This window comes from Hyla sarda, chromosome 3 (assembly GCF_029499605.1).
Source record: "Hyla sarda isolate aHylSar1 chromosome 3, aHylSar1.hap1, whole genome shotgun sequence".
Classification (NCBI taxonomy): Eukaryota; Metazoa; Chordata; class Amphibia; order Anura; family Hylidae; genus Hyla; species Hyla sarda.
In genome coordinates, this window is record NC_079191.1 from 274,407,752 (window position 1) to 274,535,493 (window position 127,742).

Sequence of the window (127,742 nt, forward strand, 5' to 3'; positions counted from 1 at the left end):
GCATTTGGTCTCCAGTAATACTGCTAAGTTAAGTTTATGCACCTGGTCTGTGAATATATTGTATTCACTACACCGCACGGTGGCAGCCATTTTGGTTGGACATTTTGGGGGAAATTTATCAAAACCTGTTCAGAGGGGGGAAAAAATGCCCAGTTGCCCATAGCAACCAATCAGATTGCTTCTTCTTTCATTTTGCAGAGGCCTTGTTAAAACTGAAAGAAGCGATCTGATTGGTTGCTATGGACAACTGGGCAACTTTTCCTCTGCACAGGTTTTGATAAATCTCCCCCTTTGTTTCTTAGATGCATGGTCTGCAGATTTTAACTGGTCATATAACCTTTGGAGCCAAATCGTATTCAACCCCAAACCCAAAGCCACGAACCACAACAAGTTTGAACAAAGAAGATCTACATATTGAATAAACTTTAATCTTCCAAATAAATGAAATATTATTAATGAATAATTATTGCTGAATTCTCATCAATTCTTGTAGGTGAGTTTTAACAACGTTGGAGTAATTGGCTCCATATACAGCGGGTGAAATAAGTATTAAACACGTCACTTGTCTAGATCTATTAGAAAGGTGCCATTGACGTGACATTTTTTCCAGATGTTGGTAAAAATGTAAACCAAACCCAAGTAATCCACACATACAAAGAAAATGCAAAAGCGATGATACTGTCCCTCATAGATGTCTGACAGGTAAGTTAAGGTCTTTGGGTTTGGAAATTTTACTTTGTAACTGGATTGAAAACTGGCTTAAAGACTGTACCCAGAGAGTGGTGGTCAATTATTCGTACTCTGATTGTTCCTCGGTTATTAGTGGTGTACCCCAAGGGTTCAGTACTGGGCCCACTCTTGTTTAATTTATTTATTAATGATATAAAGGATGGGATTAACAGCTCTGTTTCCTACTTTGCAGATGACACCAAGCTTTGTAGCATGGTACAGTTTATAGAGGATGTGCATAAGTTATAAGATGATATGGATGGACCAAGTCAGTGGTTCTTAACCTTTTTCGTGACTGTACCCCCAAAGGGTGAAAGTACCACCCGCGCAGGGGTACCCGTGGCCAAAATAAATCATAAAATTACTTATTTTCATGATGGCGTGTGCTTACCTTTATACTAATGCGATACTTAATCCCCTTGTGCCATTATTCCCCCCTCCCTCTGATCCCCTTTTGCCATTATTCCCCCTACATATTAATCCCCTTGTGCCATTATAATCTGAAATGGCAAGAGGGGATCAGAGTGTGGGGGGAATAATGGCACTAAAATGGAGGGGTAATAATTGCACAAATGGATTATGATGGAGGGGGGAATAATGGCACAAGGGGATTAAGTATCGCATTAGTATAAAGGTAAGCACAAGCCATTATGAAAATAAGTAATTTTATGATTTATTATGTCCACGGGTACCCCACGGGTATAACCAAAATAAGGAGGAAAAAAATGCAAATTGGACATAATGTCACACCAAACTCCAAAAATGTTCTCGACAAAGTTATTGGCACCCTTTCAAAATTGTGGAGAAATAAGATTGTTTCAAGCATGTGATGCTCCTTTAAACTCACCTGGGGCATGTAACAGGTGTGGGCAATAGAAAAATCACCTGAAAGCAGGTAAAAAGGAGAGAAGATCACTTGGTTTTTGCATTGTGTGTCTGTGTGTGTGCCACACTAAGCATGGACAACAGAAAGTGGAGAAGAGAACTGTCTGAGGACTTGAGAACCAAAATTGTGGAAAATATCGACAATCTCAAGGTTACAAGTACAACTCCAGAGATCTAGATTTGCCTTTGTCCACAGTGCGCAACATTATCAAGAAGTTTGCAACCCATGGCACTGTAGCTAATCTCCCTGGGCGTGGACGGAAGAGAAAAATTGATGAAAGGTGTCAACGCAGGATTGTCCGGATGTTGGATAAGCAGCCCCGAACAAGTTTTAAAGATATTCAAGCTGTCCTGCAGGCTGAACTAGTGTCAGCGTGAACTATCCGTCGATATTTTAATGAAATGAAACGCTATGGCAGGAGACCCAGGAGGACCCCACTGCTGACACAGAGATATAAAAAAGCAAGACTACATTTTGCCAAAATAAGCTTGAGTAAGCCAAAATCCTTCTGGAAAAACGTCTTGTGGACAGATGAGCCAAAGATAGAGCTTTTTGCTAAAGCACATCATTCTACTGTTTACGGAAAACGGAATGAGGCCTACAAAGAAAAGAACACAGTACCTACAGCGAAATATGGGGGAGGTGCAGAGGCGTACCTAGAGCATTTGGCACCCAGGGCGGACCCTTTGTTTGGCACCCCCCCACCCGCAGCACCCCCTTAATTAGGCTCTGCAGCTCGTCAATCTTCTGCCACGCCCCTATTCCACCTAAATCCCACACACAATAAACTAAAATTTATATATATAAGAAACACTTTAACATAGGTAAATTTCCATGACCAATAATACTGGTATACAAGGAGTAAATATATACCACCACACAATAACTGGATAATACCGCCATACTGTACTGAATAAAACCACAATACACAGACCAGTATACTATAAAGGATCTGTATAAGTGATTATATACAGTACCATATGGCGGTAGATATCAGCTGTACACAGGATCTGTATACCATATAAGTGATTACAGTTACATTTTGGGACTCACAATGACGTATTTTCTGATCAGCGGCGTCCTCTTTCCTTTTCTTCTCTGTCCGGATAAGACCGCCATGTGAATCTCTTAACATCTGCAGGAAAAACATGTCAGACTCTGCATTTTTCCAGTGCTCTCCCCTCCTCTACAATCTTTCCATCTATAGACCCACAAACTGTAATAATGCCCTCCTTGGTGTCCTGCACAGTAAAAGTGCAGGTAGGTAGGTAGCCAGGTAAATAGGTAACTAGGTAGGTAGATCAGGAAGCCAGATATGTAGGTAGGTGACATGTTAGGTAGGTAGAGGGCTAGCTAGGTAGTTAGGCAGCCATGTATGAAGGCCAGGTATGTACATAGTTAGGTGGCTGGGTATGTAGGTAAGTAGTTAGGCATCCAGGTATAAAGTTAGGTAGCCCCCCTTCCCTGTAGGTATAGGCAGCATAGTTAAACCCCCTTCCCAATAGGTATAGGAACAGAGTTAACCCCCCTTTCTCCTTAGGTATAGGCAGCAGAGTACCCCCCTCCCTTTCCCCATAGGTATAGGCAGAGTTAAAAAAAAAAAAAAAAACCTCCCCCCGTTTCCCATAGGTATACGCAGAGTTACACCCCTTTTTTCCCATAAGTATAGGCAGATTCCCCCCCCCCTTCCCAATTGGTATAGGCAGGGTTACCCCCCTCTTCCCCATTGGTATAGCAGTTACCCCCCTCTTCCCCATTGGTATAGGCAGTTACCTCCTCCCCTTTCGTCCCCTTTCCCCATAGGTATAGGCAGAGTTACCTCCTCCCCCCCCTCTTTCCCATAGGTATAAGCAGGTACACCCCCCCCTCTTTCCCATAGGTATATGCAGTTACACCCCCCTCTTTCCCATAGGTATATGCAGTTACACCCCCCCTCTTTCCCATATGTATATGCAGCTACACCCCCCCCTCTTCCCCATAGGTATATGTAGAGTAACCCCCCCCTTTCCCATAGGTATATGCAGCTACACCCCCCTCTTTCCCATATGTATATGCAGCTACACCCCCCTCTTCCCCATAGGTATATGTAGAGTAACCCCACCTTCCCTTCCCCATAGGTATATGTAGAGTAACCCCCCCCCTTTCCCATAGGTATATGCAGTTACACCCCCCTCTTTCCCATATGTATATGCAGCTACACCCCCCTCTTCCCCATAGGTATATGTAGAGAAACCCCCCTCCCCTATAGGTATATGTAGAGTAACCCCCCCCTCCCCTTCCCCATAGGTATATGTAGAGTAACACCCCCTCCCCTTCCCCATAGGTATATGTAGAGTAACCCCCCCTCCCCTATAGGTATATGTAGAGTAACCCCCCTCCCCTTCCCCATAGGTATATGTAGAGTAACCCCCCCCCCTCCCCTTCCCCATAGGTATATGTAGAGTAACCCCCCCTCCCCTTCCCCATAGGTATATGTAGAGTAACACCCCCTCCCCTTCCCCATAGGTATATGTAGATTAACCCCTCTCCCCTATAGGTATATGTAGAGTAACCCCCCCTCCCCTTCCCCATAGGTATATGTAGATTAACTCCCCCTCCCCTATAGGTATATGTAGAGTAAACCCCCCCTCCCCTTCCCCATAGGTATATGTAGAGTAACCCCCCCTCCCCTTCTCCATAGGTATATGTAGAGTAACCCCCCCCTCCCCTTCCCCATAGGTATATGTAGAGTAACCCCCCCCCTCCCCTTCCCCATAGGTATATGTAGAGTAACCCCCCCCTCCCCTTCCCCATAGGTATATGTAGAGTAACCCCCCCCCTCCCCTTCCCCATAGGTATATGTAGAGTAACCTCCCCTTCCCCATAGGTATATGTAGAGTAACCCCCCCCTCCCCTTCCCCATAGGTATATGTAGAGTAACCCCCCCTCCCCTTCCCCATAGGTATATGTAGTGTAACCCCCCCTCCCCTTCCCCATAGGTATATGTAGAGTAACCACCCCTCCCCTTCCCCATAGGTATATGTAGAGTAACCCCCCTCCCCTTCCCCATAGGTATATGTAGAGTAACCCCCTCCCCTACCCCATAGGTATCTGTAGAGAGTAACCCCCCCCCTCCCCTATAGGTATATGAAGAGTAACCCCCCCCTCCCCGATAGGTAGATGTAGAGTAACCTCCCCTCCCCCATAGGTATATGTAGAGTAACCCCCCTCTTCCCCATAGGTATATGTAGAGTATCCCCTCCCCTTCCCCATAGGTATAGGAAGAGTTGAGATAAAAAAAAATGATGCTCACCTGATATCCCACGCAGCGATCTCCTCAGCTGCAGGGCCCGCGTCTTCTCCCCTTCACAGTACAGGCGCCGATGAGTGACGTCACCAGCGCCTGTACTGCGTGCTGCGTGGGGGCGGAGGTCACGTCGCCTCTGTGTAGCTGCAGATGCGGCTCACACAGAGGGGATGCCTTCTCCTGTATGTGCGTGTATCCCGCATACAGGAGAAGGCACCGCTGTCTGCTGGGGATCTGGGACGAGTGTCCCCGATCCTCAGAAGTGGTGGCGGCGGGTCAGTCCGCCACCTGGCACCCCCCTTGTGAGCGGCACCCGGGGCGGAACGCCCCCCCCCCTTAGTATGCCACTGGGGAGGTGCAATGATGTTTTGGGGTTGTTGTGCTACCTCTTGCATTGGGTGCCTTGAATGTGTGCAAGGCATCATTAAATCTGAGGATTACAGACCAGTGTCAGAAAGCTGGGTTTGCATCCGAGATCTTGGGTCTTCCAGCAGGACAATGACCCCAAACATACGTCAAAAAGCACCCAGAAATGGATGGCAACAAAGCGCTGGAGAGTTCTAAAGTGGCCAGCAATTAGTCCAGATCTCCACACCTGTGGAGAGATCTTAAAATTGCTGTTGGGAAAAGGCGCTTTCCAATAAGAGACACCTGGAGCAGTTTACAAAGGAAGAGTAGTCCAACATTCCGGCTGAGAGGTGCAAGAAGCTTATTGAGGGCTATAGAAAGCGACTGATTTCAGTTATTTTTTCCAGAGGGTGTGCAACCAAATATTATGTTAAGGGTGCCAATAATTTTGTCCAGCCCATTTTTGGAGTTTGGTGTCCAATTTTCGATTTTTCCTGCCTTTTTTGCTTTAGTTCCAATACACACAAAGTGAATAAACTGTATAGCAAAACATGTGTTACTGCAATCCTTTTCTGTGAGAAATACTTCATCTTTCTTGAAAAATTTCAGTGGTGCATACATTTATGGCCATGACTGTGTATGTATATATGTGTGTGTGTATATATATATATATATATATATATATATATATATATATATGGCCGCAAAATTGCAAGCTAAGTACCTCACTATTTCATAACTTCATAATTTTATATTTCCATTTATTGCACCATAGCTGTATAGCTTTTCATGTTTTATCTATATACTCATGTTTTATCTATATCTTTGTGCTAGCAGTGTGCTGCTGTATTCTTCTGTTGCTGTATATTTAGCCCAGCAGCCTTCGCCTGTAAGCCAGGTCTATATAATAGTTTGGAATCAATAGTGCTGGCTAACTTATCCTTTGTCTATATATATATATATACATACACGTACAATAACATCCCTACCTCCCTCCCATACACTTAGCTTTTACTTTTTTTAACGTTACCTGGCCTGTTTGGAGGGGCTGCACGGAAGGATGATGTCGTCCCGTGCTGTGTGGCACCTCCGCACAACGTCAGGGGGCGTCACAACCATGTAGCTCCCATAAAGTAGCCGCGGCCGGAGCTCCGGCCACGGTACTTCACAGAGAGCTGCCCCGACCCTTCCCCGCTCTGCGCTGACAAATACTGGCCAATGACTAAGTGTCTGGGCCTCCACTTGGCAAATGAGGTTCAATGTGGATAAATGTCAAGTTATGCATCTGGGTTTGTTGAGGCGCGCACCACTATGGTATATGTTACAACTGCGCACACCGTGGTAAAATAATAAAGGTTAGGTTTATTGTTATGCAAATTACACGTTTTGAGAGCCACCTGCTACGGTGGCTCTCGAAACATGTCGTCTGTGTAACAATAAACCTAACCTTCATTATTTTACCACGGTGCCTGCTGTTGTAACATATACCATAGTGGTGCGGTCCTCAGCAAACCAGATTTTTCTCCCCCTACGAAGCTCTTCTTTGCCAACTCTATGATCAAGACTGATTCGGGTCCAGGCTGCCACGTTCATCTTTAATACATATGCATACAGGTGTTGAGCTCTAAGCCCAATACAACCAGGTACGTGGGCATTTGGGTGTGAAAACTACACAAGGCACAAGGCAGCACCACCGCTGTCTGTTTTTTCTCTTCACATAATCTGCAATAGACTACAGATTAGCATGCGGTGTCAGGCAGCCGCTTCTAAGGCCAGCAGGATATCGTGATGTATCAAATGAGGCATGGACTTGAGGGACAGTGACATATTACTACCTCTTTGTAAAACATTGGTACTGCCTCATCAGGAATATGCTGTTCAGTTTTGGGCACCAGTTTATAAAAGAGATGTTGTGGAGCTGGAAAGGGTGCAGAGATGTGCTACTAAACTAATATGGGGCATGGATCATCTGAGGAAAGATTAAAAGAGTTACATTTGTTTAGTCTTGAGAAAAGACGCTTACGGGGGGGATATAATCAACATAGATAAATGGCTCATACAAAAAATATGGGGAAAAACTGTTCCAGGTTAAACCCCCCAAAAGGACAAGGGATGACACGACTTCTTTACCATAAGAACTGTGAATTTATGGAACAGTCTACCTTAGGAAATGGTCACAGCAAGAACAGTTGAAAGCTTCAAAACAGGGTTAGATACATTCCTAGAACAAATACTATTTATAAAATCACATCCATTCCCCTTCATCCCACTATACCCCTTCCCTTCAATTACTTGGTTGAACTTGATGAACGTATGTCTTTTTCAACCATACTAACTATGTTTTTATGGTGATATGCAGTATCATTTCTCCTCCAAACATGGTCTGTATTATGGGCATCCAGTTTCATTTTGCCCATATGTGATCACAATATATTCTTCCAGTATTTCACTGGCTTTTCCAAATGTTGTGCAGCAAACTGTAGACAAGCTTAAACATGATTTTTGTTCAGCTATGGAGTCTTTTTTTTTTGAGACAACAGTACCTTCTAATTTTAGGTCTTTTTGGAACTCTCCAAAAGTGATAATTTGCTCTTGGACAACTCTTTTGATTATACTTTTCACTACTCTGTCCAAAATCTTGCAAAAAGGAAGTCAAGGCAAATTTATGGTGAAATGATTGTCTTTTCACTTCTGTATTATGCCCCCAACATTGTTCACTGGAACATTCAAAAGCTTAGAAATGTGCCTGTAATCAATGCTTTTGTTATGTTTTGCAACAATTAGGATGCAAAAGGTCTTGAGACAGCTCTTTGCTTTTACCCATTATGAGATGTTTCTTGTGTGACACCCTGACCATGAGACTTTTTGTAGGCCATCAGTTGGGACTGAACCTGCTGGTTATTAATTTGTACTGAAAAGAGGCTGAATTGCTTTTTAATTACTGTCCTCTTTTGACCCCTATAACTTTTTAATTTTTTTGTATTCGGGGATGTATGAGGGCTCCTTTTTTGCGCCATGGTCTTAAATTTTTATTGGTACAATTTTAGTTTTCATGGGACTTTTTGATCGCTTTTTAGGCCTGCACGATTATGTTGATTTGGCCGTTGCTTAAAAAGTCCACGTGACTGCGCTCCCTCCTGTAAATAAACGGCGCAGGTGTATGAAGCGAGCTCAAGAGCTGAGCTGATGCGCTAAAACCCATGGGGTTTCAATCAGCTGAGAGGACGCTTCGTCTAAAATGCTGAAATCAAGTGCTGATAGCTCAGTTGAGCTGATCGGGACATCCGCAGTAAAACCTGTGGGGTTTCAATCAGCTGAGAGGACGGGCAGAGGTTCCCTACCTGCCTCCGGCTTGTCCGATCAGTGCTCCAATAATGCTGGCAGCCTCAGCAGCCAGTAGTAATGGAGCGCCGATAACACTGATCAATGTTGTGCTATAGGCCCCTATGGCACAACATTGTTCAGTGTCTGCAATCACAATATTGCATCTAATAGTCCGACTCCCCAGATCAGTGTTTTCCAAACAGTTTGCCTCCAGCTGTTGCAAAACTACAACTCCCAGCATTCCTGGACAGCCTTTGGCTGTCCGGGCATGCTGGTAATTGTAGTTATGCGACAACTTGAGACATGCTGTTTGGAAAACACTGGCCTATGGGGGCTAATAACATTTTGAGAAAAAATTGTAAAATAATACAAAATAAAATAAGTTTGAATTGCCCCCCTTTTTCCTCCTTTTAAAATAAAATAATGTAAACCAATATAAACATAAACATACATGGTATTGCTGTGTGTGTATATGTCAGAGCTATTAAAATATAACATTAACGAAACCGCATGGTCAATGGCTTAAAGGGGTACTCCGGCGATGGTGTTTTTTTTTTTTTTTGGCATAGTTTAGTTTCTTTAGGGTCATTCCTATGCCTCTGGCTGCGTTTTTCTAGCTACTTTGCATTTATTGAAAATTTACCTTTTGTTTATGCAGGAAGTCTTGTAGTTCATTGCCTTTTCCATGTGCTGGCGACCACTTTTTTTTCCCCTGTCGGCGGCCATGTTGCGTTCGTGACGTAAGGGTCTCCTTCCTCTATTTTTTTGCCTGGCCGAACCCCGCTCATGAATATTCATGGCTCTGTTCGGTGGCTCCTGCCCAGGAACGCCCTTGCTGCAGTTTCTTGGTTGATTGGATGTACTTTGTCCAATCCTTGTTTAGAGAGTGTGGTCATGTGAACCCTGTTGTTCACGTGATCGCTGTTTTCACAGTGTAATGTTTGGTTGGCCGGCAGCCAATCAGTGTGACTTGGCACAGTTAGCCCCTACCCCCACCCCCTGACGCGGCCGAGGGATGTGCAGGGACGGGAGAAGCATCAGCCCTTAAAAAAAAAATAATAATAAAATAAAAAATAAAAAGCCGACGCAAGATCTCATGGGAACTGTAGTTCCCACACACCAAAAGACAGGAAGACAGAGAGGTAAACAAAAGGCTAACTATAGAAAAACAAAAAAACTGCACCAGCAAGGACAGCAGAGACCATAGCAAATATTACAGGTAAGCAGACTGCTCTGTGACATGTGGAACAGTGAAAATTACAAATATACTGCCGGAGTACCCCTATAAATGTACAAAACAAAAACAAAACAAAAACAAATAACAGGATTGCAAATTTTTGGTCACTTCATATACCAGAAAAAAATTATCAAAAAATAACCAAAAAAGTCCCATCAATACAAAAATAAAAAATACCGATTAAAAACTACAGATCACGGTGGAAAAAATTAGCCTCATACAGCCCCGTATATGGAAAATAGGAGATATAGGGGTCAGAAGGAACTAAGCTAATTTCTCCCCATTTCATATCCAATCCAGTCCAGTCAATGAACATGAAATTGGGGGAGTTGGCTTTATGAAATAGAAGGATTGGGCATTAAATAGCGGGGATTTCACCATTTGTTTATTATATTGAAATCGCAATATTTACCTCCATAATCGCAATTGCACATTTTTCCCATATCGTGCAGCCCTACTTTTTAATAATTTTTTTAGGGGATACAAAATGACCAATAATAAGCAATTTTGGACTTTGGTATTTTTTTATGTATACGCCATTGACCGTGTGGTTTAATTAACCTCTTAAGGATGCAGGGCATACCTGTACGCCCTGCGCCTGGTCCCGGTATATAACGCAGGGTCACACGGCGGCTAATGAAAGCCGGGACCCTGGGCTAATAGCAAGCGGCACCAATCGTTGTGCCGTGCACTATTAACCCTTTAGACGCGGCATTCAAAGTTGATCGCCGCGTCTAAAGTAACACACACAAAAATACACTCCCAGCAGCTCAGTCGGGCTGATCTGAACAATCGCAGTGAAATTGCGATGTCCCGATCAGCAGGAACACGAGTGGAGGGTGCCTTACCTGCCTCCTTCACATCCGATCGGCGATTGATAGCGCCAAGCCTGAAATCCAAGCCTGAGCAATCGACTGCCGATAACACTGATCATCTCCATGTTAATGCATGGGGGTGATCTGTGTATAAGATCAGTATGTGCAGTGCTATAGCCACTGGGGGTGGGGAGGGGGGCTATAACACTGCAAAATAAAAGTGGGAAAAAAAGTTAATAAAGATGATTTAACCCCTTCCCTAATAAAAAAAAACCAAAACTGTGAAAATAAAAATAAACGTGGTATCGCCGCGTGCAGAAATGTCCAAACTATTAAAATATATTGTTAAATATTGTTTGCGCAAAAAAATTACAAATTCCAAAATAGTGTTTTTTTGGTCACTTTTTATATAATGAAAAAAGTTAATAAAAAGAGATCAAGAAGTCCGATCAATACAAAAAAAGGGTACCGATAAAAACTTCAGATCACGGTGCAAAAAATGAGCCCTCAAACCAGCCCATACGTGGAAAAATAAAAAAAGTTATAGGGGTCAGAATGACAATTTTAAACGTATACATTTTCCTGCATGTAGTTATGATTTCTTTCAGAAGTACGACAAAATCAAACCTATAAAAGTAGGGTAACATTTTAATCGTATGGACCTACAGAATAAAGATAAGGTGTCAGAAACGGTAGAAACAGAAGCCCCCAAAAGTTACAAAATGGAATTTTTTCTTCAATTTTGTTGCACAATTAATTCTGTTTATGTTTTACCGTGGATATTTTGGTAAAATAACTAATGTCACTGCCAAGTAGAATTGCTGGCGCAAAAAATAAGCCATAATATGGAATTTTAGGTGCAAAATTGAAAGCGGTATGATTTTTAGAATGTGATGAGGAAAAAATGAAAATGCAAAATCGGAAAAACTCTGCGTTGTTAAGGGGTTAATGTTATATTTTCATAGTTTGGACATTTACACATGCGGCATTACCACATATGTTTTTTTTTATGTTTACATATTTTTCATATGGAATTTGGGAAAAGAAGAGGGATTTAAACTATTAATATGGAAGGAGTTAATGCGTGTGTGTTTTTTTTTTTTTTTACTTTTATTAAACTTTATTTTTACACATTATTATTCCCCTTAGGGGACTTTTAGGAGGAATCATTAGATTCCTCATACAGATCAGTGGAGTTCTATAGAACTGTCACAAGCCTCCGGTGACGCAGCCTGCTGCAGGGGGTCCCAGCGGCGGGACCTCTGTGATCAGACATCTTATCCCCTATCCTCTTGGATAGGGGATAAGGTGTCTAGGGTTGGAGTAACCCTTTAAGTCTTGCAGTACTTATAAACTCTGGAGATAGTCATGTAGCCTTACCAGTTAGACACTGCACTCCTAGCTGTCATCTCTGACTGTGTCAAGAACTTTCAATAGCATCAGCAAAATCTCATAACAAACCTGGACAGTTCTTAACACAGACAGAAGTGGCAGCAGAGAGCACTGTGTCTGACTACATAACAACCACAAGGGTGTCCAACAGCTGATACGCACAGGAAGGCTTGAGGTTTTTTAAATAGATGTAATTTAAAAATATGTAAAACCTTCAATGTTTCCCCCCCCCTCTGGAGTACCCCTTTTAACCTATTAATTCATATTTGTCAAGTAGTGCGAAAAAATTAATACATAATGTGTGTGTGCGCCTAAATACACCATTATGGAAATGTTATTTTCGAATAAGGCTTGGGCTACTTTTAATAGAATAATTTGCCCTCTGAAGTCAAAGCTGTTTTCATCTGGATTTTAAACAAGATTACAATAAGTCTTTGGTCTTTCAGTTGTTGTGAGCATAGGGAGATTATGGTCTATTTTGGTCCTTTGTCCATTGTGCCATGAATCTTTATCCTGTTTAGAAGAGAAGGTCAACTGTACATTATTAGACTTGTCATGTTGTATATATTGGATACATTGCTCTCTCTAAACTAAGCAATTTGGGAAAGATCCTTTTTAGTAAAACTGCTAAATTGCTGTTTTTCAAATTGCATTAAAAGGGCTGTAACAGCCTCGCCCCTTTCTTGCTAAATTTCTGCATCCTATATATTGCTGGGCTATTATTAGTCCAGCAAATTCCAAAGCAACGTGGAAGATGTGCTAAATATTGACAATTGACAAAAATAGAGTAGCACGTAGATTAACTGTGTTTTAGACACTTTTTACGCCTCACTCGTGTCTAGAAAAGAGTGTGTGGCTTAGAGGAGGTGAACAATGCACAGGATATATTAACTGGCGCAAAGTATTGATGTAAGGCAAGCCATCCAAGAGGTAGGGTAAGTGTGAGGAGTGTGACACTTATCTCGCACCACTGTGATAAATGTGGCTTTGCTAAATAAAAGAATAATAAAAAAAAGGCGTTAATGGCATATTATTACAAATGTTTATGTACGACACAATATAAAAAAAAAAACTCTGTTTAGTATAATCATAGATTCACAAACATTTTTTATTTGTTCTCCAATGCAGTTATCAAAACACTTTCAGCTTGCAGTCACAGCAGTGTAAAAGTCAAAAACAAACACTATTTAACAGAACTTGTCAAAAATCAGTTATTAGTAGTAGTTGTAATGAATTACCAAAGAATACATAAGTATTTTCTATGCTGTTGGGCGAGCTTATAGATGTGTGGCCATCATATCTAAGTATAACCATAAGGTAAAGAAGTACTCTTGCAATAACTTTATGGACATATAATGCTAACTCCCCATCAATATTCCAGCAGTGCAATTGGTTTTATCCCAGCTCAGCTGCAACCATACATAGGGACCCCTTTCAAAATTGCATCTGGGTCATGTAATTCAACTTAGACCCGCAATCCAGTGCATGATTTCCTGTATAGACAGGATGTAAGTCTTTTCTGTGTGTAGGACTTCCTACAGACAGAACTACAATCCCTCTTGGCGGTTCCCAGATTCCTTCATCTATAGAATGCTGCTAAAATATATATTTTCTGTCATATTTAAAACGCCAATGGGAAATTTATCTTGACCTATGTAGGGGAAGAGTGGTGTAGTTGCCTATAGCGACCAAGCAGATTGCTTATTTTATTTTTCAGAAGACTTTAAAAATGAAAGAAGCAATCTGATTGGTTGCTATGGGCAACTGCACCTTTCTTCCTCTACACAGGCCCCCCCCCCCCCCCAAGAGAGTAATGCTATAATAAAGAAATTCCTACAATGATTATCTGCAGAGTTATAAAACTCCTGTTTCACAGTTTTTTACTGCAATCTGCTGTGTGCAGATTTTCTAGTATACACTATGAGATGCAGCAGGAGACAAGCAGAAGCTGCATCTGATATGAGTACACTGAAACTCTGCAGCATGATCTCTAATAATAGCAGATGCTTCCCTATATATGCAGAAAATTGCTTATTACTGAAGTACTTCTTTAAGTCATAAAGATTTTTGCCATATAAATAAACCCCTTCTTAGATACTTGAATTTCAATATATTACAGGGAGATAAACTGCTTTGAGAAGGTTCTCATGTCACTGAAGTAAACATGCACCCTTATCCAAACAAGCTGTGTATGTGTATGGTAAGCTTAACTTCCCTTATCCAATGAGTCCCTAACCCTTTGCCACATTGCTCCATATTTTATAACCTGACACTACAAGCAAATGCATGGTATGGTGATATGTTGGGTTTTCCTGCATCATGAGTGTTTCATGAGTGTGCATCATGACCACAGGTATTGTACTGAGAGCTAGGAAGAAGTGTGTAGGATAGGGGGGGGGGGGGGGGGGTTGGATAGAAGTGTAAAATACACAGGAGCATGTAGGTATTTACTCTTATTAGATTACAGAAAGTATGATGGAAAAGATGCATTAAAGCCTAGAAAGATGGCTTCACTATAAAAACTAGATTATTTGAGATACAGTTAATGCAGTTTATTCAAAACTACACATTAAACAGACATAATACAATTTTTACTAATCTTTGTTTAAAGGGTACCTTTCATCAAAAAAACTTTTAAAATATTATAGATGAATGTATGCAGAATAACTTTCCAATAGCATGTTATTAAAAAATATGCTTCTTTCAATTAAATTTTCCACTTTGAAAAAATGACCACTAGGGGTCTCCCTACCAGTCCTTTTTTTTTTTTTTATAGATTTCGGACTCATGCAGGAGTCCTAAATCTCAGACTGCAGCCGGAACACAGACAAACGCCCCATTGCTCACTGCCAGGGAGCATTGTTGAGCTTTTAAATGGGCACTGTCAGATACAAAAACTTCTGATATGTTGTAAAGCATGCAAAACCAATAGGTTTGGGAATTGCTTTCATTAGAAATTTTGCAGTATTTCATACTGAAAAAGCCAGTCAAACAACTGCCCCCTGCCTGCTTGGACACATACCAGTCATGCTATGTCCATGCATCATGGACACACTTCCTTGATTGACAGCTGTGAGTGCAGGGCTCACACCTGGAGGAAAAATCCTCCCACTGTCAGCTTGTGTCCCGCTACTGTCAGTGAGGACAAGCTGGGAGTTGTAGTTTTGCTAATGCTAGGGGAGATGTGAGCAGACAGCATACTGAGGGAGGGGGCAGAGACCTTCTCAGTGAGGCCACGCCCCCTCCCTTTAAGAGGAATTCAGACTAGTGAGCTAAATTAAAAGTGTAATAAAAAAAATAATTGAAGGTGCTAGACACATAAAAATTAGATGCATATGGTCAGAATTAGGTACTGAGTGATATATTTATAAAAAAAAATTTGTTGGATCTGACGGGTATGCTTTAAGTTATACCTTTTTAACCCCTTAAGGACTCAGGGTTTTTCAGTTTTTGCACTTTCGTTTTTTCCTCCTTACCTTTTAAAAATCATAACCCTTTCAATTTTCCACCTACAAATCCATATTATGGCTTATTTTTTGCATTGCCAATTCTACTTTGCAGTGACATTAGTCATTTTACCCAAAAATGCACAGCGAAACGGAAAAAAAAATAATTGTTCTGACAAAATTGAAGAAAGAACGCCATTTTTTAACTTTTGAGGGCTTCCGTTTCTACGCAGTGCATATTTCGGTAAAAATGATACCCTATTTATATAGGTTTGATTTTGTCGTACTTCTGGAAAAAATCATAACTACATGCAGGAAAATTTATACGTTTAAAAATGTCATCTTCTGACCCCTATAACTTTTTTATTTTCCCATGTACAGGGCGGTGTGAGGACTAATTTTTTTGCGCCGTGATCTGAAGTTTTTATCGGTATGATTTTTGTTTTGATCGGACTTTTTGATCACTTTTTATTCATTTTTTAATGGTTTAAAAAGTGACCAAAAATGCGCTTTTTTGGACTTTGGAATTTTTTTGCGCGTACGCCGTGCGGTTTAATTAATTATATATTTTTATAGTTCGGACATTTACGCACGCGGCTATACCGCATATGTTTATTTATTTTTTTTTTTTACACTGTTTGATTTTTTTATGAGAAAAGGGGGGGGTGATTCAAACTTTTGTTAGGGAAGGGGTTAAATTACCTTTATTAACACTTTTTTTTAAAACTTTTTTTTGCAGTGTTATAGGTCCCATAGGGACCTATAACACTGCACACACTGATCTTTTACACAGATCACATTAAAAATGCGTCCTGCGTCGTTAAGGGGTTAAAGAAGTTGTCCACTATTAGAAAAACTTCTTTCTTGCAAAAAACAGCACCACTACTGTCCACAGGTTGTGCCTGGAATTTCAGCTCAGCTTCATCAAAGTAAATAAGACTGAGCTGCAAAACTACATACGACCTGTTGGCAAGAGTGGTGCTGTTTTTTTTTTAAAATTCTGAACAACCCGCAGCACCACTTTCAGGACCTTGAAGTAGAAGGCTTTTTTTTGCCTTTTTTTTCTTCTTCATTTTTTGTGCAAAGCTATTTTATTCAAATTGATAGAAAAATCTGGAGACAATTTATGGCCAGTTTTTATTGAACCAAAAAAGGCAGAAAATAAAGAACATGCTATTTAATTTATTGGCTGTAGCAATTGCAGATGTTATTTTACCTAATTTGTGTACTGATGGCAGATTTTTTCCAGTGATAACAATGGAACCGATTATTAAAAGAAAAGCTTCCTATTTTTTATGAATTTTACAGGTGTTATTGTAAAAAAAAGAAAAAAAAACTATGGTTAACCTGTTCTTGTCATTAAATTATGCAATTAGTGTTCAGTACTTTAGGCCAATCAGTACAGGGCTGAGGGTCAGTAAGCATGGAGCATATGCAACGTGTACATTCAGCCTTAAACAAGCACTGTCATTTTAACAAATATTGCATAGATCAGTAGCGCAAGCAAATATAAGAAACTTTAAATACATCTTATAAGACAAAAATGCTTCTTTCTCCTGTTTTAAACTTCACTAACCCCCCCCCCTCCTGCTGCTCAAATCTTCTCTGAAAATCATCTCAGTTTGTCAGACTTGTCCTGTGTATGCAAGACAAACCAATACAATTCTATGGAGGGGGGAAGAGGGAGCACCGCCCACCAGCTCTGGTAGAATTGCAGATTATAGATGAAGCCTACAGAGCAGAAATCTGAAAAAATATCATATACAAGTTATATAATGGCCAGAGCCACAGACACATGGAATCCGTTCCAAATGAACCATCGTTTGTTGAAACCGTGCAATGAAAAGAATAGGAAGCTATACTCACCTGTCCCCGCCGCTCCGGACCCCGCCGCTCACCACTCGTCACCGCTGCCCTGGATGTCACCCTGCATCACTGTCGATGCACCCCGGGATGTCCCCGACGCTCCAGACGTCTCTGCTTCCCCGGGTTCCTCGTTCTACGTCGCCGCCATCACGTCACTACACACGTCGCTCCTATTGGATGACGGGATGGCATGCGCGGCCACGTGATGACGAGGAAGGAGAGCATCGGCAATGCAGGGGATCCTGAAGAGGACGCTCTGGAGCCCTGAGGACAGGTAAAAGACCATCACCGAAGCACACGGGGCACCGTAAACGGCTATCTGGCGGCAGCTCAAGCAGTCTGCGCTGCTGGATAGCCGTTTATGCGATGGCCCCGACATACAAAAGCATCGTATGTTGATGCTGCCTTCAACATGCGATGGCCTCTGAGAGGCCATCGCATGTTGAAATTATTGAATGTCGGGGCCATCGTAGGTCAGGGAGTCACTGTATACCCTAGCAGCCATCCAACATTGTCTGTGCAAATGACAGATTCCCTTTAAACAGTGTATATGCATTCAGGTAACCTTAACCTGTTATGGCTTGCTTACTTATACATTGTATCAGTGTATTATTCTGTGGCTCTTAAGTGTAGTAAGACTCCCAAATACATAGGTAAATCAAGTTTACACATTTACTTCTCAACTTCTTTGTGTAAATATTTGTAATGTCCGTTTATTTGTTTTTGTAATTTTCTGTTTAGGTGTGTATTCACAAACTTGTTTTCAGATCAGTTTGCTATTTTACCTGGATAGGAGATAGTTAATGCTCTGAACGAATGAAAACTCTATTGTCTATTTAAGCCAGAGTTCTCCTGCATTCTGGTGCTGGTTATTGAGTTCAATACTACTAAACTATGTCTGTTTGTGCTACATTCTGACATTCTGGCTATGTCTGCTTATGATTTACCTTGTATTTATCTTGTAATTTTGTCTGGGTTTTTAGCCATGGTTATATAGCATGCTCCTTGTATTTTAGTCTGTGTTACATTAGTCAGTTTTAGGATTATGTTTTTTTGTTCTGCTCTGTCTGTGTTCACACTATGTCAGAGTCTAGCTTGTACCCTTTGCTCTGTATGTTATATTCTTGTTCGGTATTCTGGAGTCTATTCAGACTCATCTGGTTCTAGTCTGTATGTTATATTCTTGTTCGGTATTTTGTAGTCTGTTAAGACTCATCCGGTTCTAGTCTAGTGTTTCATGTATTATATTTCCGTTTCCTACCGGGTCAACATTTTGTCCACATGGTGGAGTGTGTCCATTGGCCAGTAGCCTATTTGGCTTTACTATTTGCTAATCCTATAGTGGAGTGGGGAGTCCAGTTTGTATTTTCTGTGCCCCAGTGTGAACAGTGTCCTATATTTATATCCTGTTTGGTTGATCTGATCTTTGTCCTTTGTACTTGTACCTGTTTGTGAACAGTGTCCTATGTTACCTGTTCAGTTTAGTGTTTTGGCTCTCAGTTCTTCTGTTTATCCCCTTCATTTCCTGGATTCAGCTGTATACTCATATCATGCCTAGTCTTGTTCATTTTATCATGTCTGCCATTTATCTGATATCCAGTTTTTGAACTGTTTGTTAGTTCACTATATTCTGTCCTGTTAGTATTTGTATTCTGTCTGGTATATCTGGTTGTTTAGTAGTTTTCTGTTTCTGTTCTGGTCTGTGACCGACTATGTATATTATGTGTTTTTACGCCACTGCACTTTAGCGCAGGAAGGGACTGGCGCCCAGTTGTCGATCCATCCATTAGGATGGATGGGCAAGTAGGCAGGGAGAGATGTTTTAAGGTCAGTTTAGGGCTCACTGTCCCCCCCCCCCCCCCAGTCGGTCATGACAATATTATGTTGTGTTAAAGGCAAATTTACACTTTATATATTGAGATTGGTTGTTCTTTGCCTATGCCTTCTATTTATAATAGAGATAAAAATTTATATTTGCCACTCTTATTTGTTGGCTGTGTCTGGTATTGTAGCTCAGCCTAATAAAAGTAAATGCAAAAAAGGTGCAATACCAGACACAGCCCATGTTCTGAAAAATGTACCTTTCTATAATCTCAGAAAATACCTTTAAAGTTATTAATCCTCACGAAATATGCCATATATTAGATGTATTAATGAAAGTGTCATCCACGTAAAATGTAAATTATCTAACACAAATCATTGACAATCTCTGCGTAGCATTTACAGTTGAGTTTAGTCTACATCCTCCATATCATTATTGCCGGACACATGCTGTATTTTTGTTTTCGAAGGGGTTTGCTCTGTAGAATCTGAGCAGGCTGCGTCTTGTAGTGACTGTGCAGGAATTTCCCCTGTAGTGGCTGATTTGCTGGCTTCTAATTGTAGACATTGTTGCCTGCTTTCTTCTGCTGTCTGCACGAGAGTATGGGTCACCATAAAAGCTGTTTCCAGATCTCTGATGATTTTTTCATCTATTACAGAAGACTCTGTGACAGACTTTTCATCTGTGGCAGCTGTAGCAGAATCCAGGACCTCAGGTTCCATTTCTTCCTCCTCCTGCTCCTCCACATCTCGTGTCTGAGCATCTTTAATTCTTTTGTATAGTTCAATTCTTTCCTCCTGCAATGCTCTGCAAAGCTTCTCCAACCTCTCAATTTTTGCAACAAAGCACTCATATTCTTTCGCTCTCATGGTTTTCTGCAGAAAAAATAGGACAACAAAGAGATATAGTTATATATTATAAAATAACACATCCGGTGGTTAAGAAAACTAGTGTGTTTCATATACAAACTAAATGGACATGGATATTGTCATGATAGTGATGCTTATATTTAAGGAAAATTGGAAATATGAATATAATAAAACTTTATAATACATTTTTTTATTATGTATCATGTTGTGGAAGTCTGTTATCTATAGACATTTTTTAAAAGCTTTAGATGTTTAACAGCAGCTCCACCATGGTTTTTAAAATCACCAGTTCACTTTACTATTTCTGGCTCTACTCTGTATATTAGAAAGAGGCATAACTTGAATCCCCCTCGCCCTAATTTAAAATCTGGATCACAGCCACCCCATTGCCAGATACATTTATAAATGGATCCTGAATCCTTATAGATCCTACTGACTTATAGCTTTGATTCCAGGAATAATATTGTGGACCGTTCTACGCTAGGTTTCAAAAGTACTCAAGTCCCTGATGGATCCTAAAAATGCTCATAGGAACAGAGCATATGCAAATAGGTCCAAATTCTGTTCTAATCAAATTCTTAATGTATATTTGTAGCAGTCAGATTGCCATTGTTATGATACAGAGCTACAAATCCCCATCGTAGATATGGATTCAAATAATAGATTTCTGGCTTCTTGCAGCCAACATTAGGGAGAGCTTAAGAGGTTACCGCAACCTTTTTTTTTTTTTTTTTTTTTTTACAAAGAGCTCCATAATTATAGAGCATCCATGTAGGCATTCAACATAATTTTAAAATGGAGAACCAACATTTAACATATTAGTGCTACTAGAAGCTCTGCTCCCTTTATAGTTGTGAACTATTTATTGAATTAGAAGCCGATAACCTCTCATCCAAATTTTCAGTTTTCAAACTGTAATGTTTAATAAACTTTTAACCCAGTTTTGCTCAACATCTCAGCATACTGGAGCACAAGAGATTCATTCTGGGAGAGAGTCTGGCTTTGCTAATATTACCCGATCAGGTTTGAAGGCTCTTTAAAGGGAATGTGTCATGAGAAAATTACATATTGTTTAACCCCTTAATGACCAAGCCTATTTTCAGCTTAAGGACCAGGCCAATTTTATTTTGCATTTTCGTTTTTTCCTCCTCGCCTTCTAAAATCCATAACTCTTTTATATTTCCATGTACAGACCCATATAAGGGCTTGTTTTTTGCGTGACCAATTATACTTTGTAATGAAACCTCTCATTTTACCATAAAATGTACAGCAAACATTTTTAGGGAGGAAATTTAAATGAAAACCAAAATTTTTCACCTTTTGGAGGGGTTCGTTTTACCACTGTACAATTTATGGTAAAAATGATAGGTGTTCTTTATTCTGTGGGTCAATACAATTAAAATGATACCCATGGCTAGATACTTTTATATTTTTGTACCGCTTAAAAAAAAATCTAAAACTTTTTGTACAAAATCAGTAAATCAGTAAATCTAAATTCGCTCTATTTTGACCACCTATAACTTTTTCATTTTTCCGTATATTGGGCGGTATGAGGGCTAATTTTTTGCGCCGTCATCTGTACTTTCTTTTAGATACCACATTTGCAGATATAAAACTTTTAGATAATTTTTTATAAATTTTTTTGAATAAAATGTGACAAAAAAGCTGAATTTTTGGACATTTTTTACGTTTACGCCATTCACCATACGGGATCATTAACATTATATTTTGATAGTTTGAACATTTACGCACGTGGCGACACAAAAAAAAAAATGTTTACGCTTTTTGGGGATAAAATGGGAAAAATTGACAATTTCCATTTTTATTGGGGGAGGGGATTTTTCACTTTTTTTTACTTTTTATTTTTTAAATTTTCAATTTTTTTTTTACACTTTTTATGTCCCCATAGGGGACTACCTATAGCAATCCTTTGATTGCTAATACTGTGAAGTGCTATGCATAGGACACAGCACTGCTTGGTATTATCAGTGATCTTCTGCTCTGGTCTGCTCGATCTCAGACCAGAGCAGAAGACCCCAGGAGATGGCCGGAGCCAGGTGAGAGGACCTCCGGCCGCCATAACAGATGATCGGATCGCCGCGGCAGCTTTAAAGGGTCATTTGTGGACTTGTAGGGATGGCATCAAAGAGTAGGCTCCCTTCCTTCCAGAGGAGGGCTATTTTGTGAAATATTTCCAAGTGGTGCTTGCATTGTCTACTCCATTTGCCTTTTGGAACTCTCCTCTAGGAGAAAATTTAGCCCTTTAGTGTTTAAGAAAAGGAAGTAAATGTTGTATTTTCAGGTTTACCTATCATTCGCCCTATTTAGAAAGTGATATGGAACAGTGGGTGAGGTTTTCAAATTTAATGCCACAAACAAATTCAACACACATGTTTTAGAAAATGTAAAATGATGCCACGTGTGAATCCATCTTTGAAGAGGTGGGTGAGGTTTCCATACTTACCGTATATACTCGAGTATAAGCCGAGTTTTTCAGCACGATTTTTCGTGCTGAAAATGCCCCCCCTCGGCTTATACTCAAGTGAACTATCCGCCTGTCAATCCCTTCTCAGTGGTCTTCCACCTGCGGACCTCCAGATGTTGCAAAACTACAACTCCCAGATGATGGTTCTCCGGGCATGCTGGGAGTTGTAGTTTTGAAACATCTGGAGGTCCGCAGGTTGAAGACCACTGCCGGACCTTCGTCATCATCCAGACCCCCCCTTTAGTTTTCTACTCCCTTCCCCTCGGTGGGAAGGAAGGGTGAGCTGGTCCGGGCCATCTTTGCTGCAGGGACCGTCTGGTGGGGAGGGTTAGTCGTTCCGGGCTGTCCATGGCCAGCTCACCCTTCCTTCCCACCGAGGGTAGGTGAGTAGAAAACTAAAGGGGGGTCTGGATGATGACGAAGGCCCGGCAGTGGTCTTTAACCTGTGGACCTGTGGACCTCCAGACAGCCGATGGCTGTCTGGGCATGCTGGGAGTTGTAGTTTTGCAACATCTGGAGGTCTGCAGGTTGAAGACCACTAATTGAAGGGATTGACAGGCGGTGATGATGAAGGGGGGGATGATGACGGGGTGATGATGACGGTGGTCTGGATGATGACAGGGTGATGATGACGGGGGTGTTAATGACGGGGGTCTGGATGATGACAGGGGGGGGGGGATGATGTATTTCCCACCCTAGGCTTATAGTCGAGTCAATAACTTTTCCTGTTTTTTTGGGGTGAAATTAGGGGCCGCGACTTTATATTTGGGTTGGCTTATACTCGAGTATATACGGTAGGCTTTTTCAATTGCAGATACATTCACACATGTTAAGTGCAGAAGCAGTAATACTCTTTTTAAAATCTTGGACTATATTGACCCACATATGAGTACGTAAGGGTCACATACAGTGAAACGTCTCCATAGGACCACCTCTTGGAGAAGACATATTCTGCATAGCTTACCCTCATACAAGATCACTTTTAAATGCAATAATGGGTAGTGTTCTCAAAGAGGTTTTAATGTATTTCTATATGAAGTCAGAATTTGGTTTTATAAGGTTGAACACATATACAACAGGTCAGAACTGGCATAAAGCTGATGCCTGCTTAACAGTATATAGATATATTATTTATTATCACCATCATGTTAAAGACATCTCAATGAAGGACACCTTACATACTCATTCTAGAACATGATTAATATATTAGCTCCTTAATGTTCATCATTCAGAATTTGACAAGTATATTTCAATAATCAATTATCTTCTGGTTTACTTTATTTTTTTAGATCAATAATCATTATGAAATGTACGGCACATGTCAGAGTCAAATAAAGTTTGCTCTATAAGTAGCTAAATTCAATGAAACTGTCAGGATATAAAGAAAAAGCTAGCAATCCTGCACTGCTGGCTATGAGGATCCTCACCTCTTCAATCATGTCCAGCAGAGCTTTATTACAATTTTCAAATCTGGTTTTCCAGGTGTTTGTGTCTTTTTCTAGTTTCTTGATCTTCTTTGTCATCTAGAAATTTATTACACAAATTCCAGTTAGCACAGATTCATAAAAACAAATGACTGGATGCTGCAGGAATAAAATGAACAAGGTGTTGGAAAAGAAAATGTCACCGCTCTGAAGTGATCACTGTATTTTGACAAAGGTAATTACATTTTATGTCTGCTGTTCAAAGAGAGAATTTATCATGACATTAATATTTTACAAGGCTGTCTGCTCTTTGAGAGCAGAGATTATTTATCTTGCATTAGGAACAATACTTTTGTTTGGTAACGTATAAATTCCAAAAGAATTCTCCAGCATACAACATGTCCCAATTTATTTGTGTGCTTATATATGGAATGGTGCTATTTTCTCTCTATCATCTAGTAAGTATTGCTTTAAGAACAATGTAGCAAGTTACTTTGATCATATGTAACATTTAAAATAAGCCATACAAATTGGATAATTGTTAGCCAAACCTTCCAATTTTGGCTAAACCATTCGACAGTCTAATCTAATGTGTATAGTGGCCTTCCAATTCTCCCATGAGAGAAGATGTCAGTAGAGTGATGAATCAGACAGTCTTAACCCCTTAAGGACCCAGCCAATTTTCACCTTAAAGGAGTAGTCCAGTGGTGACCCAGTGGTGAACAACTTATCTCCTATCCTTAGTTTGAGATCGCGGGGGGTCCGACCGCTGGGGCCCCCTGCGATCTCCTGTACGGAGCCCCGACAGCCCGCGGGAAGGGGGCGTGTCGACCTCTGCACGAAGCGGCGGCCGACACGCCCCCTCAATACAACTCTTTGGCAGAGCCAAAGCGCTGCCTTCGGCAATCTCCGGCTCTGCCATAGAGATGTATTGAGGGGGCGTGTCGGCCGCCGCTTCGTGTGGGGATCGACACCCGCTATCTTGCTGGAGAGCCGGGGCCCCGTACAGAGAGATCGCAGGGGGCCCCAGCGGTCGGACCCTCCGCGATCTCAAGTTTTTCACCACTGGACTACCCCTTTAAAGGAGTAGTCAGGTGCTCACTCTTCTTATTGTATCCGTTCCGGGCTGCAGAAAAAAAGAAAATAAGCTTTCTCTTGCCTGCCTAGGCTCCCCCAGTGCTCCGGTACAGGCGATCGGTCCCGGGGCTGCATTCTTCTTACTTCCTGTTAGCCCGGCACATCACACGGAGCTTCAGCCTATCACTGGCCGAGGCGGGACATCGCTGCGGCTCCGTGTGACATGCTGGGCTAACAGGAAGTAAGAAGAATACAGCCCGGGGACCGAACACCTGTACTAAAGCACCGGGGAAGCCTAGGCCGGTAAGAGAAAATTTGTTTTCTTTTATTTTTAAGCCCGAAACGGATAAAATAAGAAAAGTGAGCACCGGACATCTCCTTTAAAGACCCGGCCATTTTTTGCACATCTGACCACTGTCCCTTTAAGCATTAATAACTCTGGGATGCTTTTTCTTTTCATTCTGATTCCGAGATAGTTTTTTTGTGACATATTCTACTTTATGTTGATGGTAAAATTTTGTCGATACTTGCATCATTTCTTGGTGAAAAATTCCAAAATTTGATGAAAAATTTTAAAATTTAGCATTTTTTCAACTTTGAAACTCTCTGCTTATAAGGAAAATGGACATCCCAAATAAATGATATATTGATTCACAAATACAATATGTCTACTTTATATTTTCATCATAAAGCTGACATGTTTTTACTTTTGGAAGACATCAGAGGGCTTCAAAGTTCAGCAGCAATTTTCCAATTTTTCACATTTTCAAAATCAGAATTTTTCTAGGACCAGTTCAGTTTTGAAGTGGATTTGAGGGGCCTTCATATTAGAAATACCCCATAAATGATCCCATTATAAAAACTGCACCCCTCAAAGTATTCAAAATGACATTCAGTAAGTGTGTTAACCCTTTGGGTGTTTCACAGGAATAGCAGCAAAGTGAAGGTGAAAATTCAAAATCTTCATTTTTGACACTCGCATGTTCTTGTAGACCCAGTTTTTGAATTTTTACAAGGGGTAAAAGGAGAAAAATCACTGTAAAATTTGTAACCCAATTTCTATCGAGTTAGGCAATATCTTATTTGTATGTCAAGGGCTCTGTGGGTGCACTAGAGGGCTCAGAAGAGAAGGAGCGACAATGGGATTTTGATAAGTGAGTTTTTCTGAAATGTTTTTTTTTTTTGGGGGGGGGGGGGGGGGGCATGTAACATTTAGGAAGCCCCTATGGTGCCAGAGCAGCAGATAAAATAAAACCACATGGCATATTATTTTGTAAACTACACCTCTCAGGGAACTTAACAAGGGGTCCCGTGAGCCTTAACATCCCACAGATGTTTGATGACTTTTTGTTAAAGTTGGATGTGAAAATAAAAATTTTTTCACTAAAATGCTGATTTTTACCCAAATTTTACATTTACAAGGGTTAATAGGAAAAAATGTCCCCCAAAATCTGTAACCCCATCTCTTCTGAGTATGGAAATACCCCATGTGTGGACATCAAGTGCTCTGCGGGCGCACTACAATGCTCAGAAGAGAAGTGCCATTGGGCTTTTGGAAAGCAAATTTTACTGAAATGGTTTTTGGGGGGCATGTCACATTTAGGAAACCTCTATGGTGCCAGAACAGCAAAAAAAAAACAACCACATGGCATACTATTTTGGAAACTACACCCCTCAAGGAACGTAACAAGGGGGGTACAGTGAGCCTTAACACCCCACAGGTGTTTGACGACTTTTCGTTAAAGTTGGATGTGTAAATAAAAAAAAAATTCTCTAAAATGCTGGGTTTTCCCCAAATTTAACCCCTTAAGGACGCATGATGGCTTTTTGCACCACCAATTCTACTTTGCAGTGACTTTAGTCATTTTACCAAAAAATCCACGGCAAAATGGAAAAAAGATTCATTTTGCGACAAAATTGAAGAAAAAATTTCATTTTGTAACTTTTGGGGCCTTCCGTTTTTACGCAGTGCATTTTTCGGTAAAAATGGCACCTTATTTTTATTCTGAAGGTCCTTTTGGTTAACTCCTTAAGGACGTAGGGCGTACCTGTACGCCCTTCGCCCGGTCCCGGTGTTTAAAACGGCGTCACGCCGTGACCGATCGATCATTGTGCCGCGCGCTGTTAACCCTTCAGAACCGCCGATCAAAGTTGACCGCCGCGTCTGAAAACAAAAGTAAACGCTTTCCGGCAGCTCAGTCAACCTGATCGGGACATCTCGATAAAATCGCGATCTTACGATCAGCTGGGATGCAGGCGGAGGTCTCCTTACCTGTCTCCGCGGCGTCCGATCGTCGATTGATTGCTCCAAGCCTGAGCTACAGGCTTGAGCAATCAAGCCCCTATCTGACTGATCCGTGCAAAGCTATGGCTTTGCAGGGATCAGCATAGGAGATCAGTGTGTGCAAAAAAAAAAGTGAAAAAAAAAAAGTGAACAAAGATCATTTAACCCCTTCCCTAATAAGAGTTTGAATCACCCCCCTTTTCCCATAAAAAAAAACTGTGAAAATAAAAATAAACATATGTGGTATCGCCGCGTGTGAAAATGTCCGAACTATAAAAATATATTGTTAATTAAATTGCACGGTCAATGGCGTACGCGCAAAAAAATTCCACAGTCCAAAATAGTGTATTTTTGGTCACTTTATATCATGAAAAAATTAATAAAAAGCGATCAAAAAGTCCGATCAATACAAAAATGGTACCAATAAAAACTTCAGAACACAGCGCAAAAAATGAGCCCTCATACTGGTCCGTACACATAAAACTATTTGATACTGTCCCTCATAGACGTCTGACAGGTAAGTTAAGGTCTTTGGGTTTGGAAATTTTAGTTTGTAACTGGATTGAACACTGGCTCTTGAATCGTACCCAGAGAGTGGTGGTCAATGATTCGTACTCTGATTGGTCCCCGGTTATTAGTGGTGTACCCCAAGGTTCAGTACTGGGACCGCTGTTGTTTAATTTATTTATTAATGATATAGAGGATGGTATTAACAGCTCTGTTTCTATCTTTGCAGATGACACCAAGCTTTGTAGCACAGTACAGTCTATAGAGGATGTGCATAAGTTACAAGATGACTTGGATAGACTAAGTGTCTGGGCATCCACTTGGCAAATGAGGTTCAATGTGGATAAATGTAAAATTATGCATCTGGGTACTAATAACCTGCATGCGTCGTATGTCTTAGGGGGGATTAAACTGGCAGAGTCACTGGTAGAGAAGGATCTGGGTGTACTTGTAGATCACAGACTACAGAATAGCATGCAATGTCAGGCTGCTGCTTCCAAAGCCGGCAGGATATTGTCATGTATCAAAAGAGGCATGGACTCAAGGGACAGGGACATAATACTCCCCCTTTATAAATCATTGGTACGGCCTTACCTGGAATATGCTGTTCAGTTTTGGGCACCTGTCCATAAAAGGGACACTGCAGAGTTGGAAAGGGTGCAGAGACGCGCGACTAAACTAATATGGGGAATGGAACATCTTAGCTATGAGGAGCGATTAAAGGAGTTACAATTGTTTAGTCTTGAGAAGAGACGTTTAAGGGGGGATATGATAAACGTATATAAGTATATTAATGGCCCATACAAAAAATATGGAGAAAAACTGTTCCAGGTTAAACCCCCCCAAAGGACGAGGGGGCACTCCCTCCGTCTGGAGAAGAAAAAGTTTAGTCTCAAGGGGCGACACGCCTTCTTTACCATGAGAACTGTGAACTTATGGAACAGTCTACCTCAGGAACTGGTCACAGCAGGAACAATTAACAGCTTTAAAACAGGATTAGATACATTCCTGGAACAAAATAAGATTAATACTTATGAAGAAATATAAAATCTCATCCCTTCCCCAATATCGCGCCACACCCCTACCCCTTAATTCCCTGGTTGAACTTGATGGACATATGTCTTTTTTCGACCGTACTAACTATGTAACTATGTAACTAAAAAAGTTATAGGGGTTAGAAGATGAGAATTTTCAACATATAAATTTTCCTGCATGTAGTTATGATTTTTTTTCCGAAGTACAACAATATCCAACCTATATAAGTAGAATATCATTTTAACCGTATAGACCTACAGAATAAAGATAAGGTATTATTTTTACCGAAAAATTTACTGTGTAGAAACGGAAGCCCCCCAAAAGTTACAAAATGAAATTTTTTCTTCAATTTTGTTGCACAATGAATTTTTTTTTCCATTTTTTCGTGGATTTCTGGGTAAAATGACTAATGTCACTGCAAAGTAGAATCGGTGGTGCAAAAAATAAGCCATAATATGGGATTTTATGTGCAAAATTTAAAGCGTTATGATTTTTAGAAGGTGATGAGGAAAAAATCAAAATGCAAAAACGGAAAAACCCTGCGTCCTTTAACCCCTTAAAGACCAAGGACGTACCGGTACATGTTTGGTCCTGCTCTCCTGATATAACGCGGGGTTACACAGGTCATATCACGGCGGGCCCGGCGTCATAGTGAAGCCGGGACCTGCCTCTAATAGCGCGCGGCACCGCGCGCTATTAACCCTTTAGCTGCGCGGTGCCGCTCGTTCAATGACGTGCGCGCAAAAAAATGGCGTGCGCGCAAGAAAATTCCAAGGCCTATCAATGCAAAAATGGTACCGTTAAAAACTTCAGATCACGGCGCAAAAAATGAGCCCTCATACCGTCCCATACACATAAAAATAAAAAAGTTATAGGGGTCAGAAGATGACAATTTTAAACGTATTAATTTTCCTGCATGTAGTTATGATTTTTTCCAGAAGTCCGACAAAATCAAACCTATATAAGTAGGGTATCATTTTAATCGTATGGACCTACAGAATAAAGATAAGGTGTCATTTTTACCGAAAAATTTACTACGTAGAAACGAAAGCCCACAAAAGTTACAAAACTGCGTTTTTTTTTTCAATTTTGTCACACTATGATTTTTTTTTTCCGTTTCACCATAGATTTATGGGCAAAATGACTGATGTCATTACAAAGTAGAATTGGTGGCGCAAAAAATAAGCCATCATATGGATTTTTAGGTGCAAAATTTAAAGAGTTATGATTTTTTAAAGGCAAGGAGCAAAAAACAAAAATGCAAAAACGGAAAAACCCCCGGTCCTTAAGGGGTTAAGGGGTTAAAATGATATCCTACTTATATAGGTTTAATTTAGTCGTACTTCTGAAAAAAATCATAACTACATGCAGGAAAATTTATACGTTAAAAATTCCCCTATAACTTTTTTTTTTTTTCCACGTACGGACCGGTATTTTTGCGCCGTGTTCTGAAGTTTTATCGGTATCATGTTTGTATTGATCAGACTTTTAATCGCTTTTTATTAATTTTTTCATGATATAAAAAGTGACCAAAAATACGCTATGTTGGACTTTGGAATTTTCTTGCACATAAGCCATTGACCGTGCGGTTTAATTAATGATATATTTTTATAGTTCGGACATTTCCACACGCGGCGATACCACATATGTTTATTTTTATTTACACAGTTTTTTTTTTATGGGAAAAGGGGGGTTTTTTTAGGGAAGGGGTTAAATGACCTTTATTAACTTTTTTTTTTTCACTTTTTTTTTGCAGTGTTATAGCTCCCATAGGGGGCTATAACACTGCACACACTGATCTTTTACCCTGATCCCTGCAAAGCCATAGCTTTGCATGGATCAGTGTTCTAGGGGCTCGATTGCTCAAGCCTGTAGCTCAGGCTTGGAACAATCAAACGCCGATCGGATGCAACGGAGCAAGGTAAAGGGGCCTCCGCTCATGTCCAAGCTGATCGGGAAATCGCGATTTTATCGCGATAGTCCCGATCAGCCCAACTGAGCTGCCGTAAAGCGTTTACTTTCATTTTAGATGTGGCGATCAACTTTGATTGCCGCGTCTAAAGGGTTAATATCTTGCGGCACAACAATCGGTGCCGCACTCTATTAGCCCAAGGTCCCGGCTATCATTAGCTGCTGGGACCAACCCGATGTGATGCGGGGTCACGGTGTGACCCCGCTTTAAAAACCGGGACCAGGTGTAGGGTACGCCTTATGTCCTTAAGGAGGTAACATTTTTACAAGGGGTAATAGGAGAAAATGACCCCTAAAATTTGTAACCCCTTCTGAGTATGGATATACCCCATGTGTGGACATCAAGTGCTCTGCTGGCGCACTACAATGCTCAGAAGGGAAGGAGCGCCATTGATTTTTTGGAGAGAGAATTTGGTTGGAATAGAAGTCAGGGGCCTTGTGCTTTTACAAAGCCCCCTGTGGTGCCAGAACAGTGGACCCCCCCATATGTGACCCCATTTTGGAAACTACACCCCTCACAGAATTTAATAAGGGGTGCAGTGAGCATTTACACCCCACTGGCATTTGACAGATCTTTGGAACAGTGGGCTGTGCAAATGAAAAATTAAATTTTTCATTTTTACGCACGACTGTTCAAAAAAATCTGTCAGACACCTGTGGGGCATAAATGCTCACTGCACCCCTTGTTACATTCCGTGAGGGGTGTAGTTTCCAAAATGGGGTCACATGTGGAGGGTTCCACTGTTCTGGCACCATGGGGGCTTTGTAAACACACATGGCCTTCAATTCCAGCCTAATTCTCTCTCAAAAAGCCCAATGGCACCCCTTCTCTTCTGAGCATTGTAGTTTGCCCGCAGAGCACTTTACATCCACATATGGGATATTTATATACTTTTGGGGGGCTTTTTTTCCTATTACCCCTTGTGAAAATGACAAATTTGGGGTAACACCAGCATTTCAGGGAGAAAAAAACTAATTTAAAATGTTCATGTCCAACTTTAACAAAAATTTGTCAAAGACCTGTGGGTTAAGGCTCGCGATACCCTTTGTTACGTTCCTTGAGGTGTGTAGTTTCCAAAATGGGTTCACATGTGGGTGTTTTTTTTTTTTTTTGTGTTCATGTCAGATCCGCTGTAACGATCAGCCACCCCTGTGCAAGTCACCAATTTAGGCCTCAAATGTACATGGCGCTCTCTCACTCCTGAGCCATGTAGTTAATCCGCAGAGCATTTTACGTACACATATGGGGTATTTCCATACTCAGAAGAAATTGAGTTAGAAATTTTGGTGGTCTTTTTCTCCTTTTACCTCTTGTGAACATGGGGCAACACCAGCATGTTAGTGTAAAATTTTAAATTTTTTTACACTAACATGCTTGTGTAGCCCACAACTTTACCTTTTCATAAGGAGTAAAAGGAGAAAAATCCCCCCAAAATTTGTAACGCAATTTCTCCTGAGTATGGAAATGCCCCATATGTGGCCCTAAACTGTTGCCTTGAAATACGACAGGGCTCCGAAGTGAGAGAGCGCCATGCGCATTTGAGGCCTAAATGAGGAATTTGCAATAGAGGCGGACGCCAATACAAGGATTGGGCTTGTCTCCAACAAAACCCTATAGCAGTGTTTCCCAAACAGGTTGCCTCCAGCTGTAGCAAGACTCCCAGCCTGCCAGGGCAGTCTATGGCTGTCCGGCAATACTGGGAGTTGTGGTTTTGCCACCGCTGGAGGCTCTGTTTAGGAAACACTGCCGTATGAGTCGTTTTTCATTTTTATTGGAGGGGGGGGGGGGGGAACGTGTAAGGGGGTGTATATGTAGTGTTTTACTTTTTATTATTTGTTAGTGTAGTGTAATATAGTGTTTTTTAGGGTACATTCACACAGGCGGGGGTTCACAGTAAGTTTTCCGCTGGGAGTTTTAGCTGTGCTGGAAAATTTGCCGCAGCTCAAACTTGTACAAGGAAACCCACTGTAAATCCGCCCGTGTGAATGTACCCTGTACATTCACATGGGGGGGGGGGGCACCCCAAACCTTCAGCTGTGGCAAAATGACAACTCCCAGAATGCACTGACAGACCGTACATGCTGGGAGTTGTAGTTTTACAACAGCTGTATGCACACTGGTGGGGAACCACTGAGTTAGAAAACAGACTCTATCTCAGTGATTCCAACCCATGTGCCTCCAGCTGTTGCAAAACTACAACTCCCAGCATTTACGGTCTGTCAGTGCATTCTGGGAGTTGTAGTTTTGCAACAGCTGGAGGCACACGGGTTGGAATCACTGAGTTAGGAAACAGACACTAGCTCAGTGTTTCCCAACCAGTGTGCCTACAGCTGTTGCAAAAGTACAATTCCCAGCATGCCCAGACAGTCAGGCATGCTTGGCATGTAGTTCTGCAATATCTGGCCCTTCATATGTTGCAGAACTACAACTCCCAGCATGCCTGAAAAGTCCAGGCATGCTAGGAGTTGTAGTTATGCAACAACTGGGGAAGCACAGTAGTGGTAAGTAGTGGTCTCCAAACTGCAGCCCTCCAGATGTTGCAAAACTATAACTCCAAGCATGCCCAGACTGTCCAGGTATGCTGGGAGTTGTAGTTCTGCAACATATGAAGGGCCAGATATTGCAGAACTACATGCCCAGCATCCCTGACTGTCTAGCCATGCTGGACATTGTACTTTTGCAACATCTGGAGGGCTACAGTTTGGAGACCACTGTATAGTGGTCTCCAAACTGTGCCACTTCAGATGTTGCAAAACTACAACTCCCAGCATGCCCAGACAGTCAGTGCATGCTGAAAGTTGTAGTTTTGAAACCTCTGGAGGACCACAGTTTAGAGACCACTACACAGTGGTCTCCAAACTGTGACCCTCCAGATGTTGCAAAACTACAACTCCCAGCATGCCCAGACAGCCTTTGACTGTGTGGGCATGCTGGAAGTTGTAGTTTTGCAGCTTTGAGAAGGCCACAGTGAAGGTCACTTACTGCGATCTTCACTGCAGCCTTCTCCATGCCGCACTTTCCGGCCGCAGTCCTCCTGCTGCAGCCGCTGCTCCAGGATGCCGCCTCCGCCACGTTCCCTCCCCCCGCCACCCGTGACCCCCCCCCCCCCGCTCTGCTCTGACTTCGATCGGTGGGCAGAGCTGGGAAATGAACTCTAACCCCCCTGCCCCCTCCTGCCATTGGTCGTCAGCCAGAGGTGGCAACCATTATTGTTAAAATGTACCTGTCACCAAATAAACTGTTCTAAACTAACTCCGGCTAGGTTACCTAACTACTCCTAACACTCCTCCCACCCTTAGAATACATTTTGGAGCTTTAAAAAGCTGTGTATCCTACCGTTCTTCTTGCTCACATGTGAGAAATTTCCCAGCAGGTGAAAGTGGATGCTTCCCAGCAGGCATGGCATCACTGTAGCCTGCTGGGGGACCTATTCCACCCTCACATCATTGTAGTGCTGTGATGAATAGAAGACCTTAGTGCATGTTTCAGTCTGTGTTGCTGTTAGTGAGGCTCTCCTTAGGTTTCAGTCTGTGCAGCTTTCTGTGAGAATCTGTGTAGCTTTCACTTTCTGTGCAGCTGTCAATTAAGCTCAGTGCAGAGAAGCACTTCCTAAATTGGACTCCTAGTGGTTGTTTTTTCTATTACATTTTAAACATATTTCTGTTGATAATTTTAAAAGCCAGTGAATGGGAAAGTGTCTGCTAATTACACAAGGAACACTATATAAAAAGTTTTATTTGGTGACAGGTACTCTTTAACCCTTTAAGGAAGTAGGGCGTATGGATACGCCCCAGTTCCCAAGTCCTTAAGGACTCTGGGCGTACCCGGTGAGTGGTGGGGACCGGACCGGAATACCTGCTGAAATCATTAAGCAGGTATTCCGTATCCCCATGGCAGCGATCGCCGCAAATCGCCAATCAATTCAGATAGGCGATATGCGGTGATTATGGGCTGATCGGGTCTCTGATGACCTGATAGCCCGGAAAATAGGGATGATCGGAGATGTCAGAGACATCCCCGATCATCCTGAAGAATAGGAGTGAGGTGGCAGGGGTGCCATCTCCTCCTATCCTTTGCCATTGGTCGGTTAGGACTAAACGACCAATGGCAGTTGGGGGCGGGGGTACAGTTGAAATCCCCGCTCTGCCCACCCCTGGATGTCGGCAGAGCATGGGGAAGATGGTGGCGGGTACCGGAGTCCACGTGGAGGCCAATGGACCAGCGATCACAGCAGGCTTGGCGGCAGGCAGTAGCGGGATCGACGGCAGTAAGGAGGAAGGAAGCGGCGGCAGCAGTGAAGATCAGTGGTAAGTGATTCTCACTGCTGCCTTCTAGGAGTTGCTAAACTACAACTCCCAGCATGCCCAGACAGCCAAAGTCAGTCTGGGCATGCTGGGAGTGGTAGTTTTGCAACATCTGGAGGGCCACAGTTTGGAGACCACTATACAGTGGTTCCCAAGCTGTAGCCCTACAGATGTTGCAAAACTATAACTCCAAGCATGCCCAGACTGCCCAGGCATGCTGGGAGTTGTAGTTCTGTAACATCTGGCCCTTCAGATGTTGCCAAACTACAACTTCCAGCATGCCATGACAGTCTGAGCATGCTTGGAGTTGTAGTTTTGCAACATCTTGAGGGCTACAGTTTGGATGCCACTACACAGTGGTCTCCAAACTGTTCTCCTCCAGTTGTTGCATAACTACAACTCCGAACATGCCCTTCGGCGGTCTGGGCATGCTGGGAGCTGTAGTTTTGCAACAACTGGAGGCACACTGATTGGGAAACATTGTCTGTTTCCTAACTCTGTGTTTCCCGACCTGTGTGCCTCCAGCTGTTGCAAAACTATAACTCCCAGCATGCACTGACAGACCATATATGCTGGGAGTTGTAGTTTTGCAACAGCTGAAGACACACAGGTTGGGAAACACTGAGGGTTTGATACCTAACTCAGTATTTTGCAACCAGTATGCCTCCAGCTGTTGCATAACTACAACCCCCAGCATGCACCGACAGCAAAAGTGCATGCTGGAAGTTGTAGTAGTATGCCTCCAGCTGTTGCATAACTACAAGTCCCAGCATGCTCTTCTGCTGTCCGTGCATGCTGGGGGTTGAAGTTTTTGCAACAGCTGAAGGCACACTGATTGCGAAACACTGAGGGTTTATTACCTAACTTAGTGTTTTGCAACCAGTGTGCCTCCAGCTGTAGCAAACTACAACTCCCAGCATGCCCTTTGGCTGTCCATACATGCTGGGAGTTATAGTTTTGTAACAGTACATTCACACGGGTGGGGTTTACAGTGAGTTTCTCGCTGCAAGTTTGAGATGCAGCTAATCTTACGCTGCAGCTTAAAATCCCAGCAGCAAACTCACTGTGAACCCCCACCCATGTGATTGTACCCTAAAAACACTACACAAAATAAAAAGTAAAACACTACATATACACATTTACCCCCCCAATAAAAATGAGAAACGTCGGGTACGGCACGGTTTCTTAAATGGAGCTTCCAGCTCCAACAACTCCCATTGTTACCGGACAACTATTGACTAACCAGGCATGCTGGGAGTTTTGCCACAGCTGGAGGCACCCTGTTTGGGAATCACTGCCGTAGGATAATTTTGGTATCGGAGGCAAGTCTAATTCTTGCATCCGGGTCCATCCCTATGCAAATCCCTAACTCAGGCATCAAATGCGCACGGCGCTCTCTCACTTCAGAGCCCTGTCGTATTTCAAGGCAACAGTTTAGGGCCACATATGGGGTATTTCCGTACTCGGGAGAAATTGCCTAACAAATTTGGGGGGCTTTTTCTCCTTTTACCCCTTTGTGAAATGGTAAAGTTGGGGTCTACACCAGCATGTTATTGTAAAAAAATTACATTTTTTACACTAATATGCTGGTGTTGCCCCATACTTTTCAAAAGAAAAAAAAAATAACCCCAAAATTTGTAACGCAAATTCTCCTGAGTATGGAAATACCATGTACATTTGGAAACTACACCCCTCAAGGAACATAACAAGGGATATAGTGAGCCTTAACACGCCACAGGTGTTTGAAGACTTTTTGTAAACATTCGACGGGAAATTTTTTTTTCTCACTAAAATGCTGGTGTTATCCCAAATGTTTCATCTTCACAAGGGGTAATAGGAAAAAAGCCCCCCATAATTTGTAACACCATTTCTTCTGAGTATATAAATACCCCATGTGTGGACGTAAAGTGCTCTTCGGGCGAACTACAATGCTCAGAAGAGGAGGAGAGCCATTGGGCTTTTGGAGAGAGAATGTGTCTGGAATTGAAGGCCACGTGTGTTTACAAAGCCCCCATGGTGCCAGAACAGTGGACCCCCCCACATCTGACCCCATTTTGGAAACTACACCCCTCACAGAATTTAATAAGGGGTGCAGTGAACATTTACACCCCACAGGTGTCTGACAGATGTTTGGAGTGGTCCGTGAAAATGAAAAATTGTATTTTTCATTTGCACAGCCCACTGTTCCAAAGATCTGTGAAACGCCAGTGGGATGTAAATGCTCACCGCACCCCTTATTTAATTCTTTGAGGGGTATAATTTCCAAAATGGGGTCACATGTTGGGGGGTCCACTGTTCTGGCTTCACGGGGGGGGCTTTGTAAATGCACATGGCCCCCGGCTTCCACTCCAAACAAATTCTCCAATAAAGGCTCACTGTACCCCTTGTTACATTCCTTGAGGGTTGTTGTTTCCAAAATAGTGTGCCATGTGGGGCTCTTTTTTGCTGTTCTGGCACCATAGGGGGCGACATGCCTCCCGAAAACCATTTCAGCAAAATTTGCTTTCCAAAAGCCAAATGTGACTCCTTCTCTTTTGAGCATTGTAGTGCGCCCGCAATGCACTTGACGTCCACACATGGGGTATTTCCATACTCAGAAGAAATTTGTGTGGGGGGCATTTTCTCCTATTACCCTTTGGAAAAATGTAAAATTTGGGGGAAAAAATGCATTTTAGTGAAAAAAAAAATAATCATGTGCACATTCAACTTTAACAAAAAGTCGTCAAACATTTGTGAGGTGTTAAGGCTCACTGTACCCCTTGTTACGTTCCTTGAGGGGTGTAGTTTCCAAAATAATATGCCATGTGTTTTATTTTTTTTTTCTGTTCTGGCACCATAGAGGGCTTCCTAAATGCGACATGCCAAATGTGACTCCTCTTCTGAGCATTGAAGTGCACCCGCAGTGCAATTGACGTCCACACATGGGGTATTTCAAATTTGGGGGGGGGGGGGGCATTTTCTCCTATTACATTTACACTTCCAACTTTAACAAAAAGTCATCAAACACCTGTGGGGTGTTAAGGCTCACTGTACCCCTTGTTACTACACCAGTTTCCAAAAGTATGCCACATGTTATTTTTTTTTTATTTTTTTTGCTGGTATGGCACCATAAGGGCTTCCTAAATGTGACATGTCCCCCAAAAACCATTTCAGAAAAACTCACTTTTCAAAATCCCATTGTTGCTTCTTCATTTCTGAGCCCTCTACTGAGCCTGCAGAACACTTAACATCCACATATGAGGTATTTCCTTACTCTAGAGAAATTGGGTTACAAATTTTAGGGTGATTTCTCTCCTTTTGCCCCTTGTAAAAATTCAAAAAGTGGATCTACAAGAACATGCAAGTGTAAAAAAATGAAGATTTTGAGTTTTCTCCTTCACATTGCTGCTATTCCTGTGAAACACATAAAGGATTAACACACTTACTGAATGTCATTTTTAATACTTTGAGGGGTGCAGTTTTTATAATGGGGTAATTTATGGGGTATTTCTAATATGAAGGCCCCTCAAATCCAGTTCATAACTGAACTGGTCCCTGAAAAATTAGATTTTGAAAATTTTGTGAAAAATTGGAAATTGCTGCTGAACTCTGAAGCCCTCTGATGTCTTCCAAAAGTAAAAACATGTCAATTTTATGATGGAAACATAAAGTAGACATATTGCATATGTGAATCAATATATAACTTATTTGGGATGTCCATTTTCCTTTATAAGCAGAGAGTTTAAAAGTAAAAAAAATGCTAAATTTTCAAATTTTTACTCAAATAGTGGATTTGAAGCAAGTATTAACAGAAATTTACCACTAACATAAAGTATAAGTAATCGCATCCCAGAGTTATTAATGCTTAAAGAGACAGTGGTCAGATGTGCAAAACATGCTTGGGTCCTTAAGGTAAAATGGGCTGAGTCCTTAAGGGGTTAATATAGGTTGTTTATGGTAAAGAATTATGGTCATGTCTATGGTCACCTTTAAGGCAACCCTATACTCATTACAAATATGTGTTTCAACCTTACAGTATTGGAGGGACAGATCATCTATCTTACGTGTATGTGAGCCTTCAGAATCTTTTTAAAGAGATCATGGGGAAAAGAAGGATCAGGCATGTTGAATTTCAAGGCCTTATCTTTTTGTTCTCCCTGGAGATAAGGAGTGACTTACTTTACCATTGTATTTGCCCTTATTACATGGTAATGTTAAAATGTCCTTAGGATTATTGATCAGATGTGAGGAAATGGCTATTTTACTGCTCAGCAATCACATGAATCTATAAAGGTAAAAATTGTCTTATGAAAAATGTTGAATTAAAGGTTTTGCCCCTAGAGGCTTCAGTGGTCTATAGCAGCTCACTTGCTTTATTGTACTATATTACCTAGCTGTTCTATATCTACCATTCATTTCAGTGGTGAGTGACTGCACACGATCAGGCGCCCAAAATCTGGACCCCAACTGATCCCATTTTATAATGCTTTAATTTATCTAAATTAAAAAGATAAATATTCACCTTTTCCATTTCCTTTTTGAAAGTTGTAAAAACCTCATTGCTTTTCGTCAGCGAACTCTGGAACTCATCAAACCTCTCGGAGTATAGAGTAATCTGCCAGCAGAGAAAATGGTAATAATGAGCAGATCTGACAAATGACACTTACTTTGTGTTAATCTGACTCTCCTTGAAATATTATTGTGATAAATCAATGCAAGCAAATCGAAAATGCTTGAGGAATGTACCATTTTTCATAACTCCTTTGTCAAACACTAGTAAAATTTCCCCTGTTTAGCATTTTTTTTAATGATCACATAGGCAGTTCGGAAATTATAATGAACATATGCTTTCAAGATTGTCACTAGACGTTCCAATGTATTCAGACTTCATGTTTTTGTGCCAGAAAGGGATAGAAAAGAGATTTTTTTTCTACTTGGCGGGTAATTATACAAAGCTACTATTCACTGTGGATATATTATTTAGAACATTTAAAACCACAATCCTTAAAGCAGTACTGCAGTGAAGCACGCACCCTCCATTCAACTCTATGGGAGAGCCAGAGATATTCAGGCGCTGTACTTGTGTAGCTCCGGCTCTCCCAAAGAGATGAATGGAGAGCGCGTGCCCACCCCCATTCAAGGAGAGCCAGAGCGCCGTGCAGGAGATCGTGGGGTTCTCAGCAGTCGGACACCCCACAATCATACACTGATAGGGGATAAATGGTTCTTCACTGCAGTTCCCCTTTAAAGGGAAAGGTATCCCTGGTGCAGAATATTAGATTTGCATAGTGATATCACTGTAGGCATAAATCCATTATTGTGAGATTAATCTGTTAATCACTGTGACAGCTCTGTGTACATTATCCCTATGCTATACTTTGACTGTGTGTATTATTCCATTGTACTGTGACCTCACTGTGTGCATTATTACTATAGTGTATCACTTTTAATGTTAAGATCTTGGTGGTTATAGTGGAGTGGGGTTCCAGTTCTTCTATGGAAATCCATAGTTACTTGTTATACTCCTGGCTATAATCATGATATTGTACTGTAGCTAGTTTCGAAATGACTGTTGTAGGTGGCAAAGTTGCCCTTCTATAGTATAGAGCAGGGGTACTCAACTGGCAGACCGCAGTCCAGATTTGGACCGCGGCCGCCAGTGATGTGGACCTCCTGCCGACTTTCCCCTTATTCATTTGTATAGGCAGGGCTGGGCATACCGTTTTTTTTCAATAAAACAAATGCATCTCAGACCGCTTTCAACAACTCCCCTCCGCCGGGCCCCCTTTTGCGTAATGCTCCCCTCTTCGGCTGGTCCCCAGGCCCCAAGTAAAGTAAGCTAGGGCAGTAAAGTAAGCTAGGGCTGCCGCTTTAAGACGTCCGCGCGTATGCACGCCCGACGTCATGGATGTGTCCCTGCCCCGTGTGCTACGCCACAGAAGGAGATCCCACCGCTGCTGAGAGCTGCAGCTTCTACAAGGTGCGGACACTACGGAGGGGTACAGAGGGGTGGGGTGGGCTAGGCTGGTTTTGGCTGGGGATGAAATGTTTAGTTTAGGATGACAGGGGGAGGGGGGGCACTGTAGGAGTGTGGTGAATGACAAGGGGAGGGCGCGCGTTGTGGGAGTGGGGAGGAAGGGGGGCTGTAGAAGTGTGGAGGTTGACATTGGGGGTGTACTGAGGACTGTGGAGGATGACATTTGGGGGTGTACTGAGGACTGTGGAGGATGACATTGGGGGGGTGTACTGAGGACTGTGGAGGATGACATTGGGGGGTGTACTGAGGACTGTGGAGGATGACATTGGGGGGGTGTACTGAGGACTGTGGAGGATGACATTGGGGGGTGTACTGAGGACTGTGAAGGATGACATTGGGGGTGTACTGAGGACTGTGGAGGATGACATTGGGGGGTGTACTGAGGACTGTGGAGGATGACATTGGGGGGTGTACTGAGGACTGTGGAGAATGACATTGAGGGGTGTACTGAGGACTGTGGAGGATGACATTGGGGGGTGTACTGAGGACTGTAGAGAATGACATTGGGGGTGTACTGAGGACTGTGGAGGATGACATAGGAGTTTGGACGAGCCCTGGTCTTTGGGAGGACAGAACAAGGGTGGGATTCTGCCAAACAGACAAAACAGTGTCTGGCAGGGTTGTTTTCAGGGGGCACAGTGTATGGCAGTATTATATTCAGGGGGTATAGTATTTGACAGTATTACAATGATTAATGTCTTTATACATAGAACAAAGATCTGCTGACAAAGTGAGGAACCAGTGATGTCCGGGCATCAGTCTCTGCAGGGAAGATGTAGCTGGAAGAAGACCTAACGTCTGGACAAAATGAAGAAGAAAAGAAAAGGAAAGAAAACAGAACAGAAGACGTCACTCAGGTCACTGATATCATTGTGTATTCTCCTGACTGTCCCATCAGAGCTGTAGTAACTTATAAGTTCTGCAGTGTTGATGGGTAAAACTTTACCCCAATCTGTGGCTCTCCAGGCATGTTGGAAGTTGTAGCTTTGCAACAACTGGAGGGCCACTTTAACCAATGGGATTTTAGACTATACAGCCCATTTTATTTTGGCAGGGGTCCCACTGTTGAGACCCCCACCCAAAAAAACACAGTGGCATTATGTATTCTGGGGGCACAGTGGCATCATGTATTCTGGGAGCACAATGGCATCATGTATTCTGGGAGCACAATGGCATCATGTATTCTGGGGGCACAATGGCATCATGTATTCTGGGGGCACAGTGGCATCATGTATTCTGGGGGCACAGTGGCATTATGTATTCTGGGGGCACAGTGGCATCATGTATTCTGGGGGCACAGTGGCATTATGTATTCTGGGGGCACAGTGGCATTATGTATTCTGGGGGCACAGTGACATTATGTATTCTGGGACACAGTGGCATTATGTATTCTGGGGGCACAATGGCATTATGTATTCTAGGGGCACAATGGCATTATGTATTCTTGGGGCACAGTGGCATCAAGTATTCTTGGGGCACAGTGACATTTTGTATTCTGGGGGCACAGTGACATTTTGTATTCTGGGGTCAGCATCATGTATTCTGGGGGCACAGTGGCATTATGTACTCTGGGGGCACAGTGGCATCATGTATTCTGGGGGAACAGTGACATTATGTACTCTGGGAGCACAGTGACATTATGTATTCTGGGGGCACAGTGACATCATGTATTCTGGGGGCACAGTGGTACCATGTATTCTGGGGGCACAGTGGCATCATTTACTGTGGGGGCAAAATGTGTGGCAGTAATATACCAGGAATATAGCATTTGGCAGTAATATACCAGGGGCATACCAAGTGTCAGTACAATGCCAGGGGCATACCATTTAGCAGTAATATACCAAGGGCATAGCGTGCCCATAGTACAGTGTGTGGCAGTAATATATTCAGGGGCATAGCATACGGCAGTAATATACCAGGGGCACAGCGTGTGGCAGTAATATATTCAGAGGTATAGTATGTGGCAGTATTTTATTCAGGGGTATAGTGTGTAGCAGTATTATATTCAGGGGCACAGTGTGTGGCAGTAATATATTCAGGGGCACAGCATGCGGCAGTATGATATTCAGGGGTACAGCATGTGGAAGTATATTCAGAGGTACAGCATGTGGCAGTATTATATTCAGGGGCACAGTGTGTGGCAGTAATATATTCAGGGGCACAGCATGCGGTAGTGATATAATCAGGGGTACAGCATGTGGCAGTATGATATTCAGGGATACACAATGCAGCAGTATTTTATTCAGGGGAACAGTATGCGGCAGTATTTTATTCAAGGGAACAGTATGCGGCAGTATTATTTTCAGGGGTACAGTCTCTGCCAGTATTCAGAAAATACAGGAAACAGCAGTTTTACATCCTCCAGTCGTTTTGTCTATTTCCTTCATGGCACTGTGGCCACTAAGTGTGAACCACTCCTCAGCTCTTTGCTCGGACCTTTACCATTGGCAGACCTGGATAAGCGGACCCTCACTAAAAATAGTTGAGTACCCCTGGTATAGAGGAATCCTTATAGCACCCATACTCCGTAGACTAAATTTGGCAAAACCCGCCACCTTCATCATGTTCAGATGAGTACCTTAGGTGAATGATGACCTACTGGCTCTCCACCAACTGATGGTGTTGGTGGAAAGAAGGGGCATGTATCCTATTGCCACATTTTGGAGCACAGATTTTCAGCCAAACCCTCTACTTTTTGGTGCAAATTACAGTTGCAGAAAGCACCAAAATATTTTTTTTTTAACTTAATCGAGCTGCAGATTTATATATATTAATACATTTATGTAAAATTATTATTTTAAATAAAACCTGTTGATAATCCTTTTCATGCAATCGTATCCAAACATCTGACCTGTTTGTGGTTGCTGGAGCTGACCTTTAATGCTAAATACAGCTGAGCCAATAACTTTTTTTTTTTTCAATATCTGAGTATGCGGGTATACCTGTGTTTTTAATATTGTCTCTTGGTCTTTCAGCATGTTGGTCTGTAACTTCCATTCTGCAGCCTGGGTAAGCAACTGGAAAAAAAAAAATAATGGAGTTCAGTTGACACTCATTGGAAACTCTGATTCCAATAACCTTGCATGCCTTTCTCTGTAAAACTCTGTTATACTAAATCATATGCCTTGGGTTCAAGAATGTTCTTGTAGGAAAATTTTAAGGGAAACTGACAGACTGTTATAGTGCAGGTAAACAGGAGTAAAATTATGTATTACTTACTTATATTGTTCCCCGTGTTTTCAAGATTTGGCCGCAGTTACTAGAATGCTAATTAGAATAGTGTGCAATGGAGGTGGGAGTCGGCTTGCCCAGCTTCCCTGCCTCTGTCCTGTATACAGCGCAATGCCCAACCATCTTATAAATAATCAATATTATTCACTCTTACATCAAAATTACTAGGATTTAATTCACAACACACATGAAGCAGTAACAGAAAGCCAGACACCTTAGAAGAATCACAGGCCCTAACATAGTGTTAAATCTACCTCCCTGGTACTTAAGTGGATGTTGAGCCTTGATTGATTTGGCGACCCTGACTGATGATTGTTGGTAGCTATGGCAATCCTTAAAATTTTTTCCTTAACAACAATTTAACCCCACTGGGGTTAACAAGACCTCTATATACTATGTGTCCAAACTAAAACATATCTTTATTTAAATCAAATAATATCTAATTTAGTAAACAATGAGAAACACATTTAAAAACACAACCCCCTATTTGTCTCTAAGGATTATAGGATTTAGAGTAGCCACTGGTAGCCTCAATGTAGTCTGAGAGCACTTGTTAGGTGTTTATATATATACCATTAGATCAGGTTTTGGAGACATTTCATGACTTCCCTATATAGAGCTCTCATATGGGCTATAGATTTTATGCCATTCGCCTGCTGTGCATCGCAGGTCAAATACCAGTGTACTTTCAGTCTATCATTTGTGCATTATATAGGACACCTCATATGTAGTCTGGTCCCTGAGAAGCCTCATGACCATGGCAACGTAGTCGTCCTTATCAAGGAAGACCACGTTGCCACCCTTGTCTGCAGGTTTGATCTCTATTGTGTTGTCACTTTGTAATGACTGTAGGGCTTCCCACTTGGTTGGATCGAGATTCCTTGGTCTACTTTTTTTGTTGTTTAATTTAATCTGGGATAAATCCTGGGTAACTAGTTGTACAAATGTTTCGGTATTGTGAAACTGGCTCAAGGGTGGAGTATATTTACTTTTAGTTTTTAGGTTAGAGAAGGGTGCTGATGGTGGAGGTGGACCACTAATGTTCTCCTCCAATAGAGCCATCAATTCCTCCATTACCCGTTCATCTCTCTGTATTGTATTTGTTCTGTCTTGTATGGCATGATACTTGTGTAGGGCCAATTGACGCCCAAATAAGTTAATATCTTTGACCCATGTAAAGAGATCAAAGCTCGGGGTAGGGGAGAAGGACAAGCCTTTGGATAGTAGCTGCACCTGACTTTCTGATAGAAGTTTACTGGATAGGTTCCCTACTTGCAGTTGTTGACAGTCAAGTCCATCCCTCAGTACCGGGTCTATCCCTACTTCCTTACCCCTAAAAAAGGGTTTAACAGGGTTTAATGACAGCAATACATAGCGTGATGAGTATAAGCACTTACTACTGTAGTTCGGAAGCGGCATCTGTGTGCGCATGTGCCCGCTCCGATACTAGCCATGTGCATTTGCTTTGATCACATGCACATGACGCGGCCGGGTAATAGGAGGCGGAGCGAGCTAGCGCAATGTGATACACGCTGACATTCACCAATGCACAGACTTGTACTAGCCCAGATAGTGAGCGAATCACAGTCGATCCCCAGAGTCACATGCACAGTTGGCGTGTGACGTCGGGACTAGTTGCCGACTGTGATAGGTAGAATTACAGTATTATATGTATTAAAGTCTCTGATTGGTGCTGGACACATCAAGTTCAATACAATTATTGGATGCCAGAGAGGAAATCCCTGATTGGAAGTTGGGCAGTGATGTCATTGGCATACCATATAAAAGGGACAATTTTTTGACTAATACTCAATGCTGTCAGTTGTCCTCCTTGATAAAGCCACATAGTGGCGAAACATGTCGGGGTGTGACAGTATCACATTTTAATGTGCAACCCCTAAGTGTCCTATATAATGCACAAATGATAGGCTGAAAGTAAACTGGTATTTGACCTGCGGTGCACAGCAGGCGAATGTCATAAAATCTGTAGCCCATATGAGAGCACTCTATAGGGATGGCATGAAATGTCTCCAAAACCTGATCTAATGGTATATATATAAACACCTAAGAAGTGCTCTCAAGCTACATTGAGGCTACCAGTGGCTACTCTAAATCCAATAATCCTTAGAGACACATAGGAGGTTGTGTTTTTAAATGTGTGTTTCTCACCGTTTACTAAATTAGATACTATTTGATTTAAATAAAGATACATTTTAGTTTGGACACATAGTATATAGAGGTCTTGTTAACCCTGGTGGGGTTAAATTGTTGTTATGGTCTGATACCTCTTTATGTGTTCTGAGGCCAGCTTACAGTAGTTTGTAATATTTTTTCCTGGCACCGCTGCAGAGATCAAAGTGACTGCCACCAGGACAGAAAACAGATGCCATGGACAAATGGACAGGTAAGTTCTCTACAAACATAGTATTAATTGGTGTTCATTGGTTGTTTGGGAGCAAAGTGATTGTTTTTATTGCAATTATATTTGTAAAAAGTTAGCAAATATTAAGAGAAGAATAGCACAATATGTAACTCGATTCTTAAGGGTTAAACACTGGAATCTTGAAGAAGCTAGGTCATTCCTGGAGGATGGGTATTTAACTCTTAAAAAGTACCTGTCACCAAATAAACTTTTCCAAACTAACTCAGGCTATGATCCCTAAATACTCCTAACACCCCTCTCGCCGCGAAAAAAAATAATTCAGAGCTTTAAAAAGCTGTGTATCATACCTTTCTTCTTGCTCACATAGTGCAATCTCCCAGCAGGAGAAAGTGAGTGTTTTCCAGCAGGCTAGGGGACCACTTCCGCCTTCACATGGTTGCAGTGCTGTGATAAATAGAAGACCTCAAGCTCTTTGCAGCTTTCAGTGAGGCTCTGTGCAGCTGTCAATGAAGCTCAGTGCAGCAAGAAACACTTCCTGAGTGTGGTCTCCTGCCTGGCCGAGAGGAGACCAAACTCACTGTATTAATTGCAGCAGGGAACAGAGCAGAGCCACCTAGTGACGTTTTTTTCTATTTACATATTAAAAATATTTATGTTGATAATTTTAAAAGCAAGTGAATGGGAAAGTGTCTGCTAATTACACAAGGCACACTATATTAAAAGTTTTATTTGGTGACAGGTACACTTTAATGCTAATCTGAAAAGTAACATACTCAAAACCTGCAATTTCTTAACATGTATTAGGCTTACATCTGTGCACAAGACACGGTAAAGTGACTATTATATGAGTACACATTTGGAATCAATGCATAATGGCTTTGTTTTTAAAAGAATTACATTTCCTAAAGTTTTATTAAATTGGTCAGAAATTACAGTCAATACACTGAAAATGTCATCATGGATTTTACCTTGATAAGACTTTTCTATTTACCCAACTTGAATTATAAGAGAATACTCCATATCCACCAGTTACAAGTTTGAAGACAAATTACATTCTATTTGTAGGATTTTTTAATACTTAGAGAAAATGTCAAGCTGCATCTTTTGTAAAACTGAGGATACCTGGTGTATCATACCACTGGCACTAGTGAAGATGAAGAATGCAAATACAATTGAATGTGACAATCAATGGTGTCCGTAGATCCAGAACAAGAGGTCTCTAACTAAAGACCTGGGGCATTTGCTCAGTGGTTCGATGTTAGCAATGCTATTAAGTTATTGAGCTGGCTATCAAAAACAGAACTCTTGTTCTTTTTAGAGTTTTTGTATAGCTTAATCGGATTCTTTGAATAATTGTCCTGCAGCTGAATGAAATATACACCAGTTTAGCCAATAGGAATTCATCCAGCAACCTTTCGTTTGTTCTACATCTTTTAAATGTTCTCTTATTTTAGCCAAACTTTTCAGACTTTGTTTTATCCAAGACCCAATCCAGTTGCTGGTTCAGGTATAATGCTGTGTGGAAGGATTTTACTCACGCTAGTCATGTGTCTTTATCATTACCAACTTAATTCCTAACAATATACCCATACGAGTGCCAGCTGAAGCACCTACATCAATTCTTCTTTAATGTGCTGCCACACTTAGTGCCACAATGTTCCCATACCATAAAAGTGCCTTCTAGAGTATCCACCCTAGACCCACAATATAAATTCAGCAACCATTCATTTATAACAGTGTCCATCAATAAGCCTTTATGTCAACACCCAACGCAATACCTGCCACTGTCTTTTATGACAATACCAACAAGAAGACTCTTAAAACAATGCCAAAGTGCTGGCCACAATGTCTCAGTAGAAATGACAGCCACTCAATACACAATACCACCCCATAAATGTGCTAGCCAGACATCTCAGTAGTCCTTTAAAAGTACTTATAACCATACTTCTTAGCACGTTACCCCAATAAAAGTGGCAGCTACAGTACCAACAATAGTACCCTGACCAAAAATGCATCACATCTGATACTTCTTGCGTGGATATATCCCCAGATCTTAGTGGTGCAACCTTCTTAGGATTTTAGGGGAGCTAGGACTAATGATGTCAATCGACACCACGTGAGCAGCTGGCAGACTAGAGAAGCGGACTGTTCCTTTGTGGATTATGACGTCATGTGGAAGAAGGTAAACAATTTCATTGTAAACTATCAGTGCAACTGGAACTAAACTTTCACAACAGAAAGAAACAGAACTCTGACAATATGAATCCAAAATTAAAGTAAGTGTAATTTCTGCATCCAATGTGCACCAGCAACATTTCAACCCTCCCATAGGGTATTTTTTAAGCAAACTAAATGCTGCCATAGTGCTCTTATATACAGTGCATTCAGAAAGTTTTTAAGCTCTTTCAGTTTTACACATTTTGTTATGTTGCAGACTTGTGCTAAAATAAAAATCATCACTCTACACTCATAACCCCATAATGAGAATGTGAAAATCAACTTTTCTGCCATTGAGCGCTTGTGCCGTAGTGGACCTCAGTCTTCTCTCAGACATATACTCTTGCCTCCTCCATCCCCCGGACGGGGAACCCCCGACTCACCGGTATATGGGCCGTTGGGAGGTGGCTCTTGATACCCCCATTACCTTACCTCAGTGGTGTGTGATTTGGGAGAGGGCTTCAAAGGCTTCTATCTGTACAGCTTATAAAGAAACCCAGTACAAAATGATTATGGGCTGGTATCATACCCCCGAGCTCTTAAATTGAACCCACCCATCCCTCCTCAGTGCTGGTGTTGTGGAGTGGGTTTGGGTACGATTTTCCATATCTTTTGGTCCTGTCCTCTTATAGGGGATTATTGGAAGATGGTACAGCGATTGCTCTCTGATGTTTTGGGTGTCTCAGTCCCTCTAGAGCCATGTACATACCTTCTTCATCTTTCTCACCCTGCTTTATCTAAAAAACTCTTCAAGCTTTTTATGCAAATTGCTTTAGCTGCTAAGACCCTCATAGCTAAATGTTGGAAGAGAACTCTTCCTCCCTCTGAGTCTGACCTGTTGACCCGTATCCGTGAGATTCGCTCCTTAGAATCCCTCACGGCCTCACTGAACAATTCTGTCCCCTCCTTTCTTGCGGTTTGGGAACCTTGGGACCGCTTCTCTTACCGACGGCCACCCTGATCTATCTAGCTCTAGCTCTCTTCCTTCATTTTCCTTCTGATTCCCTTTCCCTCTCCCCCTCGACTTTGTGGTCTGTTCTGTGTTTGTCTTCGTGGTCCCTTTCTGTGTCCCTCCTCTCCCTCTCTCCCCCCTTTTTGTTTCTCCCTTGTTAGCAGCCCCTTGGGCGCTATAACCAATTATGTCATTATTTGGGGATGAGCCGTCATGGGCTTCCATGGCTAATGGACTGATCATACTGTCTTAGTGCTGAGGTGTTGGAAGCTTTTGCTGGTGTTTATATAACCTTTCTGCCTCGCCATAGCTGCCTTTTGTTAGCCTGGTCTCAGTGTGCTACCTGTTGGGTCTACCCCTCCATGCTGTTATTTGTGCATTTCTATATTTTGATTTGTATTTTGATAAACTCTTTAATAAAAGTTACAGTAAAAAATAAATAAAAAAAAAACGATTTTTCTGAAATGCTTACAAATTTATGTAAAATAATAAAAGCTGAAAATCTGCTATGACACTTGAAATTTAGCTCTGGCTCCTCCCATTTCTCTTGATCATCTCCGAGATGTTTCCACACCTTGATTGGAGTCACCTGTGATAAACTCAGTTGATTGGACAGGATTTGGAAAGACACACCCCTGACGTGCGGCGAAAAGAACTGTCTTTAGAACTCAAAGACAGATTTGTGCTTTCTGCTTCACTGAAAGTTCCCAAGAGCACAGAGGCCTTCATAATTCCAAAACAAAAGAATTTTGTACCAACGAAGACTCTTTCTAGAGATGGCCACCCCACCAATCTAAGTAAACGGGAAGAAGGAACTTAGTAAGAGATGTGACAAGAACTCAATGATCACTCTGTCTGAGCTATAAAGATGGGTTTGCAGATGGGAGAAACTTCCAGAAGATCAACCAACAATGTAGCACTCTACCATCTGGGCTTCATGGCAGAGTAGCCAGAAATTTGCCTGTCCTCAGTTGAAGACACAAGAAAGCTGCCTGAAGTTTGCATAAAAAGCAACTCAAGGACTGAGATATAATATTCTCTGCTCAGATAAAACCAAGTTTGAATGTTTTGGCCTCAGTTCTAAGCATCATGGCTGGAAGAACCAGGCACTGCTCATCACCTGCCCAATACCCACCCTACAGTAAAGCATAGTGCTGGCAGAATCATGTTGTGGGGGTCTTTTTCTGATGCTGGGAGCAGAAGACTGGTCAGGGTTGAGGAAAAACAGAATAAAAAAAAGAAACCTGATTCACACTGTTCTGAAGGTTTAACTTCCAACAAGACAATGGGAGAATTTATCAAAACCTGCGTAGAAGAAGAGTGGTAAAGTTGCACATAGGAACCAATCAGATTGCTTCTTTCATTTCTCAGGCCTTTTTAAAAATGAAAGAAGCTATTTGATTGGTTGCTTTGGGCAACTGCACCGCTCTTCTTCTACACCGGTTTTGATAAATCTCCCTGACCATAAGTAGGAAGTCAAAACACTAAGAAGCGGCTTGAGGACAAGTCTGTGATCGAAGATCAATAGACTTGAAAATGGCTGTCCACAACTGTCCCCATCCAACCTGATTGAGCTTGAGAGGATCTGCAGAGAAGAATGGCAGGAAATCCCCAAATCCAGGCATGTAAACCTTGTTGCATTATACCTAAGACTTTAGACTGTCTCAAAATTTAGGTCAATGCAACATAATGGGGGAAAACTTTACATTGTTTTTAATTTTTATTTTAAGGCCTCAACATAACAAAATATAAAAAAAAAGTGAAAGGGTCTATAAACTTTCTGAATGCATAGCATACATCTAAAGTGCATAATCACATGTCAATCACAGTCATGTGTCAATCACAACAGTAGATAAACATTAATATACATCAATAACTGTGTATAAAGTGTATTAGTCTGTGTAGTATTACTAAGACATGCATTTATATACTGATAAGGAGAACCACCCATTGATCATAAAATCAAAGTTCATGGCAGCTTAGTTTCAAAAACAAAACGAAAAAATGAAAAAATATGATGCGTGGCGGCGTGACAATAAAGTAACTGCACATGTCCACAACAGCTGTTGTGTTTTATATTGACTTGCGCCTGGGCTGAAAGTCACAGAGATGTTTCCCCATGGCGCATCACTTTTACATATATCCCATGTGGCACAAAGGAGTGACTGTATGATTAGTACTGTCCTAAGATGGCTGTAATTGACCCCTGTATCAATCAATGTAACTTAGCCAAAGGAGTATAAACAAAAGTATCTGTACAAAGCAATATATAATATATGAAATAAATGTAATTGCCAATGTATTGTGCTAATGGGAACCTATTATTGTGGATTTGAAGTTTGGGGTCTAGTCCATCCCTAAGAGCTTGCATGTTATTTTTCCGGAAAAAGTATAGTAATAAATAAAACAAAACATTTCTTATTGATTCTAAACTTTCGCATGCTGGTATTCATTTATTATTTTGATTTCTAATGATAGCTACATAAAAAAAAATGGCAAATATAACTTGAACACTAAACGAATACATACAGATATCCAATAATTAACAGCGTTTTACAATTCGTGTGGAGTGCTGCATATCTGATTGTGACCACCAGGTGGCAGCAATAAATTGACAATGTAATTTTGGTAGTAAGACAGTTTTGCTATTGCAGTGCTTTCTTGGTTGCATCACAGTAATAAAACAGCACTTGAATTGTCATTGGCAAAGACATTATTCATTTTAATAGAGAAAAATATTTTATTGGTAATTTTGTTATGAATAGCATGTAAATGTAATATTAATTGAATGCAGTTAAAGCATACTTTCTCAACAGTTTTTCAGTTTTATTACCAATTCATATATTGAGTAGGTTTGGAAAGACAAATCGAAAAACATGCCAAAATAAATGAAAATTGTGTGCAGAATGTGAATGCACCTTAATGCCATTAAATGGTGTATTGTTGGGCTACAAATCCTAAGGTGCCATGCCAGACACTGGCAGTGATGCTTTTAATAATTAATTCTATAACAGAAGGACAGCTCTTCTGAAAGACATTTACTTTTTGGGTTGCAGAAGTACATGTACTAACTACAGTATTAGCTTGCAACCACATAACGTCAACACTGGTCATCGTATGATGGAATATATGTATTTTATATCCTCATATAGCATTTATACAATGACTAGTTTGTAATAATCAAAAACGAATAGTTGCAACATATCTGTGGCCATTCTAAAGGGATACACCTCTATACCCATTAGACTAAAGGCGACCTCCTGACTCGCCACCAACAGATGATGTCAGTGGAGAGAATGGTCAGGCTTGTTGGATTTTCACTACACAAACCCTAATGTTTTGGGAGGGATAAACAGGCATCAGAGAAGCCTGGCTGCAGCTTACCCCTCCCCTCACCATAGAGAACACATGAATGCTTGGCCGTTCAAAACATTCATGTGTATGGGGAAGTCAGGAGAGATAATTGTTGGCCAAACAGAAGTCCAGAAGATGGATATTGAAAATGTATGGCCACAAGGGATGTCCCTGATACCAATATTGACAATTACCCCCCCCCCCCCCCAATACCTCTTCTAATACTTCCATGGGTCTCAGGCTGTTTGTGGCAGTAACAATTCTCTTCCCTGCTTAGTGTCATTTTTTTTTTTTACTGGTACGTCCCTAAACATGCAGGAACTGCACTTTTAAAGGGCCGTGGCATCTTATCTGATTGTACATGGGAGTGCAGTGCACTTTAACATAAGTGCCCCACACACCATGCCATTCAATGCCCAGAATGCCTAAAGCCGCCAACTGTTCACAGGCCTAATTAGGCCACATAGTTATCATAGTGGACTGGATTTAGTTACATGTATGTAAATCAGTGTTTCCTAAACAGGGTGCCTCCAGGTATCGCAAAACCACAACTTCTATCATGTCCGGACAGTCACAGGCAGAAAACCAGATCACGCTAGTAAGAGGCTGCAGGTCTAGTGGTGGATAACAGAAATGCAGGGATGATGTCAATACACACCACTTGCCTGGAAGAGGCTGCAGGTCTAGTGGAGGACAGTGTCATGGAGATTGTGGAGGCCATTTTGTTTTCTTTGACACTGGAATTTGTATTGATTGGGGGTACTACCACAGTTGTAATGTAGCCACCAGCACCAACATGTTGCACTGGCCCGGGACACTGGTTTCATGTAACATGTTTGCCTGGCCAGTAGTGGCCACATGCAGCAAACTCCATAGAGCTGTGCATCTTGATGTATCCTGAGCCTTATCAGATGTGTAATGTGCATTTACACCTTGCTGATGTATCTGTGCCGGATGCATGCAGTTCCCCATGGCAGTATTTTCATTCTGTATCTGTAATATATATACATTGAAATCTGACGTGGAAGCTACTGAGGGAAAACAAATAAAAGATCTGTACATCTTTTATGTTATAGTGTTGAACCTACACCTGGCTTTAGCATACAAATTCTGATGCCCAAAAAAATAAATTACCAACTTTCAGTTGTGTTAAAGTAGCCTTAGAAACAATATGCAATCAAAGTACACTGCTCCAAAAAATAAATAAATAAAGGGAACACTAAGATAACACAGCCTAGATCTGAATGAATGCACTAATCGTATGAGATACTTTCGTCTGTCAGGATCCGGACTGGTATGCGAAGAGGACACGGGTGGTGGATCCTCTGTGTCAGTGAGGTGATGGCGTGGGCCGTACCAGGGAAACGGAATCTAAGGGGTTACTGGTTTTCACCAGAGCCTGCCGCAAAGCGGGATGGACTTGCAGCGGCAGGTAACCCCCAGGTCGTTCCACCCGATAGCGACTCAACCTCACTGACAGCTGAGACAGGCGCGGTACACAAGGACAAGGCAAGAGCAAGGTCGGACGTAGCAGAAGATCTGGGCAGGCAGCAATGGTTCGTAGTCAGGGGCAATGGCAAGGGTCTGGATACACAGGCCATGGAACACACAGAAACGCTTTCTCAGGGCACAAGGCAACAAGATCCGGCAGGGACAGGAAGGGGAAGTGGGTTTATATAGTGTAGGGAGTGTTAGGAACTAATTGGGCCAGGCACGAATTAATGGTGCACTGGCCCTTTAAATCTGAGAGACCCGGCACACGCGCCCTAGAGAGCGGGGCCGGTGAGTGACACGGGATGCGACCCGCGGGCGGGCACGTCCCGCCAAGGGGATCGCATCCCCGCCGAGGGACACAGAGCAGCGCTCCCGGTCAGACTCGCTGACCGGGGCGCTGCATGCAGGGAAGTGACGCCGCGAGCGCTCCGGAGGGGAAGCGGGGCCCGGAGCGCTCGGTGTTACATTGTCCTTACATAGATGAATGTGCTGACAACAAAATCACACAAAAATGATTGTGGTATCCCGGTACAGGACCTGGTCCTGTTTCAGTCAAAAGTCCCCTCAGCCAGAGTCCCTCCCTTTCCATAGGGCTCTCCTGCAGGGCTTACCCCTGGTCGCCTCATATAAATTATGTTGATATATTGTTTAATGTATAGGAAATATAAATGTATAGGACCTTTCCCGGGTAATGTGATGTACAGTTGTGATGTATAATTGTTTAAGGACCTTACTGGGTCATGTGATGTACCCAGAGTTCACTGGGTTCAGGACTTACAGGTTTGCTGACCAATGAGCTTAGTCCAGCCACCTATTATATAAACTGGCTGTAGCCACTAAATACTCTCTTGAGACCTGGACACTAAAGAAGCACAATCAGCATAACTTCATTCAATTCATCTAGGCCAAAGCCTGAAAGAACCAGCAGCCACTAAAACCGTGAGTTATCAAGCCCAACTTATCAAATCCTGTGTGACTACTACCAGCTAAAATCTTATAATTAGTACCACAGTGGCCTGCTCATTATTTCAAGTCCCAGCAAAACCTGTGAGGAACCTGCATCCCGGTTCTCTCCGAAAGACTGCATAATTGTAAAGACTGTTGCGTATCAGTTAAAGTAAAGTTTTCTGGTTACTTCATAAAATCTGCTGTGGACATTCCATTTATTATCCCTGCTGTTTGTGGGCCGGTTGGCGGCAGGACCTCCTATACTAAGCAAACCTCACGCTGGCGTCACATCAACTAAGGGTTAATACCACCAGACCCTTCATTCAACATTGCAACACTCCAGTCACCACAACTCTTTTGGCATCTTACAAACAGGATACAGGTGTGTGCCTTTAATAACTTTGCTACCCTGACCGCCCGCAACGAAAAACAGGTGTATACAGTAATTGCAAGATCCATAGTCCTCCCCCTATGCAGGAATGTGTTTTATGAACTGTCCGGGATTATCGCAAGTTGCGACTGAAATAGCGCCCAGAAGTGTACTGGGCTTTAATGCTGAAATTGTGCTTAGCTGGGGCGCAAGAAAAAGTAAGGGGGGAGGTGAAGAAAACTGTATTGTGTTTTATTGAGGACTCATAACGTAGGTGGACTGTTGATCCTTAGGTGGCTGTTTATTGTAAATAACCTCATAGTAATATTGTTGTGCTTAAAATGTTGCACCCATACGGCAGGTAAATGTTACCTGAATGCATCAAATGTGCTGTTATCAGGTAGCCCTTGTGTTCTAATAAATAAAATGTCACGCCCCCTTCCCATAGACTTTTGTTGAGGGGGCAGGCGTGACGTCACGAGGGTAGGCCCTGAACACGGAAGCCCGCACGCAGCATTCGGAACAATAAACTTCCGGACGCTGTGGAGCGGAGCTTCCCAAGCAGGGCAGCGGAGTACCCCTTTAACTCTAGTCAGAATTCTGACCAGAATTCCTTAAGAATTGGACAATCGAAATTCATATATGTGTTTGCTCCGGGTCTGATTACTGGCGACCACAGGGCCGACGGCGTGTGACGTCACGCCTCCACCCCCGTGTGATGTAACGCTCCGCCCCTCAATGCAAGCCTATGGGAGGAGGCAAGCCTATAAACGGGGTGGGACTCCCACGATCAGGCATTTTATCCCCTATCCTTTGGATAGGGGATAAGATGTCTAAGCACCAGAGAACCCCTTTAAGTGCCTCAACACTTGGTTTTTAACCTCCAACATTATTTTATACATCTTGGAAATTATTTTTTTTATTTGTGGCTTCCCTTAACCCCTTAACGACAATGGACGTAAATGTACGTCATGGTGACATGGTACTTAGCGCACCATGACGTATATTTATGCGTCGACATGATCGCGAGCACCGGAGCGGTGCTTGTGTCATGCCCGGCAGGTCCCGAGGACCAGCCAGTAATGGCGGACATCCGCGATCGCGCAGATGTCCGCCATTAACCCCTCCGTTGCCGTGATCCATACAGATCACGGCATCTGCGGCAGTGCGGTACTTTGCACGGATGATCGGATCGCCTGCAGTGCTGCCGCGGGGATCCGATCATCCAGCATGGCGACCGGAGGTCCCCTCACCTGGCTCCGGACATCTCCCGGGGTCTTCTGCTCTGGTCTGAGATCGAGCAGACCAGAGCAGAAGATCACCGATAATACTGAGCAGTGCTTTGTCCTATATATAGCACTGCACAGTATTAGCAATCAACTGATTTCAATGAATAGTCCCCTATGGGGACATAAAAAGTATTAAAAAAAAACAAGTACTAAAATGTCAAATAAAAAAGTAAAAAAAATTTGAAAAATCCCCTCCCCCAATAAAAAAGTAAAACGTCCTTTTTTCCCATTTTACCCCCCAAAAAGCGTATATTGATTATCCCGTACGGTGAACGGTGTAAACGTAAAAAAAAAAAAAAAAGTCCAAAATTGCTGCTTTTTTGTCACATTTTATAAAAAATTTTTTTAATAAAAAGTAAAACCTATGCAAAAGTGATATTGATAAAATCTACAGATCATGGCGCAAAAAATGAGCCCTCATATCGCCCCATATATGGAAAAATTAGAAAGTTATAGATGGTCAAAATAGGGCAATTTCAAACATACACATTTTGTTAAAATGGTTTGAGATTTTTTTTAAGCGATACAATTATAGAAAAGTATATAAACATGGGTATCCTTTTAATCGTATTGACCCACAGAATAAAGAAAACATCTCATTTTTACAGGAAAGTGTACAGCATGAAAACAAAACCTTCCAAAATTTGCTAAATTACGTTTTTCTTTTCAATTTTCCCACATAAATAATATTTGTTTGGTTGCGCCGTCCATTTTATGGTAAAATAAGTGATGTAATTACAAAGTACAATTGGTGATGCAAAAAAAAAAAGCCCTCATACAGGTCTGTGGATGGAAATATAATAGAGTCCTTAAGGGGTTAAAGGCGTTATCCAGAAAAAAACCTTTTTTTTATATATCAACTGGCTCCAGAAAGTTAAACAGATTTGTAAATTACTTCTATTGAAAAATCTTTATCCTTTCAGTACTTATGAGCTTCTGAAGTTAAGGTTGTTCTTTTCTGCCTAAGTGCTCTCTGATGACACCTGTCTCGGGAAACACCCAGTTTAGAAGCAAATCCCCATAGCAAACCTCTTCTAAAAAGAGCGTTTCCAGAGACACAAGTCATCAGAAAGCACTTAGACAGAAAAGAACAACCTTAACTTCAGAAGCTCATAAGTACTGAAAGGATTAAGACTTTTTTAATAGAAGTAAGTTACAATTCTGTTTAACTTTCTGGAGCCAGTTGATATATAAAAAAAAAGTTTTTTCCTGGAATACCCCTTTAAAACCCTCATTATCAAACACTCTTGAATTATTAATTCCTCTTTATTAACTATTTTTTTTGCTGCCTACCTTAATTATGCATATCTAAATAACGACATAGTATTATTTGGAATTTTATATTGTGTATTCTTTAAATTTCATATTGTTAAACAATCTTGTGCATTCTAGGGAAACTTCCACCTTCATAACTTTTTTCATTTGTGCCCAAACTCTGCCCATCATCTCTGCTATAGGCTCCTTATCATTCAACTTTGATTCTAAGAATTCTCCCATATCCTCACACTCATCTTTTTCCCCTTTTACCACATTCACAAAGATATCAGTTTCCTTCCATTTCTTTTCCGCATTTCAATTGCTCTGCTATGTAATACAATCTAAAATCTGGAATAGCTAGTCCCCCTTTCTTCATTTCCTTACATAAACAATCTTGTTTCATTCTTGTTTTTTTGCCTTTCCATGGCTTCAATTTCTCAAGAAATTTGTTCTCCCAGCCATACCGGACTATTAGACAAGACGAACAAAATCTGTGCCAAAACTATCATCTTTAACCCATTTGGGCCTTAAGGACTCAGACAATTTAAATTTTTACGTTTTTTCCAGAGTCATAACTCTTTTGATATTCTCATCCACAGACTAGTATGAGAGCTTTTTTTTTGTGCGACCAGTTGTCCTTTGTAATGACATCACTCACTTTACCATAAAATGTATGGCGCAACCCAAAAAAATACTATTTGTGTGGGGAAATTAAAAAGAAATCCGCAATTTTGCTAATTTTGGAAGGTTTCGTTTTCATGCTGTACACTTAATGGTTAAATAGACCTGTTTTCTTTATTCTGTGGGTCAATATGATTAAATTAATACCGATCATTACATTTCTATTATTAGACAGCTTTGAAAAAAAATCGCAAACTTTTAAACCAAATAAGTGCATTTAAAATCCTTCTATTTTGCTGACCTATAACTTTTTCATTTTCCCGTATAAGCAGCGGTATGAGGGCTAATTTTTTTGCGCCATGATCTGTAATTTTTTTTGATACCACATTTGTATATATAAAACTTTTAATACATTTTATATCAATTTTATTTGGAATAAAATGTAATAGAAAAGCAGCAATTTTGGAAGTTTTACGTTACGTACAGGATAATTAACATTATATTTTAATAGTTTGGATATTTACGCACGCGGCGATACCATACCAAATATGTTTATTAAAATCATTTTTTACACTTTTTTGGGGGTTAAATGGGGAAAACTGACAATTTGCATTTTTATTGGGGGAGGGGATTTTTCAAAAAATGTTTTACTTTTATTTTTTACTTTAATTTTTACACTTTAATAGTCCCCATAGGGGACTATTTATAGCAATCATTCAATTGCTAATACTGTTCAGTGCTATGTATAGTCAGTGTTATTGGTCATCTTCTGCTCTGAATAAAAAAACATCAGGCATGAGAACTAGAACACGGTGTGCAGTTTATATAGGGAGAATCCTTAACCCTTTCAAAAGGGTGAAAGGTTAACCCTTTACAGGTTAGACTTAGACTGGTATATGTTGCATATAATGAAATACAAAATAGACACTAAAAACACATTAGAATCAATGTATCATTAATTAAAAGAAAAAAAAAATATATATATATATATAATCGATAGCTAACATGCCAATAAAACAATAAGTAATATAAAAAGGTATAAAATATAAATATATAATTATACATTATGAAAAACAATAATAATAATGATAACAATAAAAGGGAAACAAATAGGTCTCAACGGGCATTTTCCAGTGTTTCATTGAGGCCATCAGGAACTAACGTAGAAAGAATAAAAATCCAAAAAGCCTCCCTATTATTTAATCTTTGGATTCGATTTGGAAACTTGGAAAAGAATGGTTAGTTTTAATTTGTTAATGCACTTATCTGTTTAAATAGCAGGTGTCGGAACACACTATGTAATAAAAATTCATTCTTGATATTTGATCTATGTTTATTCATACGTGACCGCACAGTTTGAACTGTGCGGCCAACGTATTGAAGTCCACAATCGCAGGTAAGCAGATACACAGCGAATGAACTATCGCAGGTGTAGTGTCCCTTAATGGAGACATTTTTTTGGTAACGTTAGAGGTGAAGGACATTATCGGACCACGGATAAGAGAGCAACACATACATCGGGCACGTCCGCAAGGGAAAGTGCCCGGTGCATCTGTTAGCAGCATAATTATATATTATAACAACATTAAAAAAATTATTTCTAAACATTGGTTAATTCTGAGGGACGATCCGATCATGAAAGATCTTTTACCTTCTAAACCAGAAGTGACATTCCGTAGATCCTCTAATTTGAGAAATTTAGTTGCTCCCAGTGAAATGAAAACTGATGCGGTTCTGTCCGAGCGGACAGCGACAGATGCACCAGGCACTTTCCCTTTCGGACGTGCCCGATGCATGTGTTGCTCTTATCGGTGGTCCGATAATGTCCTTCACCTCTAACGTTACCAAAAAAATGTCTCCATTAAAAGACACTACACCTGCGATAGTTCGTTCGCTGTGTATCTGCTTACCTGCAATTGTGGACTGCAATACGTTGGCCGCACAGTTCAAACTGTGCGGTCACGTATGAATAAACATAGATCAAATATCAAGAATGGATTTTTATTTCACTTTTGCCCACACTCTTTTCACTTCTGGGTTTTTGTCACTCTATTGCATTTGTTTGATCACGTGGGGTACACATCACGTGTTCCAATCTTCTCTTCTCTGAGCGCTTGCGTTCACTCTCATGAACGCTAGCGCTTCGCGATTTACACGGCGCCTGCGCACTCCTGTCTGAGAGTCCGGTCATGTGATCCATGTACCACATGACCGTACGCTACTCGCGGGAGACGCAGTACGCGTGAGCACGCGTTTTCATAGCCTGGTCATGTGATTACAAGAATCATGTGACCGGACTCTCAGACAGGAGTGCGCTCATTTACCGGAAGTACGCCGACGGTGTCCCAGACATCAGGAGTTCTGGTGGTCACCATCTTTAGGTAAACTCGGAACACCATTGGGTACAGCTAAGTCCTGTGGGCGGCAGTATTTTTCAGGACGTTCTGATTGGGGGTGATCAATGTCAGTTCAATTGTGACGAGCTGTAAGTGGCTGGAGTGTGGTATATTAGGCTGGGGAGAAGGTAGGATAGCCACACCCCCTGAGGAAGCCATTCAGTGGTGAAACGATCGTTTGGGTTGGTAGCTAAGGTCTGGCATACTTGTTCCTTTTGGTCTCTGGGTTTGGCTTTCACATTTATTTTTTCCATGCCTTCTTGCTTGCGTTTAGTATTATCCTGGTGTGATCTTATTTGATACCTGATACTTTATTGCCCTCTGACCTCATACCTATGTTTATTGTTGGTTCCACGCTGAGTTCCAGCCCTTACCTACCCATCTGTAGTTTCTTTCGGTGCCTTGTTTTTATTATGTATATGTATTGTTGTTTTTAATTGATGATACATCTAATAAAGATTTTGTTAATATTTCTTCTATATGCTGTCTATTTGTGCATAATTTGTTCTTTGTTTTTGGTGGTGCTTTCTATCATGCACATTACTTACCTCCATGAGGTATAGGTTCTTATGTAGGTGTCTACTAATGGATTTTTATTACATAGTGTGTTCCGACACCTGCTATTTAGACATGATAGGTGCATTAATAAATGAAAACTAACCATTCTTTAAACCATCCCCTATAAGTTTCTAAATCGAATCCAAAGATTAAATAATAGGGAGGCTTTTTGGATTTTTAATCTTTCTACGTTAGTTCCTGATTGCCTCAATGAAACACTGGAGAATGCCCGTTGAGACATATTTTTTCCCTTTTTATTGTTATCATTATTGTTTTTTATAATGTATAATTATATATTTTTATATATTTTTTAGACCTTTTTGTATTATTGTTTTATTGGCATGTTAGCTATCGATTATATATATATATATATATATTTTTTTTTTTTTTTAAATTAATGATACATTGATTCTAATGTGTTTTTAGTCTATTTTGTATTTATTTATATGCAACAAATACCAGTCTAAGTTTAACCTGTAAAGGGTTAACCCTTCTCCCTTTTGAAAGGGTTAAGGATTCTCCCTATATAAACTGCACACCGTGTTCTAGTTCTCATGCCTGATGAAACGGAACCTCCGCGAATTGCGTTGCATTGTGGGAATAAAGTAGAAGTTTTGCCTTTACCTTGGTTTCAAGCGCCTCTCTAACTCTGCCTATATTGGAGGAATTTTTGTGTTGGATCTTCTGCTCTGGTTTGCTCGATCTCCGACCAGAGCAGAAGACCCGTGGAAGGCAGCGGAGGCAGGTGAGGGGACCTCCGTCTGCACTTCTGGATGATCGGCTCAGCGCGGCAACGCTGAGGGCGATTCGATCATCCATTTTAGTGACCGTACTGCAGCAGATGCCGTAATCTGTATTGATCAAGGCATCTGAGGGGTTAATGGCGGACATCTGCGCGATCATGGATGTCAGCAGCCGAGACCGGCCGCGCATGACCCGAGCATCTCTCCGATGCTCGCAGTTATGTATAGGACGTAAATGTACGTCCTGGTGCATTAAGTACCACCTCACCAGGACATTCATTTACGTCCTGCGTCATTAAGGGGTTAATAAACTGATCCTGTCTGCCATACTAAGTGGCAAACCATGCCAGATTTTGATTTTTGTTTTTAACTTTCTCAAAGTAGGCCAGACACTTAGTTCCGGATATTTCTTAACATTCCATCCGACTGTCATCCCCAGATACTTAAATGTTTCTGCCTCTCCTATTATCTCCTATTATTACTATAAATTTTTTATGAGATATGTGTCTATCCAAAGGCATTAATACAGTTTTATTCCAATTTATGCTTAGTCCTGATTTTTCTCCAAATTCCTCTATTTATTTCTTCTATAATACACTCTAATACCTGTTGCGTATTTCAAATGTATAATAAGAGGTCATCTACAAATAGTGATATTCTGTCCCCCGACATCCGAACCCCTCCATTGTTTCCATATTTCTTATTCTTATTGCAAGTGGTTAGACATAAAGGGCAGAGATGTGGGGAGACAGGGTGCAGCCCTGTCTAGCTCCCCTTGTTAACTGAAATCCATCTGACTGAACCCCATTCACCAAGACCGCTGCCCTTGGGGAACCATATAAAACTCCCATCCACTTCATAAACCCTTCTCCAAACCCATATCCCCTCATAACCATCCAAAGGAAGGAGCACTCCACCCTGTCAAAGGCCTTAACTGCGTCCAGTGACAGGATGGAGTGGTGTCCCCTCCCCCCCCTCTTCCACCTGCAGATTACCAAACAATCTCCTTACATTATCCGCCGTTGTTCTATCACTCATAAACCCACATTGATCATTCGATATTAGTAAAGGCATTACCTTCACCAATCTCGCTGCTAAGATCTTTGCCAATATCTTCATATCTGTATTTAGCAGCGAGCTTGGCCTATAAGAATCAGGTTCATGTTAATCTTTCCCAGGCTTCAAAATTAGGGTTATCACTGCCTCTCTCATTGAGGGGGGTAACGTTCCACTCCCAGAGATATGTCTGAATAATTCCACTACTATGGGAGCAAGAATGCCCCCATACAATTCATATGGCAGCCCATCTGGGCCCGGGGCTCTTGATCATGGTGCTAATTTAAAGGGGTACTCCGGTGAAAACCTTTTTTCTTTTACATCAACTGGTGGCAGAAAGTTAAACAGATTTGTAAATTACTTCTATTAAAAAATCTTAATCCTGCCAGTACTTATTAGCTGCTAAATGCTACAGAGGAAATTCTTTTCTTTTTGGAACACTGATGACATCACGAGCACAGTGCTCTCTGCTGACATCTCTGTCCATTTTAGCAACCATGCATCACAGATGCATAGCAGATGCATAGCAGATGTATGCTAAGGGCAGCATGGTGGCTCAGTGGTTAGCACTGCTGCCTTGCAGTGCTGGGGACTTGGGTTCAAATCCCACTAAGGACAACAATAAATAAAACGTTGTTATTATTATTATAATAACGTCAGCAGAGAGAACTGTGCTGGTGATGTCATCAGAGAGCATTCCAAAAAGAAAAGAATTTCCTCTGTAGTATTCAGCAGGAGTACAGGAAGGATTAAGATTTTTTTAATATAAGTAATTTACAAATATGTTTAACTTTCTGCCACCAGTTGATTTAAAAGAATAAAGGTTTTCACAGGAGTATCCCTTTAACCACCTTCAACACCTCGCTTTCTAGAATTCTAATGTCTCTACAGCGTCCTTGGTTAGTTTTGGTAGTTCACATGTATCCACATTGCTTTGTAAGGGGAGGTGCTGTGTCTGACCAAGATGACCCTAATGATAGATTATAGGGGAATGTAGAAAGTGCAAGATGGGAATTATGAATAGGAGAAAAAAAGAAAAATGATATTTTATGTTAAATAATTACTTATTCTATGTTGTCTTTTTAAAAGGAAAGGGAAAGAGGGAAAAAATTGAATAATGTTCATTCATTTTTTTTTCTCTCTTTCTCTTTTCTTTCCCTCATTTGAGTGTATGTTGTGGGATTGTGGGTCGTCCACTTCATTTAATGAAGGGATGAATGAATGAAGACTTGCCTCCTTTAGAAAATGGAGAAAGCTGCATAACAGTTTGCAAAATAAGATGTAGTAGTTTCTAAGTAGTATTTCCCCTCGAGCTTGTTGATCCTAGGGATGTGTAATAAACATATCACCAGTAGATCACAGGAAAGTCGGGAAGGATGGGGGTACGGAAGGGCCTAAATTATTGGAAAATTAGAGAAATTTAGGGGAAAGAAGAGGGGGAAGGAAGAAGAGGGTTTACTAACACAGAGAGTACGTATGAATGTGGGTGATATGGGTTGGACAGGGCACTGGACCCAAATTTGGGAATTGTAATCGAGGGGGGGGGGGGGGTTATACTATTTTTACAATGTGTGAAGATATTGAATTAATAATTATTGCAATTGAGATATTTAGGAATAATAAAATACAGTTAAAAAAAAAACATTCAATCAGGGATGGTTTTATAGAAAACTGTGCTTTGGAGGCAAGCAAGCCGACCAAGTCATATATCCACCAACCACTATTCCCATCTTGCCATTTAACATATTGTAGTAGAACTGGCCGACCAGTCCTTTTGTTCTTAACCCCATTAAGACGCAGCGATTTTTCATTTTACCTCCTTGTCTTCTAATAGCTATAACGTTTTTAACTTTCCACCTCTAGACCCATATGGGCTTGTTTTTGCGCTACCAATTGTACTTTGTAATAACATCACCCATTTTACAAAAAAATCAATGGTGAAACAAAAAAAATGATTTGCAAATTTTGTGGGCTTATGTTTCTATGTAGTAGACTTTTTAATAAAAATAATACATTCTCTTTATCCTGTAGGTCCATACGATTACCAAGATACTAAATGTATATAGGTTTTGTTTCCTTTTTAATTTTTTATTACAATTTTTGTACCAAAATTAGTATGCCTAAAATTGTTCTCTTCTGACACCTGTAAAGGTGGGTTCAGATATGTCAGGCAGGAACCCAGCCCAAAACTCAATGCACCTGATGCTAAAACTTATTACAACATGCATCAGTTGTCATTAGTTGTTTAGCATCCAGTGTCCATTACTACTAAATACTAGATGGGGGGACGCAGCAAGATGCGTTCCCCTGCTGGTGGCGGTCTGGCATCCCTCTGATGCACGTTGGGGGCCTAACTCTTTTAGTTTTCCATATATAAGGCTGTATGAGGACTTTATTTTTATTTTATTTTTATTTTTCTGCATCATGATCTGTACTTTTAATTAGTTTAATTTTTGTTTGATGGGACTTTTTGATCACTTTTTATATATTTCTTTTCTGGTATATGAAGTAACCAAAAATCAGCAATTCGGGACTTTTTTTTTTTCCATTTACACCATTGACCGTGCTGTTCCATTAACATTATATTTCAATAGTTTGAACATTTATGCACACATCAATACCACATATGTTTATGCTTACATTATTTCATTTATTAAAAAAATGGGAAATGGTGATTCTAACTTTCATTAGGGAAGGGTCTTATTAGGGTCTTATAGCACAGCATTGATCAGTGTTATTGGCCCTCCATTATCAGACCTCCAATCAAATGGGATTGAGGCAGGTAGCCCCCCCCCCCCCTGTCCTCTCAGCTGACCCAGTGATTTTAGCCATGGGGGTCCCGATCAGCTTTCCTGAGCTACAGGCAACATTTTTTTTTACACTTTTAGACACTATGATCAACTTTGATATTGGTGTTGAAAGGGTTAATGCCAGATATTGATCTGATCGGGGATGTCAGGCGTCAGCCATGGCTATAGAGCACGCTTAATAATACATTTTATAGACTGGGTGTGGGTATGCATCAGTTTATGCAGAAGTTTCCTCCCGCTCCCCATTGAAATTTGGCCAAGCTGAGTTTGTATGTGTATGGGAGACTGGGAGAGATATCTTTTAGTCAAATACGCATTTGGCTGACAACTATCTTATTTGTGTGGCCAGCTTTAGGCAACAAGTGAACAGTCAATTCTTAAAAGGGTACTCTGTGATCTCTCCTGCAGCCCCCCCCGTCATCTTGTGCAAGGAGCGATCTTGGCTCTGTACCTGATGACTGGCGATGCAGGGGCCGTAGGATCGTGACATCACGGCCCTGCCCTCACGTGACATAACACCCCACCCACTCAATGCAAGTCTATGGGAGGGGGCGGGGCATGACATCATGAGGGGGGCAGGGCTATGACATTACAATTCTACGGCCCCTGCATCGCCAGTCATCAGGCACGGAGCTCGCTCCATGCACAAGATGACTGGGGTGCTGCAGGAGAGACATTGTGGGGGTTCCCAGTGGTGTGACCCCTGCAATCAGACATCTTATCCCCTATATTTTGGATAGGGAATAAGATGTCTAGGGGTGGAGTACCCCTTTTAAGCTGATCTGTTAGTGTAAGTGTAAGGATCTGAACAACTTTGAAAAGGTGAAATTGTGATGGTTAGATGACTGGGTCAGGGCATCTCCAAAACATCAGGTTTTGTGGGGTGTTCCTAGTAAGTGGTCTATGGAGTGATAGCCGGTGAAACCTCTCTGATGTGCAAGGAGATTTTAGACTCCCCTATAGTACTAAGAATTGGGTGACATGACTTTATGAGGGAAGACCTATGATTACTGCAGTTTTGTCTGTCTAGTTGTATTCCCATCTGTAAAGATGTATTCCCTTCCTAATTAGTTATGGCATATTGTTAAAATCCTGAGAATGAATGGGATGCAGCGCTGACTGCTGCCAACCAACCGTATATGGAACATAGCACCATTTAAGTGAATGGCTCTAGTTGCAGTTTCAGCTGGGGGGCCTGGAGGGCCACTGAGCACGGTAAAGTGGCCATGATGCTGTAGCCCCTTCTCTCTCCATCATCAAAAATGTACAGTAGACTTGTTGAATATGGTATCCAGCAGACACATATATGTATAGTATAGTCAAGAAGATGTATCTGTGCAGGCATAAGAATTGTATTGTTTGCATTTTATGGCCTCAAAAGTATAACGGAAAAAAAAATCATGAAATGAGTATATCAGAAAATATGTATTTGCATTAGTACATTTCTCAGTTGGCAAATATATACAGAGATATTTTTAGGAAAGTATGTTTTCTTGTGATTTATTGTTATTGCGGTCAATAGATACAACTCTTGAGCTAAAAGAACATTATGTTTTAATAAGCATCTGGGTATGAATTGTAAAACTAAGCAATAATAAATAGAAGCTGCAGCTGCCAAGTAATAGAGAAAGACAGGAAAATGGAACAGCTGCCTCCTTAATCAAATTGTTTAGGAAGAGTATATGGATAGCTGGTATAGACAGATGGCAATGCCTGAGGGATGTGTCTAGCTGGATAAAAATATGATGATCTTGAGCTGCTAGTGTTGCTATCTTCAATTATTAAATAGAAATAACACACTATTCTATAATAATAATGTCATAAACATAAAAGGTTTAGGGTTTTAGCATCTATCCAATAATAATAATATCAGTAAGATTATCATATAGTGCTAACCGTAGTAACGGGACAGTTAGGGTGCGTTCACACGCTATTACTAGCAGCGGGTTTCATGCTGCGGGAATCCTGCTGCGAGTTAGGCTACCATTGATTTGAATGGGTCCACAGACAGTCCGCAATATTGTCAGATTTGCGGACTGGCCGCGGACCCATTTAAATCAATGGCAGCGTAACTCGCAGCTGGTTTCCCGCAGAGGGAAACTCGCTACTAGCATGTGAACGCACCCTTAGTTAGAACAGGACCTCATAGATATTACACATTCAGTTTGTTGTTGATCATCATCCGTCTGGGTTTACAAACAAGTCAACTTTCTATGATGCCCTTCCCTTAGGATCTGTAATAGACTTGATCCAATCTGCACGTACTATAGAGGCAAACCATGTAGCTCCTATGGAGCCCCTGAACAGAAAGATCCCATCCCTGGTTGGTGCTCTCTTTGTTATTCAGTTTCGATAAGTACTTTATTAACTGCACTGAATGTAAAGCCTGAAGAAGTCTATGGGGGAGACCTATCATGGGAAATATTGTTAATATTCTGTAGAAAAATATGCTAATTTATGGTCGTAATGGTTTGCACAGTATTTCTGGTAGCTAGTAGATTTTGTAGATTCTGTGCACCACAGTGTACTTTGTTCTCTTTGTAGGCACATGGTTTCTCATTAGCATGTGTTTTTGAGTCATTTATTATTTGCGAATTTTGAAAAATTATGCAACATTATTTGCATCTGTTGCCCACCTCTGACTAGGCACAGTTTATACGCACTTAATCCAAAGGTAAATATTTTTTTTTTTTAAAGAAAAATAAAGCGTTTGCATTTTTATAAATATTGCGTAAAAACTGCATGTGCAACAGTCATGAATAAAGCCCCTCCCCCGCAAAAAATAGCAAATGATACATATTCATCTATGAGTGCACCAAAATGATAGACAGGAGCATAAGATTGAGGTCTGCCTAAAAGGCCCATTAGTTATCAGCTTTAGTCTGGGGGGGGGGGGGGGGGACACATAGAAATAAGGGTTTAATTTCTCTATAGCACCCCCACAGGAGAACTGAAGAGTGACCATATATATCAAGGAATTGTCTGTCTACTGCAGTACGAGATATGCTGAATGTTACTACCATTTGCTCGGCCCAAGTTATAATCCTAGAGAGGAGATCCCCAGAATTCCTTAATGAGTTGTATTAAAATGAGGTTAAGCAAAACAGTAACACTTACAAAATCTTTCTCCCGCTTATGTTTTTCCTCGGCTTCTTTCATCAGCTCTTTGGCCTGCTCTAGCCTGGCATCCACCAACTTCTGCTGGAGCTCCCTCTGTTTAAATATCTGATCCAGGTGCTGGAAGAATACAAGACAGTTATGAGATTAGGATTATCAAGTTTATCTATATTTAAGCATTTTTCTTTTTCTATTCTATTTATGTTTCCTTCCTAATTCTTCTTTTAACATAAGGATCTTTGCTGTTGTGTTATTTTATTTCCAGAATACACTTCATTGTGATCATTTAAAACAAACTGTTAAAACTAGCTTTATCTTTATTACGATTACCTCACTTATACACCAACACCCTGTCAGAGTGCAATGCCTATGTATACTAGAAGAGAAAATAGAAACAAATTACCCGGATTTACACACACAGCCATATCTTCACACCGATCAATTTATTCAGACATAAATCGTCACATACATAAGGCATTTCTGGGTGTAAAACACCCCTTCCTCAGATGTGCAATGGCTTTACCCTATTCACTTTAAAGGGGTTATCCAGGAATAGAAAAACAGAGCTACTTTCTATCAAAAACCACTACCTGTCTGCCTCCAGTTTGGGTTTGGTTTTGCAGCTCAGTTCTATTGAAGTGAATCGAGTCAAGTTGTAATACCACACCCAACCTGGAGACAAATGTGGAGCTGTTTTTGAAAGAGATTAGCTGTGTTTTTCTATTCCTGGATAACCCCTTTTATGGCCTGAACGTACTCCGCTATTGACTATGCTTGGGCATTTTACCGAAAATAAATATGAACTTAATGGTATTCAAAAGTATAGCAGACCACATTTTTGAGCACCACAAAGTAAGCATATACATTAGTGAAGTTGTAATGTCAACCCATCTTATTAAAACCTGAGCATATAGTAAAGCTTTATAAGCGTATATGAGTGAAGACCAGTCTATTTATGCATTTAGGAAACTAATAATTCTTGCAAATAACAGTTGTGAAACTGAATGTAATGGAATTAGTGGGCATTAAAGTTGGCTGTACTTATAAGGGGTAGCATAGTTAAGTGACAGATATTCTTTAAAGGGAACAACAAAGGGAATTGTGAGTCATCAGGGTGGTTCACTTTTGCTGAAGGCAATGATTGATACACTTGTATGCAAAATTAAGGCACCCCTGACATTTCCCATGACTTTCATTTGGATCAGAAATGTAATATGTTTGGATCAGCAATTACATTTTCAAATATGTGAAGGACACAGTAATATTTCAGTAGTGAAATGAGGTTTATTGGAGGAACAGAACATTTGCAATCTGCATCAAAACAAAAGTAGACAGGTGCATAAATTTTGGCAACCAGCAAAATATCCCAGTTTCTCCTCCTTTAGCAGAAATTACAGGCTATAGGAAGCTTCTATGGGATGTTGTAAGTGTTTGGATTCTAGATCAAGGGATTTTGGACTATTCCTCTTTGAATCTCTAGTTCAGTTAGGTTTGATGGTTGCCGCACATGGACAGCCAGCTTCACATCATGCCAGAGTAGATTTTTGAGCAGTATTTTTTTTCTGGTTAAAATATCCAGCCCTGGTGTAATTTGAACTTTGTGACTGATTCTTCTACATTATTCTGAAGTATCTGCTGATATTGAGTGAAATCCATGCGACTCTCAATCCCAGTACCGGCAATGGCCACACAGCTCTACAGCTTGATGGAAACATCACCAAAATTTACTGTGAGTAGCAAGTGTTTGTCTTGGAATGCTGTGTTCTTTTGACGCCATGTATAACGCCCCTGGTTATGACCAAATAACTCCAACTTTGTTTCATCATTCCACAGCACTTTCTTCCAATATGAAGCTGGCTTGTCCAAATGTGTATTTGCATACCTTAAGCAACTCTGTTTGTGGCGTGTGTGCAGAAAAGGCTTCTTTCATTTATAAATAAAATTCATGGAAATTGTCAGGGGTGCCTAAACTTTTGCATACAACTTTAGATTTGTCCCTAAACCCAAACCGTGAGAGGTCTATCAACCAAGGCTGGTGGGGCAGGGATACGATGCCGGGGACCAATCTGATGACGTGTGGTTCCTATAGCATGACTGGTGACTGGTTCCATTTTCACTGTAGAAAAGGGATAGGATGGCTCACAGTCTAGATAACAATGACTTAGATCGGGCTAACTAGCAGTACACATGTACCAAGGTGAGAAAAATTACTTAGTAAAGAAAAAGGAAAGAAACTAGTGCTCATGATCTAATAGATATGGGACAAATACGATACATTGATGAACAAAATTTATTGAAAGATGCAATAGCAGCATTGGTGCTTTTGCATCTTTTAATACATTTTGTTCATCAATGTATATGATTTGTCCCGTATCTATTTGTTCCCTTTTAAGTAGAGACTGGGAAAGTGGATAGAAATTCAAATTTGGACTAATTCTCTATTCACCCATAGTAACATAACTTTAAATGTCAAACACATTATTTAGATATATGTTTGCAAAATTTTAAATGATATTCAAACGGTTATCAAACAGTTATGTGAGTCCATAGTGAGAATCCCACCCCAGGGACTCTGAAGAGTCCTATCACTGTATTTATAGAAAAAGCCTCTGAATATTTGGTTGTGCCTGTGTTTGTTTCCCTTCCTTAGGGCTGCCCTTCCACTGATCAACCATTGAAGGAGGGGCCTCTGTGTATTCCTGGTAAACTCTGGAAGTCTTAAAGGGGTACTCTGCTGCTGCTCAGCGTTTGGAACAAACACTGGAGCCGGCGCCGGGAGCTTGTGATGTTATAGCCCCGCCCCCTCATGTCACGTCAATGCAAGTCTATGGGAAGAATCCTGGTGGCTGTCACGCCCCTACCATAGACTTGCATTGAGGGGGCGGGGGCGTGACATAATGCGGGGCAGGGCTATGATGTCACGAGCTCCCGGTGTCGGCTCCAGAACAGTTTTTTTTCCAAATGCTGAGCAGCGGAGAACCCCTTTAAAGGGGTACTCCGGTGCTTAGACATCTTATCCCCTATCCAAAGGAAAGGGGATAAGATGCCTGATCGCGGGAGTCCCGCCGCTGGGGACCCCCATGATCTTGCACACGGCACCCCGTTTATAATCAGTCTGCTTACCGGCGACTACAGGGCGGGCGGTGAGTGACGTCACGCCTCCGCCCCGTGTGACGTCACGCTCCGCCCCTCAATGCATGCCTACGGGAGGGGGCGTGATAGCTGTCACGCCCCCTCCCATAGACTTGCATTGAGAGGCGGAGCGTGACATCACACGGGGGCGGAGGCATGACATCACACGCTGCCTGCCCTGTAGTCACCGGTAATCAGACCTGGAGCGAACACGCTCCGGGGACTGATTACAAACGGGGTGCCGCATGCAAGATCACGGGGGTCCCCAGCGGCGGGACTCCCGCGATCAGGCATCTTATCCCCTATCCTTTGGATAGGGGATAAGATGTCTAAGCACCGGAGTACTCCCCAGGGTGGGGCTTGTAGTTTGTCTACTCCCTCCCATTGTATGTGTGCTTAGATTCACACTAGAGGTGACTGTGGAGCAATCTGCCAGTCGGCCTATGGCTGCCGTATATCGGTGCCTGGTTTTATTTATCTGGCCAGGTAGGTTAGTTGATAGGACCCGCATCTTTTGAGAAACCTTGGCGTGGTGTGCGGGCTCAAGTGTGTCCTTCATATAAGGATATACTGGCTAATGTCTCAATTTTACATCAGCTTTGAGGTATAGCTAATGTCATTCTTTACATTAACCACAGCTGTGAAACCATATTGTGATCCATAGGTACAGGTCCTCCACTCCAACGTAGGTGCACAACTGCACTTGGGGTTGAGCACCTTGTTTCAACCTTAAATCACATCAATTTCTGTGATCCTTTAAGATATTACTTGCTCAATTCTAAAAACTGAAATGATGACACATCTGTAATGTGTTTTGTAGCACAGCTTAATAGAAACACAGCTATAAAATGTTATCTATCACTATGTAATTTTGATGGTAATCCATCAAAATCTCTTTGGATTTACAGCTATGGCCAGCAATTTCTTGGTATGCTATCAACACCACAGGTTTCCTAAATCCTAGATTATTTCCATATGCAAAGCATATTTCTGAAATGCAATAAATAAAAGTTATGTCAAGAAAATGACATCCATTGGGGTAATATACATAAACAATTGTTTAACAATCTTGTAATATTTCAGTCGAGCACTGTGTTAGGCGAGTCAGTTTCATTCAGTTAATATTCTTCATATGAAAGTCATTTATTTCTATTACAAAACTAACAGTGTTTGGCATAATTGTATAGTGCACCTGTTGTGGTCATAAATCCAGCAATATCAATATACTACTCCATACGGACTCTAAAGCGGTTTATTGCCTCCCTTTACTGGTTTGCTTGTTTTCGAGGAAGATTGACAGCGAGGGCAGCTGTTCCACCTTACCTCTTCTCTGACTTCATATTGTCCAACAATGCTTTTGAGTTTCTCTGCCAGCTCGGCATTTTCCTGGCACAGCGCAGTATTCCTCTCACTCTGCTGCTCTATCTGACTCTGGATATCTGCCAGCGTTATCTGGAAATGGTTAGTGATTTCTTTGCGTTTTTCATCGTCTTCTCTAGCTCGTTGAATTGTCTCCTCCTAAAAGGAACATTAACATTGATAAATATCACAGGAAAGTATTTAGATTTAATTGGATCTTATTGTTTGTGGCTGAATATTTACATTTGATCATTAGAATGTAGTTTTTACCCTTAGACATTAATTTCCTTGCTTGTAAATATGCGTCTGAAACCTGCACTTACCGTTTCTTTCTGCTGTGAGCAGTTATCGATTGTAATGCATGTATTTATCTCCATTTTCTGTTACTATTATGCAAACATATTTCCATTTTTAAGATTATTTTTAATTAATTTTTTTCAATAAAGTATAGTTTTAGTCCTTGAAATGCTTCTTTCCTTTGGAAAATTATTATATATTACATTTGGCCTTATAATGCAATTTATATGTAGGGCTATAGTAGGGTTTACCGTATATAGGGATAGTTGCATGGTGATCATTGTTTTCAGGGCAGATGCTCTGTAGAGGTTTTAGGCTATGAACCAATTCAAGGTCAGCATACTTCACTATACCCTTTCACCTCCTCAGCACCTCCCTCTGTCAAAACATGTCTTTTACCATATCTAGACTCATCATTACTCCTTGCAACACTTATGGCATCTTGCTACATTTTGCTACTCGCTTGTTTAATGCTCTATTGTAAACTATTGAACATTTTTAATTTGCTCACATTACACTTTGCTCTCCCCTCTCTCTTGTTAGTATACTCCTACAGTCACACTTCTCTAACACATCACCGACTATCTGTATGAATCAAGGCTGTAATGTCAAGATGTTTTATACTGCTCGCTGTTTGGGTAAAATATTAAAATTATTTTGGTCACTTTCTTTGCTGATAACAAAAGGGTTAACAGCGTTAATAACACTTAACATGTGGCAGGGACATGTTAAGAATATTGATCAGTGGGAGTCTCAGCACTGAAACCTCAACCAATACAAACTTTTGAAATGTTATCAATAATAGTAATAGTTTGCAATAAAAACCTAGATTCACAAAAAATGTCATGTATTTTAGAAAATTTGTCACTATTGCAATATGTACTACTCACTGGCTGATACATATATTATCTGTTTTCCTAAATGTTAAAATCCATTAGATAGTGACAAAAAAAGATATCTGAAAGTAATGCATAAATGCAATAAATGGTTTTGTAATTGCTTAGAGTGCTTCAAAATCGCAAAAATAAGGAATACCACAGAGATGACTAAAGTGTGAGAAAGAATAAACTGCAAGCGACTTAAGTAAAAGCGACTTAAAGAGTAGCTCCCACCATCCTTTTTTTTTCTGTCCCTGACTATTGCCCCCCTAACCCCCTCCCTGCCTTTAAATTTTTTTTTACTATATAAAAAATGCCTTGTCTGCCTGGTAGTGTGCTCACTTACCAGGCAGACTTCCCCAGCAGGTGTGATGCCTGATGAAGCTGCGCATGCGCAGCGAAACGCGTTGCATCTAATAAATCCATTGATTTTACTTGGCTGTCTGATGGTTCCTCTCTGCGCCAGACTAACTCCTGACTCCCTGGTCATTCGTCTTTGATTCTACACTTACCCAGGAGGGCTGCAGTGGACCTGCCTTCATATCTCTTCTGCTCCTAACCTTGTTGTGTGTGGGCGCACAACCAACTTCGGTAAGCGGCTTGGGAATCACCTTCCCCTACCCCCACCTGCAAGATCTACTGATCCCGCACATGAGGCGCCTTCCTTCCTTTCTCCAGCAGGCGTGATGTCACTGATGCCTGCTGGGGCCGACACTTCCGCCCTTAGTTCACCTAAACAGTGTACCTCCAAATGTTTCACCACTACATCTCCCAGCTTGCCCTGACATCTATTTGCTGTCAGGGCATGCTGGGAGTTGTAGTTGTGAAACAGCTGGAGGCACCCTGTGTTGAAAACAATAAGTTAGGGGCTACCCCGTTCCCTCCCCCCCCCCCCCCGTTGAAAACCCCGAACCCTGCTCTCCCCCAACCCCCGTGTTAAAAACCTCGAGCACCCCTCTCCCCAAGACATACCCTAGAGTCCTGCAGAGTCCTGAGGCAGCAGAAGCGGCATGTAAATGCCGGGAGGCGGGGCTGGCATGTAAGGCCAGGGAGCCAATGCGCTCTCAGCGCTCGCTCCCGCCTGTCTTATTGACAGGCAGGGAGCGAGTGCAGGCTGAATGAATTCAGGCGTGACATCATGCCAGCCTGCAGCCGGCCACTAGGAGGGAGACCCCTAGTGGCCGGTTTTCAAACGTAAATTACAACATATTAATAAAAAATAAAAATAAAAAAAAAGAAGATATATATTGGAGATATGTTGTAGTACATATGTACTACAACATATATAAAAAAAAAGTTGATGACAGTGCCCATTTAAGTACAAGTGACTTAAGCACTTGTTGCAGGCTGGAGCTGTCCTAAAAAACTAAAAACTTTAGTTTTCCTTAACCCCAAAAGCCTCCACTGTTCCAGCACTGTCTCTGCTCTGGTGTCCTCCTGTTGGGCCTCCTACAATGAGATCACGTACATTGTGTATGCAATGCTGCAGCCAATCACTGGCCTTAGTAGTAGTCACATACCCTACATGCAAGCAGATACCACTATGGCCAGTAGTTGACTGTGATGTCACATGAACGTTGTATGTGATGTTATCACAGCAGGCCTGGAACAGGTCCTTGGAGCAACAGTGGATTGACAGGTAAGGCTGGGTTCACACTACGTTTTCTCCCATACGGGAGCGCATACGGCAGGGGGGAGCTAAAACCTTGCGCTCCCGTATGCCTTCGTATGCGCTCCCATATGTCATTCATTTCAATGAGCCGGCCGGAGTGAAACGTTCGGTCCGGTCGGCTAATTTTTGCGCCGTGTGCGCTTTTACAACCGGACCTAAAACTGTGGTCAACCACGGTTTGAGGTCCGGTTGTAAAAGCGCATACGGCGCAAAAATGAGCCGACCGGACCGAACCTGTCACTCCGGCCGGCTCATTGAAATGAATGACATACGGGAGCGCATACGAAGGCATACGGGAGCGCGAGGTTTTAGCTCCCCCCTGCCGTATGCGCTCCCATATGGGAGAAAACGTAGTGTGAACCCAGCCTAAGTAAAGTGTTTTTCCCTTTCTCCTCAAAACTACAGTATATAGCAATCTATTCAGATTCTCCAGCATTGCTCTTTTCCTGTACTCCGTGTACTTTACTCCTCTCTATCTGTAATAGGTACTGTACTGCTCTTTATTTGTACTACCTAAATAGTACTCTGTTCTACATTTTTGGGACACCCCTTTCTACCATTCCTATATATATACAATATTGCGCTCTTTCTGTATTGCACTGGAAATGACTTGTGCTACATGTACTGTAAGAGCAGCTCCATTGTCTTATTACATTACAGTGTAAATACTGTACATGGTTTTAAAGTAGTTCCCATTCTCTTCAGAAAGTAGTTCACCAGCTTCCAGCAGCACTTTTTGCCTTTTATGAACAAGTAATTCCCTTTTCTCTCTTGCACATAGTTTATATTGTTGAAAAAAAGACAAGAGTCCATTAAGTTCAAACTAAAACTCTATTATGTTGCTTTCTCTACAGTATTTCTCATTTTTCTCTTATTCTATGTTAAAATGTTCTTTATAGCCTATTGCTAACTAAAATGTTTTAACTATAAATGTTGTAGTCTAAGTAAAAAAATAATTTTCAATCGTTACAATCTTAGGATAGGTTTAAACATTGTAAAATTACATGAAAAATATGGGCGAAAATCACGTATAACAAATGTCCTGTGTATTACCGCGAGCATCGGAACGAGCAGCAGCCGGGGACCCGCTGGTAATGACCTACATCCGTGATCGCGCGGATGTCCACCATTAACCCCTCAGATGCCGTGATCAATACAGATCACGACTTCTGCGGCAGTGCGGTACTTTGAATGGATGATCGGATCGCCCGCAGCGCTGCCGCAGCGATCCGATCATCCCCTCACCTGGCTCCGGCCGTCTCCCGGTGACTTCTGCTCTGGTCTGAGATCGAGCTGACCAGAACAGAAGATCACCGATAATACTGATCGGTGCTATGTCCTATGCATAGCTGCATAGCACTGCACAGTATCAGCAATCAAATGATTGCTATAGATAGTCCCCTATGGGGACATAAAAAGTGTAAAAAAAAGTTGAAAAATGTAAAAAAAATTGTGAAAAATCCCCTTCCCCAATAAAAATTAAAATTGTCCGTTTTTCCCATTTTACCCCAAAAGGTGTAATTTTTTTTTTAATAAGAGTGGATTTAAGTGGGGCCTGTCAAGTCTCCCATTGACCCTCTGCAATGTGACTGCAGGTTGCTGACTGGTTTCCATCACAGCTCCAGGTCTCTCAACCCCTTAAGGACATAGGATGTATATGTACGTCCTGGTGCCCTGGTACTTAATGAACTGGGACGTACATTTCCGTCCTGTGCTCGTGTCATACGCGGCAGGTCCCGGCTGCTATCAGCAGCCAGGGACCCGCTGGTAATGGCGCACATCAGCGATCGCACTGATGTGTGCCATTAACCCGTCAGATGCCATGATCAATACAGATCAAGTCATCTGCGGCAGTGTGGTCACTTAAATAGATAATACAGGATACGATCATCCAGCATGGCAGCCGGACATCCGCTCATCTGCCTTCGGCCGTCTCCAGGGGTCTTCTGCTCTGGTTTGAGATCGAGCAGACGAGAGCAGAAGATAGCTGATAACACTGATCAGTGCTATGCCTTATGCATAGCACTTAACAGTATTAGCAATCAAGTGATTGCTATAAGTAGTTCCCTATTAAAGTGTAAAAAAAAAAAAAGTTAAAAATTAGAAAAATCCCCTCCCCAATAAAAATGTAAATCGTCACTTTTTCCCATTTTACCCCCCAGAAAGTGTAAAAAAAAAAAAAAAATTAATAAGCATATTTGGAATCGCCGTGTGCGTAAATGCCCAAACTATCAAAATATAATGTGAATGATACCTTATGGTCAACAGCGTAAACGTATAAAAAAAAAATCCAACATTGCTGCTTTTTAATCACATAATATTCCCAAAAAACATCATAAAAATTTATTAAAAGTTTCATATATGCAAATAGAGTATCAAAGAAAAATACAGGTCATGGAGCAAAAAATTAGCCCTGGTACCGCCACTTATACGGAAAAATGGAAAAGTTATAGGTCATCAAAATAGAGGGATTTTAAACGCGCTAATTTGAGATTTCTTTTTAAAGTGATACAATAATAGAAAAGTATCTAATCATGGGTATCATTTTAATCATATTGTCCAACAGAATAAATAAAACATGTCATTTTTACTGTAAAGTGTACAGCGTGAAAACGAAACCTTCCAAAATTAGCAAATTTGTGGTTTTCTTTTCAATTTCCCCACACAAAGTGTTTTTCTTATTTTATTTCACCATACATTTTATGGTAAAGTGAGTGATGTCATTACAAAGGACAACTGGTCGCGCAACAAACACGCCCTCATACTAGTCTGTGGATGAAAATATAAAAGAATTATGACAGTATACAAGAAAGATGCGGAGCGCTCACCAGGCTTGCATATCAGGAGCTTCTTATTGTGGTACAGGTCAGACGGGTTCACATGCAGGGGAGCAGGAGGAACAGACACTGGGGTAAGCAAGCTAGCGACGGACCGTTTGCACGCCGAAGTGCTTCATCAGGCCGATGCTTGATCACGTGGGGGAGGGGTTTAACAGGTAAGGGCTGCCATAGATACAGTTATCAACAAACCATTAACACCTTTAGTGATGTGAGTAACAGTGTATAGAGACAGAAAATCATTACATAAAACACAGTTAAAAACGAACCTCCTACCTGCGAATCATTAACAGATGGGGTACATAGGGAGTTACCTATAGAATATTACTTGTAAAAAATGTATTATAGAGGATGTTATTCATAAAAAAGCATTAAGTTCAAATTTATCCTTTAAGCCGAGCGGGCCAGTGGCATTCGTTCGGAGGATCCAACGTGCCTCGTTTTTTAAAAATAATTCTTGATGTATTAAAAAAGGAGGTATGTTGGATCCTCCGGCGCACAAACGGTCTGTCGCCAGCTTGCTTACCCCTGCGTCTGATCATCCTGCTCCCCTGCATGTGAACCTGACTTTCCTGTACCACAATAAGAGGTCGCTAATATGCTGTTATAAGCATTGTACTATAGCGGGATAGCACCGAAGAGGAATCAGGTGTGGCTTCTAGGGTCTGTGCTAGCTATCGAGATAGTGTCCTGTTCACACATGCATTGAATGGATGGTGCTGAAACTACTTTTGTTTTGATAAAAGAGTTTTATGGTTTTTGGAAGGCGAGGAGAAAAACTTAAAGGGGTACTCCACCCCTAGACATCTTATCCCCTATCCTTTGGATAGGGGATAAGATGTCAGATCGTGGGGGTCCCACCGCTGGGGACCAACGCAATATAGCATGTGGCACCCACCTATTACTGCTCTGGAAGCGCTGGAGGGTCTGGCTCCCGCCCATGGGAACGGAAGATCGTGATGTCACAACTCCGCTGTAACGCCCCCTCCTATAGACTTAGATTGAGGGGGTGGGGTATGACGTCATGAGGGGGCGTGGTGACCCCCGCCTAGACATGTCATTATTGGAAATTACATTGACCAGTTTAGTGGTTCATGTTAATTTGTCTTATGTTCTATGTGTTACAAATACAGAGGCAATCATTTTACGCCATCTTTTTTGAATTTGTATAACAGAACAACAAAAAAACTGTTTACCTTAAGGGTCTTGTTGTGTCTCTGCAGTTCCCGGCACAGGCTCTCAAGTTTGCTCCGAGCAAGAATGGCTTTGTTATGCTCACTTTGTAGCAGGTCTTTTTCTTTAACAAGTTGGACTTGGCGTTTTTGCATCTGCTTCATCTGCTTTTGCTCTATGCGATGCTCTTCCAGCTACAAAGATTCCAAAACAAAGCACAGATAATAACATTTTATATGAACACAATGACAGTTTTGTTTGATAAAATTTAAATATATAACCTTCTGTAATTCAGTTGTAATATGTTAAACCTGACTGCAGGTTCTCTGTTAATGAGCAGAAAGCTTCTCGAAAGTCACAAAAAATTCTGTCAAGTGTAAAACAGTAAAAAGACAACAACAGGGAGGAGGGGGATGCAGCTTCAGCTTACTCATTGTTCCAGCGAAACCAACATCCCACCAGACTGAACCCACCCACTCAGCAAGCATAGCAAAAGAGAGAAAAATACAGCAAATTAAGGAAAAAGACCCCCATGTGCATGATGATGTCTAGTGGAGTGTAGTTTTCTTTGGGTTTTTTGTTTCCCAACAGGTATTTTTCCATGGTATTAACTATTTTTTCCCTAAGTTTTGCTTTTTTTCCCCACAACTGCTCTGATCTGTTGGGTTTTCCAGAGCTCAAATCCTTCACATTTTATGTCAGGAACACGCCCCTTTTGTTGGGATCACTACCTTTTTGTCGGGATCACGCCCCTTTCCCCAGCAGACATGCCCCTTTTTCAGATTTTCCAAAAAAAAAGGAGTTAGTCGGATTTATTGGATTTTTTGGGAGTAAAATCTGGAACGTGTGCCAAAATTTAAGCCCTAAAAACCCAATAAAAAAAATAGTTGTAAACACAATAGTAAAAAACCCCAATATTTCTGGCTGTACTACATCTAGGACACATCTACACTAGTCTACTGCAGATACTAGGATTTTAATGCTGTTATTTAGGTGCCTAGTATGATGGTTGCTTGTTTGCTGTTAGCTAATATAAATAAAGAAAAAGGTATGGTTTCATTTTTTGGTCCCAACGTTGGATTTCTACATAAATACAGTGAAACTTCTCCAAAATTCCACCTCTTTGAGAAGACCACCTCTATAGAAGACTACTTTTAATACAATTTTGGGTGGCCTTCTTAAAAAGGCTTCACTGTAATAGGTGAATATTCAGAATCACTTTTAAAGTTATGGTTGGAATAAATAGATGAGATCAATCCGTCATGTGAGCAAACAAATCTACATACTCCACCCCTAGACATCTTATCCCCTATTTAGAAAGTATATCTGATTGCGGGGGTCCTGTCGCTGTGGACCCCTGTGATCTCCCTACTGCACCCGGCTTTCATTTAGAGCGTCGGACAGTGCCGGAGGCTCGTGACCTCACACTCATGCCCCACTCATGACGTCATGGCCACGCACTCTCAATGCAAGTCTATGGCAGTGGGTGTGACGGCCGTCACACCCCCTCCCGTAGACTTGCATTAAGGGGGCATGGCCGTGAGTCAAGTTCTGCAGCCACAGTCAAGTGCAAGTAAGCTAAACCTGCAGCATTGTCTGTCATCAGTCAAGTCTTTGAAATTGTCTGACAGGACACAGTGTTGGGATTTAAATGGATTTCCCTGAGGTCAAGGACCGGCCCTCAGGAAAACAGTCATCAGGTCCAATCCCAGAACGACCTAAGTAAGGACTCTCATCTCATGTCGCCTCCTGCCCCTATGTAAAAATTATAGTGTACCGTTGGAGGCATTGATAGATACAGGGTCACAAGTGTCTACTATACCTAAATATATTTTCTATCAATCTTGGGATGCTTGTTTATTATGTTAGCCTGATTATGTTAATTTCAGAGTAGTTGCGGGTAATGGGCAATCAGTCCCCAGACATGGATACTGGGAGCCAACCATTCAGTTGGGAGAGCATATACTTAGTGGGCAGGGAGTGATTGTAACTAATGTGACAGATAAGGGGTCATAGGCATGCGCATGGGGTGTGCCGGGTGTGCCTGGGCCCACCCTAATCAAGCCCAGGCTCAGGGGCGTCACTAGGTCATTTTATTCAGGGCCTGGGCCTAGGATGTTAACACATGGGCCCCGGATGTCAGCTGCCCCCGCTTTTTTTTAAATCTTCCTCCATTTTTTAAATATATTTATAAAACAGTGGGCGGGCGCGCAGAAGGGAACCCCGCTCAGGGCAGGTCCTCCGGTCCCAAGTTCATTAGGCCGAGCCAGGGACACTGCTACTTTAGGAGTAGCACACTTCCGTGCGCAGGCACGCAACCCCCCCCCCTGCCCCGGCTTCTCCGAGCAGGACGGAAGCTCGGAGCTTAAACCACTGCAGAAGGCAGCAGCCAGGCGTGACCAGCAGCCAGGCGTGACCAGGAGCCGCCCGATGTGATCTACATCCCGCCTGATGTCATCCTGAGCCCGGAAAGGTAAAAAGGGCGGGGGGGGGGGGGGAGGTTGTTGGGGTCAGGGGTCAAAATATTGTGAAGGAGGGGGTCTGTGGAGGGACAGTCACAGAACAGTATCTACCTTTATATGATCCTGGATACAATTACTTATATGGTATACAGGTTTGCAACAAAGTCCAAGACCACAGCAGCAAAAATTATAAACTGATACGTGCAAAAGAGTTGTAGTTTATTGGTTCCCCAAAAGTTTTTTTTGAGGAACCAATAAATAATAGCTCTTTTTTTCCAATTTTGGTGCTGTGGTCTTGGACTTTCTTGCATGTTTGGTATCCGGATTGGCTATCTGGATGACTACGGGGACAATGGATTTATCTAGTGCTGTCTTATCTGTTTATGTATGTGTGCATGCAAGCAAGAGTGTATTTGTGTGTTTGTATATATGTGTGTGTGTGTGTATGTGTATGTATGTGTGTATATATATATTTTCCTGGGATTTGCCACCTACTACCACCGCTTCATTCCCCACTTCACCCAGATTGCAGAACCCCTCGCAGCTCTCTTACAGGGTACAGCAAAAGAGAACTATAATGGGAAACTACCTGTTGAATGAGCCAAAGAGCAAGATAGTTTTATCTTATGGAGTCAAAGGACATCTTAACAGAAGGAATGGGGGCAGACAGCATACAGCCCAAGTGGCTGAAGGATCCAGTATGAGTTCTCCTGAGACAAAGTCAAAGGAGTCATCAATGTCGCCAAAAGGTACCATGAAGCTTTTAGTAAACACCCTACAGATTTGGGCATACGTCCATGATCCAACACCCAATCCTCAAAGGCGAAAGCCCATCGTTCAAGAAAAGACACCGCCCGGTCGCGCCAGGCATGTACCAGACTGTCAAGAAGATGCTAGCCGACATGAAAGAGGCAGACGTCATCCATGAAAGTCAGAGTCCCTGGGAGGCGCCACTTGTCCTGGTCAAGAAAAAAGACAGAACCATCAGCTTCTGTGTGGACCACAGGAAACTGAACAAGGTCACACATAAGGATGCTTATCCTCTGCCAAGGATCGAGGAGTCACTCACAGCCCTTGGGTCTACTGCTTACTTCTCCACCCTGGACTTAACCAGTGGATATTGGCAAGTGCCCATGGCCGTGGAAGACCGGGAGAAGACCACCTTCGTGACAACCATGGGACTGTTCGAATTCAAATGTATGCCATTTGGACTATGTACTGCCCCTGCTACATTTCAGCGTTTGATGGAAAGGTGCCTGGTCCATCTAAATTTGTGTCCTATTGTACCTGGACAAAGTCATTGTGTATTCCAAGGCCTACCAGGAGCACCTCATCTGTCAGACATCTTCCAAGTCCTGAGAAAGCATGGGCTGAAGATCAAGCCATCAAATTGTCACTTGCTCAAACCTACATTTACACTACCTGGGTCATGTTGTCAGTGTTGGGGGATTCCAGCCCAATCCTGAAAAGGTGGAAGTTGTCAAAAACTGGCCTACCCCGTGCACAGTGAAAGATGTCAGGACTTTCCTGGGATTTGCCGGCTACTACCGCTGCTTCATTCCCCACTTCACCCAGATTGCAGAACCCCTCACAGCTCTCTTACAGGGTACAGCAAAAGAGAACTATAATGGGAAACTACCCGTTGAATGAGCCAAAGAGCAAGAGACAGCGTTCCGAGCTCTTAAACATCTGCTGACAGAACCACCCATCCTGGCGTATCCAGACTACAGTCAGCCATTCCGATTATATATTGATGCCAGGTTCAAAGGCCTAGGAGCTGTCCTGTCCCAAGTCCAGGAAGGACAGGAACGAGTAGTTGCCTATGCCAGTCGTAACCTACGCAGAGACGAGAAGAACGATGCAAACTTCAGCTCATTCAAGTTAGAACTTCTCGCCCTGGTATGGGCCATGACCGAAAAGTTCAGTGACTACTTGGCTGCCACGCCATTTACTGTCTACACTGAATACCGCCAAGTTGAGTGCCATCGAACAACGTTGGGCTTCAAGATTAGCCAATTAGAGTTTCACCATCAAGTATAGAAGCGGCAAGTCGAATGTCAGTGCTGATGTACTGTCTCTAATGACTCTCTGCGAAGAACCCCCTGTTGAAGAAATGTGGGAAGACGTGGAGGTGCCCCGATTTTATCAATGGTTCGCGAACTAAAATGTTGTGACCGCCCTCAGGGACGGGGAACCCAGCTCCAAAAAGGTTCAAGAAGACCTATACACCTGGAAGACTCTTCAAGACGAAAGACGAGTCATGGGGGATCTGTTGAACTACCTGCTGGTGACAAAGGTACCAACCCGTCTATGCCGGGCCCAGTGTGACTGAGCTGAAACGTCTGTGGCGACAGAGGAATCGATTGTTTGTGCACAAGAAACTGTTGTACCGAAATTCTTTGGATCTGCGGTCTCTGGTGATTGACTTCATCAGATTATGGTTCCCCGAAGAGACGTAGCGATGGTCCTCAACGTATACCATGATCAATCGGGACACTTTGGAGTCCACAAGACCAAAGCTACTGTCAGGCGAAGATTCTATTGGATCGGAATGCGGAGCGACATTGAAAAAAGGTGCAGTGAATGTGCTGTCTGTAATGTCACCAAGAATGTGCACAAGGACACAAGAGCACCCCTCCATTTCATCCAGAGTAAAAGGCCTAACCAGTTGGTTGCGCTAGACCATGTCAAGGTGTCTCCTACCCGGTCCGGGTACACTTGTGCTCTCACCATGGTGGATCACTACTCTAAGTGGGTTGTCGTTGTACCCGTTAAAGACCTCACAGCCAAGACAGCGGACCAGGTGGGTACAAACCCTTGGGTGTCCGTAGCCTGTCCTGACGGACCATGGAACGGCCTTCGAGGCCCAACTCTTCCAAGAGCTGTGTCAATTCCATGCCTGTAAGAAACTCCGGACTACTGCTTACCACCCCCAGGGGAATGGGCTCTTTGAACGCATCAATCAAGTCTTTATCCACATGTTGTGAGCTGGCTCTGTCTCCAGACATGAAGACTACTGCCTGAATTATTGGAGATCTATAATAACATAGTCCACTGTTCTACAGGGTACACTCCTTTCTACTTCAAGATGGGGGGCCATGGACAGCTGCCTAAAGACTGAACATTTGGACTTCAAGCCCCGTTCAACAACTCTCCACATGCCTCCCTGGAGTGAGTCTCTGACCCCCAGAGAAGAATCCACAAAGCAAAAGAAATTGTCAGCAAAAATATGGGCGAGGCTCAACAAAGACAGCAACAGGATTACAACCGTCATGCCTCTGCCAAACCACTTCAACTGAGCGCTAAAGTGTGCCTGCAGATGTTTCCAAGAGCCCATAAATTAGACTCTATCTGGGAGATGGAACCGTTCACAGTGACGGCCATACCCTATCCAGACTCTGACGTGTATGAAGTACAAAAGCCTGGGTATGAGCCACAAGTTGTTCACCGCAACCGAATCAAGCTGTGTCTGAAAGAAGACCTATACATGCTCCCAGCACCATCCCCTCGAGCAGTCAGACCTGCAAGAGAGTATGTCCCAGGCGAGGGGATCCATCCATCTATGGACTTCTCTATGTTTTCTCCAAGTCAGCCTGCGGTCTTCTGTCTCACCAGCCCTAGGGTTGGTTCCACCAACATTAATTTCTACTCCAGCCCTAGTCCTGTCACCGTTGGCTCTAGTTTATACACCCGTTTCCAGAGCACCAACTCAGTCACCAGTCTCCCCAGCACCACAGTCAGCGACTCCTGCCAGTCCTGACCCTATACCAACTCCCAAACTCGATGAGAAAGACCTAGGCACAGTTCCAGCTGTACCAAGAGCTCCAGGAGACACTGGTGTTCCAGACTCTCCAGAAGTGGTGTTGCGTAGGTCCCAACGGTCAACCCAAGGACAACTTCCAGCGAGAAACAAAGATTAATTCACACTAAAACATGTAAAAGTTATGTACCACACATAGTCCATTCAGATATAGCAAAGTGGTTAACACATGTAAGACAGAACTGTGACATTATTTGTAGTTCCAGTTCACCAGTTCTAAATGTATACAGAAATGTGTCTAATGTTTTCTCTCCTGCCCACGTGTGCAGGGTACTCTATTGGCCAGAGGGTTCACCTGAAGTCTAGATATTGCACTTAGAGTGACAGGAACGTTGCAGAGATGAAAAGGTTGCTAAAAGTAAAAGTAACACTGTTGTATGGTGTAAAAATGTGTAGAATTCTGGGGAGAAGAGTTTTAATACCGAGGGGCCCTAACAGCCAAAGCATTGGGCAGATAGGCTCAGGCAAACCAATCCACAACTTGTATATAATATTGTCTTAAGAGCGTGTTGTTAAAGAAGTTACAAGGTCCTTTTTCCTCACATGTTTGCTACCATATCGGAGCCTGTATGGACATTTGCAAATACTACATGGACTCATCCTTTGTTGCTATCAAGTTAACAGACCTGTTAAGAACATTTTGCTAAGATGCCCCAGGAACTGTCACCAGGCCCCAGTGGCCACTTCAGTCCTCCGCCTTTCAGGACTGGGCATCGAGGACGACTATATTTAAGAGGGGGAGTTTGTGGTTGCCCAGTACAGGAGGTGTTACCCTGTACTCCTGCTTCCCTGTCAGACAGCATCATTCATTGTCCCCAGTGCCCCTGCATTAGTTATCCACTGTAAATATGTTTTATTGTATAACATGTGTCACTTTAAGAGTTATACCAAGTGATATTACATCTGCTTGTTACCCAGGAGGTACCAGTGACCAGGTGATCCCAAGAGTGACCTATGGGCTCCCTGCTAGTCTCCCCCCAAAAAACCCTGGGAGGAGCTAGCCTCTCTCTTTTTGCACCAAGTCTTTGCTGAGGTCAGTCGTGCCTAGTGTATGTGTGTCCAGTGTATTGAAGGTCTCATGCCAAGTTCTGCAGCCACAGTCAAGAGCAGGTAAGCTATACCTGCAGCATTGTCCGTCATCAGTCAAGTCAAGTCAGTCTCTGTTAAATTGTGAAGCAACATGGCCTGCACCAACTTGTCTAGTCCTACTACAAGTCCCAGCAAGTCCTTAAAGTCTCTGAGTCACCTCCTTGGGCCCTGGCTGAACTGCATAGCCTTTACCAACTGTCTACCCTCAGTAAATCTACCGTTGTCCATAACTTGGCGTCGGAGTCTTTATTGCCCCCTGTGCCTAGCCCAGGATCCAGCGTTATACCTTCAGGTGATTATAGGCTAAACCACGCCCTGGCATCACGAATACAAAGAGTTAATGCCATCTGCCCCTAGGGTAACAACATCTGCCCTGCATCACACACCCCGCCACCACAAAATACTTGACTAACAATCTAAAGAAATACAAATCACAAGAATGAAAAACAGCGATAGTTCCAAAATAAAGGTTGTGAATTTTTTTCACCTATCAACTCCAGCATCCATGCTATAAAAGACTCCATGGTGAAATTAAAACATTGCTGTCACTTGATGGGTGAATAAAATTCAAAACCTTCATTTTGGAAGGTGCTATTTTCCATCCTTTTGAATTTAAATCTTAAACTTGATACAATAGATACAATATCCCATATAAAACCAATTTTTATTAAAGGCATAATTCTGGACAGTAAGCAAGTACAGTACATAATGCCCAATGCTTATTTTATCTCATGCAATTCAACTGGAAAATGTCTTTGCTATTCACAATGGGGGAGATTTATCAAAACCCGTGCAGAGGAAAATTTGCCCAGTTGCCCATAGCAACCAATCAGATTGCTTCTTTCATTTTTCGCAGGCCTTCCTGAAAATGAAAGAAGCGAGCTGATTGGTTGCTATGGGCAACTGGGCAAGTTTTCCTTTACACGGGTTTTGATAAATCCCCCCCAATGTTGATTTGCAGTTAATACATATGGTTTAATAAATTATGTCTTAATTATTTTATTGCCCACATTAACTAAAGAACACATTTATGTGCTGCATTGCAATACACATCACATATCCATGCAATACCAACCAGTTCTGCATACTTCTTTGTCAAGGCTTCCAGCTTCTCCTCGGGTGTGTTAAGCTTGTTTAGGCTCTGGAGCAGGAGAGCAGCCTCTTTACCTTCAAGTAAAAATAAAGTATTAGGCCTCCTTCATGCTGACATCAAAGATAGGGGTCCCATAGCAAAGATAAAAATTGGTTTTCCATGTTATGATGATTGGGTTTTCCCTTCCATGACTATAAAATAAGTATATCTTCTGAGATTCTATTTGTGTCCATTCTGCAAATATGATTGCCAGATTTATTTTTGATCCCAATTTGGAAGTTTCCTGAGGTGTCCTATATTTGTCCATGCAAACTGTTTACAGGAGCAGGGACTGCTGACAAAGAAAGGAGACTCTGCTCCTGCACAATAAGCTGCTCAGCCTGGTACAGAACATTGGCCCAGCAAAAATAGAGAGTGGAAGCTGCATTGCATACAGTATCACAGTTTACCTTAGGTCCACTAACTGTATAGTAGGAGAGATAAAACAACTTACTAAAAGTTTAGATTCTAACTACCGTAATCTGACTTTTTTTTTGTAATTTAGACAGAATTCATTTCCTGCTGGTTCAATTTGTCTCTATCCATGACCCTTGGTTTGATTCCACCAAGTTTGCTACTACTGTATGTTCTCTGGAGAATGGAGTCCTTTACAGGTGTTCAACCCCCTCTAAAAATGAGAACAACCAGGGGCATGGCCTGTCTCTATGGTATAGTAGAGTTTCGAAGGTAGTGTCTGTCTAAATACCATTTACCTACTTTTTTTTAATTTGCTGTGCTGTTCTGCTGTGAAATAACAATATGTCTGTCTATACAGCTCTGACAAATTTTTCTTTGATACAGTTTTAATGGTATTTATTAGTATGTATCTCCTTCACCTTTATGGCTTCATTATTGGGAGGTTGTACATTTCAAGTTTTTAGTTGATGATAAACATGTTAGTAGTGATCTCGCTTTTCTAGAAACAGGTGTAAATGAGATATAACCAAACAGAATTTTTAACACATTGAAAGTAATCACAATTTGATTTATTCATGTAGATGGCCATAGAACCATCATTTGCAGTATAAACAATGTAAATGATTTTTAAGACTTTTGGTATTGTGAGAATTAGGCCACGAGCCTCAATTTAAATTTTCCAAATATGGGAACATATCAATATATCTAATTAATATTAGACCAATCAAACAAAAGCAAATTTGTAGCAATACGTTTCATTCCTGTTATCATAATAAGTATAGTAAAAAAAAGTTAAACATGGGTGCTTAGGTTGTGGAATTGGAGTCAAGAGCTGGGCTCTTTTACCTTAGTGAACTTAACAGTACCTTTGCCACATAGGAGGATACCAGTGAGGGCCCATCAGCTTTAAAGTGTACCTATCATTTACAAAAAATTTTTTATATAATGTACATAATAACATGATCTGTATGTTTGTAATATGCATTGATTTCAAAATGTGTACATTTTCTGGTTAAAAAATCCTGGCTTGTGTCTCTGCAGCTATTGCTTGTATGTCTCTGTGCAGAGACAAAATGCAGGGAACATGGGTGGACAAGCAGGGCTCTGTGCACTGAGGACAAGCAGGGCTCTTTGCAGTGAGGACAAGCAGGACTCTGTACACTGAAGACAAGCAGGGCCCTGTACACTGAGGACAAGCAGGCCATGTACACTGAGGACAAGCAGGGCTCTGTACACTGAGGAAAAGCAGGGCTCTGTACACTGAGGGCAAGCGGGGCTCTGTGCAGTGAGGACAAGCAGGGCTCTGTACACTGAGGACAAGCAAGGTTCTGTGCACTGAGAACAAGCTGGGATCTGTACACAGAGGACAAGCAGGGATCTGTACACTGAGGACAAGCAGGTTTCTGTGCACGGAGGACAAGCATGGCTCTGTGCACTGAGGACAAGCACGGCTCTGTGCACTGAGGACAAGCACGGCTCTGTGCACTGAGGACAAGCACGGCTCTGTGCACTGAGGACAAGCAGGGCTCTGTGCACTGAGGACAAGCAGGGCTCTGTATACTGAGGACAAGCAGGGCTCTGTATACTGAGGACAAGCAGGGCTCTGTATACTGAGGACAAGCTGGGCTCTGTGCAGTGAGTACAAGTTGAGCTCTGAGCAGTGAGGGCAAGCTGGGCTCTGTACACTGAGGACAAGCGGGGCTCTGTACACTGAGAACAAGCAGGGCTCTGTACACTGAGGAGAAGCAGGGTGCTGTACACTGAGGACAAGCAGGGCTCTGTACACTGAGGACAAGCAGGGCTCTGTACACTGAGGACAAGCAGGGCTCTGTACACTGAGGACAAGCAGGGCTCTGTGCAATGAGGACAAGCAGGGCTATGTTCACTGAGGACAAGCAGGGCTCTTTACACTGAGGACAAGCAGGGCTCTGTGCACTGAGGACAAGCAGGGCTCTGTGCACTGAGGACAAGCAGGGCTCTGTGCACTGAGGACAAGCAGGGCTCTGTACACTGAGAACAAGCAGGGCTATGTACAGTGAGGACAAGCAGGGCTCTGTGCAGTGAGGACAAGCAGGGCTCTGTGCAGTGAGGACAAGCAGGGCTCTGTACACTGAGGACAAGCAGGGCTCTGTGCAGTGAGGACAAGCAGGGCTCTGTGCAGTGATGACAAGCAGGGCTCTATACACTGATGACCAGCAGGGCTCTGTACACTAAGGACAAGCAGGGCTCTGTACACTAAGGACAAGCAGGGCTCTGTGCAGTGGGGACAAATAGGGCTCTGTGCAGTGGGGACAAGCAGGGCTCTGTGCACTGAGGACAAACAGGGCTCTGTACACTGATGACAAGCAGGGCTGACCACTGAGGACAAGCAGGAGTCTGTGCAGTGATTACAAAAATGGCTCTGTACACTGAGGACAAGACAAGCAGGGCTCTGTACACTGAGGACAAGATGGGCTTTGTGCAATGAGGACAAGCAGGACTCTGTACACTGAGGACAAGCAGGACTCTGTACACTGAGGACAAGCAGGACTCTGTACACTGAGGACAAGCAGGGCTCTGTACACTGAGGACAAGCAGAACTATGTACACTGAGGACAAGCAGGACTCTCCATACTGAGGACAAGCAGGGCTCTGTACACTGAGGACAAGCAGAACTATGTACACTGAGGACAAGCAGGGCTCTCCATACTGAGGACAAGCAGGGCTCTGTACACTGAGGACAAGCAGGGCTCTGCATACTGAGGACAAGCAGGACTCTGTACACTGAGGACAAGCAGGGCTCTGCATACTGAGGACAAGCAGGGCTCTGTACACTGTGGACAAGCAGGGCTATGTGCAGTGAGGACAAGCAGAGTTCTGTACAATGAGGAATGAGGACAAGCAGTGCCCTGTGCAATTAGGCTCTGTGTCATGCTCCCGGCTCACACATCAGGATGATTGACAAGCCAGGAACCAGCACAGAGCCCTGCTTTGTCCCACCCTCACTTTCTGTATTTGGTCTCCTCACACAGGCAATTGCTGCAGGGACAGCATTTTGTCACCCAAAAATATACACATTTTTGTAACCAATGTGTATTACAAATATACATATAATGTTATTATCTACATTATCATACGAAAAGTTTTGACAAACAGGTACACTTTAAGGCATATCACACAACATACAACTTTAGAACTCATGTAAGTCACTAACACACATGTAACCATTGCATAGTATAGTTAACCTTGCCCATTTGCCTACTGGAATCTAAATGATCTAATAGACAGTGGAATTGATAAAGGCAATTCTTTAACTATTTATTTATTTAATAAATAATAATAAAATTATTGTGGAAGCAATAGCTTAAGAATGTTTTTAGTCAGGTATAGAAAAGTAACATCTCCTGGCTGAGAGGATGCAGTTCCCACAATAGAATCAGTAAGCATCACATCAGCCATCCCCAGACTTCTTATCTGTATATGTTTTGTGGATGGCTGGAAAGTAGCAAATGTGCTTTCATTTGTATTCCAACCATGTGACAATGCCTTCAGTGAGGTCGAAGAGCTGTGTCCATGAGTTCTGACGGCAGTTTGTGATGTAGTCTGTATTTACCTTGTTAGTCATCGTAGCCTACAGTATTTCATAGATTTATTAGTGCTTTCCTTTTTGCTGCATTCACATATTACAATTTTTCATACCAACGATTGGTCCAAAAACAGGAATTGGAATTTGGTCTGATTGTGATTTGAAGCTCTTTATGAGGAAAAGAGTTCTAGACCTAGAGTTCTAAATGATGTTAAAAGGAGAAATTCTTTCCAAGCCATAATGCTGATTACACTTTAATTTTGTCTTTATCAGAAGTTACACTAGAACAGATATAAGAACTGATTCATAAAATACATGGAATTTATCCAAGTGTAACACCAGTTGCTGGAATACATTTCCCAAATTACATACTGTACAGTTTGTGAGCAACTGCCTATAGGATCAATATAGCTAATAAACTGTCCCGAGGATAATGTAACACATTGCAGATCAAATCTAAATAGATTTCATGAGAATATATAATTATCACTTGTCTTTTTCTTCTTTTTATTTGATAAAATAACAGCAGAACAGAACCATTGTGGCGTATTTTCAGAATACGTCAGGTATACTGTGGTCAGTATGATTAAGATCGCTTAGACGATCGAAACGCGTCACTGCTGTTCTGGTCTGTGTGTGTTGCTGCACTGAAATAAATATATCTGCATTCGAGCTCTTGTGCGGGATATTCATTTATCTCTTGTATTTTCAGATTGATCCATCACCATTTGTTTAGTTCCAATCAGTGTGACAATATATTCTGCATAGGATATTCAATCAAACAAGTCATTTAAATAATATCCCTTTGTAATGGCCCATTTCTCCTTTTTTTGTGTACTTTTAAAAGCAAAAATGTCTAAGGGCTTTGCCCAAGTTTGATGGTGTAGGAATGAGGGGAGTTAATGCCAAGTATGGGCCTGACTGATCTTATTTGTTGGCAGTGAATGTGAGGTCACATGACAGGTACTCAGGCCAATCAGCTGTCAGTACATGGTGGAAGCTGGTAAGGCATGGACAGGGGTGAAACTTTTTTTTTTAATAAGTAAACAAGAAATTTAGAATGATGAATGAAAAAGATAAGCACTAAACCACTCTAAAGGATGTGAGCAAAAACATGCAAAAATAGCATATTGTTCAACCATAAAATTAAAGCAACTTACGAATGAAGTGAATAACATTGCTTATCTCATCACAATGATGCCTGTCCAAATTTGGGGTATATAAGGCGCCAAAATGACAAACCTTCTGGGGTGTTCCCAGTATGCAGTGTTTACTGTCTACCAAAAGTGATCCAAGATTATGTTAGCCAGTAAGGACAGGTTCAAGGGTACCAAAGACTTGTGGGGAGTAAAGGCTGGCCTGTCTAAACTGATCTTACATGAGAGCTATTGCAAAACTACAACTCCCAGCATGCCCACACAGCAGTTTGCTGTCTGGGCATGCTGGGATTTGTAGTTTTGCAACATCTGGAGGACCACAGTTTGAAGATCACTGTGCGGGGGTTTCTAAACTGTGGCCCTCTAAATCTTGCAAAACTACAACTAGCAGCATGCACGAAGGGCAAACGGCTGACTCGCCATGCTGGGAGTTGTAGTTGCGTACCTCCAGCTATTGGATAACTACATCTCCCAGCATGCCCTTCGGCGATCAGTACATGCTGGGAGTTGTAGTTTTGCAACAGCTGGAGGCACACTGGTTGGAAAATACTGAGTTAGGTAACAGAACCTAACTAAAGGTTTTCCAACCAGTATGCCTCCAGCTGTTGCAAAAGTACGCGGCGGAAAATTTGCCGCAGCTCAAACTTGAAGCAGGAATCTCACTGTAAACCATTCCATGGGGGGGGGGGAGGCAAACCTCCAGCTGTTTCAAAACTACAACTCCCAGCATGTACTGATAGACCGTGCATGCTGGGAGTTGTAGTTTTGAAACAGCTGGAGGTTTGCCCCCCCCCCCCATGTGAATGTATAGGGTAAATTCACACGGGTGGGTTTACAGTGAGTTTACTGCTTCAAGTCTGAGCTGCGGCAAATTTTCTGCCACAACGCAAACTCATTCCGGGAAACTAACCGTGAACCCCCGTCCGTTTGAATGTACCCTAAACACACTACACTACTCTACACTAACACATAATAAAATGTAAAACACTACATATACACCCCCTTACACTAACCCCCCAATAAAAATGAAAAACGTATCGTACGGCAGTGTTTCCAAAATGGAGCCTCCAGCTGTTGCAAAACAACAACTCCAGCATTTCGGGACAGCCACTGACTGTCCAGGCATGCTGGGAGTTTAGCAACAGCTGGAGGCACCCTGTTTTGGAATCACTGACGTAGCATACCCCTATGTCCACCCCTATGCAATCCCTAATTTGGTCCTCAAATGCGCATGGTGCTCTCTCACTTCGGAGCCCTGTCGTATTTCAAGGAAACAGTTTAGGGCCACATATGGGGTATTTCCGTACTCAGGAGAAATTGCACTACAAATTTTGGTGGGCTTTTTCTCCTTTAACCCCTTAGGAAAAGGGATCTATAAAATTTACACACTACACACTATTTACAAAAATGTTACACTAACATGCTGGTAAGAGGTAAAAAGAGGTAAAAAGAAAAAAAAAAAACCAAAATTTGTAACACAATTTCTCCTGAGTACGGAAATACCCCATATGTGGGCATAAAATGCTCTGTGAACGGGCAACAAGGCTCAGGAGTGAGAGCGCACTATGTACATTGGTTATTTGCACAGGGGTGGCTGATTTTACAGCGATTCTGACATAAACGAAAAAAAAAATAGCCATGTGTAACCCGTTTTGGAAACTAAACCCCTCACAGAACATAACAAGGGGTATAGTGAGCCTTAACACCCCCCAGATGTTTGAAGAATTTTCGTTAAAGTTGAAAGTGAAAATGACATTTTTTTTTTCACTAAAATGCTGGTGTCACCCAACATTTTTCATTTTCACAAGGGAAAATAGGAAAAAAAAGCCCCCATAATTTGTAACACCATTTCTTCTGAGTAAGAACATACCCCATATGTGGATGTAAAGTGCTCTGCGGGTGCACTACAATGGTCAGAAGAGAAGGAGCGCCATTGGGCTTTTGGAGAGAAAATGTTTCCGTAATTGAAGGCCACATGTGTTTACAAAGCTCCCACGGTGCCAGAACAATGGAACCCCCCACATGTGTCCCCATTTTAGAAACTAAACCCCTCACATGATATAATAAGGGGTATAGTTAGCATTTATGCCCCACAGGTGTCTGACAGATTTTTGGAACAGTGATCCGTGAACAGGAAAAATGTAATTTTTGATCTGTCAAATGCCAGTGGTGTGTAAATGCTCACTGCACCCCTTATTAAATTTTGTGAGGGGTGTAGTTTCCAAAATGGGGTCACATGTGGGCGGGGGGGGGGGGTCTACTGTTCTGGCACCATGGGGCGCTTTGTAAACGCACAAGGCCCCCGACTTCTATTCAAACCAAATTCTCTCTCCAAAAGCTCAATGGTGCTCCTTCTCTCTTGAGCATAGTAGTGCGCCAGCAGAAAACTTGATGTCCACACATGGGGTATTTCCATATGAAGAAATGGGGTTACAAATTTTGGGGGGCATTTTCTCCCATTACCCCTTGTAAAAATGTAAAATTTGGTGAAAAACCAGCATTTTTGTGAAATTTTTTTTTTTCATTTACACATCCGACTTTATCGAAAAGTCGTCAAACTGTGGGTTGTTAAGGCTCACTGTACCCCTTGTTACGTTCCTTGAGGGGTGTAGTTTCCAAAATAGTATACCATTTGTTTTTTTTTGTTGTTTTTTTTTTTTTGCAGGTATGGCACCATAGAGGGCTTCCTAAATGTGACATGCCTCCCAAAAACCATTTCAGCAAAATTTACTCTCCAAAATTCAATTGTTGCTCCTTCCCTTCTGAGCCCTCTAGTGCACCCACAGAGCACTTAACATCCACATATTGAGGTATTTCCTTACTCAAGAGAAATTGCGTTACACATTTTTGGGGGCTTTTTCTCCTTTTACCCCTTGTAAAAAAATCAAAAACTGGTTCTACAAGAACATGCAAGTATTAATAATGAAGATTTTGAATTTTCTCCTTCACTTTGCTGCTATTCCTGTGAAACACCTAAAGGGTTAACAAACTTTCAGAATGTCATTTTGAATACTTTGAGGGGTGCAGTTTCTATAATGGGATCCCTTATGGTGTATTTTAATATGAAGGCCCTTCAAATCCACTTCAAAACTTCACAGGTCCATGAAAAATTCCGATTTAGAAAATTTCGTGAAAAATTTGAAAAATTGCTGTTGAACTTTGAAGCCCTTTGAGGTCTTCCAAAAGTAAAAACATGTCAACTTTATGATGCCAACATAAAGTAGACATATTGTATATGTGAATCAATATATAATTTAATTGGAATGTCTATTTTCCTTATAAGCAGAGAGCTTCAAAGTTAGAAAAATGCAAAATTTACAAATTTTTCATGATATTTTGGAATTTTTTTTTACCAAGAAATGATGCAAGTGTCAACGAGAATTTAGCATTTTGTTAAAGTAGAATATGTCACGAAAAAACAATCTTAGAATCAAATTTATAAGTAAAAGCATCCCAGAGTTATTAATGCTTAAAGTGACAGTGGTCAGATGTTCAAAAAATGCTCGGGTCCTTAAAGGGGTACTCCACTGGAAAACATTTTTTTTTTAATTTCCTTTGTCTGATCACAATGCTCTCTGCTAACACCTCTGTCCATTTTAGCATCTGTCTAGAGCAGGAGCAAATCCCCATAGAAAACCTCTTCTGCTATACACAGTTCTTGACAAGGTGTCAGCAGAGAGCCCTGTGGTCAGACACAAAGGAAATTAAAAATGAAAAAAGTACTTCTTTTGGATTATACAGCAGCTGACAAGTACTGGAAGGATTGAGATTTTTAAATAGAGGTAATTTACAAATCTGCTTAATTTTCTGGCACCAGTTGATTTAAAATAAAATGTTTTTAAGTGAAGTACCCCTTTAAGGTGAAAATGGGCTGGGTCCTTAAGGGGTTAAGCTTTTATGTTATGGCCAAACAGTGTATTTCTTACTGAATATGACATTAATTTAGAAAGTATGATATATCTGTATGCTTATTTGACTAAAAAATAATGTTAAATTTACAGCAAATGTAGTATTTTATAATAATATATCAATAATCATTTGTAACGTGTGTCAGACTTAGACATGCCCATTTTGGAAAACATGTACACTTATGCCATGCCCTAGTTCTGTATGAATGAAATCAATTATTCCACTTACTGTGACATATTGAAGAATACAGTGCTTTAAGTATTTAGCTTCACAGAAGAAAAGAAGAAAAAGCCTTATTACCATACCCATGGAAACCATGAATTTGGGTAATCCATGGATTCATTTGCAAATCTAATGAGCAGGCATAAAAAAGCCTCACATCTGCTGAATATGTGCTAGAAATGTTTATAACTTGAGTCTTCATAATGGGCTATGATTATCTAGCATAAAAAAAGATTCCCGAAAATGTGCAAGGAGGTCTCTAGACAAAACACAAAGACAGATATTAACTCTACATTCCACTAAGGCTTTTGTTTTTAATGTTACATTTAGTTCTCTTTAATTCATCCATAGCTTCAAAAGGGAACAAATGGACTCAAATAACTGTGTTGCCATGTAAAATGTTCATGCTATAATAGGTTCTTCTCCATCAGTTTAATATAACACCTGACGTTTTCAATGAAACAAAGTCAAATTATTATAAAAAATTAACCCCTCCGTGATACAGCAGATTTTCATTTTGCTTACATTTTTTTCCTCATTTAAAAAAGCCATAACTCTTTAACTTTTATCACCTACCGTATATACTCGAGTATAAGCCGACCCGAGTATAAGCCGAGACCCCTAATTTCAACCCAAAATCCCAGGAAAAGTTATTGACTCGAGTATAAGCCTAGGGTGGGAAATACCTCATCCCCCCCTGTCATCATCCAGACCCGTCATTAACATCCTCATCATCATCCCCTTGTCATCATCCCACACATCCCCCCTTCATCATCCCCTTATCATCCCACACATCCCCCCTTCATCATCCCCTTATCATCCCACACATCCCCCCTTCATCATCCCCTTATCATCCCACACATCCCCCCTTCATCATCCCCTTATCATCCCGCACATCCCCCCTTCATCATCCCCTTATCATCCCACACATCCCCCCTTCATCATCCCCTTATCATCCCACACCCCCCCCCCTTCATCATCCCCACACCCCCCCCTTCATCATCCTCTTCTCATCATTCGCCCTCAGTGGTCTTCAACCTGCGGACCTCCAGAGGTTTCAAAACTACAACTCCCAGCAAGCCCGGGCAGCCATCGGCTGTCCGGGCTTGCTGGGAGTTGTAGTTTTGAAACCTCCGGAGGTCCGCAGGTTGAAGACCACTGCGGCCTTCAACATCATCCAGCCCCCCTCTCACCCCCTTTAGTTCTGAGTACTCACCTCCGCTCGGCGCTGGTCCGGTCCTGCAGGGCTGTCCGGAGAGGAGGTGGTCCGGTGGGGAGGTGGTCCGGGCTGCTATCTTCACCGGGGGCGCCTCTTCTCCGCGCTTCCGGCCCGGAATAGAGCCGTTGCCTTGACAATGACGCAGAATTACGTTGGCAATGAACGCACCTCTGCGTCGTTGTCACGGCAACGTGACTATTCTGAGGCCGGGCCCGAAGCGCTTAGAAGAGGCCTCCCCGGTGAAGATAGCAGCCCGGAACCAGTATCCCACCGGACCACCTCCTCACCGGACAGCCCTGCAGGACCGGACCAGCGCCGAGCGGAGGTGAGTACTCAGAACTAAAGGGGGTGAGAGGGGCTGGATGATGTTGAAGGCCGCAGTGGTCTTCAACCTGCGGACCTCCGGAGGTTTCAAAACTACAACTCCCAGCAAGCCCGGACAGCCGATGGCTGCCCGGGCTTGCTGGAAGTTGTAGTTTTGAAACCTCTGGAGGTCCGCAGGTTGAAGACCACTGCGGGTGGGGGAGTTCACTCGAGTATAAGCCGAGGGGGGTGTTTTCAGCACGAAAAATCGTGCTGAAAAACTCGGCCTATACTCGAGTATATACGGTATTTAGTTGTCTTTATTCTGTAGCTCAGTACAATTATAACAGTTTTGTTTTCTTTTACTTAAAACAATAAATAATAAAAAATTATATATACAGTGTATATATATATATATATATATATATATATATATATATATATATACACTTATAATAGCCCCATTCTGATCCCAATAAAAAAATTTTTTCCAGTCTACGAATCAGCGTGAGGGCTGTTTTTTTACATGGGACTTTTTGACCACTTTTTATAATTTTTTTTCTGATATGTAATGTGACCAATAATCAGCAATTCTGCCATTTATTGTTTTTTTTTCTTCTTCTTCATTTTAACCACTTACGAACATATGCCGTAAATGTTCGGTTCTGCATTGAGCAACATTGCGCACAGCGGCATACATTTATGGTACGACTATGAAGCGATGCACAGGGGCTGCACTTACTTCACAGCGGGTGAGTTTCTGGCTACTAATAACCCCTTAAATGGGCACTGTCAGATACAAAAACTTTTGATATGTTGTAAAGCAGGCAAAACCAATAGGTTTTGCAATTGCCTTCATTAGAAAATTTTCAGTATTTTATACTGAAAAAGCCAGTCAAACAACTGTCCCCCCCTACCTGCTTGGACACATACTAGTCCTGCTGTGTCCATGCGTCATCACCAATGTCACGGACACACTTCCTTGATTGACAGCTGTGAGCGCAGGGCTCACAGCTGGAGGAAAAATCCTCCCACTGTCAGCTTGTGTCCCGCTACTGTCAGTGAGGACAAGCTGGGAGTTGTAGTTTTGCTAAAGCTAGGGGAGATGTGAGCAGACAGCACACTGAGGGAGGGGGTGGATACCTGCACAGTGAGGCCACACCCCCTCCCTTTGAGAGCAATTTAGACTAGTGAGCTAATTTAAAAGTGTAATAAAAAATAAAATAAAGGTGCTAGACACATAAAAATGAGATATACATGGTCAGGATTAGGTACTGAGTGATATATTTAAAAAAAATATTTTGTTGGATCTGACGGGTACGCCTTAACCCCTACAGTGACAAGTGAAAGTAAATCGTTGCCGGTTAGCTCAGAGAAATCGCAGGCATCCCGAACAGCTGTGACACAGCAGGAGGGTCCCTTTCCTTGCCTCCTGGTGTCCGATCGCCAATGACTGCTCAATGCCTGAGATCCAGGCATGAGCAGTCAAGCAGCAGAATCAGTAAATCAGTAAATCAGTAAAAGATCAGTGTGTGCAGTGTTATAGTCCCCTATGAGAGCTATAACATTGCAAAAAAAAGTGAAAAAAAAGTGAATAAAGATCATTTAACCTCTTCCCTAATAAAAGTTTGAATCGCCCCCCTTTTCCGTTAAAAAAAACAAAAAACTGTGTAAATAAAAATAAACATATGTGGTATCACCGTGTGTGGAAATGTCCAAATTATAAAAAATATATTGTTAATTAAACCTCACGGTCAATGGCGTATGCGCCAAAAAAATTCCAAAGTCCAAAATAATACCTTTTTGGTCACTTTTTAATATGATCAATAAGTCCTATGACTACAAATATGGTACCGCTAAAAACTTCAGATCACGGTGCAAAAAATAAGCCCTCATACCACCCCATACGCAGTAAAATTAAAAAGTTATAGGGGTCAGAAGATGACAATTTTAAAACGTATACATTTTTCTGCATGTAGTTATGATTTTTTCCAGAAGTACAACAAAATCAAACCTATATAAGTAGGGTATCATTTTAATCGTATGGACCTACAGAGTAAAGAAAAGGTATAATTTTTACCAAAATATTTACTGTGTAGAAACGGAAGCCCCCAAAAGTTACAAAATTGCTTTTTTTTTTTCAATTTTGTCTCATAATATTTTTTTTTTCCGTTTTGCCATAGATTTTTGGGTAGAATGACTGATAGTGGGGCAAACAATAAGCCATCATATGGATTTTTAGGTGCAAAATTGAAAGAGTTAGGATTTTTTAAAAGTAAGGAGGAAAAACGAACATGCAAAAAATGGAAAAACCCAGAGTCCTTAAGGACGCAGGATTTTTCAGTTTTTGCATTTTTGTTTCTTTCTCATCACCTTTCAATTTTGCACCTACAGACCCATATAAGGGCTTATTTTTTGCGCTTCCAATTGTACTTTATAATGACATCAATCGCAAAAAACAAAAAAAATTAACCACCATTTTGTAACTTTTGGGAGCTTTCGATTCTATTCAGTACACTTTTCGGTAAAAATGACACCATATATTTAGTCTGTAGGTCCATACGGTTATAAGGATACCTAATTTATATAGGTTTAATATTTTTTACTACTTAAAAAAAAATCATAACTACATGCACCAAAATTTGTATGTGTAAAATTGTAATTTTCTGACCCCTTTACTTTCTTACTTTTCCATATACGGGGATATATGAAGGCTCATTTTTTGCGCCATGATCTGAATTTTTTATTGGTACCATTTTTGGACTTTGAATTTTTTTTACGTGTACGCCATTAACCGTGCTGTTTAATTAACATTATAATTTCATAGTTTGGACATTTACACATGCGGCGATACCACATATGTTTATTTTCTATTAACATATTTTTTAAATGGGAAAAGGGGGGTGATTCAAACTTTTATTAGGGAAGGGGTTAAATGCCATTTATTAACAATTTTTTTTACACTTTTTTTTGCCGTGTTATAGCCCCCATAGGGGACTATAACATGCAATACCTTTATTGCAGACACTGATCAATGCAAAGCCATAGCATTGCATTGATCAGTGTTATCGGTGCTCTGCTGCTCCAGCCTGGATCTCAGGCACGGAGCAGCAGAGTGATGATCAGACGGTGGGAGACAACATGAGTACCCTCCTGCTGTCCTATCACCTGTTTGAGACGCCGCGATTTCACCGTGGCGGTCCCCAACAGCCCACTGAGCTAACTGGCAATGATTTTCTCCCATTTTAGACACCGGGGTAAACTTTGAGCACGGTGTCTTTAGACACGGTTAATACCGGAAAACAGCCCGATCGGCGATGTCCGATATTAGCTGCGGGTCCTGGCTGTGATAGCAACCGGGACCTGCCGCGTATGAAGCACGCTCAACTCCTGAGTGTGCTTCACATAACGGGAGCCGGCCACAAGTCTAATTTTATGCTTGTGGTCATTAAGGAGTTACGACCATATTTACCATCAAGAGTAAAAACGACCCCCCCCCCCCAAAAGTTACAAAAACATTTTCCCAATCCCCCCCCCAAAAAAATAATCTTTATTGCTATGACGAATAGTTTATGGTAAAATATAAGTTATTGCAATGTACAATTAGTTGCACAAAAAAGCCCTCACATGGCTCCGTGTCAAAAAAAATTCAAAAGCCTCTTAAAGGGGTACTCCAGTGGAATTTTTTTTTTAAATCACATTGTGCCAGAAAGTTAAACAGATTTGTAAATTACTTCTATTTAAAAATCTTAATCCTTCCAGTACTTATTAGCTGCTGTATGCTCCACAGGAAGGTCTTTTCTTTTTGAATTTCTTTCCTGTCTGACCACAGTGCTCTCTGCTGACACCTCTGTCCATGTCAGGAACTGTACAGAGCAGGAGAGGTTAGTATAGGATTGCTATGGAGATTTTCTCCTGCTCTGGACAATTCCTGAAATGGACAGAGGTGTCAGCAAAGAGCACTGTGGTAAGACAGAAAAGAAATTCAAAAGAAAGGAACTTCCTGTGGAGCATAAAGCAGCTGATAAGTAACATAGAAACATAGTTCATAACGTTGAGTCCATCAAGTTAAACCAATAACCCTAATGAGTCCATACTGAGTTGATCCAGAGAAAGGCAAAAAACCCTCATACTAGAGGCAAAAATTCCTTCCTGACTCCAAATATGGCAGTTAGAATAAATCCCTGGATCAACGTTCTGTCCCTATAACTCTAGTATGCATAACCTGTAATGTCATTATTCTCCAAAAATGTATCCAGGCCCCTTTTAAATTCTTTTACCAAGTTAACCATGACTTCCTCCTCAGGCAGAGAGTTCCACAGTCTCACTGCTCTAACAGTAAAGAATCCCCACATGTGCTGGTGTAGAAACCTTCTTTCCTCTAAACATAGAGGATGTCCCCTTGTTATAGACACAGTCCTGGGTATAAATAGATCATGGGAGAGATCTCTGTAAAGCCCTCTGATATATTTATACATAGTTATTAGGTCGCCCCTATTCTTCTTTTTTCTAAACTAAATAACCCTAATTCTGATAATCTCTCTGTGTACTGCAGTCCTCCCATTCCCCGTATTATTCTGGTTATCCGTCTTTGAACCTTCTCCAGCTCCACTATATCTTTCTTGTACACTAGTGCCCAGTACTGTACACAGTATTCCATGTGTGGTCTGACTAGTGATTTGTACAGCGGTAGAATTATTTCCTTGTCGTGGGCATCTATGCCCCTGTTGATGTACCCCATGATTTTATTTGCCTTGGCAACAGCTACCCTACACTGGTCACTACAGCTAAATTTACTGTTAACTAAGACTCCTAAGTCCTTTTCCATGTCAGTTGTCCCAAGTGTTCTCCCATTTAATACATAATCCCAGCCCGACAGGTATTTCTCCACAGTAGTTATTAATGTTTCCCTACATTTTGCCCTTTTCCCTACGTTTTGCTTTTTTTTTTTACAACTGCTCTGAGCTGTGCGGTTTTCCAGAGCTCAAATCCACTGAGTAAAATGGAGATTTGGTTGTTTTTTTTTTTTTGGTCACAAATTCTGCTGCAGACACAATTTGTGGGGCAATGTGCCAAATTTTGGAGCACTGTGCCACATTTTGGTGCACAACCCGACAAAACAGACCTGGTTTACAATAGTAAATTAGGGCCATTGAGTGTCATTAATAATAAATACAAAAAACTACTATATAAGGCTGGAATCACACATACATTTTTTAGGACATTTTTGGTGCAGTTTTGTAAGTCAAAGACCAGATTGAATACAAAATGAAGCAGCATTATTTATTCTTTATGTACTCAAGTAGAAGACAGACATGGTGCACATCTACAATCTTGCACAATGATCCAATTGCTTCTCAGCATAATTTCAAAAACTAACATGTTGTTAGTATATACGTTTTGATCATTGATAATTATTTATTCTTTATATGTACACTCATTGGATCTACTGTACCTCTGTATGCCTTTTTGATATACAAAAGCATTGAGTTTTTTTTTTCTGATTCTATACAAATTTCACAGAAAGAAATCATAGCATGGCTCATCATATGCTCTATGTACACAGGTGTTCTGTTGTAACTGTTTGTCTGCACAAGATTTACAGCCATTTTTTTAGGACTGAAATGCGATATATCAGGTATACCAGCTTGAACTGTCATACAAACAATAAAACAGTAGGACAGCAGACGACTGGATGAATGACAAAATAGTGTGGTCTTTTATTGTAGCCGCAGTGACACCAATAGGTGACATTTCAGAACGTATGTTTTTTTTTCATGTAGGGTACAGTCTTATTCCTCTACCCAGCTTGAATAGTATCTTATTGGTATCACTGGAGCTGAAAAAAAAAAAAGTTTCTACTTTTTTTGGAAATGTATCCAGTTGTGTGGTGTCCTACTTTTCTTGTCTAATTGTATTGGACTTCCAGACTCCCAGGGACGTGCAATGAACCAAAAACTTTAACACTACATAGGGGTGCTTGTGAATTTTGAAACTGTTATACCGGCCCCAGTGCAGGAAAGTAGTATAATATATGTATGATCTTTTTAATAAACTGGCGAATACCATTTAACAATTAATAATCATTTCATTATAATAATACATTGGTGTATTATTGCTAGATTTCATTTTTAAGGTTATAAGTTATTTTAAATTTTAAATTAAATATTAAAAACAGGTAGCTATTACTATATTTTATGCTCTGTATGTTAACACTGAGCATGCCCCTGATTTTTAGCCCAGTGTCTTGGATCTTCGGACAACCATTGCCCTTTACTGGCTATTTTCCGGATGCAGATGCAGTGAAGTATAATGGTGGAGCTGTCAGCTGCCAGGATACCATCCCCGCAATGTCTTGCATGCTATGATGTCATCATGACTGCCTGGGGATCCCATGCTACTAGATATTATTTTTGGGTGGTCTGTTGGGGAACTATAATCATTTGGGGACACAGGGAGCCCTATTACTATATAGGAAGACATAACCTGTGAGTCACAGGATCTAACTGCATTGTAACTTCTTTTACAGGCTGTAGACCTATGTAGTAAGTAGTACCGCGATATGGTTACTGCATTAGAGGAATAATGTGGAGGGATTATTTGGCCCTTGTCTAGTGCTGATAGTAAGTGCAGGACTGTATTATGATACAGACACACACACATACACACACACATATATATATATATATATATATGTACATTGTAGGGAACAGCTTACACGGTGGGGTCGGCAATGCCAGTATTCACACAAGCAGTAGGTTTTAAACGTCCAAGAGGATGTTTATTTAACTTATTTTAGGTACAAAGCATAGTGCAAATAAAACAACAACATCTAAGCCTTTCCGGCTCTAATTAAACATCAGGATACTTCACTATCCTACTGTGGGCCTAATGTCTGGCCCGAAGCAAACTCCCAAAATGTCCATAGAGGAAGGTTCAGACCTGGTAGGTTTCAGCTGCAGATCTGGCTGTGTCTGTTTCTCCTCTGTCTCTCCACCAATCAGCACAGGGAGCCTCACCTGAGAACACCTTGGAGTAGGGAAACCTGTAGTGGACTAGTGGTATGGAGTGGAGCACTCCCACATCCAACCTGTCCTCCAGTCCAGGATATCCAGCCCATGAAGTTTAAACAATAGAGGCCTAGCAGACTATGCTCTGCTAAAGCAGCATATCCTTCCGGATTTCATTTATTGTGCCTCGCTGAGGAAACCAGGTGAAATATACACCCCATCCACCACTTTCCCGTACACTTTACCACAAAATATACACAGATAATATATATATATATATTTATTTATTTATTTGGGGGAGGGGGTGCAGAGCTGATATATCTATGGATACAGGTTTCATGATAAAGTCAAATCTGGGAAGAGAATACGAATGTGGGGATATATCTACTTCTGTATTTTACAAATTGTTTTGAGTTGTTCTATATCGACACTAGTAGTCCAAGGCACCGAACTTGTAGCAAAAAGTTTTTTTGTTGTCCCATTTTATAAAGAACATGCACTGCAACATTTCTGGCAATTATGGCCTGGCTTATGAAACACTGTATACATTGGGCATGCATACATATAATGAATGGATAATCCAGGATTTATACACCAGGATGCTTGACACTCATGGATCAAATCTATTGGATTTCTTTATACAGGTATGACCTTTTTTTTAAAGTGTGCATCCAATGATGGCTCTGGCGGCAGGATATATGTGCAACTTTAGAGATCGCGATTTGCCCCAGGCTACATTGATCAGGATACAGATTTGCCAGAAGTCCCATACAAGTCTATGGGACTTCTGGCAAATTCGTTTGACCACTGTAGTCTCGGGCTTTGAAGTTACTGCAAAATTTTTACTATAAAAATATATCCTGCAACAGGAGCAATAGTAAGATGTACGATTTACTAAATACATATAGGCCCAAATTTATCAAACTGTGTTAGAGAAAGAATAGAGTGATTTTCCCACAACGACCAATCACAGCTCAGCTAACAAGCTCTGGTAAAGTGAAAGCTGAGCTGTAATTGGTTGTTGTGGGAAAATCACTCTATTTTTTCTCTCACACAGTTTGATAAATCTGGGGCATAGTGTATGTTTTTTTGATGGCTCTTTTTTGTGTTTAGAGTTTTCATTAAAATGTAGGTTTGAATGTTGATAGTAGAGAATAAATAGTGATCTATGCCCAAGAGGGTTAATTGTGATGGAGTATGTCTGTTTGGTATTGTTTTGTTTATTTCCTGTGGCTCGCATAGGCTATAATTGACCAAAATGTTCTCACAAACAATTGTTGTAAACTGTAGATCGGAATACTGGTGTAATGATCGCACCTGGCCAGGCTTCACATTCTGTGCTCTAGCCACTCAGGAGCTGAATGCGCCAGGCCAATGGGCTCTAGTCTTAGTGACCGTGAATGGGTCCTTATCAGGCTGAAGGCTGCTTTTAGTGAAAATTGTTGTTCCTTGCTCCCTGGCTCTGCTATGCATATCCTGTGTTTATTATTCTATTCTCTTATTATCCTGACCTTTGGCTTGTTCTTTGACTACTCATTGGCTAACTGTATCTGTACGGTAATACTCTCACTGGTAAAGACTTGGCCTGTTTGATTCTGATCTGTGCATTTCCTGTCTGTCTTTTTGTCTATAGTTCTGTGCCTGTTAACCCATTGTTTCCTGACCTGTTTCCCTGACTCTTGTACAGTGCTTGTTTACTTGTCTCGGACTTTTCTACGCCCTGCACTTTACTTAGTGTTGGGTTTGCCACCATGGTTAGGGCCATCGTATTAAGGAGGTGGGCCTCCCAAAAGTCAGGGACAGAGGTCTGGGGAGCCAGTTCGCCGCACTCCACCTGTCTACTCCATGTTCCCTGCTCTGGGTCTCCCCCCTCCTGCCGTAATGAATATGTAAACTATTTACACTCACGTTGCTAAAACTTAAGAGCCTACCAGTGCTTGCACTCCGCCCTCCTGTGCTCTGCTCAGAGCAGAGCACAGGCACTCACATTCTAGGGCTGTGATAGTGAATAGTTTGCGTTTTCCTTATGGGGGCCGGGCACAGCTGGGAATATGGTGGAGGCAGCTAATGTAGCCTGTGAATCTCTTTTTGAGATATATTTTCTAAGCAGCTGTGTCTCCTTTTTTTTATGTGAAACAAATTTTTGTTTTCACTCCATTTCTGTTGGTCTTTTTATATTAGGCTACAATCGGGTCACATTGCTGTTGGGAGCCCCTGTTGCAGAATGCCAGATAAAATAATGCAGCATATTTTGCTATTTTGTCTAGTAAAATGCCAGACACCATGATGGAAACCCTATAAATGAAATGGGTTGGGTTGAGTGTCGGTGAAAAAAAAAATGGTGGTGTGAAAAAAGCCCTAGTCCATTTTTATTTAGAATAGATATAACATACTGTAATAATATAACCACATACCTAAGCCTTTTAGAATTTTCTTATCCAGTTTTTGGTCTTTATTTAAAGTAGCTGATGAGGCATCCGATGAGGAACCTGCTTCTTTTGACTCCTCTGCATTTACATCCTCAGTATCTCCATCCTCATTTGCTTGTGCTTTATTTGGCAATCCACCAGTCTGGTTCTCAGCACTCACAGAATCGGGAGATGCGTAAGTCTGAATTATGTCTTCCAGCTGCCTGCTTAGCTCCTCTGAAATGTCATGCTCACCTGCTCCTGTATCGGCTTTACCAGGCTGCAGATCAGATACTTTTGGTGACACTTCCTCGAGAGATGATACACCATTTTGATCAGGAGGCAGGGGGTTATCATTTACTGGAAGCTGACTGTCTGCTTTATCATTGCTGTTCTCGTTGTTCTGCATTTTGTACCTACATGAGAGATGGAATATGATATTTTTCAATTAACACCATTCATTTACCAAATTATATTTTTAAACAATAAAGATATTATGGGCAGCACTAAAGAATAATGGACCTCCTGAAATATATGTAGGGGGTTTGGGTGCATGGGGCTTCTATTTCACGGAAAAGTACAAGAAACTGGAATTTTCCTGAACAGCATAATAAACTAGAGCTGGCCATAAACATAAAGATCTGATCACCTTATTTAAAAAAATTTGTTTTCATTAGAATACATTTACATTGCCCAACATTTATTTTTCTCAAATGACACTAAAGAAAATGCTACATACTACTTACTTCTGTCAATATATTAGACAAGCTGCAAGTGGATTCTTCCCAGAATTTCCCCTTGGCATGGGCCATTAAAGCGGTATTCCAGGAAAAAACTTGCTCCAGAAAGTTAAACAGATTTGTAAATTACTTCTATTAACCTCTTAAGGACACAGGACGTATGGGTACGTCCTGGGTCCCGGTCCTGCGATATAACGCGGGGTCACACAGTGACCCCGCATCATATCGCGGCGGGCCTGGCGTCATAGTGAAGCCGGGACCCGTCTCTAATAGTGCGCAGCACTGATCGCTGTGCCGCGCGCTATTAACCCTTTAGCCGCGCGCTCAAAGCTAAAAACGAAAGTAAAATGTGCCGGTTAGCTCAGGGAGCTGTTCGGGATCGCCGCGGTATAATTCCGGCATCCCAAACAGCTGTAGCACAGGAGGAGGTCTTCTTACCTTCTCCTGTGCTGTCCGATCGCCGAATGAATGTTTCAAGCCTGAGATCCAGGCTTGAGCATTCAATCGCCAAAAACACTGATTGATCCATTCCTATGGAGATGGATCAATCAGTGTAAAAGATCAGTTAATGCAATGTTATAGCCCCCTATAGGAGCTATAATATTGTATAAGAAAAGTGTAAAAAAATCATTAACCCTTTCAATTATCCCTTCCCCTAATAAAAGTTTGAATCACCCGGCATTTCCAAAAATAAAAAAAACATTATGTAAATAATAATAAAAATAAACATATGTGGTATTGCTGCATGTGGAAATGTCCAAATTATAAAAATATACCGCTTTTTAAACCGCTCGTTCAATGGCGTACGCGCAAAAAAATTCCAAAGTCCAAAATAGCGCATTTTTGATCACTTTTTATACCACAAAAAAGTGAATAAAAAGTGATCAAAAAGTCTGATCAGAACAAAAATGGTACCGCTAAAAACTTCAGATGACGGCACAAAAAATTAGTCCTCAAAGCGCCCTGAACACAGAAATAATAAAAAAGTTATAGGGGTCAAAAGATGACCATTTTAAACGTATACATTTTCCTGCATTTATTCATGATTTTTTTCGGAAGTGATACAAATTCAAACCTATACAAGTAGGGTATCATTTTAACCGTATGGACCTACAGAATAAAGATAAGGTATCATTGTCGACAAAAAATGTACTGCGTAAAAACAGAAGCCCCCAAAACTTGCAAAATAGTGTTTTTTCATCAATTTTGGCGCACATAGATTTTTTTTCCCGTTTCACCGTAGATTGTTGGGTAAAATGACTAATGTCATTACAAAGTAGAATTAGTGACGCAAAAATTAAGCCATTATGTATAATTTTAGGTGAAAATTTTTAAGAGTTATGATTTTTTAAAGTTAAGGAGGAACAATTGAAAATGAAAAAACGGAAAAAGCCTGGGTCCTTAAGGGGTTAAAAAAAATCTAAATCCTTCTAGTAGTTATCAGCTGCTGAAGTTGAGTTGTTCTTTTCTGTCTGATAAAAGTGCTCTCTACTGACACCTCTACTTTTCTCAGGAACTGTCCAGAGTAGGAGCAAATCCCCATAACAAACCTCTAATGCTTCGGACAGTTCCTGAGACAAGCAGAGGTGTCAGAAAGACTGTTGTCAAAAAGAAAAGAACAACTCAACTTCAGTAGCTGATAACTACTGGAAGGGTTAAGATTTTTTAATAGAAATAATTTACAAATCTGTTTAACCCCTTAAGGACCAAGGACGTACCGGTACGTCCTTGGTCCTGCTCTTCTGATATAACGCGGGGTTACACAGTAACCCCGCGTCATATCATGGCGGGCCCGGCGTCATAGTGAAGCCGGGACCCGCCTCTAATAGCGCGCAGCGCCGATCGCGGCGCCGCGCGCTATTAACCCTTTAGCCACGCGCTCAGAGCTGAGTGAAAGTGAAAGTGAAAGTTCCCGGCTAGCTCAGTCGGGCTGTTCGGGATAGCCGCGGCTAATCGCGGCATCCCGAACAGCTGACAGGACAGCGGGAGGGCCCCTACCTGCCTCCTCGCTGTCCGATCGCCGAATGACTGCTCAGTGCCTGAGATCCAGGCATGAGCAGTAATCCGGCAGAATCGTTGATCACTGGTTTCTTATGAGAAACCAGTGATCAACATAGAAGATCAGTGTGTGCAGTGTTATAGGTCCCTATGGGACCTATAACACTGCAAAAAAAAAGTGGAAAAAAAAGTGAATAAAGATCATTTAGCTCCTCCCCTATTAAAAGTTGTAATCACCCCCCTTTTCCAATAAAAAAAAAAACACAGTGTAAATAAAAATAAATATAAACAGATATGGTATCACCGCGTGCGGAAATGTCCGAATTATAAAAATATATAATTAATTAAACCGCTCGGTCAATGGCGTGCGCGCAAAAAAATTCCAAAGTCCAAAATAGTGCATTTTTGGTCACTTTTTATATCATTAAAAAATGAATAAAAAGCGATCAATAAGTCCTATCAAAGCAAAAATGGTACCGTTAAAAACCTCAGATCACGGCGCAAAAAATGAGCCCTCATACCGCCCCATACACGGAAAAATAAAAAAGTTATAGGCGTCAGAAGATGACAATTTTAAACATATTAATTTTCCTACATGTAGTTATGATTTTTTCCAGAAGTCGGACAAAATCAAACCTATATAAGTAGGGTATCATTTTAATCGTATGGACCTACAGAATACATATCAGGTGTCATTTTTACCGAAAAATTTACTATGTAGAAACGGAAGCCCCCAAAAGTTACAAAACAGCGTTTTTTTTTCAATTTTGTCGCACAATGATTTTTTTTCCTGCTTCACCGTAGAATGTTGGGCAAAATGACTGACGTCATTACAAAGTAGAATTGGTGGCGCAAAAAATAAGCCATCGTATGGATTTTTAGGTGCAAATTTGAAAGAGTTATGATTTTTTAAAGGCAAGGAGCAAAAAACGAAAATGCAAAAACGGAAAAACCCCCGGTCCTTAAGGGGTTAAAGGAAAATGGTCACCTGTTTACCCGCACCATAACCCGATATACCAGGTTATAGTGCGGATGAACAGGAGACCGATGCGGAGTCTCGGACTGCCTTACCTACCTGCAGTCCGGAGCCCAAATCCCCCTCTTCCAGCGTTGACTTGCGCTATGAGGCGGGCCCTCCGGCTAGATTTAAATATTCATAAGCACCGGTCACCATTTGCAGGTGACTGTTTTCCTTTAATTTTCGGAAGCAAGTTGATGTAAAAAAAAAAAAAGTTTTTTCCTGGAATACCCCTTTAAATTTTGTTTTCTCTGAAATACTGTAGCATTTTAGAGTAAAACTGTTTGTAGTGAGGGAGCCTGTCTGGATTTCCTGCTGCCCGTAGTTCAGACAGCGTAAATCTTATTTTTATTTGGACTGTGAGCTTGGAGCGTGTAACATTCACAAATCTGTAGAGAGTAGATTCATGTGCACATGCTAACAAAGCCACCCATAAATAAAGTGACATCTATTGTCACGCCTCTTAGTAAATCCCGTGGTTCTGTAGCTGCCGTTGCGCCAAGTGTAGAAATAGACACCAGATCGGAGCTGATGTGAATCTATGCACCTTTTATGCACAAGTATTCCCCAAAGTCCTGTAAGGAGAGTGTGCCCCCTGCACACCCTCTCCACTCCTAGAAATGGAAATATTTTTTATAATTTATATTCCAATACATTATAAGTTAAAAAGCTAAAATGTTCTAGATAGGCAGGGTTCACATTATATAAAATTATATATATCAACAGACTGTCATGGATACGTTTTTGTAGAGAACACAAAAGTTTAATAGTCTATGCTTAACAGAAAAAGAACAGAAACAAACAGAAGGCGAAAAAGTATACAACTTATTCTTGACAAATGATGACAAAAATGTGAAACCAGATGTCTCAAACGTGATGTGAATTTAGCCTTACATTATTTCTGTCCAGTACATTTTACTAGTAACATGACCAGAAAAATACTCACAAGAAACATATTTCAAATCAATTTAAGATTGTCCCAATTTCCTCTGTTCATAACCAGGCATATTTTTTTTCCAGCATATGCAGGTTTGAAAGCAAAAACGTTGTTTCTTGTTTCGGTATTAAAATAATTTTGCACCTTTTTTCCAAATGACAAATGTTACTATTAATTGCTTTTATTTTGTATGGTTACTTATATTTTATGTTAAGTGTTTACATTGTTTATACATAAAAGTCCTTTAAAGACATTTTAACAATACATTTTTTGTTGCTAACTTCCCTTTTTACTTTACCTGGCACATGAGCTTTTAGCTTAGTTATAGGGTAAAACATCTCCCTTTAAAGGGTTACTCCAGTGGAAAACTTTTTTTTTTTTTTTTTTTTAAATCAACTGGTGCCATAAAGTTAAACAGATTTGTAAATTGCTTCTATTAAAAAAATCTTAAACCTTCCAGTACTTATTAGCTGCTGAATACTACAGAGGAAATTCTTTTCTTTTTGGAACACAGTGCTCTCTGCTGATTCACGAGCACAGTGCTCTCTGGTGACATCTCTGTCCATTTTAGGAACTGACCAGAGTAGCATATGTTTGCTATGGGGATTTTCTCCTACTCTGGACAGTTCTTAAAATGGACAAAAATGTCAGCAGAGAGCACTGTGCTCGTGATTTCAGCAGCGAGCACTGTGTTCCAAAAAGAAAATAATTTCCTCTGTAGTATTCAGCAGCTAATAAGTACTGGAATGATTAAGATTTTTTAATAGAAGTAATTTACAAATCTGTTTAACTTTTTGGCACCAGTTGATTTAAAAAAAAAAAAAAAAAAAGTTTTGCAACACTGGAGTACCCCTTTAAACAGATCTGTAAATTACTTCTATGAAAAAAAAAAATCTTAATCCATCCAGTACTTTGTATGGGCTATATACTACAGAGGAAATGCTTTTTAGATTTCTCTGATGTCATGACCATGGCTCTCTGCTGACCTCTGCTGTCCATTTTAGGAACTGTCCAGTGAAGCATATGTTTGCTATGGGGATTTACTCCTGCTCTGGACAGTTCCCAGAATGAACAGCAGAGGTCAGCAGAGAGCACTGTGGTCATGACATCGAAGACATCTAAAAAGTAAAGCATTTCCTCTGTAGTATATAAAGCCCCTAAAAAGTACTGGAAGGATTAAGATTTTTAATAGAAGCAATTTACAAATCTGTTTAACTTTCTGGCACCAGTTGATAAAAAAAAAAAAAAAGTTTTCCATGGGAGTACCCCTTTAACCCCTTAAGGACGCAGGACGTAAATGTACGTCCTGGTGCAGTGGTACTTAACGCACCAGGACGTACATTTACATCCTGTGCGTAACCGCGGGCATCGGAGCGATGCCCGTGTCATGCGCGGCTGATCCCGGCTGCTGATCGCAGCCAGGGACCCGCCGGCAATGGCCGATGCCCGCAATCTCGCGGGCGTCCGCCATTAACCCCTCAGGTGCCGGGATCAATACAGATCCCGGCATCTGCGGCAGTACGCGATTTCAATGAATGATCGGATCGCCCGCGCTGCTGCTGCGGGGATCCGATCATTCAGAACGCCGCACGGAGGTCCCCTCACCTTCCTCCTTCCGGCTCCCGGCGTCTTCTGCTCTGGTCTGAGATCGAGCAGACCAGAGCAGAAGATGACCGATAACACTGATCTGTTCTATGTCCTATACATAGAACAGATCAGTAATAGCATCATGGTATTGCTATGAATAGTCCCCTATGGGGACTATTCAAGTGTAAAAAAAAATGTAAAAAAATAAAAGTAAAAAAAAAGTGAAAAATCCCCTCCCCCAATAAAAAAGTAAAACGTCAGTTTTTTCCTATTTTACCCCCAAAAAGCGTAAAAAATAAATTTAATAGACATATTTGGTATTGCCGCGTGCGTAAATGTCCGAACTATTAAAATAAAATGTTAATGATCCCGTACGGTGAACGGCGTGAACGTTAAAAAAAAAAAAGTCCAAAATTGCTATTTTTTTAATACATTTTATTTAAAAAAAATTATAAAAAATTTTAATAAAAGTTTTTTATATGCAAATGTGGTATAAAAAAAAGTACAGATCATGGCGCAAAAAATGAGCCCCCATACCACCGCTTATACGGAAAAATAAAAAAGTTAGAGGTCATCAAAATAAAGGGATTATAAACGTACTAATTTGGTTAAAAAGTTTGTGATTTTTTTAAAGCACAACAATAATATAAAAGTATGTAATAATGGGTATCATTTTAATCGTATTGACCCTCAGAATTAAAGTAAATTGTACGGCGTGAAAACGAAACCTTCCAAAATTAGCAAAATTGCGTTTTTCTTTTTAATTTCCCCACAAAAATTGTGTTTTTTGGTTGCGCCATACGTTTTATGATATAATGAGTGATGTCATTACAAAGGACAACTGGTCACGCAAAAAGCAAGCCCTCATATTAGTCTGGTGATGAAAATATAAAAGAGTTATGATTTTTAGAAGGCGAGGAGGAAAAAACAAAAACGTAAAAATGTTATTGTCTGAGTCCTTAAGGCCAAAATGGGCTGAGTCCTTAAGGGGTTAATAGACTGCAGATCTGGTCTGGGTCTGGTAAGACCCAGCAGTTCCTGTAACTACTTTGGAATCACTTGATCCCCTATAAGCTCTGTATATAACTTGTAGAAGCTATCTGGTGATCCTTACTGTGAACTACTAGCTCTATTCTACTGCTGCACTTTCTCCCACCACTTCTGCATGATTTCCATAATCTTGGGCATGCCCCTTTAATGGCCTACTATTCCATGCGACTAATTTTACTTTTACTGATCTTCTACTTTGATGTCAGAGCAAGTGTTCTTGGGGAGTTTCGTATACACCAAAAACCTAAAGGATCATGATTCTTCTTCCTCTACACACATGCGCACACATGCGCACACACACACACACACACACACACACACGTATAGGACAAATTGGAGAGCAGCACATCAAGTCCACAATATAGGTGGTGCATGCCTTGGTCTAAGGCACAGTGCACATCCTAGAAAAAGCAGTAGCTGCAGCACTCAAATCTGCATAAGTAAAGGTGTTTTATTCCATGATAATACAGAGCAACATTTCTGCTGCTATTGCAACCTTTCTCGAAAAAAAGTATAGTATATTATGTCAGGACTCCCAGTTTGAGAAACCAACTTTATGTGCGAAACAACAGCTGCTCTAAGCTCTACATACTTGTGTCTATTTCCAGCCCCACACAAAAGGATGAGTAAAAGCTTCCAAGTCTTGAATCTTGTATTTGAAATATTTATTAGATAAAGTTCCATTCTTTTGCAGAATTACTGCTGAATATAATATGATAGTATACTGAACACTATTTATTGTAATATATATGTATATGGTATAATGTACCCACTGCTGCTAATTTTACATATCAGTCAAAAATACATACAAATTGCTTTTTAAAATCCTCAGTGGACCCTGTGTGTGAATGCCCCCACCAAAATTATTGTTGGTCAGTCAGACATTTTCCTGTGTAAACAGGGCATGTTCTGCTAACAGTGATGTAAGTGAAGAACAGCTTTAATGATGCAGTGATAAAGCCCAGTAAAGGCTATTGATGAGAGTGTATATACTGGATCAACATTCATATAAAACATATGTCTGCCTGCCTAGACGGACCCATATTCACCTCACTATTCCTATGTCCTCTTGAGTATAAATATGTGACTTTCTTACTATTGGGAAAAACCTGATGAAGAGAACATGGTAGTCACAAAAGCTTGCTGTGTGTCATCATGTTGTCAGTAAGCTATTTAACCCCTTAATGACCAAGCCCATTTTCACCTCAAGGACCAGGCCAATTTTATTTTAGCGTTTTCGTTTTTTCCTCCTCGCCTTCTAAAATCCATAACTCCTTTATATTTCCATGTACAGACCCATATAAGGGCTTGTTTTTTGCTTGACCAATTGTACTTTGTATTGAAACCTCTCATTTTACCATAAAATGTACGGCGAACCCCCCAAAAAATAAATGAAAACCTAAATTTTGCACATTTTGGAGGGTTTTGTTTTCACACTGTGCATTTTACGGTAAAAATGATAGGTGTTCTTTATTCTGTGGGTCAATACAATTACCTTCCTTGCAAGGGCTTACAATCTACAAGGAGAGGGGAAGGAAAGGTGAGGAGGAGAGCAAGTCATCTGTGGGCAGGTGAAGTAGCCATTAAAGGGGTACTTTACCCCTAGACATCTTATCCCCTATCCAAAGGATAGGTGATAAGATGTCTGATCGCGGGGGTTCCACCGCTCTCTCTTACAGCACCCTGTGTCATGGGTATGACAATCGCCATGCCCCCCCCATAGACTTACATTGAGGGGGCGGGTCGTGATGTCATGAGGGGGCGGGGCTGTGACGTCACGATACCATGACCCCTGTATCGCCCGTCATCAGGGACAGAGCAAAGTTCTCTCTGTGCAGCAGATGACATAAGGTGCTGCAGGAGAGATCTCGGGGGTTCCAAGTGGCGGGACCCCAGTGATCAGACATCTTATTTCCTATCTTTTGGATAGGGATAAGATGTCTAGGGTTGTAGATGGACTTATATGTCATGGTGAAGAGTTTAAATTGAATTTGTTGGGCAACAGGTAATCAATGAAGGGATTGGCACAGAGGCAAGGCAGTCTGATGACTGGAAATGTATGTTTGTTTGTTTTATCACTGTTATAAGAGAGATATTCTAAGCTCTAATCATGTTAACGCTTTATCTAATATTGAATAGATTTTGTCCTCCCATTGTCTTATTGTAGTCAATTACAACACAGACCTGGTATGCAAAATCAAAAGGCCATGCCAGGATCAGCTGTCATGGTCCCATTTAGACAGTCCCTGTTTCTTATGGCCAGGGTCGAGCTCTAAGGGGTGAGCTGAGTTTGGAGAGTTGCTAAAAGGGATCTTTCTCTTGTTCTGGTGGATTCTATGCTAGCCGTGGCATATAAAAAACTCGGCAACCTCTCCAGTGCAGTGGTCGAATATACACTGCTCTACATTTAAATTGCTATACCAAAAAGTCATGGAGTTATGGAAATCACGGGATCAATAGACATGTTAATGATAAAAAATGTAAACTAAATATTAAAAACTATCTTGATTTATTCAGTATCGAGTATCAGTGCCCCACGCAGAAATACATGCACTTACGTGTATTAGAATGCTATTAACAAGGTTCTTTATAGTTGGCGTACAAATCATCAAGATCCGCTGCTGCCAACTCCCTTTGTAATTGCTGACCAATGATATCATAGATGTGTTTGATGGAAGACAAGTCCAGTCCACAGACACTGCAGGCCATGGCAGCTTCTCACAGTAGCATGTGCGGCCATGCGTTATAAGGAAAAACATCTCCTGCAACACTTTAGTAAAATGGCCGTACTACTGATTCTATGACTATAAGACTAGAAGCTTCCAACCACTGTACATTGTGCCACCACAATGGTGTGATATTCCTTTGTGAAGGCCTTTTTTATGGCATTGCCCGTGTAATATCAATGGGTCCCCGTGTGCCCTGTACTCAATTTAAATACCCTCGTGCTATTTGATAGCAATGCAAAAAGTTTTCTTAAAAGCCTTAACCCCTTGCACATGACAGCAAGAAACCATTCAATAGACATGTAATGGGGTTTAACAGGCACTAGTAATGTGGTTTACCAGATACCAAATATAATAGAACAGAACAGGCATAATACAGTAAGTATTGGGGGCAGTAGATCATAGTGACATAAAGTAGGCATAGTGACATCAAAGTATAGCTACACATATCCTTCCCTACACATTCCATCCATGATAACTGTCTTTGACTGTTTCACCCACTGGAAAATTCACCGTCCTGACAAGATCATTTAATGCATTAAGACCATAACACTTTACAATACACTATTTGACGCCCTAGGCTTTGTATATGACATCCAATTTTACTGGCAGTACAAAATGGATCACTATGTGTCATTCTTCTTATTTCTGACTACAATCTGTCAGTGTAGATGTTTGCCTCTGTGCAACTCTTGCTGTCATCTTTGTTCTCCCAACCAGTAGGACATACAACATTTAGCAGTGCAGACCTCCTGGTCTACGTGTGTGTCTATATGCCATAACTGACATGTCGATGAACAGGAGGTATCACGCAATCTGAATGTACTGACTTGATCCTATTTCTGAGGATTCCTGTGGCTGAAAAAAATAGCTTTTGGACTGGCTTTTAAAGCATTGAAGCCCCTACCACATGCCACAGTGCAAGGTGCTTAAAAATTGGATCATTTGCAAATCTTAGTGACACTTAAAACCCCATGAAGGACAAGCTGCAAGGTTATGCAAACTAAGGAAGTAACATTTTCACTGAAGGAATGTAATTGGATCTTTAGTTTAAAGTATGTAGTGATCCAGCGATGCAGGGTGGCTACAGATCTAAGTAATGTTATTTGAAGTTGATAAAGTGGTTAATTCTCTGTTTTAACTTGTGAACTATTTTTGTGTTCTGTTGCCTCTGACCTGTCTTAACCTGACCTGATTTGATACCACAAACCAGTTTTACCTGATCTTTTTTTATTTCCTGGTCTGACTACACGCCTGATTTCACCATACTATCGCATTCAGCATTGGCCTGACCTCTTTTGCCAAGCTATATACTAGTATCTACACTTCATCAACTACCACTGAGTGGTCCAATTCTGCATGACTTTTAGTTTTCTGGTAGTAAGTACCCCTCTAAATTCACCCATCGTATTCTGGTTCCACCTACTCTAGAAATGATCTAATGAACCAAACTCAAGACTAGCTCAGGACACCTAAGTACCTCTTGAACCACAGTCTTACAATGGAGGCTCCTAAAAATGATAAATTGTTCCTTTTTGGTGTTTCACAGAAACGACCACATTGCAGTATTGCCAGAATTATAATACTTATCAACTAGGCCTACAAAGTCCATTTCTGTTATGGTCTACTTCCCAAGAAGTGCCATATTTCTTGCCATTTTTACAATCTGACAAAACAGTAGGGAAGATAAATAATTTTGAGAAAGTTGCATGTAATTAAATGAAGAATAAATAAGCAAAGCTGAGATGCTGGTTTTGCCATGAATTTTAATTTGTTTGTTTCAATTATGTTTTTTTTAATCTTATTTAGTTCACATCTTGTAAATGACACCTATTAGATGGAGTGAACTCTCCACTTATACTATCACAATATATGCTGTTACCTAGTTTGCTTTATTATATGTTTACCTATGACTTTGTTTTGGAGCCGTCAGATATCTAATTAGGTGGAATACATCATTATGTGAACACTTGCTTGCCTCTTCACGTCTGCTGGAAGTAAACAAGGGAGAGGTTGTTTTTTTCCATGTGGTTAGGAATCATATCTGCTAAATGAAGATATTTATAGCCGAGTCTATGAAGACTAAGCAAATTGCTATGTAGATATAAATCCAGCCATCCATAATGATACAGGTATATTACATCTACATTTTGTAATATACGTATATCTTCTTCTTATATAATTCTTTCTTTTTTGCCCAAAATCACTACATGCTGCTTGGTAAAGGGAGCAGAACTAAGGGTGGGTTCACACACTTCTTTTTAGATAAATTCTATGGGTTCATGGCATTTTTTTTCTGACTAAAATGCTGCATCCAGATGTTAGCTGATCAATAGGGACAAAATAAAATGCTATTAAATGTGCTTACAATGCTTTTTTGTGACATTTTTGGGGTCAGTGACAGTTTTTCCAAAATGTAGCATCTGTAGCTATGACATTTTTGAACCTAGTTTTATGTTTTTTTTTTCTTTTCTTAAGTACACCTTAAAAGAGATATGCAGCAGAAAACTTTTAAGTTCCTCTGTGCCCGGGCTGCAAAAAAAATAAAAAATAAAATAAAATAACTTTAGCTCGCTTTCCTACTTTCCCCCGTTGCTCCGGTATCGGCGACCCGTTCCTTCGGCGCTGCACGGCTCCATGCTTCTTAGGCTCGGAACGTTACACTGTGGTCAGCGTATCTCCAGCCACAGCGATGTCTCACCTTGGCCGGTGATAGGCTGAGTGCACTGTCATGTAAGGAGCTCTGGACAGCATATTTGGTATGGTGTGCATTAAAAAAATGGGACTTGCTATGCTTTATGATCTACTGCAACCACTCCGAATGGCAGTTATGCCAGATTTCTGGACATATGTGAACCTAGCCTATACGAGGATGCTACCACACCAAACAAACCTTGAAAAGGATGAGTAATTCAAATATAGTGGCCCTGATTTATTATTGTACACCCAACATGTTTTGTCGGGTTGTGCGCCAGAAATTCTGTCTGCGCCAGAATGTGCGCCAGAATTTGTGGCAGAATTGAAAAAAAAAAACGACTAACTCTCCATTTTACTGAGAAAACCTGGGCGTGATCTCTGGGAAAAGTGGGCGTGGAAATTGAAATGGGGGCGTGTCTCCGACATTTTCACAAAAAAACACCATGTTTACTAAGGTTTCCACAGAAAATGTGGTGGAATTCAGCTGAGTAAAACCTTACAGATCAGAGCATGTGTTAAAAAAGCAAAATGTAGGGAAAAGTGCAAAATGTAGGGAAACCTTAGTAAATACCGTGAAAAAAAATTGTAGGGAATTAAAACCCACAGAGAAAACTACACAACACTCTTAGTAAATCATGGCCAGTGTATCTAGAAAAGTACAACGTTTTTAGATAAATAATGACTAGTGACAACCAAAACTCCAAAGATGGTTTCAGGAGACTTTGGGTTAAAGAAAAAAAAAAAAAAAAAGGTTGCTACACATCATTTCTGTGGTGCCCTACACCTTAATGTGACCAGAAGCTGAATGAAGCTATGGCTGAGCCAGCCAACTGGAGCGGACAGCTGTTTTGTAAGTTCTGCCATTGCCAATTGCAGTTTATTCATCCCCCCCCCCCAAACTCTTTAGCTGAGCAGTGAGGGGTATGCAGTATGTTACGTTTGCTGTTTAGTATTTAAGAGCATGGACTCCTGTCTACATCGGTACCATGGCACCCTATGGAAACTCGGTACTGAGCAGGAGGTATTACAGTGTATGCCTCCTGCTCAGTGAACACTTGCTGAGCGGTGCAGAGCCCACATTGGTGACATTACTGGCCATATATTTGTACTAATCACACAGAGCACATGACATCTCTAATCCACTGAAGACAATTACAGAGCACCTCCACTCTGGGGCAGACAGGTGCTGTTGTTTTTGGTAAAGTTTTGATAAAGTTTTGTGTTGCATGTTTGTTTAAGCACCCTTCCCCCCTCTCTGTCTCAATGTTTCTAGTGTAATCACCTGTGTAAAAGGGACAGTGATCAGCCAAAGAACAAACAATCAGATTTAAAGGGTACCTCTCATCAAATAAACTTTTGATATATTTTAGATTAACCCCTTAAGGACTCAGCCCATTTTGGCCTTAAGGACTCAGACAATTTAATTTTTACGTTTTCATTTTTTCCTCCTCGCCTTCTAAAAATCATAACTCTTTTATATTTTCATCCACAGACTAGTATGAGGGCTTGTTTTTTGCGCGACCAGTTGTCCTTTGTAATGACACCACTCATTATATCATAAAATGTATGGCGCAACCAAAAAACACTATTTTTGTGGGGAAATTAAAACGAAAAACGCAATTTTGCTAATTTTGGAAGGTTTTGTTTTCACGCCGTACAATTTATGGTAAAAATGATGTGTGTTCTTTATTCTGAGGGTCAATACGATTAAAATGATACCCATTATTATATACTTTTATATTCTTGTTGCGCTTAAAAAAAATCACAAACTTTTTAACTAAATTAGTACGTTTATAATCCCTTTATTTTGATGACCTCTAACTTTTTTATTTTTCCGTATAAGTGGTGGTATGGGGGCTCATTTTTTGCGCCATGATCTGTACTTTTTTTTGATACCACATTTGCATATAAAAAACTTTTAATACATTTTTTTATAATTTTTTTTAAATAAAATGTATTAAAAAAGTAGGAATTTTGGACTTTTTAATTTTTTTTTCGTTCACGCCGTTCACCGTACGGGATCATTAACATTTTATTTTAATAGTTCGGACATTTACGCACGCGGCGATACCAAATATGTCTATAAAAAATGTTTTTTACGCTTTTTGGTGGTAAAATAGGAAAAAATGGACGTTTTACTTTTTTATTGGGGGAGGGGATTTTTCACTTTTTTTTTACTTTTACTTTTACATTTTTTTACATTTTTTTTTACACTTGAATAGTCCCCATAGGGGACTATTCATCGCAATACCATGATTGCTAATACTGATCTGTTCTATGTATAGGACATAGAACAGATCAGTATTATCGGTCATCTCCTGCTCTGGTCTGCTCGATCACAGACCAGAGCAGGAGACGCCGGGAGCCGCACGGAGGAAGGTGAGGGGACCTCCGTGCGGCGTTATGAATGATCGGATCCCCGCAGCAGCGCTGCGGGCGATCCGATCGTTCATTTAAATCGCGAACTGCCGCAGATGCCGGGATCTGTATTGATCCCGGCACCTGAGGGGTTAATGGCGGACGTCCGCGAGATCGCGGGCGTCGGCCATTGCCGGCGGGTCCCTGGCTACGATCAGCAGCCGGGATCAGCCGCGCATGACACGGGCATCGCTCCGATGCCCGCGGTTATGCTTAGGACGTAAATGTACGTCCTGGTGCGTTAAGTACCACCTCACCAGGACATACATTTGCGTCCTGCGTCCTTAAGGGGTTAATGAATGTTGAATAACTTTCCAATAGCATGTTAATGAAAAATATGCTTCTTTCTATTGTATTTTTCCCGATCAGTCCTGTCAGCAAGCATTTCTGACTCATGCTGGAGTCCTAAAAACTCAGAGTTGCCAGCCTGCTTTGTTCACAGCCAAAAAGGCTGTGAACAAAGCAGGCTGGCAGCTCTGAGTGTTCTCCTTTGTGAACAAAGCAGACTGGCAGCTCGTAGTGTTTAGGACTCCAGCATGAGTCTGAAATGCTTGCTGCCAGGACTGGTAGGGAGACCCCTAGTGGTCATTTCTTCAAAGTGGAAAATTAAATAGAAAGAAGCATATTTTTTAATAACATGCAATTGTGAAGTTATTCTGCATACATTAATCTATAATATATCAAAAGTTTTTTTTGATGAGAGGCACCCTTTAATATTTTGTGTGTCCAACAAAATCATTGTTATTGGGCAATCACAAAAATGTTTAATGGGCTGCACAATTGACTGAGCCTTAAAAAGGTTCTGCAGAGGAGGGCCAATCTCTCTAATTGGTGCTAGTTTGGTGCCTCCAGTTGGGTCATCATAAAGGGCCCTAAGGGGCAGTCCTTAGCCAAAGCGTGGTGGGGGGACTTATAATCTTTTTTGCCCTAATGCTAACAAGGTTCCTGCTCACAGGATAATGAGGAAGTGGAGAATGGTCTAGATTGATCTGGCACACACACAATATTTCTTTATTAAACCTTTTACATATTTTTAAGTAATATGAAATAATATAGGATCAAAGTAAAAGGGGATATTAAAGATGACCTGTCTGTTTTAGTAAATACTTGCATTCCCCATGAAATAACAATTTTGGCCCGAGCTCCTTACATGACAGTGCCAATCATCTGTTATTCCTACTAGAAATGTATGGCTAAATAACCAACTGGGTGTTACAAGATGGGGACGTGTCCCTACACTGTCCTAGACCATCCAACCAACACTGACACTCTCAGACAGCTTAGGGAGACACCCCAACAGCTTATACCTAAATGGCTATTTAGCAATAAATCTCCAGTTAGCATAACAGAGGGAAGCACAACACAGATGTTCCAGAACAGTCAATTTATGGAGAATACAAAGCATGGCAGGGGGGACACTGGTCCACTTTATGTGACCAGGCACAAAGAAGGTGGGTGATACTACTCCAATCAAAACGGATCTTCAGCATTAAAATATAACTAGGTAAACCGAGCTGAAAGCAAAAAATTAACCTAGGTGCTCACCTAAAGCAAAAACATGGCAGGAGCAAAGTTGACAATAGAATAGTGCAACAATACAGGGGTTTATCGCCTCCGGAAGGCCAGAGGGAGCGGGATACCATGAAATGTTTGTAGTTTTAGTTTTGGCAGGTCCCATTTCCCTCTACCCATGGACATGTTTTAAGGATATTCTAAATAAACGTGCTTCAACTTTTGTTCTATTGTTCACCCTCCCACTTTAAGGGAGGAAGAGCTAAGATTCTTTTTTTCTAAATTTATTTATTTAACTTTTATATGTATTTTCTGTGCTTGGTGTCTTTTTAATGCTCAAATGGTAGACCCCTTGTTTCACGTACTGATACATTGTTTGCTCAGTGGCCATTTCTCTCAGTGTTTTGCTGTACACTAGGGGACTCGCCAAAACAAGGGATCACAAAGCGGACAGCATTGCTAACTGAACTTTAGTTGAAACATGCCATTCATATTGTCACTGTGCTTTGCATGGAAGAAAACAATACTGTATTTATATGAATGTAATGATATGTATCAGTACAGACTAGAACATTTTGCCAGCTGAATAAAGAGTAAAGAGTTCTAATTAGGAATGAAAAGTGTAATTTCTACAAATGCAAATATCACCAACTCTAATATAAACAGTGTTAAGTCAGCTCCTAAGGAATGATATGCTTTGCTAATGTTACGAGCGTGTTCCTATGTTCTCTTCTCAGCAGCCTTTAAGGAACATGACACCTGTTGTGCAGGCCGAAGTTATTTTAGGCAACACTTAAATCCAGCCAATGGTTTGTAAAAATTATTAGGTTATATTCACATTGTATTAAGCAGAAAAATACATGTGTATTTCAAGACAGATACGTTTCTGAAACACATATGTAGAGCAATTTTTACACACAATTATTTTTTGATTACTTGTATTTTTAAGTGTGTATAATTTAGAATGAAGATCAATCCAATACACATGGAATACACACGAAATGTCACTTTCTTGTATTGACATGCGTAAAATAAAACAACTTGTGAACTGTGCAGCATTTTCTCATTGAATTAAATT

At 41.3% G+C, this 127,742-nt stretch overlaps 1 protein-coding gene across 1 annotated transcript; it reads right to left on the reverse strand.

The window, feature by feature from the left end:
* Positions 1-19,490: 19,490 nt before the first annotated feature.
* Positions 19,491-110,390, reverse strand: TXLNB (taxilin beta). The gene is made up of 9 exons (XM_056563337.1): positions 109,988-110,390; positions 89,715-89,806; positions 81,292-81,462; positions 74,376-74,570; positions 69,921-70,040; positions 44,067-44,141; positions 39,610-39,702; positions 23,933-24,028; positions 19,491-20,026 (listed from the first exon to the last, which is right to left on the reverse strand). Exons 1-9 carry the CDS (start codon positions 110,388-110,390, stop codon positions 19,562-19,564), a joined length of 1,710 nt encoding a protein of 569 aa, XP_056419312.1. The 3' UTR covers positions 19,491-19,561.
* Between the last annotated feature and the right edge of the window lie 17,352 nt (positions 110,391-127,742).

What these genes read in the sequence shown, in the direction of transcription:
- TXLNB (XM_056563337.1), bottom strand. Translation starts at nt 110,390, where the DNA reads ATGCAGAACAACGAGAACAGCAATGATAAAGCAGACAGTCAGCTTCCA. An exon ending in GAAAATTCTAAAAGGCTTAG is followed by an intron (nt 89,807 to 109,987) that starts GTATGTGGTTAT and finishes TTTTACTTGAAG; the next exon opens with GTAAAGAGGCTGCTCTCCTG. An exon ending in TGCTGGACATGATTGAAGAG is followed by an intron (nt 20,027 to 23,932) that starts GTGAGGATCCTC and finishes TTTTTTCTGCAG; the next exon opens with AAAACCATGAGAGCGAAAGA.